Raw genomic sequence first — 144,179 nt, forward strand, 5'->3', positions numbered from 1 at the left:
AAAGGATCTAGAGAGAGAATAAAGAGGACCGGCGTGGCACCTGGTCGCCTGAGTTTGAATCCTAGGTCCCTCGCTTACCCGCCAAGTGCCTTTTGGAAAATTATTTGCATTTCCTGGAGCCTCAGTTTCCCTACGTGGAAAGGAGCCATAATAACACCTTTCTCGTTGGGGTGTAATGAAGATGAAACAAGATAACATACAATTAACATAAAGCATCCGGGCCAGTTGGCTTCTAGAACGTAGCAGGCACTCAATAAATATTCGTTCCTTCTCTCCCTCTCGGTTGCACAGAGGGTTCATTTTCCTTATTTCTCCCTACAGGTATTTGGGATTTAAGAACAAGCCGGGAAGGGAACAGCTGTTCTGCCAATGGTAAGAGAACTGGGAGATGGGTCCTCAATGCTGTCCTGTTTTCTACTTTTTCCTCCAATGACTCAAATGCAGCCAGAAAGAACCTGCATTTCAAAATGTGCAGGAGACAAAAGGCAAATGGAATAGAATCCAAAGAGACCCTTGTGAGTTGGAGGAAAAGGTCACATCTAAGGGATGCGAGACAAGAGTCAGTGGAAGCTCCCACACCCGGTTCAGGCAACCCAAGTGTGTAGAGATAAACATCACGCCTAGATTGACACGCTTCCTGGTCCTCCATTTACATGCATACTTTGGAACATACAGAAGAAGCTTTACATTTCTATTTGCTTAATTTAAATTGAAAATTGTATTTCTGTGGGAATGCAAGCTGGTGCAGCCACTGTGGAAACCAGTGTGGAGGTTCCTCAAAAAATGAAAAATAGAACTACCCTATGACCCCGAAATTGCACTACTAGGCATTTATCCAAGGGATACAGGAGTGCTGTTTTGAAGGGACACATGCACCCCCATGTTTATAGCAGCACTATTGACAATAGCCAAAGTATGGAAAGAGCCCAAGTGTCCATCGATGGATGAATGGATAAAGATGTGGTGTGCACATATACAATGGAGCATTACTCGGCAATCAAAAAGAACGAAATCTTGCCATTTGCAACTACGTGGATGGAACTGGAGGGTATTATGCGAAGTGAAATTAGTCAGTCAGAGAAAGACAAAAATCATATGACTTCGCTCATATGAGGACTTTAGAGACAAAACAGATGAACATAAAGGAAGGGAAATTAAAATAATATAAAAACAGGGAGGGGGACCAAACATAAGAGACTCACAGATATGGAGAACAAACAGAGGGTTACTAGAGGGGGTGTGGGAGGGGGGATGGGCTAAATGGGTCAGGGGCACTAAAGAATCTCCTCCTGAAATCATTGTTGCACTCTATGCTAACTAATTTAGATGTAAATTTAAAAAAAATAAAAAAATATAACAAGTTTAAGATAAATAAATAAAACACTAAAAATAAAAATAGTGAAAATTGTATTTTTGATGTTTTACACTAATTTGTATGTATCATGAACCCTTAGCCAAGCATAACTCAATGGTGTTGGGTAACTGAGCTTGAGTTCGAATTAATAGGACAACTAACATGAAGTCAGTGCCTGAATGCCTCAAATAGATTAAATGGCCTCTTTCATTTTCCCCAAATATCTTCAGGCTATTCCAACACAACATGGTCAAGATGACTCAGAAGAAAAAGCAACAGGCCCCATCCTCATTCGTGAGTCTTATAGACTGAGGAACGCTTTCTTATAAGCATGAAGGACACTCAGAATCTAGACCTCAAATCCTGGGGGGGGGGGGGGGGGAACATTCTGAGAACAATTACAGTAATGAATAACCAAAGGTCACCACCATTATGAACCCAAGAAACAAACCGTGTAAGAAAAGACTCTTACTTCGCCAAAAATGAGGAATCTCGGTAGTTTCTTCAGGGTGATTTTGGAGACACGTGAACGCAACAGTCCAGTTTTCTCCGAGGGTGTAGAAAAGAAGGGAATTAAAGTGCCCTTTGGGGGTGAACTTCATTTACAGGATGAGGAGGAAGAAAATGTGCTAAGCCCACAGAATAAGTGCATCAGAAGGAATGGCCGTCTAGGTGGACGAGGGGTGACAATTCCAGTAGAGCCCGGACGCAGCCGCTGATGTGGGGACTCAGAGAAGTGCAGGTGGGAGAAGAACAGGTGAGGCCAGGGTGACTCAGCAGGTGGCTAAGGTGGCTCAGTATTCATCGAGCAGCCAGCTGGCGCCTAGCTCAGCTTCCTAGGTACTAAATACTAGAAATCACGCATCCTGGACGAGGGATGTCCCTCTTTGGTAAGTAGGGGGCTCCAGCGTCCTGCCAGATTCTGAGAGCCGAGGGATGAGCTAGACAAAGACCGTGTGGTCAAGCGAGCTTGTGATCCAGCTCTGTGCTGTAGGATTTCCTCACGAGCAGTCCGTCTTCCCTCCCGGGCAACCTTACGATACCAGCCCTTTTTTCCAGACCCCGAACGATGGTCCACGTGGCTGAACTTTCCAGGGCACTGATGACCCATCAGAAGGCAGTCATGAGAAGCCAGACTGCTGTGTCCTACCTCAGAGAGCCCTTTTACAGGTCAGGTAATAAATGTGGAGCCCTAAACTGTGGCACAGGAGAAAAAGTAAGTTGGTTCAAGAAGAGATTGGAGGAAATATGTTAGACAAGGCCCTGCGTGATGAGGCAATGAGAGGCTCGTGCGGTGGGTGAGATGGGGGGTGGAGGGGGAAGAGCAGCTTCCCTTGGTGTTGATTTAAAGAACCTCAGTGTCCCCTGTCTTCACACATCTCTTCATTCAGGTGTCAGGGATGGAATATAGCAGTGGATTCACCAGGGATTCCCGGTAGGCACTTACTCTCCCTGGAACAAACATGAAAGCGTGAAAGCATGGCTTCAGCCTTTATTTTGCATAACGAAGGTAGTCAAATGAAAATAAAAAGTCGCTGCTGGGTACGTGTCGGACACAGCAAAACCGTGGAGGCGTGCAAAAGAGTTTGCGAAGTAAAAACAGACCGTGAGTCTGACTGGTGAAGGGATGCTTAAGTTTCAGGAAACTAGCAGAGCGTAGCATAAAGGAAAATAAACTTTGGTATTGCAAGTCCTGGCTCAAGGCCCGGCTCTGCCGTTACTAACTACGGCATTATAGCTCTGGTTGAGGATTTCTTCATCTGGAAGTACCTCATACCTCACTTGAAGTAGCCATCTGACTTACACAGGAACAGCAGTAAGGCTTCTTCTCCGTTAGGACAATTCACGGTGAGAATGAGCCTGGACGGTTGCATGGGGTTGAGGGAGGGAGCCCAACTACCACGGCCGGAGACCCACGAGAACGCGTCTCAGCCCAGGGGCCTCCCTCACCCAGCCCTCAAATTAAGCACAGGTGTCCAAATGTGTCCGGCCATCTAGACAATCTTGGAAGGAAAGACCTGGCAGGTTGCTGTCACTGAAAGAAAGGACGCGTTATCATTGACCTTGAGGGACGAGCCTCTGACGACTTCGGACTGGACCAGAACCAGAGCCTCAGAACTCAGCTAGGGGAACTGAGGCTAGCACCTGCACATAGAGAAAGGCGGACAATCTGTTCGATGCCTGACGTGGCATGACTTCCCTCCAGTGTGGAACCATAGCCGGATCAAGGGCAGGGAGGTCTGGGAACAGAAATAAATCAAAAACCGGTGTCGGAATATTATTTGCCAAGTGATGTTAATGGATCCCTTATGCAAGGAGCGTTCTCTGGTCCAGCAGGCTTGGGAAACACTGCAAACACATTTCACAAGCGTGCATTAATCAAGGGCTGGACTTGACCCAGGACAAAACTCTTTCAGCCCTGCAGCCATACCAACAAGTCTTAGGATTTTGAATGAGCCACTCCCTCTGCCTGGAATCCTGTTCCTCCTAATCATCACGTGACCGCCACCTTCTTGTTATGAGGTTCTGAGCTCAAATGCACCTTTCCAGAGAAACTTTTCCAATCACAGGAGTTAAACCAGCCATCAGCCCTCTCTGTCATCTTTTAGTGACCAATTTTCATTTTCTGCACGTTCCGTGAGCTCCATGCAAGCATGAATTTTTCTTCCTGTTCATCACTGAATTCCAGATACATTTGTGTCTGGCACAAACTGAACACTCAGTAAGTGTTTGTAAATAAATCGTTGGAGAGGCATCTGCTGTTTCCTATGATACAGTTTGGAATATCATATCCAGCTTCAACCTTGTTTTGTATAGGTGGGAAAACATTTGCCCCAGGAGGCAAACCGGCTTGCCCAGGTGGTAGCATTCACTGTAAGCACAAGGAAAAGTCAGACAGACCGGGGTCCCAGGTGGAGGAAGAAGGAGTCAACATGTATAGAGAGGCCCCTGGGTGCTTCTCAGGATCAAAGTTTACATCATCCCTTTGTACTTAGGTGCATTTCTTCAGATGAGGAAACCATGCCGATAAAAGGCGTGATTTAAACGTGAACACAGGTCTAAGGGAAGCCACAGCCTGTGACCATTATACTGCACCACACTGCCTTCTTGGAGCGGAAGAATCTCCCATTGCCTTAATCATCAGTGGCAAGAAGTAACCAGGTGAAAGGTGAGTGCCCGCTCACAGACCCCAAAGTCCAAGGGCAGAGCATGCCTGAGAACAAGTGTGGAGTTAAAGCTTTTTAAATTCCACCCTTCAAGAACAGCGCTGGTCCCAAACCTGGAGTCAGGATTGGTCTGCAGATGGGACGTGAGTGCCTTGCACTTGCAGGGTTTCTCATGTGGGAGCAAGGAACGAGGCAAAGCATCGTAACTACCTACCCCAGAAGGTAACGTCGGAGCAAGCCAAGGAGATGAAAACCTTCTGCAGATATTCTAGCTTCCTCTTTTATTCAACTGATGCATAAAGAGGCAATTGAAGACGTATATCCTTGGGGCAGCCTGGGTGGTTCGGTCAGTTAAGCATCCGACTTCGGCTCAGGTCATGATCTCGCGGTTCGTGAGTTCTAGCCCCGCGTCAGGCTCTGCCCAGACAGCTCGGAGCCTGGAGCCTGCTTCGGATGCTGTGCCTCCCTCTCTCTCTTGCACTCCATCTCTTTCTTTCTCAATAAATAAATAAACATTTAAAAAATAAATAAATATTTTTTAAAAGACATATATCCTTCATTCAACAAATACTCAGTGAGCATTCGCACTGCGTTATACGCTGGTGGTCGTGGTGACCAGGACAGAGAGAGTCCTTGTCCTCTTTGATAAATGTTGGCTGAATGAATGCATGAATGTAGGAATTAGCGAATGCAGCTACGGAGGGGCAGGGCGTCTAGAGCTGCCGGCTACGCTTCAAGAGGTGTGCACTTAGCTTTGACAAGAACTATACGTATCATTCTAGGGGAAAAGCACCTGATTACCTCTTAGCTCACTATTTCTCACCCACGTGTCAGTTTACCTTGGGGAAACTTGGTTTTGAGTTCTCTGGAAGAAGCTATTCTATTGTGCCTCTGTTTGATGAAGCAGGTCTGATCAAGCACCAGCCACACCTGCTTCTTCTCTGTCCTGGTAAACTGACCCCGAGAGTCTCCTCTAAACAACTTTGATTTAAAAAGTCTTTTTCGGGGCGCCTGGGTGGCACAGTCAGTTAAGCGTCCGACTTCACGGATCTCGCGGTCCGTGAGTTCGAGCCCCGCGTCGGGCTCTGGGCTGATGGCTCGGAGCCTGGAGCCTGTTTCGGATTCTGTGTCTCCCTCTCTCTCTGCCCCTCCCCCGTTCATGCTCTGTCTCTCTCTCTGTCCCAAAAATAAATTTTAAAAAGTTGAAAAAAAAAATTAAAAAAAAATAAAAAGTCTTTTTCACTTTCAAGAGAAGATGTGGTACAAAATAGCCTCTCTATCCATCAGGGCTCTCCAAAGAAACAGACCCGATATAGGATACGTATATATTTAGAGAGAGAGAGAGATTTATTGTAGGAAACTGGGTCATGTGACTGTGGATGTGTCCCATCTTTAATCTATAAGGCAGGCTGGCTGTGGAAACTCAGGAAGGAGTTCTATGTTACAGTCTTGAGGCAGAATTCTTTCTCTGAAAGACTCCATTTTTGCTCTTGAAGCCTTCAACTGCTTGGATGAGGCCCGCTCCCATTATCAACGGACATCTCCTTTACTCAAAGTCAGCTCATCATAATAATCACACCTACAAAACACCTTGACAGCAATGTCTATTCCAGTTGTGTTTGACCAAATGATGGGGCACCACAGCCTAACCAAGTTGACATATAAAATTAATCATCACTGCCTCTTTTTTTATTTTATTTTTTTAATGTTTATTTTTGAGAGAGAGAGAGAGAGAGAGAGAGAGAGACAGAGCATGATCGGTGGAGGGCAGAGAGAGAGGGAGACACGGAATCCGAAGCAGGCTCCAGGCTTGAGCTGTCAGCGCAGAGCCCGATGCGGGGCTCGAACTCAGGAGCCGTGAGATCATGACCTGAGCCGAAGTCGGACGCTCAACTGACTGAGCCATCCAGCCGCCCCAATTATTACTGCCTCTTAAAGAAACCCAGGTGTTTTGTGTGACTTAACTAAAGCATGTGGCTAAGTTATTGTTTTATATTTCTCAGCAACAGTTGCAAACGAAGCCAATGATACCTCAGAAACTCAGTCAGAAAAATGAAAGTAAACCAGAAACACAGAACAAAAGTTGTGTTTTCACTGTTTAAGGGGATACTGACTGCAAGTCTGCTGATCTTTGAGAGACTGATTGTTAAAATAAAGAGCCTGCAAAATAGCCAGACTAGTCGCTGGGGTCACCACAATGGCCAGGACGCCAGCCAAGATGGTGGATCATCACAGGACGTTGGCTCCCTCCGCGAAATGAGACCCAAGGAGACTATAAAAGGATAGATAGACTTCAGGGATTACAGAGGATGAAGAGGAGAAGGAGAAGAAGGCGAGGAAGACAGAGGAGAGTGGAGGAGGAAGAAAAGGAACCAGCAGAGGAGAAGGAGTTGGAGGGAGAGGAGGAGGAGTGGGTAGGGAAGGGGAAGAGGAAGAAGATGAAGGAGGAGGAGGAGGAGGGGGAGGAAGGGGGAAGGAAGGGAAGGAGGGGGAGGGAGAAGGGGGGAGGAGGGAGAAGAGGGGAAGGAGGGAGGGGGGAGAAGGAAGAGAGGGGGAGGAGGGAGGAGGGAGAAGGGGGAAAGGAGGGAGGGGGGAGAAGGAAGAGAGGGGAGGAGGAAGAGAGGGGGAGGAGGGAGAAGGGGGAGGAGGGAGAAGGGGGAATGAGGGAGGGGGAAGAAGGAAGAGAGGGGGAGGAGGGAGGAGGGAGAAGGGGGGAAGGAGGGAGGGGGGAGAAGGAAGAGAGGGGAGGAGGAAGAGAGGGGGAGGAGGGAGAAGGGGGAGGAGGGAGAAGGGGGAATGAGGGAGGGGGAAGAAGGAAGAGAGGGGGAGGAGGGAGGGGGGAGAAGGGGGGAAGGAGGGAGGGGGGAGAAGGGGGGAAGGAGGGAGGGGGGAGAAGGAAGAGAGGGGGAGGAGGGAGAAGGGGGAGGAGGGAGAAGGGGGAGGAGGGAGAAGGGGGGAAGGAGGGAGGGGGAAGAAGGAAGAGAGGGGGAGGAGGGAGGAGGGAGAAGGGGGAGGAGGGAGAAGGGGGAGGAGGGAGAAGGGGGGAATGAGGGAGGGGGAAGAAGGAAGAGAGGGGGAGGAGGGAGGAGGGAGAAGGGGGGAAGAAGGAAGAGAGGGGGAGGAGGGAGAAGGGGGGAATGAGGGAGGGGGAAGAAGGAAGAGAGGGGGAGGAGGGAGAGAGGGGGAGGAGGGAGAGGGGGGAGGAGGGAGAGGGGGAGGAGGGAGAAGGGGGAGAGGAGGGAGAAGGGGGAGAGGAGGGAGAAGGGGGGATGCCTCCTCTAGACACAGACACATGTCCCCCAGGGTGTGACACTGCCCCTGGATGAGAAGCCTGGGACTCAGGCCCCGCCCCAGCCAGCTACCCACATAGTTGACCTGGGCTCAGGTGCACAGGAGAGAGCGCCAGGCAGGGGGCTCCCTCAAAAGGAAGCACCCAACTGGCCAACCTATGTTAGTGAAAACAAAAGTACTCGCACTGGAAAAAAAAAAAAAAACACCCAGTAATTTAAAATGAGAATTAGAGGGGCGCCTGGGTGGCACAGACAGTTAAGCTTCCACCTTGGGCTCAGGTCATGATCTCACAGTTCTTGAGTTCGAGCCCCGTGTGGGGCTCTGTGCTGACAGCTCAGAGCCCGGAGCCTGCTTTGGATTCTGTGTCTCCCTCTCTCTCTGCCCCTCCCCCACTCACGCTCTGCTCCTGTCTCGAAAATAAATAAACATTTCAAAAAATGAGAATTAGAAATACCTAAGGCGGGCAGGTGTACTGCAAAATAAGGCTAAGGATTATGTCTGGGGAGGGCACAGAGGGGCAGGAGGCCGGGGTAAGAGGGAGGGAAATGTTTTCATTTTACATGTATTTTACACACTCAGCGTGTAGGCGGAAAAGAATGTAAAAAAACGAATAAACAACTGCTTTAAAGCTAAAAGTGAACCCACATAGAACCATCAATCAGGCCCTAGAAATTGAAAACGTTAAGTTTCGAAAACCTTACTTTAGGCCAGACGAGCTTCCTTTTCCCTAGAAGGAGACGTTATCCTGATTTTTATTCTCCTTTCTTTGTTTTTAATGTCTTTGCCACTATGCATGCCTCCCTATATAATATAGTTGTTTTGACTGTTTTTGAAATTTATATAAATGGAGTTTATATTTACTCTTCTGCTCACCATTGTGAGACCCACACGTGTTTTCGCACGTAGCTATTGCCTGTTCGTTTTTATTGCTGTACAATAATACATTGCATGAATATGCCACAACTTACATACTAATTTTATGCCACTAATTACATACTAATTTTATTAGTAAAGAATAAAATAAAAATAAGCTTCTGTCTCAAAAGTTTAGAAAAATGGCAACATAATAAATCAAAGGAAAGCAGAGGAAGAAAAAAAATTAAGATAAAACAAGAAATTTATGAATTAGGAAACCAGAAAAAGAGTAGACATAATAAATACATAACTTATTGATTTTAAGAAGATTAAAAAAAATAAAAAGAGTAAAATAAATAAACCAAAAGCTAATCTAATTATTTTTAAGTTTTATTTTTTATATTTGAGAGAGACAGAGAGACAGAGAGCGAGCAGAGGAGGGGAAGAGAGAGACGGAGACAGAATCTGAAGCGGGCTCCAGCCTCTGAGCTGTCAGCACTAAGCCGGACACGGGGCTCAAACTCATAAGCAGTGAGATCATGACCTGAGCCGAAGTCAGACACCCAACCAACTGAGCCACCCAGGCACCCCCTGTAAACCGGAAGCTAATCTAATCAACAAAAGTGAGGGTGGCCAGGGGTGTTCAATACACAAAATAAGAAAGAATAAGAGGAAAATAAACACAGAAACAATAAAACAATCAGAAGAGACTACCTTGCTGAACTGAATTCAAATAAATTTGCAAACATGGCTGAAATGAGTAATCTTCTAGGAAAACATAAAATGCGTAAATTTTGTACCTGGGTGGCTCAGTCGGTTAACCATCTGATTCTTGATTTCAGGGCAGGTCATGATCTCACGGTTGTGGGATTGAACCCTGCATTGGACTCTGAGTTGGGCATGGGGCCTGCCTGGGATTCTCTCTCTCTCCCCCTCTGCCCCTCCCCCACTCGCATTTGTTTGCTCTCTCTCTCTCAAATATATATAGAGATTAAAAAATGAATTTAAAAAATGGGTAATTTTCTGGGAAAAGTATAATTTAAATACAATTTAAAATACATTTTAGGAAGCTAATAGGTATGCATAAAACAAGCAGAGAATTAAAAATGCTCCACATCACTCATCATCAGGGAAAAACAAATCAAAACCACAATGAGATACCACCTCACACCTGTCAGAATGGCTCACATTAACAACTCAGGCAACAACGGATGTTGGCGAGGATGCGGAGAAAGGATCTCTTTTGCATTGTTGGTGGGAATGCAAGCTGGGACAGCCACTCTGGAAAACAGTATGGAGGGTCCTCAAAAAACTAAAAATAGAACTACCCTACAACTCAGCAATTGCGCTACTAGGCATTTATCCAAGGGATACAGGTGTGCTGTTTCGAAGGGACACGTGCAACCCCATGTTTATAGAAGCACTATCAACAATAGGCAAAGTACGGAAAGAGCCCAAATGTCCATCGATGGATGAATGGATAAAGAAGAAGCGGTATATATATACAACGGAGTATTACTCGGCAATCAAAAAGAACGAAACCTTGCCATTTAACTACGTGGATGGAACTGGAGGGTATTATGCTAAGGAAATTAGTCAGAGAAAGACAAGTATCATATGAATTCACTCATATGAGGAATTTAAGATACTAAACAGATGAACACAAGGGAAGGGAAACAAAAATAATATAAAAACAGGGAGGGGGACAAAACAGAAGAGACTCATAAATATAGAGAACAAACAGAGGGTTACCGGAGGGGTTGTTGGAAGGGGGATGGGCTAAATGGGTAAGGGGCATTAAGGAATCTCCTCCTGAAATCATTGGTGCACTATATGCTAACTAATTTGGATGTGATTTAAAAAAAAATTAAAAACAAGCAGAGAATTGGCACGCCTTCTGTCACAAGATACGCCAGGGTCAACGATTGTAAGGGACAGAGGTTCCCACTGTAATGTGTTTCAGAGCAAAGAGAAAGAAGGAAATCTCTCATCTTCTTTTAATGACATGAACCTAAATAACATCAACAGCAAAACTTAACCTCTCTCTCTCTTATACTTTCTCCCCACCCCCCACCCCAATTCTTACACACACACACCATACACACACACCGAACTCGGTGATAACTATTGAGGGAAAATCCTAAACACAATACTGGCAAACCAAATTCCATCAGCCTGTGGAAAGAATAATACTTTATACCAAACACTCTTAATTCCAGCTACATAAGAATAGTTCAATATCATGAAATCTAGTAATTTAATTTATTAGCTCAAGAGATCACAGTAATGAAAGGTTTTAAATAGATGACATTAACAGGTTGTACCATCTCTGTAGACACCAAAAGACATTTGGTAAACTCAATAACCATTCTTTTTTTTTTTTTTTAAGTTTATTTGTTTTGAGAGAGAGGGAAAGAGCACACACGAACAGGGGAGGGGAAGAGAGAGAAGGAGAGAGAGAATCCCAAGCAGGCTCCACAGGATCAGCACAGAGCCCAACTCGGGCCCTGAACCCATGACCTGAGCTGAAATCAAGAGTTGGATGCTCAACTGACTGAGCCACCCAGGTGCCCAATAATCATCCTTAATTAAAAATAATAATAGTAAGGGCACCTGGGTGGCTCAGTTGTTAAGTTTCCCCTTTGGCTCAAGTCATGATCTCACAGTTGGTGGGTTCAAGCCCCACATCAGGCTCTCTGCTGTCTGCACGGAGCCTGCTATGGATCCTCTGTCTTCCTCTCTCTCTGCCCCTCCCCTGCTTGCACTCTCTATCAAAAAAAAAATATATAAACATGAAAAAAGGTAAAAAAAATAATAATAATAGTAAAATGGAAAAAGATGAATCATTCTTCAATATGATAAAAAAACAAAACCTCAGCCCCCAAACAAATATCATAAGGGAAACACTGGAGAGGGTCCTACCAAAGCCAGGGAGTGGACAAGAATGTCTCCTCTCATCTCTATTATTTAACATTGTCTCAGAGGTCCTAGCAAGTCTATTATACAAGGCATAAATTACAAGCAAAATTGGAACAAAGGAACAAATTATTATTTGCAAATAATATTATTGTAAATATAAAAACTGAAGAGAATAAATTGAAAAAGCATGTATGCAATAAGAGAAGTTGGCACAATAGTGTGTCTGTATTTATTTACAAATAAGTATCTTCCATCAGCCCAAATAAGACCACATAAAAAGATATACAAAGAGTGGGGAAAATACTAACAATAGCAACAGAAAGGGCGAAATAGTTAGGAATAAGATTACCAAAAATTGTGTATGTTTTTATAGAAAGAAAGAAGTAAAACGCAGGCGAGACACAATGACGAAGAACTGGAAAAATGGGCCATGTTCTTGGACAGAAAGATTCAACATAGTAAATATATCCCTTCTAATTAGGCTACATTATAAATTTATTGTGGTAGCAATAAATGTCAACAGGGTTTGGGGGAGGTTACAGGGACCCAGAACAGATGATTTGAAGGTTCTAAGAGAGAAATAAACAAGAATGGTTAAATGATTTTTTGAGGAAAAAGTAGCAATGAGAGGTGACCAGCTCTCCCAGATATTAAAACACTACAGAGTTACAAAAACCAGCAGGTACTAAACAGGCTGACAGGCAAATAAAAGAAATAGTGAAAAATGACTTCAACAAATAAGAACAATGACTTCAACAAATATGAACAACGACCTCAAACGGACTCAGGACAACTGCATTGCTATCTGGAAAAACATAAAATTGTCTTCATACTTCATAATATCATATATACACACACACACACACACACACACACACACACACACACACACACATATATATATATATGATATTATACCAGTTTCTATAATAGTATACCAGAAACAAACTCAAGAAACAAGAATTCTTTCCAATCCTACAATAGTGGGGGAAAGCCTTTATTGCTCGACTCAAAATGAAGAAACCATTAAAAAAAAAAAATTGAGACGTTTATTTTTGAGAGGGAGGAGGAAGGGCAGAGAGAAGGAGACACAGAATCCAAAGCAGGCTCCAGGCTCTGAGCTGTCAGCACGGAGCCCGCCAGGGGGCTCGGACCCACGAACTGTGAGATCATGACCTGAGCTGAAGCCCGACGCTCAAACGACTGAGCCACCCAGGTGCCCCTCCATAAAAATATTTTAAAAATAACTCTGCTCAGGTATAATTCACTATGAACAAAGCTGGGACAAACTGGGAAAACCATTGGCAATCCATCACAGCAAAAGACTAAACTCTCTAACGTTTATAGAACTCACAGAAATTGTTAAGGAATAGAACAACACACGAGAAACATGGATAAAGAATACCAACAGATTATGAAAAAAGAAATATAAATGGAAGAATGCATCAGCTTCTTCATGACAAGACAATACATGAAAACCATACCGAAATGCCAGCTTTTACCCCTCGGGCTGGAAAAATATAATAGGGTTATAAAGGCCATAGGGGACACTGATATTTCCATATATCACTCGTGGAAGTTCAAGTTGGTCCAGCCACTGTGGGAAGCAGTTGGGCACAATTTATCAAAAGTGCAAATGCAGAGATAGACACTTAGCACCGGGCAGACGCTGGACCTGGACTTCTGATCAAAGCCCATAGAACAAACATGGTGCTAATAACACTGAGAAAGTGGCTGTTTAGGCACCTAGGGAAAAAATGAATTTGTATCTTTATCTAACTTTTGCTGAGATAAATTTAAGGGGCTACATGAAAATCCTAAGTGGAAAGTGCTTGATCCTTAAGGAAGACTTACAAGGGAAAGGAGTAGGTATTGGGTGACATGTACCCCAACGGTGTCTTCCAGTCCTGAGATGCCATAAAAACAAAAATATTCCTAGGTCCAAGTGTTGACCTAAGAAAAATCTCTCCTGGCCTACTCACTACCCTCCAGTCACAGTTTATCTTAAGGGAGTTTGTGTTAAAAATCCCATTCCTAGTGAGAAAGAGAAAGAATATACACTGAAGAATTAAAATCGGTTATTATTAGAATGGTGAGTTTAAGAAATGTTTTTTCTTTTTTTCCATATCCTAAGATTACTTTTAGTGTGTTTCTATTAAATGTATTGCATTTTGCTTTTTAATTCAATTTCTGAATCAATATTACATTTGTGTGGTTCAAAACTATTTAACACTGACTACAATAAGGTCCCCCTCCTGCTTCCTTTATACACACACACACACACACACACACACACACACACATATGAATAAAGATGTACACACAGATAGATAGATATCTATCTTTATACACACGGAGATAGATAGATAGATAGATAGATAGATAGATAGATAGATAGATATAAAGGAGGAGAATAAAGATGCATATATGTTTCGAACAAGGAAAGCTGGTCCAGATGGTGAGAGTACCATCCAGGAAACGAGAAGGGATCTAATGTTTATTGGGCAGCTGCTGAGTTTCTGCATAGAGGTATCTGCAGATGAGCGTGTGTGCTGATTTCTCTTCCAGTCACTTCGAGGGTCAGGAATCCCTGAAAGACAGGATCCCGACTGGCTGAACCTGTTGGGAAATCAACGCAGCATGAAGCTTCATGCCCGCCTTACAGACTTACCCATGTGGATGGGCGGATGAGACGTAACCAAACTAATATATGATGAGCCACCACATCTCCAAAGATTGCCAAAGCTGGGGTCGACCCAAACTGATGCCAACCAAAAAGCCTGTGATGCTCTATGATGCTCTTGTGTCAGAGCACGAACTTCCCACGTCAGAAAACAGGAGATACTTAGACAAAAGGGGAAAATGAGGTGGCCATTGTCCACCTGCCAGGATATATAGTGAAGAACAAGCAAATCTGAAAGTCCAGAGGCTGACACAGAAGGCAAAGGAGCCAAGTATGCAGAAATTGGCAGGCAGCTCCCAACTTGGCAGGAAGGAATTGTGTGATGGATTATTCGCGTCTGGGGTGGGGTGCTGGGCGAAGGTCCATTTCCCATGCACAGTCTGTCATCCAGCCCTATGCACAATTGAGCTTACCACCCTCACAATTCAGGATCACCTACCACCGAATACCCACCAAATGAGTCAAATGGGGCCACAGAGGTCACTCCACGGGCGCTTTACCAGCAGAAGTGACATCAGACTTCTCTCTGATCAGGCACACAAGTGAAAGATAATTTTCACCCCAGAACATTCCTTCTAAGCTAAGATTTCCTTGGAATCTATGTGACTCTTTGCTTTCTCTGAAAAGCTGGTTAAGTTTTAGTCACACGTTTCCTTAAATTCTTTTGTGATGACAGTTTCCTTGAAGACACTTCCGGCTTTCTCTGTTACTGACGACACATGTCCTATTAAAAATGGAAGTCTAGTCTGCAGGCCGAGAAGAAGGTAAGGGCCAAGGTTATTCAGTAGGATAGCTGCACACCGCTACCCGCAGCATGGTCTCCAATGTGCAAGGTCACGTGAGTGTGCCCATATGCCCGAGCACACACTTGCACACCCACACAACATGCACGCACTACACACGGGCACGGAAACATGCGTACATGTGCCAAACACACTCAAACACAACCTCATAACCACCTCCTGACACAACACCACACACAGACCCCGCACCACACCTACCACTCTCTCTCACACACACACACACACACACACACACACACACACACACACACCCCACATCATACACATACGAAAGGGAAACAATGACCTTTTATGGTTTACCTGTCCTCCACTCACACATGATCATAAACACAAAACCCGGCTACAGAGTAGTTTTTCCTCAGTAAAGGAAATCCGGCAGATGTCACTTTGAAAGCCAGAGGTGAGGGGCGCCTGGGTGGCTCAGTCGGTTAAGCGTCCGACTTCGGCCCAGGGCATGATCGCACGGCTCGTGAGTTCGAGCCCCATGCCAGGCACTGTGCTGACAGCTCAGAGCCTGGATCCTGCTTCAGATTCTGTGCCTCCTTCTCTCTCTACTCCTCCCCTGCTCATGCTCTGTCTCTCCGTCTGTCTCTCTGTCTTTCAAAAATAAACACTAAGAAAAAAAGAAAGTTAAAGGTGAGATTTCTTTTTCTACATATGACCTGGTAGGAAGGAATATTTCCTCTGGCGTATAGCTATTTTGTCTCCCAAATCCACCCATCTCGGGCTATGTTAAAGGTAACTGCAGACAAAAACAGCAAACTACACAGCAGCAATAGGGACTACAGGTGAGCGGGCTGGAATGTGGTATATGTGGATTTGAACCACAGTCCTTGCCCCTTAAAGCCACGTGGCCCTGAGGGAGCAAAGTAACATTCACAAGGTTAGTTTTCTCCACTTGCAAATCGAGGATGATATTAGCAGTAACTTCCCTAACACTTGAGAGGATTAAATAGTATAACACGCTCCGCAAAGTGCTTGGCATCCTGCCTTGTGTTCAGTGGGTGCTGAATTAACGTTAGCTATTTTTATTAGTTCTCAAAAGATATCAGGAGCTTTTGGAAGCCAGATAATCCAACCCCTGACCTTCATGCAGAATCCAGCTGGAACGATTTCCGGAAGAATAAAAACCACAGTAACTTCATTAACGAAACGTAATGCAGACTTTGCCTTCATGCATTCTCCTGAAGAATGCGTGCCAAGTGTGTTCGCATTGTACACCTGGGGTCTGTGCCTTGTTCGTGATAACTGCGTTCTGGGGGGTGTACCTGGCAGAACAGTAATCAACCGGAAAAGCAGATTCATGAAAGGGGCACCGGAATGAAAGTTTCGTGCAGGATCTATGAAAACACCCAGTCAAATTTTTCAACAAGAGTCAAAGAAGACTTGGAGGCAAGAAATTCTCTCTTATATTTCTATGTATTGGGAACTATTTTCTGTACATGCCTTTCCTTTAAAATGGGGCTAAAAGAAAGCAAATCAGTTTTGGTGATTCTGCCACATTCATTGTCATCCTTCCTGTATTCAGCAAGAGAAGTGTGGCTTCTGATTCTATTCATGGGGAAGTACTGGGAAGAGAAGAATCTTGGTCTCCAACTCAGGATGGGCTATCTTGAGTAAACCTACGATGCCTTTCACTATTTCTTCCACTAACACCTGGAGTTGCCAGGATAAATTTCCTGCCTTGAAGAGCAATCACCCCTGAGAAGTCACACAAAATGAGTGAGCTACTGCCCCCATCGTGACACTCCAAGCTCATTTTTTTCACGTCCCTAAGAAGACTTGCTCCCCTGGGGCAAAGGATGCAGAGGAAGAGTAGCTAGCCTCTGGACCACGGCCTCAGCTCTACTCCAAGGACAAACATTAGCATTCCAGAAAACTTCAGATCACATGCTGCCTGCTGCGGTCTGAATGTTTGCGCACCCCCAAAATTTGTAAGTTGAAACCCTAACTCACTGCAGATGGTGGTACTAGGAGGTAGAGTCTTTGAGAGGTTCTTGGGTCATAAGCCCTCATGAATGGGATTCGTGTTCTCTCTTTTTTTCATTTTCTTCAACTACTTTATTTATTTTCTTATTTTTTATTTTTCTTATTTTTTTTATTTTTTCACATTAAAAAATTTTTAAATCCAAGTTAGTTAACATATAATATAATAATGGTTTCAGGAATAGAATTTAGTGGTTCATCACTTACATAGAACACCAGCCCTCATCCCAACAAGTGTCCTCCTTAATGCCCATCATGCATTTAGCCCATCCCCCGACCCAACTCCCCGGCCAGCAACCCTCAGCTTCTTCCCTGTATTTATGAGTCTCTTGTGGTTTGTCTCCCTCTCTGTTTCTGTCTTATTTTTGCTTCCCTTCCCCTATGTTCTTCTGTTGCCTAAATTCCATGTATGAGTGAAATCATATGCACCCTAATGTTTATAGCAGCACAATCGACAAAGCATGGAAAGAGCCCAAATGTCCATCACCTGCTGCATGGATAAAGGTGTGGTGTATATACACGATGGAGTATTACTCACCAATGAAAAAGAATGAAATCGCCATTTGTGACAATGTGGGGGGCACTAGTGTATTATGCTAAGGGAAATAAATCAGTCAAGGATTTGTGTTCTCTTAAAAGAGACGTTACAGAGACTTCTAGCCCCTTCCACCACGACCAGACACAGTGAAAAGGCACAGACTGCCAATTGGTCTCCCATCCAACCATGTTGGTGCCCTGATCTTGGCCTTGTCAGCCTCCAGAACTGTGAGAATAAGTTTCTGCTGTAAGCCACCCAGTCTGTGGGATTTAGTTACCGTAGCGTGAAGGGACCGAGATACTGCCATTCGAAGGGAGGAATTGTGGGTCCTGGTTTGGGCTCATTTATGGATTTGGTCCATTTGTTTCTTCCATTGGGGAAGAACATGAAGAGGCCATGGGGTAAATTTCAGCACTTTGCCCCCAACCTTCGGGCTAGATAGAGCACATACACACGCACACACCCCAAGATCGGCTGGAGGGGAAGGGGGCAGAGGAGCCATGGAAGCAAGAGGGTGAATCTGAACAGTCAGAAGAAGTAACCTCAAATCTCAGAGAGGAGACCTCAGATGAGAGCACAAGCAAGTGGGCTGAGGGCATTTGGAAGCAGACCTAATGTGAGAGCTGCATGACACCTTCTCCAAGTTGCCCTGGCCGAGGACATATTTAAATTCCTCAACAGAGGGCGCTCTTGGTGGGGGCGGAGAGCCCCGCTCACGTAACCAGGTCCAACTAAGTTGTTCTGGGAGCGAGGCTCACCCAACGAGACACCCACGGAGTGGGCACCTACAGGGTGATGGAAAGACCCAAACCCAAACGCTACTCACGCCTTCTCAAGGCCCTTGGCCACACAGGGAGAAGGGAAGGAGCTGTCTGCAATCCATCGTCACAATATAGCCTATGCTCTTGGGGAAACCTTTTAAAAGCATTTCACAACAAACAGCAGAAGGTCTGGAGACAGGCCAGTCTTATCTGGCATTTCTATGACTCTGACACCACTTGGTTAGGAAACCATTTTTCTTTAGCTGCTTCATAACCCATGATTCACTCTGTGGAGGGGCGACATTTTCCAGAAATTTTCGGAGTCTCATCATTATCTTATATGTAATTTTTACAAGAAAATTGTGACAAGTGAGGTTTGCATTTGGCACACATATGCAACGCCTACCAATTCCTTTCTTCTCCTGCTCATTAGAGAACCCCTGGTTCTTGAATCCCTCATGCTGTTTCTGATGGCTACATTATTCATGCGGAGAATGAGGTTCTAGTTCTGTGTACTAAATGGGGAGCAGGAGACTTTGAATCAAACAGGACCAAATGGCTCTGTTGCAAGAAGGAGAATTTAAGGGATGATCCAAAAAGAGGCAAGATATTCAGCTTCAGGATGCTGTGCTCTAAATTTTACCACCTTGGGGTACCTGGGTGGCTCAGCCGGTTGAGCGTCTGACGTCGGCTCAGGTCGCGATCTCACAGTTCATGAGTTGGAGCCCCGCGTCAGGCTCTGTGCTGACAGCTCAGAGCCTGGAGCCTGCTTCGAAATCTGTCTCTCTCTCTCTCTCTCTCTCTCTCTCTCTCTCTCTCTCTCTCTCTGCCCCTTCCCCGCTCACACTCTTTCTCTCTCAAAAATAAATAAACATTTAAAAAAATTTAAATTTTACCACCAATTTTCGCCCCATCTCCTACCCTTCCCTATTTCCTATAAACTGAAATAAAATCTGCCCTTGGACTTATTATTCATTGTCAGCAAAGTGTCCTTTATCCACATCCTTTCTTTGTGAGGATTCCATTCACCTCCATGTCCTAACTGAAACCTGGCTGTCTCCTGAGACTACTGCTTCTCCCACAGCCCTCTTAAAGTCCACCCTCCCAACCCCATAGGCTGGATCTGAAGATGGGTGACCAGATGCCTTTCTTGCCCTTTAATACAACTCGCAGCCATTCTCCCTCGCTCCCCTCAAAATCCCCTAGCTTTGAGTCCTACGTCACCAGATTACACCGTACCATCCTCTATCCTCTCTGTCTCACTCCACCTGGAGTCTTCTAAAGATCCCAGGGACACTCCTTCTCATTCCTTAAAGATTTAACTCCTGGATCACTGTCATTCTTTCCAAATCTCTACCAAAAAACTCACCTTTCCAATTCCCTGATTTCTGGATTTCATGACCTCCCGTTCTATAGTGATCTTGCCCACAACACTACCTTAGTCACTCACTTCCAGAGTAATGACCTAGATGTTGTTATTACCAATAGCTGCTTTCCCACCGGAATCTAATGTCAGCCGTTCCTTTCAAGCACCCCACCGCCTATCTTTGCACCTGACTCTCCCTAAAAGCCCACATCTATGAGTCCTTTGACGCCCACCGAGACCCATAATCCATAGGCTCTTCTCACTTTTCAGGAGCCCCACTCGGTCATGTCTTCACTCTCCTTCCCCAGGCTAAATGCCATGGTCAATTATTATAACCTTTCCCTTGCTTTCTCCTCATCTTCTTTACCTTCTACTGTTTGACATAGTTGCTTGGCAAAACCCCAAGCTTTCTTCTATCGGAATCTCCAGCTACTTTATAACTGCTCCCACGCAGCTATTTGGACTTGAGGAAAATCATGTGGATGGCCACGTTAAATTCATAGCCACTAACTCCAAACAGGAACTTAATGTTTCTCGGCAATCGCATTATTTTCCCCTAGTCTAATCACTTCTCCACTCTCTTGGATAGTTGTTTTATTCCCCCTCCTCTTCCCTCAAACTTCCAGCCTGTCTTCCCACATCTTCTCTCTCTGATAACAATCTTGACTTGTACTTCACTGAGAAAATAGAAGCAGTCATAAGGAAACCTCCACAAGCTACCACCACTGTGTCTACCTACACGTCAGCATGAATGCCCGCATGACCGCCTTCTCCCCGTTGGTGTGGAAAAGAACTTCTTGTGCTTCCAACGAAGGCCAGAACCTCCCTGAAGACTCTGGATCCCATCCCCTCTGACATCCTCAGGGATACCACTCCAGATCCTCTCTGCTTTCTTCCCTCGCTAATCCCGACAGCCATTTAATCTGCTGTCACTTCACTTAACTTGTAAAAATTCTTGACCCTACTTTCCTCATTCTCTCTTTTCTTTAAGTTCTATGAGAGATGTACCTAAACTCACTGCCCCTCATTTCTCTCTTCCTTTTTTCTGTTGGACGCACTCCCATCAGACTTCCTCTCTGACCACTCAACCAAAATGTCTCTTGCCAAGATCCCCAATCTTTGTACATTGCAAAATCTGGTGGCCAGTGCTCCCCAGTCTCCTGGCTTGAACCATCAGCTGTATTTGACGCAGTACCTCCTTCCTCTTTCTAGCTAGCATCCCTTCCCTTGGCTGTGGAGACACTATGCTTGCCTGCTCTTATTCCTCTATCGTCTCCTGTTCACTCTACCTTGTTCGTGCCTCATGCTAAATATGGGAGACATGTCTTCTCTTTTCTGTCTACACCCTTCTCTCTGTGAATATCATTGAGTTTCAAAGATTTTAGTGCTTTCTAGATGCTGATCACTTTCAAATTTTTATTTCTAGCCCACATTTCTTCCTTGAGCCCTAGATTCATGTACAGTCTGTTGAAATGGCGTCTCCATCTAGATTTCTATGGACATTTATTTAACTTTTGAAGTGTTTCATTTTAATCCCAGTATATTTAACATACAGTGTTACATTAGTTTCGGGTGTACAACATAGCGATTCAACAATTTCATACATTACTCAGTGCTCATCGAGATGAGCGTCCTCTTAATCCCCTTCACCTACTTCACCCATCCCCCCACCCACCTCCCCTCTGGTATCCATCAGCTTGTTCTCTATCGTTAAGAGTCTTTCTTGGTTTGCCTCTCTCTCTTCTTTTTCCTGTTTGCTTGTTTTGTTTCTTAAATTCCACATATGAGTGAAATCATGATATTTGTCTTTCTCTGACTTACTTTGTTTAGGGTTATACTGTCTAGATCCATTCATGTTGCGGCAAATGGCAATATTTCATTCTTTTTTATGGCTGAGTAATATTCCATTGCACGTATATACCCACATTTTCTTTATCCATTCATCTATTGAGGACAGCTGGGCTGCCTCCAAAATTTGGCTATTGTAGATAATGCTGCAGTAAACTTAAGGGTGCACGTATCTTTCCAAGTTAGTGTTTTTGTTTCCTTTGGGTAAATACCCAGTAGTGGAATTACTGCATCATATGGCAATTCTATTTTTAATTTTTTAAGGAACCTCTACACTGTTTTCTGTGGCGGCCGCACCAGTTTGCAGTCCCACCATCAGTGCACAAGGGTTCCTTTTTCCCTATATCGTCACCAATGCGTGTTGTTCTATGGACATTTTAAACTTAATACGTCCAACACTGAGTGTCTACCTCTCCCTCATCCCAAATCCTGCTGCTTCCATAAATGTACCCATCTTAATAAAATCCTGCCTCCTCCACCCTCAAAACTCCACCAGAATCCAGCGCTCTTTGCCATCTCACTGCTCCACTCTGGTCAAAGCCACCGCCTTCTCCCAACTCTCCACTCAATTTCAGATTTGCTTCTGTCACCTGTTCTCCACGTGGCAGCCAAAGCGAGCACACTGAACAGTCAGAACACAACACTCCTTTGTGCAAACCTCTCCCATGGCTTCCCGTGGAGCCCAGGGTCCTCACGATAGCCTACCAGGATCTCCATGATCTCTCTGACTCCCTCCTGTACACCCTCCTAGTCACTCACTCCACTGGAGCCTTTCTGTTCCTCACAAACTCTAGGCACGTGTCCTCCTCAAGCCATTACCCCTGGGAGTCCCTCGAACTGGGATTCCCCTCAGCTAGGTCCACGGCTCCCTCACTTCCCTCGGCTGTTACGCAAATGTCACCTTCTTAGCGAAGCCTCCCCTGGCTACTCTACATAAAATTGTGACAACTCCTGCCACCCTCCCAGCCAGCGTGTCCTCTGGTGTTTCCCGGCTTGAATCTTCCCCTCAGCACTCAGAAATCTCCAACACACCGTGCACTTTCCCTGTTCACCCTGGTTATTGTCTGTCTCCCCACTGTGATGTAAGGTCCGTGCGGGCTGGGATGTTTGCTTCCTCACAGCTCGATCCCCGTGCTTCCAACAGTCTCTGACACAAGGTAGGTGTTCATTTGGTGAATGAATTAATAAACCGATGAACATATACTCACATATTTGCTAGGTACTGAGGGCTAGAGTGGGAAGCAAAAGTCCCCTGAAACACAATCCCTGCCTTTGAGGTGTTCATGGTTCTGAAGAGGTGATAAATGCACTCTAATCACTGTGACACAAGACAACGTGACAGGTGCCATGACAGAGGGCAGAGAAGGGGAAGGGGACAGTCCAAAGCAGGTTGAGAAGGCTAAGAATATGGTGAACAGCCACTTTGTGCCAAGGAAAGCAGGCTTGGATTTGATTAATGAGGGTTGAGCTGATCTGAGATACAAGAACTCCCATGTCCACCACCACATTATTCACAATGGCCAAGGCGTGAGAACCATTCAAGTGCCCATCACTGGATGAATGGATTAAAAGTGTGGTACATGTATACAATGGAATACTATTGGGCCATGAGAAAGGAGGACGGCTTTCCATTTGCGACAACATGGATGGAGCTTGAGCACATTATGCTAAGCAAGGTAAGCCAGACAGAGAAAAACAAGTACTGTATGATGTCATTTATATGTGGACTCTAATAAGTCAAAGCTGTAAAAAAACAGAGTAAAACGGTGGTTACCAGGTGACGTTGGGAGGCAGGGGTGAGAGTGATGGTGTTTAATGGTACAAACTCACAATGAGTAATAAATAAGCCACAGAGAACTATGCACAATATAATGAGTGGAGACAATAATATTGCGCAATAATTGTGTAACGTGATAAATATCGCTGCTTTGACAATCATCTTATGCTCTATAAACATATCAAAATTACATGCTATACACCTAAAGTTATGCAATGTTACATGTTAGACTTATTCTATAAAAAAGCAAAGAAGAAAATAAATAAATAAAAATGCAGCACTGAACAACTTCAAAAGTCCAATCTTGAGGTAGCTGTGCAGTCTATACTGACACTGAATTGAGGATCTGTTAGGAACAGGACTTAAGGGTCAAAAACTTAAGCTCGGTCAAGTAAATGAAATTTTAATCCACGTGTATAACTTTTCATCCAGTGGTTCTCTAAGAGCTTTTGCGTTCCATGACTGGATGAAAATCAACTTCATTAAACTCTGTGAAAGCAAATTTAATAGGAGGATGGGAAGGAGAGACCTGCAGGGGACAGACCACAGTCCCCAAGGGGCCACTCTGTTGAGTAACCCTGAGGTGGCTGTAGAAGAAAGAGCCCCAGAGGCACCTGGGTGGCTCAGCCGGTTAAGCGTCCGACTTCAGCTCAGGTCATGATCTCATGGCTCGTGAGCTCGAGCCCCACATCGGGCTCTATGCTGACAGCTCAGAGCCTGGAGATTCGGATTCTGTGTCTCCCCTCTCTCTGCCCCTCCCCCGCTTGCCCTCTGTCTCTCTCCCTCTCAAAAGTAAATAAACATTAAAAAACTTTTAGAAGAAAGAGCCCTAGTGTTAAGAAGCAAGCGATCATCAATACCTGATATTTATCGACAGTGGGTGGAGTGGAGAGGCTAACACTGCCCAAGATTATCAGGGTGACCTTATGGAAGAGGTCGAATATTTGACAGGCTTATAGGAATGGAAAAGTCCTGCAGAAAATGGTAAAATTGGGAAAAGGAAGTGGTAATTTGCCAAAACCGAAGAAGTAGCCACGGCAGAGGCATGGAAGTGAAGTATGGAGGTCAGCCTCACAGGTCAAGGTCACGTTGCCCCAGGCCATGGGATCATGCACCATTGCCACGGTTCAGCTCCATGCACGAGTATGGCCTCACCAGACATAAAAATATTGCAATACAATCGGTCCCCATTATTCACAGATTCTGTATTTGCAAATTTGCCTCCTTGCCAAAATTTACTTTTAACCCCAAAATCAACTCTCCTGGCCTTTTAAGAGTTATTTGTGGGCACGTGCAGAGCAGAAAAAATTTTTCAGTCAACTGACACTCACGTCCCCGGCTGAGGTTGACCAAGGTGACGTGTGGCCTTCCTGTCTCGGCGCGCACGCTGCACACAAGTGTCCCTTTCGAGGTCTATGCAGTGCTACACTGTTTCCATTTTTGTGGTTTTTGTGGGTGGTTTCAGCCAGCCATAGGGCTCGAGTGCTGGCGATCCTGAGCTCAGAAAGGCTGTGATGTGCCTCATGGAGCAAGCAAGCTTCGTTCAGGGCTGAGCTACCGTGCAGCTGGCCACGAGCGGTGTGAATGAATCAATAACGCATATTAAATAAGGTATCTTTGAGCAGGAACACGTATAAACCAAGGTTATCTACGGATCGGCTGACAAAAATGTTTTGACCAGAGGCTCCTGGGACCTAACTTTGTATTTCCCCGAGGAGCCATGGTTCAGTATCGGCTAATTCAGAGTTCACGGCAACCTTACGGCCCACGACTGCCCCAAATAAGGACAATCAACAGTGTTCCCATGTCCTCTAGTAAACAGCTAGTAGCCCTGCAGGCTGAGTGTCCTCCAGAACCTTGGCTGCTCTGTTCTCCCCTCACTCATCCTTCTAGACTTATCTTCTAGACTTATTTATTAGCTCAGAGGCAGGCAGGAGCCTCCAGAGCACAGAAGTCTACCAAAATGACTGGTTGGTGTCTGGGCTTCCCTCCAGGAAATAAAATAAGTCCTCCCTTAACCACAACTCACCCGACAAACTTCGATGCGATCAAAATTGTGAGCAGTCTCCTTTAAAAAAAAAAAAAGGCAGGGGTGGGGGGGAGGGAGGGAGAGAGAAACAGAGACAGAGACAACTCACAACAAAAATTAAGATTTTATTAAAGTAACTAATATCCTGACATCTGTGAATTCTCAGCCAATGTCCTAGGTCATCTAGGATCCTAACAAACAAGACTGAGTTTCAGAATTATGTCTCTTGTGATTTGTTCAAAATGCTAAGTCCCTCCTGGGGTTCCAGGTTAAAAACGACAGAGAGAGAGAGAGAGAGAAGGTAAAGTGGTAAAAAGTGAAGAAAAAATCTGATTGTTGAGCTGAAACTCCAGGATTTGCCGTGTTAGGATTGTTTTAGTGATTAGATACCATTGAGAGCTTTAGGGTTTGGTAGCAATGGAAAAACGAAGAAGTGTCCTGATTTTATTAATGAGTTTAGTCCTAAGATCCCAGTCTCAAAACACCTGGGTACAAATCCTGGCTTTGCATGTACTTACCACGAGCGACCTTGGATAAGTCACCGCACCTTGATAAGGCTGCTTCTACGTTGGTTAAATGTGAATAATGCAAGTTCCACTCTCAAAGGTAATTAAAACAGACAATGCACGCAAAGTTTAGAGCCCAGAACCCTGCACAGGAAAAGGTCTCCAAAATTGTTAAGAAGTATCATTATATTGTTTTTGAGTAACATTTACATTTCTCTTAACCTGGAAATAATATATGCTTATGTTTTGAAAAATTGGAAGTAAAAGAGTATTTTGGAACTCCCTCCTGACTCTTCTGGGTCTCCAGCTGGCCCACTTGTCATAGTCACATGAGGCAATTCCTTAAAATAAATCTCTCTCTCTCTCTCTCTTTCTCTCTCTGTATATATATGAAGGGCGCCGGGGGTGGCTCAGTTGGTTGAGCATCCATCCGACTCTTGATTTTGGCTCAGGTCATAATCCCAGAGTCATAGGATCAAGCCTGTTTGGCTCCAGGCTCAGCCTGGATTCTCTTTCTCCCGATAGATGATAGATAGATGATAGACATCCCTCTGCCCCTCTCCCCGACTCGCTCGCTCTCTCTCTCTCTCTCTCTCTCTCTCAAATTAAAAAAAAAATTTTTTTGTAAAGCATAGGAATAAAAAGCAATTGTAATCTTATCCTCCAGATTTCCTCTTTAAAAACTTAGGTGTATATTTTTTTGACTTGACATACTACAAACGACATTTTTTTAAAGTATCTACAAATGTCACAGACGCTTGTATATAATTTTAGTGGTAAACACATGTGTGGTGATTCTTTGGTGAGGAAAATAATTGGTTTCCCAGTGATGTCCTAGTGTAACGATTTTAAGTGTTGTTTTACCCATAGGGCATTTAAGAATCGGAAGGCAGGTATCCGTCAAGGCCAAATTTCATACAAATGCCAACACTTGTCTAGAAGGAACTTCCAGCCCTGTGACTCTTGCCGCCATTTTTCAGCCTCCACGGAGCCCTCAGTTGATACTCTCCTTGCTTGATTCTAGTTTAGCACATCAGCCAGCTGCAGGATAGCAGGCCAGCCGGCAATCTAGAGGGCAAGAGGTACTCGATGCTTGTCAGAACGCAGCGCGTGTGTTTTCTGCCCGGGGTACGGCCACAAACTGCCTCAACCTACGTGCCAAGGAGAGAAAATGCTTCCAGACCCTTCCCTTTACAGTAGATCTTCTGTCACGGATGAAGTTATTCACAGCAGTAATCTGAGCAGAGCTCAGGCTTCTGGGGAGGGGAATAGTGGTTTCCCCCTTGGACTAATGTGGCTCTATCTCTATCTAGATATAGACGCTGGCATCCACGTTTCTGGGCTAGAGCTTTTCTGCATAATAGACTAGCACTGATCTGACTCTTGATACATTTTCCCCCTCGTTCCCATACAGTGTTCTTGCTCTCCAGAGTCCCACCGGAGAAAATGATCTGACTGGGAAAGAAGCCAGCTACTTTACATTTCCCATCAGTCGTGATCACAATTTATAACTCTGTTGTATTTCTCATGGTGAAACAAAATATGTCGGAGCTGGAAGGAAATAAGAGATTGTGGTTCTTCAATGAAAAATGTCAGAACACACACCAGAGACCAAAGAGGGAGGGAGGTTGTACAAGGCTGTATTTGATGGGGTAAGGGTCATGGGGTGAATAAAACTCAACATTTTTTTTTAAACTTCTACTCTAGAGGCCTTCATCACCCAGCTTTATTCTATTCCCCGCTTGCAGAAGATTATTTCTAAGAACCCTGTTCAAAGAAGATTTCAACCATGAAATTTAGTGATTCTCAAAGGAAGAAAGCAGGGAGGCATCAAAGATAGAATTTGAGATTTTTAGTGTTAGTTAAAAGGGAGATAAATGTTCCCAAAAGATGAAAAACAGTGTTTCAGTGAAAGAACTCTAAGTGTCAGGGCACCTGGTGGCCAGTCAGTTAAGCGTCCAACTTCGGCTCAGGTCACGATCTCACGGTTTGTGAGTTCAAGAGCCCCTCGTCAGGCTCTGTGCTGTCAGCTCAGATTCTGGAGCCTGCTTCGGATTCTGTGTCTCCCTCGCTCTCTGCCCCTCCCCCACTCACTCTCTGACTCTTTCAAAATACATAGATAAATTTTCTAAAAACTCCTTTTAAAAAAAGACTGGTTGTTCAGTATCTTGTGGAAACAAGAGATACCACAAGTGATCCATTTTGACGAGACATGGTGTGACTGATTCACACCTCCCATAAAGATGCCACCATTGCTCAGAACATTCTGGAGGTGGTGGGGGGAGGGGAATTCCCTTTCTAACCTGCCTTCAGAGACTTTTGCCTGCTACGTATTATTGCAACCATCCTCTAAGGTACTAAAAAGAATTTTTGACATTGGGACCAATGTCATTTAAGATGATGTTTCTTTGTTTCGAAAATTAGCTAATATTCTAGAGTTCACTCATATGTGGAATTTAAGAAACAAAATTAAAAAAAAAAAAAGGAAGAAGGAAACAAACCAAGAAACAGACTCTTAACTATAGAGAACAAACTGATGGTTACCAGAGGGGAGGGGGTTGGGGGGATGGGTAAAACAGGTGACGGGGATTGCATACACATATCATCATGAGCACTGAGAAATGTATAGAATGTTGGATCACTCTATTGTACACCTGAAACTAATATAACGCAGCATATTAGCTACACTGGAATTAAAATAAAAGAAAATGACCTGATATTCAAAGAATCAAATCTGCTATACCTGCCTCTCAAGGTTTCTTTGTGGACTAATCGATTAGAAGAGCCCTTTGTAAATGCTTATTATACAAATCTCAGTTTTCATGACCATCTAAAGGTCATGCCTATATAGTCATAATATTTAGCTAGTAGGAAAATATCATAATCACAAAGGAATTTGCTTTTTCCATTCCGTCCCGCTGGTAGATTTCAACGGACTGCTAATAAAATGGCTTTCTTTGAAAGAGTGTGGTTACAGAGATTTGCACTGCAGCCTCTGTCACTGTCTCTTTTGAACACATTCCAACTACTACTTTTGGGGCTACCCAGGGTCAATCAAAATGTGTCAAGAAAGCAAATCCAGGCGACGGTCGCAATTGGGGTCAACTTCCCAAGGCCTCTGCCCAGCAAGCCCCACAGCAGGGCATGAGCCGGAAGCCTGAAGGCTGGATCCCATTCTGAGATCCTCTGGAGGAACAGGGGTGCTTTGGGGTCTGCCTTCAAAGTTGGTGCAAAGATTCTTGGTTTGCCCAGAATTCACAGAATCTAGAAGTATAGTGGTCACCCTCAAGAACACACGGTTACCGCTGATCTCCTGTACCTTTCGCCCATGGCAATCAGGCTTTGTTAATTTATGGCCTGTGAATCATTTGAACAAGGACTCCCAGTTCCTACCTTAGACCAGCTGAACCAGAACCTTCAGGGTACAACCCAAAATGTATGCTGTTTACCACTTCCTGGAGTGATTTTTAATGCACTCTACAATTTGAAAACTGGAGTTTTACAGGTTCTTACAGCCAACCTCAAGGGTATATATGAACGAAACCTGACAATATATCAAGGTAGAGCTTCATTAACTGGAAAATTCAGTAATGTTAACCTATTTCATTCCTCATATGGATCAAATTCACAGGGAAATGACCTCATTTTCTCCAGGTAGGCAATTATGAGGACATCAAGTCACATAAGGCCCACTAGTCATTCTCCTTAATATACTTACTTGCCTGTGGTCCCCTGGTTTTAAGTATTTTTGTCCCTCAGATGCAGGTTTTAAAAATACAGGCATTTATTTAACAAATTGCTGAATTAGTTAGCACCTGCCAAGAACCAGGTCTTATGCTCGTCACCAACTACACAGAAATAAATAAGTTCGAACCCTTCCCATCAAGAGTTCACACTCCAATCCTCTCTTCCTCTGACAATTGTTAAAGAATAAACACCTCATTCTCCAGAACGAAATTCTAGAAATTCCCTAGTCCACTGGGTTTTCACTGTGTCCCTTCCAGCTCTTCAAGTGCCTCAAGTGTTCCCCAGAGGATGTATGGGTGACAAATCAAGGCTCTGTGTCGGCACCTCCTAGTCAACCAACAACAGCTCCAGCTGTCCTATTTATTTTTTTACACCATGTCTGCAGGAAATTTCAATTAAGACAAGAAAGAAAGGCTGTAAAACATCGCCCTAGAACAGATATATTTTCAAGTATTTTTCTCCAACAAAGAGTTTCCAATGTTATCTCCCACTGTCCCCTTCATGTCTTGTGATGTTTCTGGTTAACCCGAGGGAGGGAACACATCAAATTGGCACCTACATGTTGTAAACTCTTTTCCCACTAGCTAAGATTTTATTAAAGGCGTGTATCCTCAAGGGAGCTGGAGGCAGCTAGAAACACTGATTTTCAGTGGAACTACTGCATTTGTATTTCACTTGGAAGAAGTTTTGGGAACCATGTCAAGCCATATGAGGAACTTGGAAACCTCAAACCTTAACTCTACATTTCCTGAATTCTCTCTTTTATCCCAACCTGCCCTCGTCAGATCTATGCTCAACTACTCCTTGAGCTATGGGTCAACACCAGCCTCCCCTGAATTAAAAGACATATCATTTTCCTGGACAGAAGGGAAACAAAATCAAAAATGAACTATTGGGACCTCACCAAGATAAAAACTTCTGCACAGCAAAGGAAACAATCAACAAAACTAAAAGGCAACCGACAGAATGGGAGAAGATATTTGCAAATGACATATCGGATAAAGGGCTAGTATCCAAAATCTATAAAGAACTTATCGAACTCAACATTCAAAAAACAAATAATCCAGTAAAGAAATGGGCAAAAGGCATGAACAGAAATTTTTCTAAAGATTGAGGAGGGCACCTTTTGGGATGAGCACTGGGTGTTGTATGGAAACCAATTTGACAGTAAATTTCATATATTAAAAAATAAAAAAATAAAAAAATAAATTAAAAAAAAAAAAAAAAAAGAAATTTTTCTAAAGAAGACATCCAGATGGCTAACAGACACATGAAAAGATGCTCAACACCGCTCATCACCAGGGAAATACAAATCAAAACCACAATGAGATACCACCTCACACCGGTCAGAACGGCTGAAATTAACAACTCAGGAAACAACAGATGTTGGCAAGGATGTGGAGAAAGGGGAATCCTTTTGCACTGCTGGGGCAGCAAACTCTGGAAACCAGTAGGGAGGTTCCTCAAAATATTAAAACTAGAGCTACCCTATTTGCTAATAGGTTTTTAGCCAAAGGATAAATTGCACTAATAGGTATTTATCCAAAGGATACAACAATACAGATTCAAATGGGCACATGCACCCCCAATGCAGCACTATCAACAATAACCGAACCATGGAAAGAGCCCAAATGTCCATTGATTGACCACACACACACACACACACAATGGAATGGTACTTGGCGATCAAAAAGAACAAAATCTTGCCTTTTGCAACAATATGGATGGAACTAGAATGTATTATGCTAAGCAAAATAAGTCAGAGAGAGACAAATATCATATGATTTCACCCACATGTGGAATTTAAGAAACACAACAGATGAAGGGGGGGGGGGAGGGAAGAAAAACATAAGATAAAAACAGAGAGGGAGGCATACAATAAGAGACTCTTAAATACAGTGAAGAAACTGAGGGTTGCTGGAGGGGTGTTGGGTGGGGGATGGGCTAAGTGGGGCATGGGCATGAAGGAGGGCACTTGTTGGGAGGAGCACTGGGTGTCATACGTAAGTGATGAATCACTGGGTTCGACTCCTGAAACCATTATTACACTATATGTTAACTAACTTGAGTTTAAGTAAAAATTTTTAAAAACAACATACCTATTTTCGAAAATAATATTTGCTTTTCACATCAAGAGCCTACCCTTAAGTTTGTTCAGCTGCTCACAAGAACTCAGATGTCGAAAGAGAACAAGAAGGGTCCCTTTGTCATCAGTTAACAATGTGCGTCAATGCATATGGTTCTCTCAACATACACATCTGGATACAAAGGACTGGTGCCCCCCTCCGGAGACCACATTTTAAGACAGAATTACGAGAGGGGACCACTCGGCGGGGGGTAAGCACAGGTTTCCGAAAGGATAAAGTTATTGCCAAGTCTCTGAGAATGAACAGAGCAGCACAATCTGGCTGAGTGACAATCGACAGGCTGGGCTGGTTTTGCTCTACCTCCCTGTGGGTCACAGGAGCCACGAACTCACATCAGGTTACAAACACCTGCCTGGTCTTGGGGTAGTTCTTGTTAAAGCAGTTCTTCAGAGACGACAGCTGGAGTTGTGCCCCTTAGTGTTGATGTTGACTCATGTAGATGAGATAGGGAATCACAGCAAGGGCTGGTTCTGGATGAGGTAGCTTATAAAGACATGGGTTTATCCTTCTGGGATACGCACTGGACCTAGCTTAACATCACTGTAATCATTTGGGGAGGTTTTGAATGTTCTGCACATTGTCGTGGTGAATCTTTTCACTTAGGAATGGAAACAAAGCAAAGGATTGGGGCGCCTGGGTGGCTCAGTTGGTTGAGCTTCCGACTTCGGCTCAGTCATGATCTCGAGGTTCATGAGTTCAAGCTTCTGAGTCGGGCTCTGTGCTGACAGCTCAGAGCCTGGAGCCTGCTTCAGATTCTCTGCTTCAGATTCAGTGTCTCCCTCTCTCTCTGCCCCTCCCCCACTTGTGCTCATGAACTCTCTCTCTCTCTCAAAATTTTTTTTAAAATTAAAAAAAGAAAAGAAACAAAGGATTTAAATCTCCACGACTTCCAAATAGATGCAGTGATTGCCATGGGAATCCTGGGAAGGAAAGCTGAAGCATGGTCCAAATTCTTATTTGCTTTGTGAATTTGGACATCATGCTGGACATCTCTAGCCCCATATTCCAGATTTCTCTTTTGCAAGACATAGAATTATCTATCCGTCCAACTTCACAAGGTCATAAAACAGATCGAAGCTCTTGACCGTGAAAGCGTTCCATAAAACCCTATATACCTGTAAGGGAAGTGGAGTAATCTTTTTGTAACGATTACTGAGGTAATTAAATAAAATCGTGAAATATTCCCAGCCCAGACCACAGGCCTTGCTCAGATCCGCTGAAAATTAGTGTTTCTACTACCTCCTCTGCAGGCAAATGGCATTATCAAAGCTTGGTTGCCAGAGCATCTAGGAAGTTGGGTTAGAGAAAAAGGAAACACACCCAAATGAAAGCTATTCATGTCTTCTAACTTACCCCTAAATTCACATTTCCTCTCAAGTATGAATAAAGGCACTTCTCACAGCCAAAGGCTTAGCAGCACTAAGCCACATTTTCTAGAATGAGACATGAGGGAGTTTATTCCACAGAAGTCTGCCTCTAAGACTTTTAGTGGTTTGAGTAAAACAAGTGCCTGAAGGAATCTTCCCAGATGATCTCAAAGAAAAGAGGGTCACTTTTGCCCATGTTCTGGCATCATACGCCAAATCCAGGGAGGCAATTCTTTCCCAGCAACTTTTTGGATGGTGGCAGGCATGTAGGCACAGGTGGAAGGTATGTACCCAAAGAATACTACGAACGCAGGCGTGTCCATCACGATCACCTTGAGAAAGTCACACCACATGGTAAGATGTAGTGTGGTCAGGCCCCTTCAGGTCATTTACTCCGAATTTAAAAAGCATAGAAAGTTCCCTCCAAGAACAATTGCAAGGAGCACGGGGTTGAAGATGGTGCGGCAAAGTCTTCTCTGCTCTCTGAACAAGACCCATTAACTGCTCCAGACCTTCCTCATGCGTGTCTGCGACTATGCACTGCACACCTCCAGGGGGCGCCGTTTGAGAGATACCTCTGAAAATGACACTCCCTGGAGTTGTTCGATGTGCAACCTGCATGGCTGGGCACGGCATGCCCAGGAGAGCCTCTCCATCATGCAGGGATGGAGTAGAGGGGAAGTGTGTAGAAGAAAGAGACTTGGCTCAAAATTGACTTTGTATCCTGGTTTCCATATACACTTTGGGCATGCTTATGGGCAAGTCATGTAACCTCTCAGAGTCTCAATCTCCCCCTCTGTAAAAAGGTGGCAATGAAAAAGATCCTACAAGGTTGATGGGTTAAATGAGGGCCATGTGAGAACTTGTAGATAAGAGTGCCTGATCCACGGAAGGACCTAGAAATGACAATTACCACTATTGACTCCCACTGCCAAGCAGACACTGAAGGAAGCAGTTTTCTTTTATTTATAGAGATAATTAGAATAATACCTCATACTGAAGTAGTATTTTACATATTACTGTCAAATAATCCAGTAAAGAAATGGGCAAAAGACACGAACAGACACTTTTCCAAAGCAGACATCCAGATGGCTAACAGACACATGAAAAGATGCTCAACACCACTGATCGTCAGGGAAATGCAAATCAAAACCGCAATGAGATACCACCTCACACCTGTCAGAATGGCTAAAAATAGCAACTCAGGAAACAACAGATGTTGGCAAAAATGAGGAGAAAGGGGAACCCTTTTGCAGTGTTGGTGGGAATGCAAACTGGTGCAGCCACTCTGGAAAACAGTATGGAGGTTCCTCAAAAAATTAAAAATAGAACTACCCTACAACCCAGCAATTGCACTACTAGGTATTTATCCAAAGGATACAAGAGTGCTGATTCCAAGGGGCACATGCACCCCAAAGTTTATAGCGGCATTATCAACAATAGCCAAATTATAGAAAGAGCCCAAATGTCCATCGACTGACAAATGGATAAAGAAGATGTGATTACCTATTTAACCCACCTCCCCTGCCACCCCTCCACTGGTACCCATCAATTTGTCCTCTATAGTTAAGGATCTGGATATCTCTCACTTTGTTTTCCATTGTGGAGACCTTACATTTGGTTTTTTTGTTTTGTTTTGTTTTGTTTTTTATGTTAGATGATGTTGTCTTAGAGAGTTCTATTTTCACCTATTAAGTTATTTGTCAAATAAATGGATTCAGAGAAATGAAGATACATTTCCAAACCACTTTGATGGCCTAATATGAACTCATTAGCCTATTGCAAATTTTCATAGATTAATTTTTAATTTAATATGGTTACTTTTAAATTGCTTTTAAAATAATTCACAAAAGTAAATCTATTTTGTTTTAACCAGATCAATAATTTGGCTTTAATAACATGTATTAAATAAGTTAATGTAATGTTTTTAAGGTAAATACAAGTACTTGGGACAACTAGGAAAATAGTTAATGCTACCTTCGCTGCATAACTTTGGCTCTTTCATCTCCCTTAAATTTTAAGGAAGTTTTAATTTGTTGTTACAGTAAAAATATATACTCCATTCCATTTCCTCATCAAAAAGCATGGCCTTTTATTTTCTGTACTGTAGTATTCAAGTTTGCATCAGTATTTGTCTCCTTTCCCACTGATTGTTTTTACACCAGTGAAGTGTGACGGTTAAATATTTTAATGAGAAATAAAAGGCATTAAATATTAAAAAAAAAACAGAAGATGTGATACGCGCGTGCACACACACACACACACACACACACACACAATGGATTATTACTCAGCAATCAAAAAGAATGAAATATTGTCATTTGCAACAATGTGGATGGAAGTAAAGTATATTATGCTAAGCGAAATAAGTCAGAGAAAGACAAATATCCTGTGATTTAATTCATATGTGGAATTTAAGAAATACAACAGGTGAACTTAAGGGAAGGGAAGAAAAAAAAAAGATAAAAACAGAAAGAGAGGCACACAATAAGAGACTAAATACAGAGAACAAACTGAAGGTTGCTAGAAGGGTGTTGGGTGGGAAGAATGGGCATTAAGAAAGGCACTTGTTGGTATGAGCACTGGGTGTTCTATGTAAGTGTGGAATCATTGAATTCTACTCCGGAAGCAATTACTACACTATATGTTAACCAACTTAGATTTAAATAAAATTTAAAAAAAAATTTAAAGGAATAGAAAAAAAAAAGAAAAACAACAAAATACTCAAAAAAATATAAAAGGAGATAATAAAGAATGCTAACAATGATAAATAATATACTTAGAACCAATAATGAATTAGAACTCAAATATTTAAAAAGTAGCCTTTTTTGTTAGGCACTATTAGTAGACCCATTTTATAGATGATTTAAGTCACTTTCCCAATGAAACAAAGTCAGGAAGTGAAAAGCCAAAACTCAAATCCCTGCTTTTGATTAAAAGGTCGACGCCCTACCTCTGAGTGATTCCTCAAGAAACAAACAGGCTTAGGGGAAGCACTTGAAGGAAGGTGAACTGGCAAAGTACGGTTAGCCGCTGAGCTGCTTTGGCAGAGGGTTTTATGAACTCACTAACATCTATTTAAGATGCTTCCTTTTCTTCTCATCAGCCACCTTGGGATTGCTTTTGTGCAACCCAGGGGCAAGAAGAGAGAGACCAGTTGTCAGGCCACACACATCACTGGAAGGGAAAAACAGAAATGTGGAATTTAAAAATTGGCTCCAACCTTAAGTACTTCTATTTTGCCGGGAAGTGTGTGTTGTCTTTGCATCTGATAATAGGCGTGTGTGATGTGCCAAAATTGGAACCCGTTCAACCACAACAAAAGGCCGAATTTTCAAGGGACCTTCCAATTCCTTCCCCTGGCCTTGCCCAAAGCTGGACTCCCTCCTCCACACTTAAATTAACACACCAGTGGAAACTGAGGACTTTGGCCTCCAAGTGCTTGGGCTTTTTTTCTCCTGCTGGCTACAACTTTGGGTGGGTTTCCTCATCACTTTGTGCATGAGCTTTCTTTGTCTCTCTAAAACTGAGATCGCGGCTCAGTGGGTGCTCAGTAAATTAGGAGTGCATAACAATCCTAGACGTTTCTATGCCTCATGTAACAGAGTTCAAGATACACAAGGCAAAAACTGGTAGAGCTAAAAGAAGAAACAGATGTACCTGCAATTATAAAGTAGAGACCTCAAAACCAATTTTTAATGATTAATAGAGCAAGTAGAAGGAAAATAAAGATATAGGGGTCTTGGATAGCACTTTAATCAACTTGCTGTCATTGATCATTACAGACACTCCACCCAATAAAATACATATACACTGAATGTTGGCGCCGCCCCCCCCCAAACACAGCCCCCAATTTTTATGTTGAAGTCCTAACCCCCAAAGTGTTGGTCTTTGGAGGTAGGACCTTTGCAAGTTAATTGGGCTTAAATGAGGTCATGAGGGTGGGCTCCCGTGATGAGATTAATGTCCCTAAGAGGAAGAGAGACCAGAGCTTCTTCTCTCTCTACCATGTGAAGACATAAGAAGAAGGTGGCCATCTGCAAGCCAGAAAGGGGGCCCTCATCAGGAGCTGAATCCACCAGGCCCTTGATCTTGGACTGCTTGGCCTCCAGAAACAAATGTCTGTCACTGAAGCCACAAAGTCTATGGTATTTTGTTAGAGTAGCCCAAGCTGCCTAATATGAGCACACACGAAACATTTGCCAAGATGGACCCCATCCTGGGCGAGAGAGGAATTCAAAACGTACAAAGTGGATGTCATCGATGAAAATGTATCCATCCATCCGTAAGGCATGGGAAAAACCATCAGAAACTATTTTTTTGAAACTTTGGGAACTAACCAAAAGTTTGCAAGAAGCAGAAAAATGCTTAACCAAGAAAAAAAATGACTGAATCTTGATAAGAACAGAGAGTTTATATCATTTTAACTTACTTTAGTCTCAACTCCTCCTCCGGAGCTCAGCAGTGGCCTTGAAGAAACAGCCCACGTTCCCAGTACAGATCAAGGTCCAAGGCAGAAGAAGAATGGACTTGACTCACAGAGAACCACGGTTGTTTGTTTTGACCAGTCTTGTGTATCCCTTGAAGATAGGCCCCAAATACTTGCGTTTATCAAGTCAAATTTGGAGCTCCCCCAGTGCTGAGCCAACTTCCCAGTGGGTGGAATTTGTCCATAACATTTACAGGGAAACGTATCAGTCACAGCCGCTCAGGACAATGGCCGGCAGTTCAACAGGTGATCAACTAAGCAAAAGCTTGGTAGGAAAAGAAAGATGCTTTGGGGAATCAAGACTCTGAAAAGTTCCAAAATATTCCTGGGACTCTAAAGGTCATACATCAGCCCACGCCTTGCGTATGCTCAAGAATGACTTGAAAAGGCCCTACGCGTTCACCTCTGACCGACCTTCAGGCTGTGGGCAGGCAGGAAATAAAGGTGAAGACAGAGCTGTAAACTGCCAGGCTGAAAGTTGGAAGCGTTCCAAACACACATAGAGAGTCCACTTGGCAATGACTGGGGTCATTGTCATTTTTTCGGTTCCAGGCATGCAGGCTCTGGAAAAGTCACTTACCACCCAAACTCAACAAGCACAATCGGCAGGAACAATGAAACCTGCGGAGAGCAAAAGCATCGTTTATAGAGTTGCCACGGCATAATATGTGAAATGTCTGCTTTTCACAAAAACTACAAGCCATGAAAGAAACAGTCAAGTATGGCTTGTTCACAGGAGGGAAAAGCAACTAAGAGACACTGTCCCAAAGGAAGCACACGTTGTGGACTTAGTGGACAAAGACTTTAAAAAAACCATTTTTTTAATGTTTATTTATTTTTGCAAGGCAGAGCATAAGCAGGAAAGGGGTAGAGAAAGAGGGAGACACAGGATCCGAAGCAGGCTCCAGGCTCCGAGCCGTCAGCACAGAGCTCGATGCGGGCCTCGAACCCACGAACTGTGGAATCATAACCCAAGCTGAAATTGGACGCTCAACCAACTGAGCCACTCAGGCTCCCAGTAGACAAAGACTTTAAATCAACTGTCTCAAATATGCTCTGAAAGCTAAAAACAAACAAACAAAAACAAAACAAAACAAAAAAAATAAAAAACATAGACCAAGAATCAAAGGAAATCATGAGAACACTATCATTATATTTCTAAGAGAAAGAAATTGTAAACAGAACCAGATAGAAATTCTGGCTTTAAAGAGCACAAATACTAAACTACTAAAATAAAAAAATTCACTAGAGCAGCTGAAACTTGAAGAGGAAAAAGAAAGACAATCTACAAAATGGAAGAAAATATTTATATATCACATATCTGATAAGGGTCTAGTATGCAGAATATATGAAGAACTCTTACAACTCAATAACAAAAGACCAAAAATAATATTTTTAAAGGAGCAAATGACTTTAGTAGGTATTTCTTCAAGGAAGGTATACAAATAACCAGTAAGCACAAGAGCAAATGCTTGACATCATCAGTCGTTAAGGAAACACAAATCAAACCACAGTGAAAGACCACCTTACACCCATGAGAATGTCTATAATTTTTTTAATGAGGGGCGCCTGGGTCACTCAGTCAGTTAAGCGTCTGACTCTTGATTTCGGCTCAGGTCCTGATCTTACAGTTCACGAGATCAAGCCCTGCATCAGGCTCTGTGCTGACAGCATGAAGGCTGCTTGGGATTCTCTCTCTCTCTCTCTCTCTATCTCTCTGTCTCTCTCTCTCTCTCTGTCTCTCTCTCTCTCTGCCTCTCCCTCGCTCGTGCACTCTCTCTCTCAAAAATAAATAAACGTTTAAAAAATGAAAACAACACATATTGGGAGGATGTGAAGAAATTGGACACTCATGCATCATCTCTCGTGGGAATGAGAAATGATGCATTTATTTTGAAAACAGTGTAATGGTTTCTCAATAGTGTTAAACATAGTTACCATATGACCCAGCAATTCCACTCCTGGTTATACCCAAGAGCAATGAAAATATATGTCCCCACAAAAAAAAATTAATGAATGTTCAGGGCAGCACTGTTCCCAATAGCAGCCAAATGGTGGAAACAGCCCAAATGCCCATCAACTGATGAATGGATAGATAAAATGTAGTATATTCATACAATGAAATATTATTTGACAATAAAAAGGAAGAGGTACCGTTGTAGCATGCTACAACATGAATGAACCTTGAACACATTATTTTACTTGAAAGAAGCCAGACTAAAAAGGCCACACATTATGTGATTCCATCCATACAGCCTCTGGCCATCGCTTGGGATGTACCAATTTGCGTCCATTGGTGACAACCACCCACGACTCCTAGACCGGTTTGCACCAAAGGGATTTCCTCCTTCCACCTAAAGGCAGAAGAACATCAAAGAACCCTTGTGTTTTAACCAAGGTGCTCTTGGTTAAAGAGCCAGAATGGCATCTAAACATCCAAGCAGAGAAATCTGATGGAAAGTCACAGAATACAAAGGCAGTAACTACGGCAGACTTAATACCCGGAACCCAGCCTGTAGATCCCTCAGGAACGAGAGCATCTGCCTTCTCCCTTTACTCTCCTTGTTTTCACTCTCTTTCCAGGGATGTGTGGCTCATCCCTCCTCCCTGAAAATCTGCCCATCCTTCCTTTGATCTGCAGATGAGTTTCTGTTGTATCTACGTTCACATGGCACAAGATGGTGGCCTCCACATGGTCGTGTCCACTCCCTTGTTTACATAACCTGAATTCCTGGGAGATGGGCTATTTATTCCTCTGTGGAACAGATTTCCAACCCAGGTCCACAAAGCTGTGGCCACAACAGTGGGATCGTATAGCACAACGTGGCTGCAGGAGCCTACCCTGTCTGTGTGTATGTGGGGGTGGGGAGGAGGTCCTCAGAGAAAGGGGTCTGGATTTTGTAGGCTAGGGCTAGATATTGTTGGTTTGTGATGAGTGCGTGGATGAATGCACTCAACACTGGGCTTGGAAATGACATTCTGAGAAGCTTAGGTTGTGTTCTCTAGTCACCTATCCCTCAGGGTGAGGGGAGGGCTCCCCAGATCTTAAGCAAAGGAGTGATGTCTAGCCCTAGACCTTAGTGGGTCTAATTCATTAGACCCACTTTGAAATGGGTCTTTTTCCTTCTGATAGGTCAGGAGTACAGATGGTCAAAGGATAGATCTTAGACTCTGTGTGTATGTGTGTGTGTTTACGATGTTATCATGGAGACCCCCGACATATTTTTTTCATGGCAAATTGGCTTCAAAGCTAAAATTCATAAATGATTAACCATCATTGTCATCATCCTCATCATTATTCAGTATAGTTGATCTACAATCAACTAAACATGTTTAAATCACACAGTTTGATAAATTTTGACATATGAAAACTACAATCAAGATAGAACTACAGTCAAGACAGTGAACGTGTCCATACCTTCTGTCACAGTGGACTCATGACTCACTTGCGTTTCCTGGAGCTTTATGTCAGCAGAATCATTTAGTGGACACACTAGTTCACATAAATCGAACCATAGCGCACACACTTTTTTTGTCTGGCTTCCCTTACTTATCATAATTCTTTTCAGACCCTTCCTTGTTGTTGCATGTACGAAGCATTCCCTTCCCCGTCAACTGCTGAGTTGATTGTATTCTGTTATATGGATGCTCTCTTAATCACTCTGTAAACAGAGATTTTCCGACTTCATGGGAATACAATAAAAGTTTCCATCAATTACCCACAACAGTGTGTGGCAGGATCAATCTTAACCAAGTGTGGAATAAGCACTTCACTCAAGTTGCTAAAAATCAGCAGAGCTGTTAAGGTTGTGTTTACGCAAATGATTAACAAAGAATATGGATTGCAACAATTTCAAGGCAGTCTTATAACCACATTTCTGGGAGTGCTCAGTTGGCTGAGCGTCTGACTCTTGAGTTTTGGCTCAGGTCATGACCCCACGGTCATGGGCTCAAGCCCAGCGTTGGGCTCCATGCTGAGCATAGAGCCTGCTTAAGACTCTCTCTCTCCCTCTGCCCCTCCTCCCTCCTCCCTCTCTCTCTCTCTCTCTCTCTCTCTCTCTCTCTCTCTCTCTCTATATATATATATATATATATATATATATATATATATATAATATAAATATAATAAAACTTAGGGGCCCCTGGGTGGCTCAGTTGGTTAAGCCTCTGACTTCGGTTCAGGTCATGATCTCTCAGTTCGTGAGTTCGAGCCCCACATCAGGCTCTGTGCCCACAGCTCAGAGCCTAGATCCTGCTTCAGATTCCGTGTCTCCCTCTGTGCTCAGAGCCTGGAGCCTGCTTCTGATTCTGTCTGTCTGTCTGTCTCTTTCTCTCTTGCTCTCTCTCTGTTTCAAAAATAATAAACATGAAAAAAATTAAAATTAAATTAAAAACATTTTAAATGACCATGTTTCTGCAGTCTGCAATGGCTCTGAGGCCCCAGGGGGTGGAAGGGAATCAGCAGGGAGGCAAGGGGAGCCCGGATCCTCAGTTCTAGCCCAGCCGTGTGACCCAGGAAAAATCACTTCCCATCTCTGAGCCTCAGTTTTCTTATTCCTAAAATAGGGAAACTGAATAGTGGTGTCTCAGCCTTAGCATTCGGAGAACCTAGCTCGACAGTGTCAGCTCGACAGCCGTCTTCCCCCGGCTCTTGGGTCTCGGGCAGATCAAACCCACGGCCACGATGAGCCACTCTTGTCCATTTAACTGGAACTCAAAGAGCCGAGGAGGGGGTGGCTTTTCTCCACTTAGTGTCCGACCCGCCCCAAGTTTCTTCTTTCAATAGCCCCGCACTGCCTCATGCTACTTATGTGGCTGGGGGTCGTCCTGGGCACGGAAAGCAGGCAGGGCCCTCTCCTGGAGCATCTGAGAGCAACACCACTTCTGGCGGCACCTGCGTTCAGCTCCTTCTGCAAACTCCGCTTCTGATCTCCTCTCTCTCCCTCTCTCTCTCTCTCTCTCTCTCTCTCTCTCTCCCTCTCTCTCTGGTGTCTCCAGAGCTCCCTCCCCTCCTGTGCTCTCCTGACACTTAGCAGACAGGCAGGGACCAGGGCGCGCGGAGGAGACAATTCAAGGAAGGGACGCTGGCACGGGCCCTGGAGGCAGGACTGTTGGGGGCATCTGTGAGGCAGTATCACCATGGCGGAGAGGAGGGGGACAGGAGCCTTAGCGCCTCAGTGCCTTCCTAACACACCCACGACCCCGTGTCACACTCACACAGCACTCACTCCTACCTCAGCATCGTACCCCGGGCTACCTCCCCAGTCGGAAGCCACCTCCTTCCCGTCCACCCCGACCTCCACCCATTTCACAGAGAGGGAAACTGATGTCCACGGGGACTCGAGTGATCTCCCCCAGATGGGAAAGGGGTCTGGGCATGAGAGAGAGGGGACAGGGAGACTCCCAGCCGCAGGGAGCAGGAGAAGCTCGCTCTTCCTGTGACCTGCCCTTTCTGCCGCACCCCAGGCACGGCTTCCACGGACGGCGGGGAAGGCAGACAAGTTCAGTTTCTCTTCTTGTTGTAAGTCGTGATCAAACAGTACAGAAAAAGGAAATAAGCAAAAGATATTTAGAGGGAGGAAATGCCCTTGGGCTTTTATCTAAAAATTTTCGTTCACATCAACTTGCTTTTTTTTTTTTTTCTTTTTTTAACTTTTGATGCATTTAATGCAATCCTAGCTGCAAAGGAGAGGGAGAGGACAGAAACGCTGAATGACTGGCTTTTTGGTCTGGTACCCAAAAAAGGGCTGACGCTGGTTGTATCTGCAGCGGGAATCAGTTCATCCAATGGGGGCGGAAGGTACTCTTTACTTCACGCTGTTCCCTAGCGGTCCAAATTTTTCCATGAGCCTGTGTTGCTGTTATGACGAAAGAGAGACCCGTTTCTTCCTCTCCACCTTATCCCCACTTGTTCGGGAGCAAGCGGGTTCTATCTTGCCTGCAGTCCTAAGGCTTTTGTAACTTGTCACAGGAGAGCGACCACTACTCACAGAGCATTTGCTGAATGGGAAGCAGAGTGCTGAATTCTCTAAACATCTTCCTTACTGCTCCCCATAATTCTTTTTTTAATTAATTTATTTATTTTGAGAGAGACAGTGCGTGTGGGAAGGGCACCGAGAGAGGGAGGGAGAGAGAGAATCCCAAGCAGGCTCCACACCACCAGCACGGAGCCCAACGGGGGACTCGAACTCACGAACTGTGGGATCAGGACCTGAGCCAAAACCAAGAGTCGGACGCTTCACCGGCCGTGCCCCCCAGGTGCCCCTGCTCACCATAATTCTAAAGGCAGGTACTACCACCCTCTTCTTACGGGCGAGGAAACTGAGTCTTCGATGGAGGAACTTGTTGAAGCTCACAGAGTTCACCCTAAGCCAGAGAGCCAGGATTGGAACCCAGCGGCCCCCTAGGTGGAACCCCCACACCCTTCTCTGCCACCAGTTACCTTCTTCCGCCAGGTCTGATCACATCACTCCTTTGCTTAAGATCTGGGGAGCCCTCCCCTCACCCTGAGGGACAGGTGACTGGAGAACACAACCTAAGCTTCTCAGAATGTCATTTCCAAGCCCAGTGTTGAGTGCATTCATCCACGCACTCATCACAAACCAACAAATAACAGCAAGCCCTAACACGGGCTTTGAAGCAATTTGACACACGTCTCCCCAAACCCCTGCGCACAGGCAGGGGAGCTAACAGGTCCTCCAGCCTGTCAAGGGGCAGGACATTCCTTCCTCGTTCTCACGGTGCTCTGTGCCTCCCCTCCTCGTTTCAAACACGCCAAGTTTCTCCACTCCTCTCTGCTCTGCACGGCTGTCGCTTCTGACAGGTATGCCCTTAGCCCTGCCTAGCAAACGCCTACAAATCCTTCGTGGTTTCTGTTGCTCCAATGAGCCCCCCTTCCCTTGGGTTCTCTTGACGCCCCGATCCATTTTCCCACCATTGGGGCACGGACTGCATCACACTGGATGCATTTCCTGGCCCGATTGTCTCTCTCAGCAGACTGTGACCTGCTGTAGGACAGAGATTATGAGTCGTGAGCATGACCTTAGTGAGGAAGCTGGCCTGGACTAGTGAGGGATGGAATGGAGGAAGGAAGACAGGGCTAACGGCAAAGCTGTGTCTACTGCTTCTAGGATTCATGCAACACCGAACCGGTACATATCAAGGAGGAGAATAGTACTAGGGGCGAAAATAAATGGTAAGCAAGACAGAAATGGGAACATGTGTAGTGTGTGTGTGTGTGTGTGTTTGTGTGTGTGGAGGGAGAGAGAGAGGAGGGAGTACATACCTCTACTGTGTGTGTGTGTATAATGTGCATATGTAATGCATATATGTCCGTGCATACATGTATATGAGTCTGTGTGTGTATGTGTATATTCATACGGGGTGTGTTGTATGTGTGCAAATGCATGCCTGTGGACATATAATAGTGGGCGGACCTACGGTCTGTGTATGGCCATACACATAGTGTGTATATGCACATGCAGTTATTAGATGTTGTGTGTGTGTTTCAGAATGCAATGAGAGCAGAGATTTGGAGAGTGCGGTAGAAGCTGGCACGAAGGACATTCGTCGCAGGCAGAACAGATACTTTCCAACAAGAAGAGCATCACCTGGGGGCTTGCCTCCCAGCTGAGAAAAGTGTGGGCCCCCTGAAGGAAGCTAGAGAATTAGGAAGGAAAGCAGTTTGGAGAAACCTTACTAAAATCATTCTAAGAAGAGGCGGGTTAGCAAAAACAAATACCCTTTGAAAAGACAAAAAATGCTGGAAAGATGAAAACCCAAGAGGAAGAAGTCACTAGATTTGATCATTGGGAAGGGAGCAGGGAGCCGGGTGTGGACGCTTCTGGAAGAGGTGGGGGCTGCATGACTCAGAGGTAAGGAAGGAGAACCAGACAAACACAGACTTCTGTCTCTTTCCAAGTCTTTTAGCCTTGAAAGGAGGACAAGAGAATCAGCTTCCAGGGAAAGGCGGGATCAAAACCTGGGCTTGCTTGATTTGGTCCCCCGTGCGGTGGGAGAGCTCAGGTGTGTGGACGGGAGATCCCTGTCCCCGCGCGGCCGTCTCAGTGCTCACATCGTGAAGCGTCCCCGGCAGCAAACCAACGGTCCGTGACCTCCAGCCCTCCTACCCCTGCACACGCAGGGATAACCCAGAAGCCCCGTGAGGCAGGCTCTGTGATGATCCACATTTCACGGATGAGGAAGCCAAGGCAAAGACAGGTCAAGTGATCTGTCCACCATCACTCAGCTAGTGAGTCCCGGAGTCAAGCCTCCCCTCAGGGTAGTCTTGCTGCCCTGTGTGTGCTCTTGATGATACATGGTGGTGGTGGGGGGGGGGTGGGTACAGAAAACAGAGCCCTTGACTCGGGTCTGGTTTAGGCTGGCCTCGCCCACTCTCCCTGGCTTTGAATCCAGGGATGTCCAAGCAAAGCAGGGGGCCAGGCGGGGGAATTTTGCTCGAGAGGCGGTGGCCGAGGAGGAATAGCAGAGAGAGACCCTCTGGTGGTGTTGCAGGGTTTCTGTCTCCCCGGGAGCCGTGGAGAGCACCACAGGCATCAGAAGAGCAGAGTTCAACAGGCTCTAGCTCCTCGTGCTTTATAATCGGGCGTACGTCGCTTCCCCTGTGGGGAACCAGTTCTCCATGGAGGTACCAGTTCTCCATCCCCGATACGGGGTGGGAGTAATCATGATAATCACAGCAACCGTCCTATCTCCCTCGGAGTGTAAGGAACCAGTGGGGAGATGCTCGAAAAGGCCATGCAGATGTGAAAGACTTCACTAGGATTATTATCATTAGGCTCTCAAACTATCTGAAAACCTGCTCATCCTCTCCGTTCCCCTGCTTCACCTTCCAATGCATTAAAACATCAGTTTAGGGAAAGTGTTTCTAAACCCAAATAACTTCTGTGGGTACAAGTTTCCCCAAGATGCAACATTCCCTTATACAGTGAGGCGACACGAGACGTTTAAAAAATCCTCTGAGTGAGCTGTGATACACTGTCCTGATCTAAGATGCGCAGGCAGTTCGGGGGCGACCCCACTTTCATATATCAATATAATCTTTGAGACCCGGCATGGACCTTCTGCTGCGGACAGAGGAGGAGGTAGCTTTGGTGAAGAAACCAAAAGAGCGCACGTATTGGGAGTGGGGTGGAAATCAGCAGAACATCCGGGCGTTTTGATTACATCTTGCCAAAGATTGGGAGAGCCTGAACCTACTTCTCAGGAGGTCTCATCCGGCAGGCAGGCTACGGATACCGGGTCTTGAGAAGAACGTTTCACTTTTAAAGGAGACAGCTTGGCTCATACATAATGAGCCTAGAACTACATACAAAGTTGCCACTCTTTAGACCTTTCTGTCTAAATTGCCTTGGTGTTTTATTTTACCCTACTTAACTCTGTTCCAAAGATAACATGAAACCAATTCGGGTGCGTGATGGGTAACAGGTGTGTGGCCAGTAACAGGGACATTTACTGTCACTGTGATCTCACGGTAATCTGTGAGAACATCTGGAACACCATCTCCCTTTACAGTTGAGGAACCAGGGACCTGGGGCCAAATTTCCCTTTTTCTCTCTTTGAGAAAGGGATATGCAATCTGCATGCAGGTCTTTACTTAAGGAAAGGGAGTATGCAAAAATCCCCAATTTCAGACGCTATGTGTGTGATGGCCATTTACACCAGATGGCTTCCTGAAGAGGAGGGCTTCTCAGAATCTCTTTCTGTATCTTTGCACCCTTCTAATGCACACACCTCACTCACTAGTTTTGCAAAGCAAGGCACACCCGCCCAGCACCACTCTCCTCCAAATAATCAAATGGTCGAACAGTGTTAATCTCTCTAAAACTTTAGAAGGTAATTCTTTGATTTGCTTCTTATGTGGAAATCAGCTGAAAAACTGAAAAGCATCCAGAACAATAGTGCCCCCCCCACGCTGTGAAGTTACTAGAGCAAAACAGACTGACCCCTTCTCCCCACTGTCTCTCCTACAATCCCCCCAAAATACCCTCCACCAGATTCCTCTCGTTCTATAGCTGATGCAGACTCTGAAGGACACCTCCTGCCCCAGCCCCCTCTTCCAATTTTAGTATTTATCAGTCAAAATGCCAGAAAAAACAGCATCCAGTACTTGTTTGATTTAGGTGGTTTTTTTTTTTCACTTTTAAAGCACAAATAACATTTCATTCAATATAAATATACAGTTATATAAAAAAATTGGGGAAAGTACAATAACTGTGATCACTGCCCAGCAGGAGTATGTTTCACTGTTCACATTTTCCATAAAAATATGTTCTTTTAGCCTATTTCTGTGACACTTTGAAAAATAAGAAAGTCCTTGTCCTACAAACAAACGTTTTAGAGATGATTTAAATACACCAGTGACAGACATATATCATATATACATATCCAGGAATCAACGGTACTTTAGTGAGCTAGAATTAGACTCCGAGTACAATCCTCAACACGCAAAAACGATATAAATTACTTGGTCAGGCTGTGAAAATACGTCAGATTTTACCCACAAATCTCCATCAGGTAATAAATTACTTACAAAAACAGAACAACACGAAGGCTCGGGTGTGTCTGTCCTGATTCGAGGGCGAAGCGCCCAGCAGTCCCGGGTGCGAGGGGCACCCACCCCGCCGCGCCCGCCGGGGGGCGCGCGCCTCACTTGGCGTGCGGGGACCGGAAGGTCCCCAGCAGCTTGTCCCAGTGCGTGAAGTAGGGGGCGAAGTTGCAGTTGAACTGCGAGTGGTGCAGGTCGTGGTGCTCCACGCCGCCGTAGCAGCCGAAGGGCACGAGTCTGTGCGTGGACCAGGGGAAGTCGTAGCCCGAGTGGTCCTCCACCGACAGCCAGATGTTGAGCACGTGGAAAACCAGCACGGTGAGCGGGTGGCACTCGAGCAGCGTGACGTTCAGCAGGTGGAAGAAGCCCAGGGAAAACAGCTCCCAGACGCTCATGTACTGCGTGGCCAGCGCGAACGACGCCGCGTTCTGGTGGTGCACCTTGTGGAACGTGCGGTACAGCCAGGGCACCCGGTGGTGCAGCACGTGCCACGCGAAGAACTCGGCGTCGAAGAGCAGCAGGCAGCAGCCGACGTGGCGCGCCAGCTGCAGCAGCTCGGGGGCTTCGGGGGGCACGGGGGCCGGGCCGCGGGCCCAGTCCAGCAGCGTCACGGGGAACACGAACACGGCGTGCTGGTAGAGGGTCTGCGCCAGGCAGGGCAGCAGCTGCCGCGCCGACGGCGCGAAGTCCGGGTGGATCTTGTAGCGCCGCAGCGCGGGCACCCAGGGGCACAGCGCGTCCAGCAGCACGAAGGGCAGGCAGCAGCCCAGGTAGGTGCAGATGGAGAAGACGGCCGGGAAGAAGGGCGACTGCAGGAGCGCCTCCCGGGCCCGCAGGCCGTCCCAGAGCGGCTGCAGGAACAGCGGGCCGGGGCTACACAGGATGCGGAGCTCGTCGGACGCGTTGCGGCCGCTCATGGCGAGGCCGTGCCCGGCAGCTGCGACGGCTCGCGCCGCCCGCCGCCTTTTCTCGGCGGCCGCGGCCCCGCCCCCGGTGACGTCAGCCGCCCTCGCGCCCGCCCTCGCGCCCGCTCTCCCCGCCGCGCCGGGCCCTCCGCAGAAAGAGCTGCGCCGAGCCGCGCTTTAGCGGCCCGGACGCGCGTCTCCCGCCGCTCGGCCCCCTTACGTGCGCCGTGCGCAGTGCTCCCGAATAACTTTTCGCATGCGTGCACGTTTATGTTCCGATTTTTTTTTTTTCAACTGACCAACAATTTACACAGCGTACCACTTAATTCCTGCGTGTCGTCGTGACCCCCGGACGAGATAAGGACTATTTCCGTCACCACGATAAAGAGCGCCTTTGCAATCAGTGCAGAATTATCTGCATTTTTTAAATGCATACATAGAATTGCGTCTGCGTGCTTTCATCAAGAGGCGAAGTATCATTGTATCTTTAAAAAGAAAAAAAAAACGTTTTAAAGCGACGTAGCTTCTGTAGGTCGGGTCCTTTCCGTCTGCACGCCTCCCGTCGGTCTAACGCGCCGCGAAGCAGCAGAGTAACCTGTCGCTGGGAACCGCGGAGTCCCCGGGCGCGCGCAGCGGCCACCAGCGCAAGAAGTCAGGGCGCCCTGCGGGCGGGACCAGAACCTCCCCGGTCCCAGAGTCTCCGAGAGAGGGGCTCTCCCCCACGCTGGCCGCAAGCTCCCGACCCCACTGCGCGCGGACTCCCGGCGGCGGATAGTTTCTCCGCGGCGCGCGCGGGGCTCAGACCCGCGACCCGGACGGGGAGGCGCGGCGACAGCGCAGGGGACGCGGCTGTTAGATTTCCGTTTTTAAAAAGAGGGATGGTGGGGGGTTGGGGTGTTAACCTCCAGGGCGTGCCCAGATCTGGCTAAAAAGCCGCTAGGTGTCGCCGCGGGATGGAGGTGGGAAAGCAGCGAACCACCCGCGTTGCTGACTCTTGCGCGCACCTGACTCCGCGGGAGGCTGTGGGGGCAGCGGATGAGGCCGCACCTGCCCTGTCCTCTCGGCGGTCTCCGCGCCTCCAACCCGCCGCTCGACCTCAACCCGCGCTCCGCGGACCGGCCCGGGCGCCCAGAGGCCGGCCCCACCCCCGCGGCTGTCGGCGGGCCACCGGGTGGGCAGGCCGGGGACGGAGCGGGAGGGGGTCGGCACCCGGAGAGCTCTGGGGCCACCCCGGGACCTGCGTAGGAGACGCCTTGCCCGGGGTGGCCGGCGCGCGACACAAGAGACCCCTAGAGGACAGAAGTTCGGGACCAACACTTTGAAGGCGGGACCACTCCTAACTAATGCTAGCTTTGCCTCTTCTAGGGTCCATGAGGTTGGGATCGGCTCTTCCCTCCCCAAGTTTTACATTTTTTTTCTTTTTCTTTTTTTCTTTCTTTCTTTCTCTTTCTTTCCTTTCTTTCCTTTCCTTTCTTTCTTTCCTTTCCTTTCTTTCCTTTCCTTTCTTTCCTTTCCTTTCTTTCTTTCTTTCCTTTCCTTTCTTTCTTTCTTTCCTTTCCTTCTTTCTTTCCTTTCCTTTCTTTTCTTTCTCTTTCTCTTTCTCTTTCTCTCTCTTTCTTTCTCTCTTTCTCTTTCTCTCTCTCTTCCTTCCTTCCTTTCTTTCTTTCTTCCTTTCTTTCTCTCTTTCATTTACTTACTTGGAGAGAAAGAAAAAATCCCAAACAGTGTGAATCCACGGGAAAACAGGAAAAATCCACACCACCAGTGTAGAGCCCCATGCGGGACTCAAACTCACAAAGTGGGAGATCCTGACTGTAGCAGAATCAAGAGTCAGACACTTAACCCACTGAGCCACCCCAGAGCCCCCAAAGCTTTGCATTTTCTTTTTCTTTTTTCCAGTATATGAAATTTATTGTCAAATTGGTTTCCATACAACACCCAGTGCTCATCCCAAAAGGTGCCCTCCTCAATGCCCATCACCCACCCTCCCCATCAACCCTGTTTGTTCTCAGTTTTTAACAGTCTCTTATGCTTTGGCTCTCTTCCACTCTAACCTCTTTTTTTTTTTTCCTTCCCCTCCCCCATGGGTTTCTGTCAAGTTTCTCAGGATCCACATAAGAGTGAAACCATATGGTATCTGTCTTTCTTGTATGGCTTATTTCACTTAGCATCACACTCTCCAGTTCCATCCACGTTGCTACAAAAGGCCATATTTCATTCTTTCCCATTGCCACGTAGTACTCCATTGTGTATATAACCACAATTTCTTTATCCATTCATCAGTTGATGGACATTTAGGCTCGTTCCATAATTTGGCTATTGTTGAGAGGGCTGCTATCAACATTAAAGCTTTGCATTTTCTAATCCACACCCTCCACCCATCCCTATCCACCCCACTCCCCACCCCCACCCCGCCAAAGGAAAATAATAGTAGCCATCTCATGAGGTTATTTGAAGCATTAAAATGGGAAAACAACCATAATATAATGTCTGCCAGACATTAGCTAAGTGTTTCACTTGAAGTGACTTCATCCAGTCCTTAGAAGGGCTGGGCTCCCCATGCCGCCAGGAAGAATCATGCTACAACCATCCCAGCCTTACAGAAGCAAAAGCAAGAGTGCCCGCCACACCGCGAACAAAGTAAGACACTTGATATTTTAAATTTGTACGCCACACTTCACCTGAAGAGAAAGTGAGGAAGTTTACAATTAAATTCACAAAAAACCACATAAAGAGAAATGAGAGACAGAAAGCCATATATTAGGAGGAATCAGCACAACAGAAACACAGATAAATATACCGACCTAGAAATACAGCAATATGTAGGATGTGTGCATACATACATATGACACAGAATAAGCCAATTCGTAATATATATGTTAATATCTAATCACGTATTGGATATTATGCACACACCCTATAATGAGCTAATTCATAATCCACAACCTCCGAAGTGGTGTATGTCCCTGCACTGTCACAGACGGAACACATATTCCCTAGACGGCCCATTCTCTGCGGCATCCAGCCATACTGCGTGCAGCTTTTATTTTTTTTAACGTTTACTTATTTTTGAGAGAGAGCGCTAGTGGGGAAGGGCCAGAAAGGAGAGAAAATGCAGCTTTTATTTTCTTTTAACGTTTACTTATTTTTGAGAGACAGCGCTAGTGGGGAAGGGCCAGAAAGAAGGAGAGAAGAGATCCGAAGCAGGCTCCACACAGTGAGCAGAGCCGGACATGGGACTCGAACTCAGGAACCATGAGATCATGACCTGAGCCGCAATCAGGAGTGTGCCACTCAACCCACTGAGCCACCCAGGGGCCCTGCAGCCTTTTTTCTTTAAAACTTCTATGTGCCACAAGAATATTATGATATTCTGCTTGTGTGTTGATGAGACAAAGGTTCAGAAACAGCTCTGAGCTTCATGATCGCCAGTGCACAACGAAAGAGGCAGATTTTCTAATTGCTTGGAGAGCTAGATGGTATCAGAGATGGGTACCTTGCAGGCCCCCGGCCCCCTGCTGGGGAGTTCCTTGCACATTAACAACCTGTGGGTTCTATCCAGGCTTCTCTTCAAACTTCCCCTCCTCCAATGCTATTTCTAATTCACCTTGAGGGCAACCCAGGGACTTCCTTCTTTCCCATTCCTGGTAGACGTGGCCTGCCCTTGAACTTTGTATGGCTCAAGCAGCACCTGGGGGGGGTGGGTTGGGGAGAGGAAGGGCTTGATCTCCTTCCCTCTTGGACCCCTCAGTGCTCCAAAGGTACCATCAGGGCTCACTCTCTCAGACTTATGAACGAATTGTGTTCAGAGGTAAAGTATCACTCAGATTTGCCTTCGAAAGAAATTAAGTCAACCTTCAAATTTCCATCCAGAACATGCTGTCCTCTGCCTGTGATTTTGGCTATCATGCTTGGATGCTTTGGGTGCTCTCGTGGATTTTTTTGAAGTGGGTGGCATTGACAGATTGGGACTTAGCTATTTTAAATTGGATTTAGCTATTAGATTGCCGTCAGGACTGCCTCCTTTGAGCCCCAAGACCAACCAGCCCATTCTTTGCCTTCTTTGGTTTTTCTGTCCTCTATTACTAAGCCTGTTAGAATAGTCTCCAAGGGCTGGTTGCGTAAAGCCCTGTGCAGCAAGACCCAGAGGCCGCGGCTTCCCCCTGCTTGGCCCAGACTCTCCCCTTCTTGCTCACAGCACTTTGAAAAATAGCCACTGTCTTGTCTGCCTTTCCGGCCCATCAGCTGCCCAGGACAGAAGTTTTTGTCCCATATACAAATGCAACCATCTCAGGAAAAGGAGTCAGTTAAAATCTCATCACTGTTCACTCAATGTCATATGGAGGGTGCTGGAAAAAAGTTAGCACATTATGGGCGACCAAAACCAGCATCACTTACTGGACCCGAATAGAATCAAACACTAATTAGTTTGGACTAAAGCAGCATCATTTCTCACACTGGCAAATGCGTGCCTTTGAACACTTCATTTGCACAAAATACACTGAACGGCTTGCTAGGTGAATAGATCTTTTTAGGGCACAGATTCTATCTTTTAGGATTTTTTCCCACAATGCCAAGCATTGTACCTTACACATAGTGTTCAAGATGTATTTGTGGATTCAGTGCTCGTTTTTAAAGCTCTAAATCAAGGCTTAAAAATAGAATTTTTTTTTTTTTTCTAGAGCGCTGGTTGGTGTGGTTTAGGGTAACCTATGTACTGAGAGAGGTTTAACTGATTTCTGGCGGTATTAGGACTTTGGCCATACTATTTCTTGCGCTTCTGCAGTTGATTTTGAGTTCCTGTATATCATTTTTATGTTGGCAACATCTTTCTGACAGCGTTAGAGGATAGGATTCCTTTCTTCTCCAGCTACCCCAGAGATCAGATCACTTTCACCAGACTGCAACAATCAAGTCTGTGCATATTTAATCACAGTCTCGAAGTTATTCAGCACCAAGAGACTTTGGATACTGCCCCCACTCTCCACAAATACAACATGTAGTTGGCAAAATTTATTACCAATGACATCATCTTTTTCTATGTGACCTTTATGATTTTTTTCTTTCCCAAATTAGGGTAAGATGTTCTTTGCTCTAGCTAACCAAACCAAATATTGCCGAATATCAGAGATAAGAACTGTGTTACAACAGCCGTAACATGTAAGACTCATAGAGAGTAGAGTAATCCCAAAGATTAAAATGTAATTTACTCGTTGTAAAAATGAAGGCTTGGGGCACCTGGGTGGCTCATTCCGTTAAGCATCTGACTTCAACTCAGGTCATGATCTCATGGTTCATGGTTCGAGCCCCCACATCGGGCTCTGTGCGGATGCCTCGGAACCTAGAGCCTGCTTTGGATTCTGTGTCTCCCTCTCTCTCTGCCCTTCCCCAATGCATGCTGTTTCTCTCTCAAAAAATGAGTAAACATTTAAAAAAATTCTTAAATGAAGGCTTCTTCTCAGAAAAGTCAGGACTAGTTAGAGTTGAATAGAAAGTCACAGCCAGGGGCACCTGGGTGGCTCAGTTGGTTAAGCGTCCGATTTCATTTTATGTCATGATCTCACGGTTTGTGGGTTCGAGCCCCGTGTCGGGCTCTGTGATGACAGCTCAGAGCCTGGAGCCTGCTTCGAATTCTGTGTCTCCCTCTCTCTCTGCCCCTCCCCGACTCATGCTGTCTCTGTCTTTCAAAAATGAATGAACATTAGAAAAAAAATTTTTAATAAAAAAATTTAAAAAAAGAAAGTCCTAGTCAAAGTGAGAGCAGAACCGTGAGTCAGTTTCAAGGTCGTCCTACAGAAGGACTTTGGTGTTGGGGCTGCATTTATAGCGAAGTTTACAAAAACTGCAGAGAACATTACTTACCCACCCCAAAACAGTAGACGATGCTGCTGAAGAATATGGGAGATGTTAGATCCCCCAAGAGACTCCCTGACACCCTATTTCACACCGAGGCTGCTGCATATTTAGTTTTAAACACTTTATGTTTTGTTTTTATCCATCCACATAAGTGTGTGCTTCTACTGAGATTTTCAGAATGCTCATCAACCCCTTTAAATACATAAAGCATAGGGGTGCCTGGGTGGCTCAGTCAGTTAAGCGTCCGACTTCAGTTCAGGTCATGATCTCACAGCTCATGAGTTCGAGCCCCACGTCAGGCTCTATGCTGACAACTCAGAGTGTGGAGCCTGTTTCAAATTCTATTTCTCCCTCTGCCTGCCCCTCCTCTGCTCACGCTCTCTCATAAATGAATAAATATTAAAAAATAAAATATGTTAAGCATATAAAATCATCTCCATGAAAAGTTGTTAAGAATTAAGCCCTGTGAGGGGCGCCTGGGTGACTCAGTCGGTTAAGCGGCCGACTTCGGCTCAGGTCATGATCTCGCGGTCCGTGAGTTCGAGCCCCACGTCGGGCTCTGTGCTGACAGCTCAGAGCCTGGAGCCTGTTTCACATTCTGTGTTTCCCTCTCTCTGACCCTCCCCCGTTCATGCTCTGTCTCTCTCTGTCTCAAAAATAAATAAATGTTTAAAAAATTTTTTTAAATAAATAAATAAGTAAACATTAAAAAAAAGAATTAAGCCCTGTGAGAAGGTTTTAAAAATTGGAAGGCATGATGTCAAATGCAAAGTATTTTTCAGTGCTACTAAAACAAATTGGCAGAAAGAGTGTTAGTTGCTTAGTTTGGAGTTGAACTCGAAATCTGTACCTAGCACGATATGATACTCAATAAATATCCTTGAATGAATTAGTGACATGCTTTTTCAAAATCAGAATAATTATTGGGGCCCCTGGGTGGCTCAATCGGTTAAGCGTCCGACTCTTGGTTTCAGTTCAGGTCATGATCTCGTGGTTTCATGAGTCGAAGCCCCACATCGGGCTCTGCGCTGACAGTGTGGGGCCTGCTTGGGATTCTTTCTCCCTCTCTCTCTGCCCCTGCCCCATTCATGCTGTCTTTGTCACTCTCAAAATCATAAATCAATAAATCAGAATAATTATAATAATTATTGTCACCTAATGTTGCCTTTCAGGGAGGTCACAGTTTGAAAATATCTCCCTCTCTTTTTTTTTTTTTTTTTTTTTTTAAATTTTTTTTTTTTCAACGTTTATTTTATTTTTGGGACAGAGAGAGACAGAGCATGAACGGGGGAGGGACAGAGAGAGAGGGAGACACAGAATCGGAAACAGGCTCCAGGCTCCGAGCCGTCAGCCCAGAGCCCGACGCGGGGCTCGAACTCACGGACCGTGAGATCGTGACCTGGCTGAAGTCGGAAGCTTAACCGACTGCGCCACCCAGGCGCCCCTCCCTCTCTTAAAAACAAAATGAAAAAGGTTACAAATACAGTATATTTTAAATGTTCACATTTAACACATGAACATCTGTAATACAAACACAAAATAACCGTCATTATTTGGAGATAATGTCAATAGTCTAAATTGTGGTCCTTCATAAACGTGAGGTCTAGGTTAAAGCCTTCCCCACCTCCTCTTCCACATCTGAAGTCTGACCACTCTTTTACCCATTGGGCAAAATTTTATCTTCAGGTCGCATTGGGGCACAGCTATTCTTTGACAACATTTTTCAGTTATTATGAATTAGGCAAGAATTGATCATAATCCTGGATGGAAATGACCCGAGATATGGTTGATCTCACCAGTCCTCAAATTACCAACTGGCCCATGAATCAAAATTCTCTGCCTTTCCCAGGGGAAGAGACAGGAGAGAACGCCTGCTTATGGAACGAAAAGGTTTGGAAGCAAAGCCAAGAGTGCCCTCTTGTGGCGAATGAAAAAAATGACTTTGTTCTCCATTGTAGCTTCATTTGGTGGTGGCTTTCCCCGGGGTGACCACAGCATCGTCGAGTTCCAAGCTGGCAGAATATTAACTAGTCTTCTTGTCCTAGAGATCTGTGGACATCCTTGTGTCCTTCTCAAAAGAATATATTTGTCAAACCGACTTGAAAAGGAGAGTCAGAACTCCTACCAACTTGTTACAGGACGTCTTGAGACACAAGCTCGTACCTTGCACTGCACTCAGCCAAAGATAAAGCAAGACTGTTTCGTGCAACAGTAGAATAAAACAATGATGAAACATTAATCCAGCCAGGGCTATAAGGACACAAAGGGCCTAGGCACCAGTGTCAGGAACAAGAGGCCAGTAACAAAGGCAAATGTGCAAGGTGACAGGACTGTGTCAGGAACAGCTAGGCAACATCTCCACCTCTGGACTGTCCCACACACCCAAGAAAAGTCCCACAGAGAAAAGTCTGGAAAGAGGGGAAGAGAAACACATGCCAGTAAGAGGTGGACTCTGTGGAATGCACCAACCCCCCTTTCCCCACCTCGTCCCCCTAACCCCCCCCCACCCCCCCACCCCCGCTCATCTGTATCACCTGGTGTGTGAAAGCCTTGCTCATCTCAAGGGACTCTACTGGAACCCCCAGGGCAGAGCCAGGTCACCTATGGCACTGAAGCCATTCCTGCTCCAGTAAGCTCTCTCCCACTGGAAAACAACAAACAAAACACTTATTCACTGTCCCTTTCTTTCCAGCCCTACCCAAGAATCTTGGTTGGCCACACCAGTTTGCCTTGGTCAAAGGACAGAGAAGGGGTTTAGTGGGGGGGGGGGGGGAGGGGGGGGACATAAAGCCAGCCAGCCAGCAGAGTGGTATCCTCCTGTGCATGTATAGCCTTTGCACCCAGTACAATCTCTTTTCTTTTCTGTTTTAAAGTGCACTTATTTTGAGAGAGAGAGAGAGAGAGAGCGCGCGCGTGAGCTAGCATGGGGGAGGGGCAGAAAGAGAGAATCCCAAGCAGGCACGGGGCTTGAACGCACGAACCATGAGATCACAGCCTGAGCCGAAGTTGGACGTCTGGTGCCCCAAATCTGACTCTTTTCTGTGGGTGCCATGGGAAAACACAGATTCCACTCCAGTCCTTTGACCCTCTCAGACGTTACTTGTGCATCTAAATTCATTTGACTGACTGGCAAAGTATCGTTTTTCACACAATAAATCCACGTGGATTTATTGACTCACCATATTCCAGGGTTTGTGTTCGATTCTGGATACTTAGAAACAAGTAAGACAGATCTGCCCTCAAGCTCACAGAGTAGTGGGAGAACTCGCCTTAGGACCCCCCCACCCCCGACAAATCTATGTTTTAGGGACCCTATAGCATGACTCGTCTCTGCCGGCTTCAGCTGCTTCATTTGCTCGAGGAGGGTGCTGGATGGACAGTCCTTGAACCCCTCGAACCCCTGGTCCCACTGCAGCCGGCGCCCAGGTCTCTCCTTAGTTTCCACTCAGTTTCACTCAGTGAACCCTGTGAGATCAGGTTGACAGCCAGCGTTTCCAAACTATGCCCCACCCTCCCTTAGGTTTGAGACCGCTCCCTCCTCACCACGGTGAGGGATCAAAGGTTGAAGGGCAGGGTCAGTGAAGCTTACTCAGAGTAAGGAGGAGGGGAGAAGATGAGGAAGAAAAGCGTCAGTCCCTCCAGAAGAGAAAGGGAAGTACAGGATGGCCATTAAGTAAAGGAGAAGACACACATATACACACACAATCCCTCAGGCCTACGAGGCTACTCAGTTTTATTGAAAAGTTCAAGGCTTTTTAAGTGTTACAAAGTAGTAGGATGCTGTCTGCATCTATCAGTGAACACCAAATATCCTTTATTACTGCAGCTGAAGAAGCTGTGTCAGAAGAACACGTCAACTGTCATTCCATCCATCTGTCAGTATTGCAAGGGAACGGCGCAATGCGGAAAGCGGGTGAATACGGGTGTCCTGAACCAGGCACGCAAATTAGAATTAAAACTATGGACGCACAGAAAACTAGAAAACAGAGACTCCCTGAGCTCTGATCTCAAAACATTCACACTCCTGTTTCTCTTGTGGGAAAATGAGTTAGGATGCTCTCCCCCCCCCCCCCCCCCCCCGGGCAGCCTCTGGGCTCCTGTGTCTGGTCATCGGCGCTGATGCGACAGCTGGCCAAGAGAATACAGTAATTTCACGGAAGAGAGCGGTATTGCCTCTACACAGCACTCTTGTTCTTAAACGAGTGGAGGGATCGCCTGCCACACAATTACGAACTCGGGAAGACATTTGGTTACAGGTATGAGTCTTCAAGCTATTTAAAATACAGGAGTCAGTCTTTTTTTAATGAGTGCCATCTATTGTCTGTAGACTCCGGCAAACAATGCTGCTTGGTCTGAGCAATTTAAACATTTTCAGATTCGATAACATTCACCATAGAATCTTCACACCTGGCACCACAGGGTCATCGCGGGATTTGACTTTGCACCTGCTGCATGAGGACATAAGAATATGGCATTCGGCTCCCTAATGACCACAAAGCCACCGGACTGAAGAGCCCTTTAAGGCAAAGAGACGAGAACCAGATACTTCACACACTGAGCTTTTTCAAATCAGCGTCAGGTTATCTGCCAACAAACCACCCGGCTTCAAAACTCCGACACACCCACGGTGTGTCCTGTGTGAAGGCAAAAAAAGCAGTATTTGTATGTTTCAAATTGTAAGGCTCTACACAACGGTTAGGATCTTTCATGAATCAGTGGGATTTTGAAAAAAACTTAAGAAGGCTAAGGTAGGTTAGAGGCACTAGCCTCAAATACACCATGACTGAACAAAAAAACCAAAAAAAACCAAAAAAAAAAAAAAAAAAAAGGGAAAATAAGACACGATTGGACCCGAACACCTTCAATGGCATAATCTGATTGCACACAAAAATATAAAAATCCTGGGAAAGACAGACAACTATTTTAGAGAAATTAAGCAAACGCGTTTTAACCTGTCCGATCCCCGGCGTGATGGTGAACTTGGCCGGCGCGGCTCACAGGTGTTTCAACATCAGCTTCACCAAGTCGTCATACAGCTGCCAGGGGGCGTCCAAGCCCCAGATGAAGTCCAGATGCTCCCAATCGGGGATGAGCTTGTTGTACACCAAGTTGGTGATCTGGGACAACAATATGCTGACGTCGTTGACGTCCGCCAGCGAGTCGTGACCCCCGCTCCAGACGGCGGTGGGCACAAGCATGTCTCTCACGTTGTAAAGGGGAGGGTAAGTCTAGGATAAAAGCAACCGGAGGCGTCGTTTCAATTCACAAAACACACACAGTCGACGTGATCCTCCTTAAATCCTGGTGAGATTTACCAGCGAGGATCACGTGGTGAAAAGCGGTCTCCGTTTGCTCAAGTTACCGTGACCACAATGAGAAGAAACCTGAGCCGCAGTGACAGAATCCTAACTATGGTACCTGCCGGCGGTCGGGCTGTTACCGCGCGCCGGGTACCCTAACAAGTGTTAAGTTCCCTCGCGAAGGCGCTGAGCTCCCGGGGAGTGGACGTGAAAAGCGCGGGAGCCAGGTGGTGGGGCACTGGCTTTGGGGTCGTACCCCCACGCATGTAACACGTGCCACGGGGCCTCCGTAGGCCCGTTTCCTCGCCTTCCATAATAACAACCAGCACACCCGTCACACGGATGTCGTAGGAAACAACGAAACAAGACAAGCATGGGCAAAGTGCCTCAGGCTGCAGAGCATGTAGCACTCAAACCACAGTCCGTTTCTTTGTGTATCTTGGCCATGTAATGTGGCTGAGGCCCGCCAGCGACCAGGTGACAGGCCGAGGCTAGTCTGACTCTGAAGTCTGTGTTCCTGGCCACTGTGACTGATGTGTGACGGTGATGGGGACAGCGCCAGGGAGCACCGAGCCCACCAGAGCCCTGTGACTCAGGTGGCTTCCCCGGTGAGCTTTCAGAGCCCAGTTCATTAATTCTAAAGACTTTTGAAGCCTTTACCTGATTGTAATGGAAATAATTCTTGGCGTGGCTTCCCCAGTCAAAGGCTTGAAACTTATGGTATTTAACAACCTAAAAAAGAAGATAAAAGGGGGAAAAAAGTTGAGTGACACAGAAGTTCAAGAAAGGCTCCCAGGCTGCAGGAGTTAACTACATCCTCGGAAGTCCATTTTACATCGTCTGCAGTTTTATTCTTGATTTCCAAACTGTGATTTCAAACAAAATGGCATCAGGGGCGCCTGGGTGGCTTCAGTCAGTTGAGCATCCAACTTCAACTCAGGTCACGATCTCGCAGTTCATAAGTTCGAGCCCCACGTCGGGCTCTGGGCTGACAGCTCGGAGCCTGGAGCCCGCTTCGGATTCTGTGTCTCCCTCTCTCTCTCTGCCCCTCCCCCATTTGCACTCTGTCTCTCTCTCAAAAATAAACACACAAAAAAATTTGAAAAAACAAAATGGCATTCGCAGTGTAACGGAGTTGTGTGGTGACTGATGGAGGCCACGTGGGCAGAAAGCACAGCACAACGTGACTTGTCAAATCACTGTGTCGTGCACCTGAAACCAGTGCAACACTGTGTGTCATCTGTACTCTGATAATCTAAGTGACAAAGTTACGTTATTCTGATCGGAATAGAGCTACCGTCCGACCCAAAAAAGCAGCTTCGCACACATGCCGCGAAGGACACTGAGCTGACAACTGTACTTGTTAGATAAGCTTCGTGATGGCTTTTTACTGAGATTTGAAGCCTAAACTTTTTCAAAGAGTTAACACTCTTATTTGGGAAAGAAATACGTATTGCATACAATATATGGATTAATGCTAATAGGTGGATTCATATGGATGTGGAATAATATATTCAGATTAGTATGTAAAAATATTGATTATGTATGAACATACCTCTGTGGGATAATATAAACGCTATATTATACTTATATTTTAAAAAAATTTAATGTTTATTTTAGAGAGAGACAGAGAGACAGAGCATGAGCAGAGGAGGGGCAGGGAGAGAGGGAGACACAGAATCTGAAGCAGGCTCCAGGCTCTGAGCTATGAGAATAGAGCCCCACACGGGGCTCAAACTCAAGAGCCGTGAGATCGTGACCAGAGCTGAAGTCAGTTGCCCAATCAACTGAGCCACCCAGGTGCCCCTGTATTATCCTTATATTAATCTATGAGTTAATATATTTATTTATAATCCCCATGTTTTCTAGCTATCCACTCCACTCAACTATTCAATATTTTATTTTATTTTTTATTTTAGAGAGAGAGAGCACGTGAGCAGGGGGGAAGGACAGGGGGAGGGAGACAGAATCCAAGGCAGGGTCCATGCTCAGTGCGGAGCCTGACGCGGGGCTCAATCTCACGACCCTGAGATCATGACCTGAGCTGAAATCAAGAATAGGATGCTTAACCGACTGAGCCACCCGGGCGCCCCTTGTTTTTATTGTTTTCTCAATACTTTAATGATTTTATTTTACACTTACTCTTGAGTATAGCCAGTATAATCACCAAATCGTACCACACGCCAGCACAATTCTACCTACAGCCATGGAATAATACCGTATGTGAAACTGTAATGGATGCATATTTAGAATAGTGACATTAAAACATTTAAAAAGTCACTTTTTCAAAAATTTTGAAATGACACCAATCCGTACCTCCTCTATATCCCCCAGATTAAACACTGCCAAGAATCAAATCCAAAATTGACCAGCTGAATGAATCGGAAACTGTTCAGCTCGGGCCAGTCGGTGGTGCCCAGTAAAGAGCAAAAACCTAGACTTGCTTCATCTCGACTGCTTTCAATTTGTGCGAAGCTTCAGTTCTTAGCAATGCCATAAAATGCTGCTTCTACAGGAGAAATGTTCAGCGTCTGCCTTTGCCCTTGCAAAGGACAGACACCGGTACCTGAAGCAAATTTAACAAGGGGAATAAAATTTGGACTCACCGCACCCATCAGGGCACCTGTTCTCAGCTCAAATTATCAGTGAAAATCCACCACTGTAGACAGACATCAGTTTCTCACTCTCTCACATGTGTCTTTTAACATTTGTATAAAGCAACAGGAGACGGTATGGGGTACAAAGGAAAAATCTGCCTGGAACTCAGACTGAACTCCAAAGTTGACTTTTGTGCTCAAGAGGCATAGGACTTCACGCCACGCACTGGAAAGGGCATTTCAGCAGGAGGACGACGTGAAGGACACCGCACTAACAACCCGGAAATCAGCTGAAGCCCAGTGATAGGGATCTGGTTAAATACATTATGCTCATCCATATGTACAACAGCGTGGCCCCGTCACAAATAAACATAATACAACAGAAAGAGAAAACTGTTCATAACTACTATTAAGTGGGAAGCAGGCAGAAAATGAAATGGAACATGCACTGTGGTTACACTCCTGTGATAATGGTATATGGATAATGAGGCAGAGGAGAAGGTTAAAGTATTAGGATGGATGGTTTTTTAAGTGACAGAAGGTTATTCTTAGGTCTTGAATGGTAATGAAAACGTACAGTTTCAATCTCGCTAAAGTACAATATGTATTGCAAGTCTTCAAGTTATGCCAATCTCTCTGACCATGAAGTCTACTCCCACGACTGTATCCTAAGAAAGTAATGTGCCTCGGGTATAAGGATACACTTCTAATTCAAGAACATCTGTCCCAGGATGTTTTACTATGGAAAAGAAAAGGCAAAAAATAGTAATTTAAAATTTTAGGTAATGGAGGAGTGCCTGGGTGGCTCAGTCGGTTAAGCGTCCGACTTCAGCTCAGGTCATGATCTCGTAGTTTGTGAGTTTGAGCCCCGTGTCAGGCTCTGTGCGGACAGCTTGGAGCCTGGAGCCTGCTTCAGGTTCTGTGTCTCCCTCTCTCTCTGTCCCTCCCCCGCTTGTGCTCTGCCTCTGCCTGCCTCTCTCTCTCTCTCTCAAAAATAAATACATAAAACATTTTAAAAAAAATATTTTAGAAGCCAGATTATAGCCAATCCAACAGCTCTACTATGAATCCAACTCCCCTCATTTTTTAAAACAATATTTTATTAAAAGGTGGAATGTTAAAGGCAGCTCATGTGATTCTGCTGCAGGCAGTGACTGCCCAGTGCCTGGCAACTGCTATCCAAGACCACAGCATCTTGGTTTGGAGCTTAAATGGTGAGTTATTTCATGTTCAAAAAGAAATTAGGAAGGAAATTTCTACAGAAATATGTCCTGAGGTAGATATAAGCCCCTGATATATTGTTAGGCAGGGGGGGGGGGGGGGGGCGGGGGGGGGAACAAGTTATTAAAAGAGTAAGTAGACGAAAATAAAGTCACCTGATTAATTTAATTAATCTATTTTTGCAACTATATTTCTATCTGCATCCTTAACCACTTCCTTCTGGAATGATCTGCAGTAAGAGGTATACAGTAGGCTGCAAAGACATTTCCTATCTCCTGGTACACATCTTCTATCTCTGCGGACAATTGCAGAGTTTTGTTTTTTATCCCTAAGACAATTTTTATTATCCTTTTCCTATAGTACATAATCTCTAAATTTTCTAGAATGGGCATGCATTACTTTTGTGGTATGTGCTAAAACAATGAAAGCTGCATTTTAAAAGTGAGTGGCTCCCATTTACTCCCCTGACTGGTTTGCTCTGGTTTATGCACTGGTATCTTCAGTCCTACTGTGCTCACGGGTTAATGCTGACATTAGCTTCCATCTCAAAGCTGCTCAAAAATCTGGCTTGATGAAGCATCACAGAAATAAAATAAATCTAGGACTTGGTGAGAAACTGATGGGGTGGGGCAGGAGGGGAGAGAAAAAAGTCAAGCCCAATAGCCTGTTTGGTGAACGCACACAGGGTACAATGACACAATGACAGGAACCCAGGACTCAGGGGAAGGAAACCAGCTCTGATTTGTAAGCGACCGGCCTGGTCTGCGACAAGAAGGGAAGGGCTCGCAGACAAGTCCTTCATGGAAGGCACAGGTCCCTCTGACGTTGATTTTATACAAACCCCAGCAGCCCCTCCAGAATGCCTACCTGCCTCCAGTGTAATATGTTTTGCACAGAAGTTCCAGCAGGAGAGTGTGTTATATACACCGACACTCTAGACTGCAAAAGAGATAAATTGACATAAATGATGGGTACAGCGTTAAGGAAGCATTGATAATAAATCAATTCTGCACTTCAAAGCCATAATCTCATATATAGGAGATTAAGAACAAGAAAAAAAATTCTCTAACTACAGATATGTTCTAGAAAAACTGCACAGCCACACACACACAGAATACATATGGAGGAAACAGAGCAACATGGCAGTCGTAGGGCTGCATGGGTTGAGGTTACTAGGCATTTTTATTTTCTGCTACAAGCTTTTCTGAATTTCCAAAATTTCATATAATAATCAGACCTTGTTTCTATATCAGAAACGAGAAAGTAGAGCCTTCATTCGAGAATCTCAAAATCCGTTTTCACATGATGCAACATTACAAACTATACATAGAAACACCAGCATTTTACCGGCCAAGGGTTTACATTTTACGAAATAAAAATAAGTAAATAAATGTGTACGTACACACAAACACACACACACGGAAATTGCTGTTCCAAATTTAAATATACACGCAGTAGTTTTTTAAAAGAAATAGATGACTAGAATAAATATAAATATTGGGACATAAATTATGACAGATGTCCTCACTCAGTAGTTCCTCACGGGCACCCTGTGGGAAGCTGCTAGCCTGAGGAAAGCAGCAGAGAACATTCCAGGCACTTGCCCACATTGAACCTCTTCAGTGTCAGACCCGTTAGCACTCGGATGAGGTCATTCCTGCTTTTCTCACATCCTTCAGCACAAATAAGCATATTCACAGATAAAATAAACTAGCTAAAAGTTAAAGCAAGTTTTATTATGAACATACATACCATATTTAAGTTTCTCTCATTAAATCCACATAGAACAAAAAGGGCATTTCCACAGAGTTCCTTCAGAATGACACGACTGCAAACATCTGTGCTCAGCCACTTCAAAACCTCATTTTGGGGAAGAAATTGTCTGACTCCAAATAAGTGCTATAAAAAAAAAAAGAAGAAAACCAAGAATATCTCAGCATTTATTCTGGAATATGAGATTCCATGACCCGCGTCAGAAGAAGAGACACATGCCCAGTGTCTCCACATACGACTCAAAAGAAATGGGAACCAGTGGACGTTCATGCGAGGATATTTATACGATGTGTTTACTAAGGCAAAAGCGGATGTTACAGATGTGTACTTAGTCTCCAGGGAAGGGCAATTGAGGCAATAAGAGAAGATATTTGCAAAAGACATATTGGATAAAGGGTTACTATCCAAAATCTATAAAGAACTTATCAAACTCAACACCCAAAAAAACAAAAAATCCAGTAAAGAAATGGGCAAAAGGCATAAATAGACACTTCTCCAAAGAAGACATCCAGATGGCCAACCGACACATGAAAAATGCTCAACATCACTCATCATCAGGGAAATGCAAATCAAAACCATAATGAGAAACCACCGGACACCTGTCAGAATGTCAAACATTAACAACTGAGGCAACAACAGATGTCGGCGAGGATGTGGAGAGAGAGGATCTCTTTTGCATTGTTGGTGGGAATGCAAGCTGGTGCAGCCACTCTGGCAAACAGTATGGAGGGTCCTCAAAAAATTAAAAATAGAACTACTCTATGACCCAGCAATAGCACTACTAGGAATTTATCCAAAGGATACAAGAGTGCTGATTCGAAGGGACACATGCACCCCCATGTTTATAGCAGCACTATCAACAATAGCCAAAGTATGGAAAGAGCCCAGATGTCCACCAACTGATGAATGGATAAAGATGTGGAATATATGTGCAATGGAATACGACTCAGCAATCAAAAAGAATGAAATCTTGCCATTTGCAACAACACTGATGGAACTAAAATGTATTATGCTAAGCAAAACTGTCAGGCAGAGAAAGATATCATGTGACTTCACTCATATGTGGAATTTAAGAAACACAACAGATGAACATAGGGGAAGGGAAGGAAGAATAAGATAAAAACAGAGAGGGAGGCAAACCATAAGAGACTCTTAAACACAGAACAAACTGAGAGCTGCTGGAGGGGTGTTGGCTGGGGGATGGGCTAAATGGCTGATGGTCATTGAGGATGGCACTTGTTGGGATGAGCATTGGGCGTCCTGTGTAAGAGATGAATCACTGGGTTCTACTCCCGAAACCAATACTACACTGTACATTAACTAAACTGAATTTAAATTAAAAAAAATTTGTTAAGTCTCCAGTGAAGAAAAGGGCAGAAAACCAAGTAAGTTCACAGCAGACTTTTCACAGCAAGAAGGGGCAATTAATGATCACTCGCCCCAGGACCATCCCCAAAGAGTTTACTGGCTGGAAGATTGGTAGTGACTTCCAAAAAAGAGTCTAAACCAAGACTGGTCAACAATGCGTCTATGTAGGGCACATACATCCAATCCAACTCTACTGTCAGTGAGCCGGTTCCAGCCCGTTGTCTTTTTCTTCTAATACTTTTTTACTGTGATAGATCACACATAACACAAAACTTACCATTTTAACCATTTTTAAGTATTCAGCTCAGTGGCATTAGTACACTCACATTATTGTGCAACCAGCACCATTATCCATCTGCAGAGCTGTTACAACATCTCAAGCTGAAACTCTCCCCCTTAAATGGTAACTCCTCATTCCTTCCACCAGCACTACCTATGCTTATAAATAAAGTTTTATTGGAACACGGGCATGCTCATTTTTCTATGCTGTCTCTCTGGCTGTTTTCACACTACAACGGCAGGGTTCAGCAGTTGCAACAGAGACCATATGATCCGCAAAGACAATGAGATTTACCATACGGACCTTTGGAGAAAACTTGCCGACTCCTGATCTACACAAGCCCTGACCAATGGCCACCAAAGCCGTGCGCACGTGTTTCCGGGGCTGTCACTACACCCTCAAGGATATTCACACACCTGTGCAATGGGAAACAGAAAAACAACCTTCCTTATATTGAACCCAAATTTGTCCGCCGATAATTTACGCTTTTGCTGATGCCTACCCTCTGGAGGGACAAGCAGGAGTGAAAAAATTCAAATGCCTACCAAGACCTCGGGGGTGGGTCTTAATTCCCAGTTATCTCAGCAGGTGACCTCATTTGGGGACAGGGTCTTCTCAGAGGCAATCAAGTGAGGATGTGGTGGGCAGGGTGGGCACTCTGCAGGACCGGGGTCCTTCTAGAAATAGGGAAACGTGAGCAGAGACAGACACACAGGGAGAACGCACACGTGTGGAGGTGAAGGCCGGAGGTGAAGGGATGCTCCTCTCAACCCAGGAATGGCAGGCAAGCCCCCAGAAGCCAGGGCGAGGCAGGGGGCAGCCTCCTCCTCACGGGAGGAGCAAACTAATATAGGAGCAAACTAACATAGGCAGCACGAAAATGCAAATGTGTACAAGTGGCAAACGCTTTCGGGGTTTTTTAAAGGGAGGGAGGGAAATAAAATAAAATTAAATAAATTTTTAAAAAATTAAAAAATAAAGTAAAATAAAATAAAGTAAAATAAAATAAAAAAATAAAATAAAATAAAATAAATTTAAAAAAATAAAATAAAAATAAAAATAAAATAAAATAAAGTAAAATTAATAAAATAAAATAAAATAAAATAAAATAAAATAAAATAAAATAAAAGGGAGGGAGGGGCAGAGAAAGGGGGTGGGGAGAGAGGATCCCAGGCAGGCTCCACACTGTCAGCGCAGAGCCCGACTCGGGGCTCGAACTCACCAACCGTGAGATCATGACCTGAGCCGAAACCAAGAGTCGAACCGACTGAGCCGCCCAGGCACGCCCTAAAGTGGCAAGTGTTAAATGCCACCCTGCCCACAGGGATGTTTAGGGAGCGTTAAGAACCATGATGAACTGGAAAGCTTACGCTCAGCCTACGAGTGTGACTGCTTTGTGGTGCACGGCGCCCTTCTCACTCCCTTCCCACCCCCCCTTCCCGCCCCCTCCCCACACCCTCCAAACAACCAGTGATCAAGATTCCAACATTACATATGCTGCTTAAAGGCTGCAACTAATTTGAAGTCATAAAACTGTATGGGCCATACTCGGCACTTCTTCAGGCAAATGCTGTCCACATACACACAGCCTGTGACCTCTATCAAATCTGCCTACCACAAGATGGCCAACCAATATCTACGGACAGATACCGGGTCTCCTCAAATGCTCCTCTTCTGCAGACGAAGCCCATTAAGATTAGCTGGGGAGAATCAAGAAGTATCACGTGCAGACAAGGTCGCAGGGAAGGAAAAGGCTCCTGGCTTTGAGTCTACATAATGGTCACATGTGATAGATAGATAAATGCATATACTTCTGAGGTTCTCTACTAAAAACAAGAGGACAATGTATCACCGACTCGTAGCATGAGAAGCCAAGCTTTCCTTTTGGCCGACAAAGAATGTGAAGTTGACCTTGTCCTTCAGAGCTGAGTGCTCACCGAGAGCATGTAAAAGCAGGAGGGCGCGTAGGGAGAAAGAAAACTTCACCTTACACATTTACAGGCCTGCCCAGATCAATCTTGATGACTTTAGAATTTATATTTTTGCAGGCTGAGAGGGTACTAAACTTTCATGGCAGCGGCACTGATTTCCCAGGGCAGCTAATCCAAAGGCTTTATGGACATTTATTTTTTCACTTTGTCATTCTCCCAGGATATTAGGAAACACCGCTGTCTGGGACAGTGGTTCTCAACTACCAGTCTGTTTAGTTACTTTAGAATCCCACAGGGTGCTCCTGGCCCCACCCCAGATTTAAAGGACACCATCTCCAAGGTGGGGAGTGGGAGTTGGTATCCTTACAAAGCTACCAGATCACAATCTCCAAGGGTTAAATTAAATCCAAAACATCCCTATGATGGCCATTTCAGTTCTTTATGAAAAAGGACACAAGGAGGGGTGCCTGGGTGACTCGGTCAGTTAAGCATCCGACTTTGGCTCAGGTCCAAACAGACTCGCGGTTTGTGGGTTCGAGCCCTTCATCGGCCTCTGTGCTCGCAGCTTGGAGCCGGGAGCCCGGAGCCTGCTTCGGATTCTGGGTCTCCCTCTCTCTCTGCCCCTCCCCTGCTCATGCTCTGTCTCTGTCTCAAAAATAAATAAACATAAAAAAATTTTTTTTTTAAGGACACAGGGAGGCAGCAATGGCAAATCAGCAACAACCTTAAACGTCTACCAGACAGTAGCTCCTGATAACAGAATACTTACTACACAGCAGTTTAGAACAAGAGGGAGTTGTATGTATTAACGGGGCAGCTCACCAAGAGTGAAACGTGTCATCTGAAGAACGAGACACATAGCGGGCCACCATCTACGTTAACACAAAACACTAAATTTCTCTCAGGACGTTTGTACGTATTTAAATTCACACACAAGGTGTATAGGAAAACCTCACACTGAGCACTGTTTTAATTCTGAGCAAGGAGTAAGAGAGGCCTTGGTAACTGAGGGATACTTTATTTGGAATCTCTGAACTGTCTATAGTGAGAATGGAGGCTTCTATGACCCAAGGCATTAGAGCTAAAATTGCTTAGAGGGGGCCACGTCTTGTCTGCATGTCTGGTCACTGGTTCCGAGAATCCATCTGAGGTGTGGGTCGGGATTCTGAGGTATACAGTCTGTACCTCCTGTGAACGTCTCTGAGATGGCTGATATGTTACACCTCATTTTAAGTATACGTCCTGTGTGGAACTGCGTGTGTGCGTATACACGTATCACACATGGAACGCATACAGAGCGCACATAATGGGCCATCCGGCCTCAGCTGGCTCTCAACTCCTCCTCATGAAAACTGCTTCCTCTGTGAACAGAGCCAGGGCCGCGGGGGTCACACAGTTCTAGGGTTGAGCCTCAGGGAGGTCACTGGCTTGTAACCATATTACTGGCCACATTATGAAATGTCACAGGAACGGTGTCTTTCGGTGGCCCTCGGTGTGGCCACGGTCAGGCGTGTGGGAGCGACGCGCTTCCCGCGTCCCGTCTCCTGCCTACGCCCAAGCACAGGCTACCGCGTGGGGTACAGGGCAACTCTGGACCGCCTGTGCTCCCTCTGTGTGGTGTGGGGACAGCTGCACTGACATGCCGAACATGAGAAGTTGGTGTTCTCGGGTAGAATTAGTGATTCACCTTCCCTGACTCCCCAGGATCTGGAAGGAGGGGTGAAGGGGGAAGGAAACACTGCGGGGAGAGGAGCCACTGTTCCACTGACAGTGAAACACAGAGGAGGAAGGCACGGATGCTCCTCTAAAGGCCAGTTCTTCAGGTCTGAAATGTTGTTGGTGGGGCTCCAGGGGGGTTGGGGAGAGTTCAAGTACCTTGAAGAGAAAATCTGGAAAGCTTCCTAATTTATTTAGAGGGCTAGTAGAGAACTTGATTGAAGTCACAGGAGCCAGGGCAAGAAACATTTTAATCTTTCTGGCCAGCTCGGGAATCCGTGAAAATGCTATAAAACCTGGAGAAATACAAAGAAGTTTAACAGGAGTTTCCATCTTCTAGGACTTTCTCTGAAAAACCAAAGGCGGTCGCACATCGCACCCTCTAGTGGCGATCTGAGAGCCATGCAGGCAACGCCACCACCAGGAGGCAACCACATGGGGGGGCCTCTGAGCTTCTCCAAGCTTCTCGGCGCAAACGGAGTCTGATTAAACTAGTCAGTCAAGTACTTGTTAAGTGCTTGATTCAGTTTTTAACCTACAGAAATCAGAAGATGCCCCTGTTCCTCTCATCCTGGAAGCCGAGCAAAGGAAGGACTCTCCCTAACAGCCCCACATCAGCACCCAGCCCCAGCACCCAGCCCCAGCGCCCGTCCACCGGCCCCTGGGAGCAGTTTACAGGGGCATTGAGATCAGTCGCCAAGGGCTCCAGAGGAACCTGCACATGCAGAATGTTCTAGCTTTAAAATACCTTTTAGCTTTCTCTCAGGTCACTTCTTGCTTTGAACTTGGCCCCCCAAGTGTCACATTAGAAGGCACTGGGGCAAAGGACACAAGCAGGCAAGTCATGGGAGAAGGACCAAAAATGAGCGAAAACACTTCTCTTGACGCGTGAGAATGGCACACGCATCTGTGTTACATGCTACTTTCTGTGTGTCGTCTCTCAAACTGGTTAAGAGTGTTTGGCAGTAAGCAGAGCGCAGACATTTAACTATAGTACATCCAGACACTTAAGAATCGCTCAGGAGTGATTCTCCTCCTTAGGAATGTATTCTAAGGAGACCGTGTGACTTAAACACAGCTACTGATGAGAGCACACACAAAAAGGAGGAACTGCATAAATTATGGGACAGGTCCCTAGTTCCTCATCAGAGGAACTGTTGTTCGCTACAATTACAGGCAATTTTTATTTTCCTTCAACTCTGCCAAATTTTCTACTTTTGTATACAGTGAACACCCGTTCTTTTTATAATCGGCATAAATAAAAAATGCATAGAGCTTTTAGAAACTATTCAGAAATGAAGCATAACATGCCATCTTTGTAGTTAGTTTTATTCCACTTAACTTTTAAGACTCACTGTATTTTTGGGGTTCCTGGATGGCTCAGTCGATTGAGCATCTGACTCTTGATTTCAGCTCAGGTCATGATCTCACAGTCATGAGTTTGAGCCCTGCATCGAGCGTCCCTGCTTGGGATTTTCTCTCTCTCTCTCTCTCTCTCTCTCTCTCTCTCTCTCCCTCTCCCTCTCCCTCTCCCTCTCCCTCTCCCTCTCCCTCTCCCTCTCCCTCTCTCCCTCCCTCCCTCCCTCAAAAATAAATAAATTTTTTTAAAAAAGAAAAAAAACTTTTAAAAAAAGTGTATTTTCTTGTTTTCTGTTTAAAAGCCTCTGCCCTTATAATACCTCTTGTTTTCTACCTTCTCACATCCCCATACTGCTGTAACCAGGAAAATATGCACCAGGCTGAGGCTTACTTCTGGGTCAAGGGAACCATACACCATGTGTATCCATTTACATGAAAGTCTGAATTTTCAGAGAATGTGAAATATTACCCCGAATTTCCTGCCCTTCCCCTATTCATCACTTCTGCTTGGCAATAAAGCAAAAAACAAACACCTCTGTTTGCACTAACATGATTTGTTACTATTTCCCTTTCAAGAACGGGCAAAAAACTCTGTAAGAAGACACTGTATCCACCACCAGGCTTTATGACATACGTACCTATTGTGGTGCCTTGAGAATGACCCACGTAATACACTTGTTCTTGGCCAGTTTTATTCAGAATGAAGTTAATGGAAGCTGATAGGTCATAATTTGCCATCTCATCGTAACTGTAATCCAGAAAAGGAACCCTTTCATTAAGACGCTGCACACAAACATAACCGCACGCTAACAAGAAGGGTGCGGGGGGATGAATAACCATAAGCTGAGCGCAGCTGTGTAGAGCAGCACAGAACTGAGCGCAGAAAACATCAACAGGATTGCGCGGGCCCCTTTCTAATTCTGCCTCCCTCCCAAAGGTCCTGTCCTCATTTTTTATGCCATAAGTTATGTTATACCCATTTTTGAACCTTTCTATAAATGAGATCAAATAGTAATGCTGTCACAGAGCCGTGGGATGTTCACTGTATAGATACACGGCACTTCATCTGTCCATTCGCGGCTGATGGGCATTTGGTAGTTTCTGGCTTTTCACTATTACCAGTGGCGGCCCAACAAGTATATTCCTTTGGTAAAATTTGTCATTCTTGCATTTCACGCGTGTAGGTAAGCTGTGGTTTCACAAACGGGACACAAGCCTGAAGGAGTCCAGAGCTCTGACCTTCCCTCATGCCAGGTAGCAGGACACAGCCTGGGACACGTTACACGTGTGTGTGCCATTCGTCATCAGGAAATGGGTAAGCGGACTGTCACCACTGCCTGCAGCGTGCCAGGCTCTCTCCTCGTATCCTCTCCTTTGATCCCCCAATGGCCTCGGGAGATTGGCGGTTATTACCCCATTTTACAACAAGGAAACTGAGACACAGAAGGCTTATGCAGCATGCCCAGTGTCACGCGGGGATTAATAGGTACAGCCAGGATTGATAGAAAAAGGACAATTTCTGGAAATGGAAAAGCAGACATTCGGTGTGCATGTTTATGGGGGGAAAGAAGAAGTTTCCAGGACGCAATTTGCCCACCAACTCCCACAGGACCCGGAATGCCAAAGTAACTAAAAGTCCATAGTTGAATCTAATTCTTAAATGTAATCATTACTTATAATGTACTTCACTGTGATTTACGCAATTCCTCATAAGGTTTAAAACCTTTCCCCAGGCATCCGTCTCCCCTCTCTGATAACCTTGAGCTACCCATCCACCTGCCTCCCCGTGTGTCTGTGGTAAGGGTACTAAGGAAGTAGGCCCCCGTCACCATCAATTCCAATCTACCTGAAAGCCCAGAATTCGTCCTGAGAAGGGGATAAAGTCTTGTGTCTCCGAGACCAGGTGTTTCCCCTGCTGTTCCCCATCCACACATCAAAGCCCGTGTCCGCCAGGAAGAAGCCCAGGCTGTTGTTGGGAAGGTTTGTGACCCAGTTACTGGAATCGGCCAGCAGGCCATGCTGCAGGAACACAACTGGCTTAGGACCTGAAAAACATCCATGTTTAGGACTCAGCAGCACCCAGCCATAAAGCAGATGCAAGAACAGCGAGGCAGCAATGCACTCCAACAGAACATCAGTGAAAAGTATCTTTTTAAACAGTGCTGGCAAAGTAGCAGCAAAAACAGGCTATCTCGTGTATCTAATAACAAGACGTGTAGATGTGACCATAAAAAACTTTTTACCGTATTCTTAAGACTGTATGAAATGTTTCTATACTGTATTTGCTCCCATAATCGAATTTCTTACAATGTATCCTAACAAAATAAACCAAAAGACAGGAAAAGATTACATGTACGCAAATTTATAAATATATATACACATATTCCTTTATTTACATATATATTTCTACTTTTATGTATACACATGCAAATAAATTTTCTACTCACCTATACCTGGGACAGTGATGCTGTGGAAAAACAAAGACTCGGGAGACAAAGAAACATAACCTCTGGCTGCTTGCATCATGTTAAGACCATTTAGTCATTCATTAAACAAGCATTTATTGAACACCGACTGTGTGCTGGCATTCTCGGCACTGGTGACACAGCAGAGAACAGAACCAGGAGGAAGACGGTTCACCCTCACGGAGCTGATGTCAGACTGACCACGAGTGTCAGAGACAGACGCACTTGGGCTCGAGTCTGTCCTCTCCAACCTCGAATGTGCCACTGGGTGCAAAAATATTTCAACATCCCTCCAACATCCCTTCAACCTGAATCATCACCTGCAGCAGGGAAATGCAACAGGCACTTTATAAAGAGCAACGACTGGGAGACACTGCGTGAAAAGTTCTTCGCAAAGTGCTTCCCAGCACAGCGAGAGTTCAATAAACATTAACCCAGTCTGGGCCTCTGCTCCATCAGTAACTGTTAATAGAAATAAATGAGGCAATTAAGTGTCTGGCATAATGACAGACACATAGATCACAACAAACAAGTAAGAGCTCCTTTGGCCTTCTGCTTGTTCGTTATGAGAGTGAAACATGGGGGTCCCTGGGTGGCTCAGTGGGTTAAGCATCTGACGTTGGCTCAGGTTATGATCTCACAGTACGTGAGTTCAAGCCCTGCTTCAGGCTCCACACTCTCTCTCCCTCTCTCTCTGCCCTTCACTCACTCGCACTCTCGCTCAAAAAAGAAATTTTTTTAATTGAGTAAAAAAAAAAGAAAGAAAGTGAAGTGCTAAGGGAAAGAGCTAACTGTTGAGACGTCAAATAATTGATTGCAATAATTAAATCATCACCAATGACAAGGACTGTGGCATCCCAGAAAAATTTATAACCCAGCCTTGAAGGGTGGAAAGAAAGCAAAGTACAAGACAATAACCTACACTAGACCCATAGCTAGGCAGCAATGATGCAGGCAAATGAGGAGTGTAAAACATCAAGGAAAAATGGGAAGTAAGATTCGTCCAAACAGATGGGAAGTGAACTGACAAATTTTTCTTCTGTTTATGTCCTAATGCGGATTTGGTAACTAATTGCTTTTTAGATGGCTGTCCCAGAGCTCCTGGGTGGCTCAGACAGTAAAGCATCCCACTTCAGCACAGGTCATGATCTCACAACTCGTGGGTTGGAGCCCCGCGTCAGGCTCTGCGATGACAGCTCGGAGCCTGCTGCGGATTCTGTGTCTCCCTCTCCCTCTGCCCCCTCCCCCACTCACGCTCAGTCTCTGTCTCTCTCTGTCTCAAAGATAAACATTAAAAATTTTTTTTAACTGAAGTGGCTGTCCGTCTGATGATGCAAGGTGGGCTGTATAGACAACCCCAGGAGGCACCGTCCAAATTCTCTACAGCATGAACAGTACCCCTGGAGCCATGCCAGGTGGGTGCTGCTCCCCTTATTTGTAAAGACAGTGGGACAGCCATCAAGTGAAGGTCCGAAATGACTCCTGTGACTTTCTAATCACACACAGTAGCCCTCTGAACTGCCAGGGCCACATCGGTGACCTTCTACCAGCGGGGAGACAAAAGAGCAAAACAGATCAGGATTGGGGCAGCCTTATGAGTACTTCCTTGCCTGCGAATGTTCATTTTAGTGCTACGTGACCAACGCTGACTGACTGTGAAAGTGCTTCGGACAAGGCAGTGTGGTACGTACAGAATCTGCGGAACTGGCTCCCCGCCTTTGGTGAAGAAGATCAGAATCCAATTGCGGAAATAAGAGTCGTCGTAAAAATAAAAAGTTCACATAAACCTCAGGGATGTGATAAGGATTACTGAGATCAACTCATCATTAAGTTGTAGCTGATGAAATGTGTTTTAAATGACACCCGCTCCTAAGCAGGCTGCCTTGCGGAGACGGTGACAAGAGGCGTCATCGCTCCGCGGTGACTGTGAGTCTCTGTGTGAGGGACCCCCAGGAGCCACACCAGGGTGCTGACGAGTCCCTTCCGCACGTTAGGTCACTTCTCTCCCATCGAAGGTGCTTTGGGGCTGGGCTGTGAGGAGTAAGACTTTTTGGCCTTAAGCGAAGTCAGCAAGTCAGGCTGACGGAGGCAAGAGTCTGACAGCACACGGGCATGAGCCGGGCAGGACCACTGTGCTCCGAGAGGCAATTACACATAACCATGGTCTGCCACTGGAGCGGTCTCCCCTGGGGACAGAGGGTCTGGTGGGGCCAGAAGCATGGCAGGTGGCCAAACTCCTGCTGTTTCCCCCAACCTGTGCTTCTTCAGACACCTGGTGGAAAACCTGTGTCTGCTTAGCTGACTCCTCAGGGCCCAGCACTGAGAAAGGCAGGAATGATCTAGATGGGAAGGCAGAGCTGGGGGGCGGGGGGGGGGGGGGGAGCAGGGCAGCCAGGACTGAGGCTGGAAGGGGTGGCAGGGGTCAGCCTGTGGGGACCAGGCAGGTTTTCTACACTGGGGAACATTTTTTTAATATTTTTATTTATTTTTGAGAGAGACATAGCTAACGGGAGGGGCAGAGAGAGGGGGAGAGAGAATCCCATGCAGGCTCTGAGCTGTCAGCCCAGAGCCGGATGCAGGGCTCAGACCCACAAACCGTGAGCTTATATGACCTGAGCTTATATCAAGAGCCGTACGTTTAACTGACTGAGCCAGCCAGGCACCCCTGGGGAACGTTTAAGTGGGGAGCGTTTAAAATCCCCCTGAAGTCTCTGTGCATTGTATTTCCCTCCCTAACCTATAGGAGCTTTGGAGGAGAAATGTGGGAATGGCAGACTGAAGGCATACCAGAAAACTCTTTAAACACTACCGGTAAATAACTCCTGGATTCCCAGAGGCATCGAGAAGCCGCTAGCACTCTCTCAGGAGGTGAGCTCGAAGCCAGAAAGGCCGACGGCCCGCTGAAGCGTGTGCTCAGGCTCCACATCTTGTATAAACCCTTCCCGGCACCTATGATATTTCAGCCACTGCGCCAGCTGTGGGGGACACAAAGGAGGGTAAGCCCCGCTCCCTGCCCCCAAGAGGCTCCAGTCCAGCCCAGGAGACAGTCCCACAGTTACCTTCTAGGCCAGTGTGAAAAAGCCCGATCAGCACCCAGGGAACCCCACAGGAAAGAGAGTGACGTGGCCAGGGGCAGGAACGTGTTTGCCAGCTCCTGAGTGAGACACAGACCACCCCACAGAGGGTTCTGGAGAAGAAAAGGGACCCTGGATTTGTAGAAGTGACACTGTCCCAGGCCGCAGCCAGACAGGACCACGGGGCACACACAGGTGGCTCCCTCAGGAGGCAGACACAAAGCAGGTGAAGGTCAATGCCCTGTCTGACCCAGACGTGAAGGGCTTTACAGGGGGCACATCCCTCCAGGTTGGGTGGCCTTCCTGGTCTCATTCCAAAGCCCCTGCTTTTAACCACTACTCCAAAAAAATCCTTCATTAATAACTAAAGAGGTAGGGGAGAAGAGATGTGCTTGAAAGTATTCCCTTTCAGGGCGCCTGGGTGACCCAGTCAGTTAAGCATCCGACTTCGGCTCAGGTCCTGATCTCCCAGTTCGTGAGTTCAAGCCCCACATCAGGCTCTGTGCTGACAACTCAGAGCCTGGAACCGCTTCAGATTCTGTGTCTCCCTGTCTCTCTGCCCCTGCCCTGCTCACATTCTGTGTCTGTCTGTCAAAAATAAATAAATTTTTTTTAAATTTTTTTCCAGTATTCCCTTTATACCCAGCCCCTTCCAAGCAAGCCACGCACTATTTCCCCAAACTGAATGCATGCACATCAAAACTACCTGGAACATTTAAAAAACACACATATTTGTGGCCCAACTTCTGAGGTAGGGGATCCAGAACTCCAGGGGCACAGCCTGGAAGTACTTATTTTCCACAAGCTCCCTCAGCTCTTCTTGGTCAGTCTGACATCAGCTCTTCTCAGGAGCCCAACCACAGCTGGGTTCAAGGAGGAGTCATCCGAAGGGGAACGTGCCGCCCATCGCTCTACCAGGCCGGCCCAGCCTGGAGACAGGCCAGGTGTGCAGAGCCCTGCTTGACATCTGACAGGCTCCTGGAGGGAGTTCTAGGGCCTCCTTCCCAAGAATCATTAAGAGCAGACCTCCACTGATCCAAAGCAAGGGCTCCTGAGTGAATTTCTGTAGTCTAATTCTGGTTGGAAGAGTTGGCCTCAAAACACAGCCCAAAGCAAGATGAGCAAATAACATCCGTGGGAAGCCGGAGTCACGACACTTATGGCCCCTGGAGAGAATAAGAAGGAGGCACCTATCTCCAGGCATTTATTGCACAGCTTACCTAAACAGAGCACTCTCCCCACTGTGGCTTTATCGGGGACATCACCGCAGTGGGTAGAAACTCGGCCCTAAGCCCCGTCAATCCTGTCTTTGCCACAGGCAAATTCATCGAACCCTATAACTCCTGGTTTCCTCATGTGTAACAGAGGTACGCACTGCAGGAGATCTCTTTGCTTGAGAACCCACAGGAGAACCTAGCCCGTCCCCAAGACACACTTGGAAGGGTGCACACCCCTTGCCACGGTCCAGGTCGCCGTGCTCACATTTCAGCCTCCCTGCTGAAGAGGAGTGGCCTCTGCAGGAGGGAATACAACAGCCCTCAGATCACAGACAGGAAAGAGAACCAAACCCCCCCCCACACACACACACACACCGGCCACAGCCACTCTGGTCCCCGAGCAACATGAAGCCAGAGACCTGGTGGTCCTGCCCACCACCCCGTCCCCAGCACCCAATGTGGAGTCTGGCTTGTGGTCCTCACTCGTGACAAATCTGATGAATAAATGCAATAACGAAGGAATAAACGAGGCAAAGAAAGAAAACCTACTACGTGCCCGCACGCCATGTGCACCTCCCAGGCACCACCTTGATTAGTTTTCTACGTGCCCAGGGTGGCACTGGGCCATACACGTCACTCTTCTCACCTTACGGATGGGGGCTCTGGGGCCTAGAGAGAAGGAATGAGTGCCCCAGGACAGGACACACGATTAGTACGCGGTGGAACCAGGAACCAACCTCAGGTCATGTGAGGGCAAAGTGTGCCTCACCTCCACACAAACTGCCTTCTGCCCTCCCTGCCTCTGCTACCCTGGCTGCCCTTCGAAAGGCTTCGCACGGTGGTATCTCCACGCTCCAGTTCATGGAGCCTTACAGTTGGCCCGACCCTGGGCAAGTACATAGCTGTAGTCCAAAATTCTCAACTAACAGAAGGAACAGAGGGGCCCAGAGAGACAAGTGCACAACAGAGGGCAACTGGCCAGAGACGCTGACTCTGACCCCCAGATACGCTTCTCTCTATCATGCTCTCCTTTAAGGACCTCCTGCACGCAGCAAACACATCCTGAAATACACATCCTTCTCCTGTCCTTGTTCTCCGGAATGCATTGTGCGTGCGTCCATTCAGGCTGCTGTATCAATACCACAGACTGGATGGCTTTGTGAACACAGGAAACTCTAGCTCACGCTTCTGCAGGCTGCGAGGTCCAAGATCAAGGTGTTGGCAGACCTGGTGCCTTGTGAGGCACCTCCTGGTTCACAGACGGCTGTCTGTTCACTGTGTCCTGGCAGAAGGCAGACAAGCGAGCTCTGGGGTCTCCTTCTGATAAGGGCACTAATTCCATTCTGGAAGGCTCTGCCCTCAGGCCCGAGTCACCTCCCGAAGGCCCCACCTGCAGACGCCACTACACGGGGGTTAGGACTCAACACCTGCATTCCGGGGGGATATAAACATTCGGCCTACAGCACCTTCCCCATCAGGGAGGACTGGGTACGGAGGAAGCAGACATCAGAGACTACCATCGAATCCAGAAGGATTTTTTTTTTTCATTGAAAACAGAAGCCACAGCTCCACTGGTTCTGCCCAAGATGCCCCTAATTCTACCCACCACCGGAAGGCCTACACTCGTGCCTGCGGCTGTCTGAGCTCAGGAGTACGGAATCCCTCACCAGTGTGGCCCCGACTGTCGATGCTCTGCTCAACCCCATCCCAGGAGGGCCCAGGCCCAGAGGAGCTCCTGGAGAGACTTGGCTGGAGTGATGATCGAATAACCAAGAGGAGCTTCAGCCTTAGCGTCCTAAGTGCTAGGAAGGAAACACCCAGAGAGCAAAGAGAACATGCAGCAGGAGCTGGCCCAGGGTGAGCGGCCGGGGATGCTCCCTGAAGAACTGACACTGAGGATGACAACGGACAGCGGGTAAGATGGGCTAGCCGGGAGGACAACGGGGAGCACCGCAGGAGACAGAGGTTCTGGCAGCACACCCTAGTCCTTTCCACCCTGACTCTCGGCTCCAGCCCCACCCTGCACACAGGAGTCAGCGTGCAGCTGACACTGGCTTGTGCTTCTCCATTAGGTCAAGGGTCCGAACACAGTCCTGCACCTGATGCACCATCAGAGCCAAATGAACCTGGCCATGAGTTCAGCCAGCCGGTGCCGTCAAGTCCGGCACCCAGGAATGACCCTGCACCTGCTCCATGCCACCAGGAGGCAAGGAGCTGCATCTCAGCCCGACGGGACCTCTGGGGACATGTCAAAGCACAGCATTTATTCAAAAAGACAGCTCCTCTAGGAACTGCAGAGAAGGAAAGAATGGAAAATCCAGAAATGATCAGAATCCTAAAATAAGCAAAGGAAAACACAGGCCAGCGGCCTTTCTGTCCGAAGACCTACTTCCCAAGCCAGGTTGTGAATTTTCAATTATGACTTAAAAAGCTTAAGGGGCAAGCCCTGGAGTCTTTGCCAAGGTGAAGTTCAAAATGCCTGAAGACCATTACTCAGATCACACAGAACACCACTGCCCTCATTAGGTCAACAGATACCTATATATCATATACATGTATGTGTATGTGTATATTTACGGATATACATGCATGTATATCGGAAACAACCCACTATTGTTGCTTTATTTGACAACTGATTTACTGAACAATTTATTTCCCAATTTGGCAAGAAGTCTGCCTTGTAGCCGTTGCTGTTTGATGTATTTTAGGCAAGACAATATGTATTTCCTTGTTTTAGTCAAATAAAATCAACATCATGGGAACAACTTGGTCAATGCTTATTACATAAGACTGCATCTTCTAGTTCAAATCGCACAGACTCTGGAGTCAGACTGGCTAGGCCACTAGTTTTTGCCTTAAAGCCAACCTCTTTCCCTTTCTCTCTCAAGCTGGCTGTCTCACCCAGTAAAATGAGGGTGCTCATCTAGACACAGGTTCCAGAACTCAAGGACTTTACTTTGGAATCCACCAGGGAGTATGTTACACATGCAAACTCTCCAAATCTCCGGCTCAGAAAGGACTCTGAGATCCTTCTAGTGCTAACATCCCATGACTGTCGGAGATACGGCTGAGCACACGAAACCAGAATCACTTCCCTATTCAGGATGACTTTCAATTCCTTTTTGGAGTTAGCGCAAAGCAGGGGAAGTACAACACTTGATGGAGAAGTTTGCTTAACACTGGGAAGCATCACACACATGCTCACCAGGCCACTAAGAGCTTTCTTTCTTTTTTGTTTTTGTTTTGGATTGTATGAGAGTTTTATTTTTTTATATACATAATTTATTATCAACTTAGCTCACATACAGTGTGTATAGTGTGCTCTTGGCTTTGGGAGTAGATTCCTGTGATTCCTCACCAGCTAGAACACCCAGTGTTCACCCCAACAGGCGCCCTCCTCAGTGCCCATCACCCATTTTCCCCACCCTGCCCCCCGACCTCCCACACCCATCAACCCTCAGTTTGTTCAAAACCCTCAGTCTGTTTCTAAATGTGTGTTCCAAGCTGACTAGTTAGTACGAGTTTGACGACACAGGTAAATGTGTAAACAGGGTCATCTTAGTGGGTCCCTCAACTCTCTACAAATGTATGTAGTATCTGTGTGTACACAGGGCTCTATTTTATGTCACTACACAGAAGGTGCATTGTCTTAGTCCAGTTAAGAACCCCAATCCTGAAGACTGCCCTCATATAACCCTCACTCAGGCTGACCATGCAGGGAACACAGTGCCACCCACCGTGCTGAGAGATACAAAGAAGACAGAGACACAGCCCCTGCCTTCAAGGAGCGGCTGCAGGGAGCAAAGGGGCATGGGGCGGGGGGGGGGGGGGGGGGGGGGGGGCAGGAAGAAGTACACAAATAAGTCAGTGCAGAGCCTGCTTGGGATTCTCTCCTTCCCTCTCTCTCTCTGCCCCTCCTCCGCACATGTGCATACACTCTCTCTCTCTCTCTTAAAATAAATAAATCAACTTAAAAAAAATGATGGATGTTTTTCTTAGATGACGAATAAACCCGGATGGTGCTTAAGCACTCCTCATAAACGTCATGAAAGAGGTATGCCACCCCATTCTAAGTAGACACTGACACCACAGACACCACAGTTCAGAACTGTAATCACTGATGTGCCAAATCACGAAGGTCTCTGCACATACCCGTGGGAAGCTTCCAATTTCCTCTGCTGTATGAGTGGTACAGACAACAGAGAGAAAGAATATCAAGGAAAGGTACATAGCTTCATTTATTAGGTCCCTGAAGATTGCTGAATGGCCGGTACCATACAACAACCCCTGGGTTCTTACCCTGCAAAACTACACAAGATGGACAAGCACAGCTAGCAGGAAGAGGAGAGGTGTGGCCAGGCCACGTGATCACACAGCACCCCCCCCCCCCCACAAATCTGCAAGTGGGCCACTCCAACAGGACCCGAACACGCTGCCCATACAGCTCTCACTCAACTTGTGCAGCACCTCCGGACAGCACAAGAATGGAGAAAAACCACACTGAAAAGGGCAAGAGGGACGGTCTCACTTCATCCCCAATAAATGAAGAGATGTTGTTTTAATGCATCTTGCAACGCCCTGTAATTGGTACAGATGCCAGGTGTTATTTTTGTACGTATTAAAAGTATTACTTTCTTAAAAGATCAGCAGTTTCCATAGACCGGTTTTGAAATTCTTCCTTCCTCTAATACACGGGAAGCCTCAAAAATGAAAGCAAAGCCTCCCTCGGGTTCTGAGCTTCTCTCAGGCACCCAGCTGAATGGTCACAAGAGCACACGGAGGGTGGTGGCCTGGCCAAGAGAAGACAGGGATGGACTGAAGCCAGGTAACGTGGGGTCGGCCACCGGAGCACCGGACTCGAGAAGGATTCTGCGTTTCCAGGGCAGGAGGACGATGATCTTATGAATAGGGGAGGAGGTCAGGAGGGGGGTGGCCTGAATAAGAGGATAAGTTCCACGCTGGGTGGGAAGGGCTCTTAGGAATTCTTTTTTTGTCTATTTGGCTTAAATGAGCCGAAGTAACACCACTGACAAGACTGCTCCTGAGGATGCTGAGGGGACAATGAGGAGTCCCTGCTCTGGACCACGGGTGTGCACACCGTCAGAGAAGGGTCTACGCAGCGCTCACTGACGCCTACAGAGGAAGAGGGTGTGGACCTAGCGGTGTGGCCACACTGAGAATGCTTTCCCTCTGTGTTCCCCATTCCAAAGTCCACGAGTACCCACCCCCTGCTGCACACCATGCACCCCTGCCAAAAAAAAAAAAAGATTGTGGACTATAACCCACGGAACCAGAGTGACAAAGAGGAACACTGGGACCATCACAGTCAATCAACTGTTCCTGCGGACGGAGATTCCAAGGCGCACGGAGGCGGACGCCCACACGGACCTCGCCGCTGACAGAGATCTCACACTCAGCTGCCCTGACTCCTTCCTGCCACCGGGGAGCACATCTAGGCTCCTGTTCGCTTCCTCACCTGTCAGGGCACAGCCCCGCACCATAGTGCTGGTGCTCGCACACGTGGGTGGGGGCACCATCTGTTCTAACTGTGGCGTGAATTCCAGGGGTGGGCGATGGAGAAAAGAGGAGAAGCATTCCCCAAGCATGTTTTCACTGAGGTTCCCTGCATCTTTTAACGATGATTAACATTTTTTTTTAATGCTTATTTATTTTTGAGAGACAGACAGAGTGAGAGTTGGGGAGGGGCAGAGAAAAAGGGAGACACAGTATCCGAAACAGGATCCAGTCTCTGAGCTGTCAGCACAGAGCCCCATGTAGGGCTCGAACCCGTGAACCACAAGATCATGGCCTGAGCTGAAGTCAAGACACTCAACCAACTGAGCCACCCAGGTGCTCTAACAATGATTCGCATTATTAATTATACTAGTTACCCAATCACTTTTAAGAGAGTAATGATCAGTACATATTCTTCTTTATATGGGATCTGAAATCAAAGGGTTTACCAAAAAAGAAAAAAAAAAAAAAACAAGGAAACTAAGATCATATGTTTGTTCTGGAATAAAATATACATTTTGCGTGTTTTGAGCAGAAAAAGAAATGTAAGCCCTCACTTCAGCTCACTACACATTTTTGTAACGTACTTATAAAAAGGAAGCTTAATAGTATGAACATGAATCTATAAATCATAAAAACCTCAAGAATGAGAAAGGAGGGGCACCTAGGTGGCTCAGGTAGTTAAGCATCTTGACGTCATCTTGATTTCTTGACTCTTGATTTCGGCTCAGGTCATGATCTCACAGTTCATGGAACTGAGCCCCATGTCAGGATCTGCCCTGGCAACACAGAGTCTGCTTGAGATTCTCCCTCTTTCTCTCTCTCTCTCTCTGCCCCTCCCCGACTCTGTCTCAAAATAAATAAACATTTAAAAAAAAATGAGAAATGAAATTTCAAAAACAGCACTGGCTGTCCCAGCCACTTAAGTGTTATAAAATCCCTTATTATAGTTACAATCTGGGGGGCAGGGGAAAATAGACCAGATTATATTAAGGAAAAAAACAAACAATGATACAAAGGTCATGTAACACAGGTTTTTAAGTTTGCTTTGAATAATTTGGGAAGGAATTGAGGCAAAAAGGCCCTTCTGCTCATATAAAATTGTAACTGAAGAACACTGAGTCATCAAATTACCTTAATCTCAACCTTAGTTGTCCAAGGAAAATCTTTTTTTTTTTTTAGCGTTTATTTATTTTTGAGACAGAGAGAGACAGAGCATGAACAGGGGAGAAGCAGAGAGAGAGGGAGACACAGAATCTGAAACAGGCTTCAGGCTCTGAGCTGTCAGCACAGAGCCCGACGTGGGGCTCGAACTCACGGACCGTGAGATCATGACCTGAGCCAAAGTCGGACGCTTAACCGACCAAGCCACCCAGGCGCCCCCAAGGAAAATCTTTAGAAACAAAATGTTAAAGAATAAGGTACATCGGGAGGGATGATTGCATTGGGATCAATCTTCATTCTGACATATGTTTCACAATTTCAAATAGCCTGCCTAGAAAGAAATTCATTCATCTCATGGAAACGGCACTTTCGCTATGGGAAGATATAGACATACGTATCTCCAAAACTATAAGAACTTTCATATCTTGCTAGTGAGAATAATTACCGGAACAAGATTGCCTGAAAAGAGATTTAACGGTATCTATCAAAATCATAAATGTACATATCCTCTGACTCAAAAATTCTATCTCTGGAAATGTATCTTACAAACAAACTTGCACACGTACAAGGTTGTGTTAAGCAGCAGTATCTTCCTTCTACCAAAAGGACTAGAAATACCCCAAATGCCCATTACTAGGACACCTGTAAAATAAATCATGGAAAAACTATGCGGAATACCAAGTGTCTGTGAAGTATTCTCTTTTTTTAAGTTTATTTATTTATTTGGGGGGGGGGGGGAGGGAGGGAGGGAGAGCATGAGCAAGGGAGGGCAGAGAGAGAGGCAAAGACAGAATCCCAAGCAGACTCCACACTGTCAGTGCAGAGCCAGACGCAGGGCTCAAGCTCACGAACCATGGGAGCATGACCTGAGCCGAGACGAAGAGTTGGACATTTAACCGACTGAGCCCCCCAGGTGCCCTGAGTGGTGAAGTATTCTATGAATTATATGGAACTATCTGCATAATATTAAGTAAAAAATTCAAGTAACAGAAGAATTGACACTATATACCACCTTTTGTATTAAATCGGAAGCAGGGAAAAATAATCACCTATGTCTGTATCCATTTCTAAAGAAATTTTGTTTTAGAGCTAAAGAAATTAAAGAGATTTTGGAAGAATACACACAAAACTAGGGAGGTGAAGGGTGAGGAGGGAGGGAGGTATTTCACTATATGTCTTTTTACTCTAAGTTTTGAACTATGTGAATATATTGCCCATTCAAAAAAATCAATATTCAAACAGCAAAAGCGATTTACTTAATGCTCAAGACATTTCACTAATAAGATGCTTCCTTAAAACAAGGAAAGCAAAGATTTCACATATCATCAAACAAAACTGACCTTCAAATCGTTAAGCAAAATGTGAAATTACATAACCTGTCTTTACTTCTTCAAAGACAGTATTTTCATATGCCTTGCATAAATGTAACATGTTCAGTACTTTAGCCTAAAAATAACCCCATTTCAATGTTTTCAGGTTAAATCTCAACTTGATTACTGACACAAAAACCAGCCAAATTCCAGCAGTGTAGGTACTTTCCAGAGCTTTCCTGCCTCACCACAGGAGACACCCATACCTTTGTCAGCACGATTCTTCCTCCCATGAGGGATTCGGTGAAGGCAGAGAATATAGCCGTCTTTTGTCTCAACGTAGTGTTCCTCACTAGGGAATCCCCAGTAAGAGATCATTTCAGTCTACAGAGAAAAAGAATAATGGAATTTCTGTGCACAGAATCTGACAAGATCTCCCACATTAACAGGCAAAGAAGACAAAATGTCAGCAGGCATTCTCCAGGCTTTAAGAAATCAGGTAGTTATTAGTGACATTTTAGTGTGCTCAACCTAGTAGCACCCCCCACGCAAGAGTAAATCCTCCACTGGTTTTATGCATACCTTCTACTCACAGGTGTTTGATTAACCTTGGTTTCAACATTCTAACATGTTCTACACCACACATGTCTAATTTCACCACCACGTTGGGCCTCTTTGTTTCCATCCTGGCTCCCAGGTACAAGTAAACATTCTTCATTTGTTTTCTAAATATGCCAGCTAATATTGTGATCTGCACGCATAAAATATCCTTATTTTCAGAGGTCCCTTCCTGGGAAACAAAGCGTAGCATTAATCTGTTTTTATCAATGAACTAATGAAATTACACTAGTAAAATACAGAATGGCAAGGTGGAGTTGGAGGTCAAGAAAAGATGAAAAGCAGGAGATTGTGATCAAATTCACTTCTCCATAAGGAACAGTCCATGGAGAAACTCTTAACCAGGAGCTCAGTAGAATATGGATAATTCAATTATCTAGATTTAACGTAAGTAAATGCTCACTATCCTTTCCTCTGCAAGTATCTGAAAGAATTTAATTCTTTCATTTTTACAGAAAAAAAAAATTAAAGGAGGGGAGGAATAAGAAAAAATTGGGGACAAGAACTAAAACTTGACCCTAAGACCCTGATCAAGTTACATTCTCTTGACTCACTTTGGATTTATTAGCTTCTAACCGTGGTGTCTTGATTCTTCAGCTGGGTCTCTGCTTCATCTATTTTAAAGTAGCCACTGTCTCTAGTCATTTGTATTTTCCCAATGTTTTAGGCCTAAATGAGATAGTTCCAGGTTTTATTGTTTCCTTAAGATTAATAACCTTGAAACGTTAATTTCAAATTTGAAGTATTAATTACTCCACAAATTGTTTTTGCTTATTTGTTTAACAAAACTTTTTTTTCAGACATTTTGATTTTTATATTGAACTGTGCTCCCTGGACACTGCTAATCACACTTCTTGTTCACTGTGTTGTAACAGCAGCACTCGGGAGTAGCATTCTTGCAAAGTTTTAATACGTTTTCATCCTTCAAAGAGGTGAGTTGGTGGCTTCATGTGGCCCACTTAACCGAATCTCAGAAAATAACTGACCTTTGTCACATGCATTTTATTTTTTTTTAATTTTTTTTTAACGTTTTATTTTTATTTTTGAGACAGAGAGAGACAGAGCATGAACGGGGGAGGGGCAGAGAGAGAGGGGGACACAGAATCGGAAGCAGGCTCCAGGCTCCGAGCCATCAGCCCAGAGCCCGACGCGGGTCTCTAACTCACGGACCGCGAGATCGTGACCTGAGCTGAAGTCGGACGCTTAACCGACTGAGCCACCCAGGCGCCCCCCGTCACATGCATTTTAAAAGCATCTTTCAGGGGCGCCTGGGTGGCTCAGTCAGTTAAGTGTCGGACTCTTGGTTTTGGCACAGGTCACGATCTCAGTTTCGTGAGTTTGAGCCCTGCGTCGGGCTCTGCGCTGACAGTGTGGAGCCTGCTCGTGATTCTCTCTCTCCGTCTCTCTCTGCCCCTCTCCTACTCATGCTGTCTCTGTCTCTCTCAAAATAAATAAAACTTTTTAAAAAATGTTGAAGCATATTTGAGATTTTGAGAAACTTACCACATTCATATTTGTTTCGGGATCCACAGCTGCCAGCTTCCCTTTGAACGCCTCGCACTGCCAGGTCCCAAGGACCAAATAGAACACCAACCCCAGGAGCTGCATTTTCATTCTGTATAAAGTAGTCTATTGTTATTTGTCTGAATTTCACTGCACAAATTATGCTGGTAGATTAATGCTCCCATAAAAAGTTCTGAACCAGGCTTAGGGGCAAGTCAAAGTCAGGTTCAGGGGCAAACACGAGACAAAGGACTCCGGCCCTATCTGGAAACAGAAAAAAGTGAGGAATTATTATTTTTTTTACTAAGAAACCTCTCTACCTGCCATCCTCCACAAGGTTACCATGTGACCTTTGGAGCCCAGCACACCCACTCACCCTCTCACCACAAGGTTCAACAAATTGTTCCAGAGAAATAACAGAGAAGAGGACTTAGAGGATAATAGGCTGAAAAAAAAGGGAAGATCCACAAAATTTCAGAACCGGTTAACCTCCCACCTTTTCCCTTCTAATAATGATTTAACATTTTTAAGTTCTCATTTTTAAGTGCAGTATTAGTGCATGCCTCCCACTGTCTACTTATTTCCGTTCTTGCCCAAAATTACACATCGGGATTCGAATTTGTCACCCAAATGTTCTGCTAAGTGAAATAAGCCAGATTGAGAAAGACAAAAACCACATGATTCCACGTATAAGTGCAATCTAAAAAACAAATGAATAAACAAACAAAAAGCAGAAACAAACCCATAAATACAGAGAACTAGTGGCTGTCAGGTGGGAGGTCAGGCAAAATGGGTGAAGCGGAGAGGGAGATACCGGCTTCCAGTTATGGAATGAATACATTACAGGGATGAAACGTACAGGGTAGGGAATGTCCTCAAGGGTACTGGAATAGAGTTACATGGTGACAGATGGTAGCTACATTTATGGTGAGCATAGCATAACACACAAAGATGTTGAAACACTATGTTGTACACCTGAAATGAATGGCCCATTGTGTCAACCATACTTCAGTTAAAAAATAATAATAAATTTTTAAAAAATAAATAAAACAAATAGGTCATCCAAGGAAAAAGCTGAAATGAAAAGGAAGCCTGCAAGAGAAACAGGATAGAAGAACATCCCTTTCTCCTTCTGAGACCCTCCAGAACACCAACAAAGATGATCTAGCTTCTGCCAGCACAGCAAAGACCTCAGGGATGGATGTTAAAGGCAAAGTAAAGTGAGTCTCCCCAAGGAACCTGGATGATTAGAAGCAAAGCAGGAACTACAGCCTAGGCATCCTACATTTTTAAAAATATAATCACTTAAAAAAAAAAAAAAGATGCATGCATGTATACCTATTCAAAGACTTGTATAAAAATGTTTAAAACAGCTTTGTGTGTAATAAACAAAAACTCGAAAAGCGCAAATGTCCAAAATGGGTGAATGGTTATGGATAGGACACGAACATGATATATACATACTACTCAGCAATAAAAAGGAATGAACACACAGTAACACGGATGAATCTCAAACTAATTATGGTGAATGAAAGCAAGACCAAAACACAAGAAGAATAAATACATCTGAGTCTATTTATAGAAAACTCTACAAGCAGATCTAGGGCTGGCTGCCTGAGAAGAAAAGGGAAAGGAGGAAAAGACTGCAAAGGGGTATGCACGAGAAGGGTGATGGACAGGTTCACTATACTGAATTTACCGATGGTTTTGCAGGTGTATGCATATGTCAAAATTTCTAAATTGTTCACTTAAAAAAGTCTTGTTATTGTATGTCAATAATACGGCTGTTTTTGAGACTTGTGCTTAACTGAGTAATCCACAAATCTTAGGGCATTGGTTCTCAGGAGATTACAAATAGTGAATTCTGCCAAAGCAAGCACTGCACTTAGTATCCAACCAGCAGTGACCCCTGAACATCTACAAAAAAAGTCATGTTACCTTGAATCTGCACCGCCAAAGCAAACTCACTGGCCTTTACTCACAAGTGTAGACTTCTTTGTGGTGGTTGGGAAGGGCTGCCTCGTCCCGAGCCATAAATTCAACCTCCCCAAAATCCATTTTTACTAGGGAATGGGGTGTAGATTGAAAAGGAAACGGAAAAGTTGTGCCCACAATTTAAAACAAAGAATCATCTGGCAGCAGACTGTTTGCACTCAGTCCTGCCCTACAGAACCTGGGCCAGCTGTCCACGGAGAGGCTCCAGGAGGGCGACAGGATCTATCACCCAGGTAATTTTTCCTTCCGACACAACATTAAGCAAGCTTCTCAACCTAGGAGTCAAGGGATTCCCGGAAGGCTGATGATTGAGAAGCTTAAATGGAGAAAAAGCCCCCATCCAGGCTGGATTCTGTGTGCTTTCCTGGGTTTTCTTAGCAACTTTTATCTCGGGTCTTTCTACATTGTAACAATCCAAGTATGTGCTCGACTGGCCCTCATTTCACCCCAGCCCATGTGCAAAGCTGGCGTCTGACTCAACTTTGAACCCCTAGGGCCTGAAGAGATGCCAAGCAAATATTGGATGCACAGTTCAGATTGGAATACGGGATAGGGAGTGGTCCAAAAGTTCAGTGGCTGGAGAAAAGAAAAACCGCAAAGCGGCCTTCCATTTTGCTTTCTAATAATGACACCACCACCACCAATAATTTCGGTTCCCATTTAAACTTGCGCTACGCGCCAGACAACCGCCGGCAGCGCTGCTGACCTGTGTGAACTACTCTGCGCAAATCTGGGGGGTACCGTTAAATCTTCTTTCGAGAGAGGCTGGGATTGCACCTAGGTTACGTACCGGAGGCAAAGTGGCAACGGGTTTAGAGGGAAGCTTGACCAGGGGAAAGGGGGTAGCTGGGAATCAGGAGTCCCGATTGTCACCGCAGTCCGCGGGTTCCGGACGGCTTTGCTGATCGGCGGCCGCTCGCGTCCAGGAAATCGAAGGGCTCCCGGAGAAGGGCGGGCAACTTCAGGGGGACCCCCCACCCCGAAACCTGGACCGCGCTGCCCGTAGAAGGGGCACCCGCAGATGCTCCAGACAAGGTGCTCCAGGTGGGATGCTCCAGGCGCCAAGCGCAGGGGGTCCCGCCAGCCTGCAGAGGCTCACGGCGAGAAGGGGGGGGGGGGGAGTGCGGCGGCGCACATGGAGGCAGGGGCTGCCGCACCTCACCTGGCGGCGCAGCCAGAGCCCCACTCACCTGCACTGATCCTCCCCTGCAGCTGTCCAGAGCCGCAGTGCCCGCACGTGGAGCCGGGCACCTGGAGGGCCAGACGCGAGGGCAGGCGCTCCCCCCCTCCCCAGCTTAAGCTTTGTGCACAGCCAATCGGAGCCGCGGGCCTTCGGGAAGTGCGGCAGAGACCCCGCCCTGCCCTGTGCTTCCGAGCGTCCGGACCCGCAGAGCATGCGCTGTGGGCGGGCCCCAGCGGGGCGGAGGCTCCGCCTCCCAGACCCAGCAGTAGCCCAGGGACATCATCAGACAGCGGAGGCTGCCTGCGCCCTGCCAAAGGAGCTCCTGCAGGGTTGGCACCCTCTGCACCTGCCATAAGGCTATGGGCTCTCTAAGTGAAAAGAAATGATATGTTCAGTATAAAGCGCTAAGCAATGTGTCTGATGCAAAGCAATCTTGCTGTACATTTTATTTTTATTTCTAAACTGCCAACCATTAAGACACTGCAGTGTAGCCGCCAACCAAATAAGGTCCCTGTTCTCCTGCTTACATTCCAACGGAAAGAGACACACCATAAATAAATATATAATATAAAGTACTAGAAAGTTCTACAAAGAACAATAAAACAGTAAAGAGACAATAAAGGAAGATGCTATGTTATATGTAAGGTAATCAGAAAAGGACTCTGATGAAGTGACCACTGAACACAAACAGGAAGGTGACTAAGAACCATGTGGATATTGGAGAAAGACCATTCTGGGGTGAGAGAACAGCACGTGCAAAGGCCATGAGGCAGAATATCCTGACGGGTTCTAAGAAGAACAAATGTGGTAGTAGAGAGTGGTAGAACACAAAGTCTTAGAAGTAGCTGGGTGCCCTGCAGGACAATTTTAGAGAAGAAGCCAGTGGAAGGTTTTCCAAAGAAAGGCAACATACTCTGGTTTATAGTTTAGAAAGACCACTCTGTCGGCTAGGGTCAACTATGGAAACAGGGAGACAAATGGGAAGGCTACTGCAATAGTCCAAGCGAGAGTTAATCATGGCTTGGACTGGGGCAGTGGGAGCAGTGGAGGTGGAGAAAAATACTCAGATTCAAATGGAGAAAGTGCCATGAATTCAAATGGAGGAAGCACCGAGAAGAGCAGCTTGGGAGGAAAATCAAGTGTTTGTTCTAGATGTGTTGATTTTGAGACACTCGTTAGAGAATTCTCTCCGCCAAGGCTCTGCCGGCAACCGGAACTCACTCTAGGGATCCCAAACAGAAGAAATGGTTACACAGGTGGCGGAATTTCCAGGAAGCCAAACAGGGTTTGCACAAGCCCCGCAGAGACCAGCGACAGCAGGCAAGGCTGAGGCATTATCGGGGGGGGGGGGGGGGGGGGGGGGGAAGACAGTGTCACCAGAGACCGGAGGTTCCTGCGTCGAGCAGTAGTCTCTGCCAGAGACACTTCCAAGGCCGAGAGAGGAGAACCACACATCCTGTGGCTTTCCCTGGCTCCCGCCCTCCGGTCTCCCACTAGTCCCTCCTTAGGGTCAAATGCAACCTGACGCTGGCTGACCGAGGACCCTAAGAAATGCAGGCTGCAGGGATCAGACCCCTCACCCTCCAAGACACAGAGCAGAGGACAGACAGAGAATGGATCCAGAGACAAACTGGCAAAGATCAGCACTGGCATGTACACATCCAGTGTTCAAAGTCAAGTTCCAGGCTGGAGATTTAACGTCGGAATAATTTGCTTATAATGGTGTTTAAAGCCCTGAGGCTGTATGAGGTCTCCCAGAGAGGAAGCATAAATAACAAAAAATAACATAGAGACTCAGAAGATACGAAAGCTGAGAAGAGGGCACCTGGGTGGCTCAGTCGGGTAAGTGTCTCATTTCACCTCAGGTCATGGTCTCACGGTTCACGAGTTCAAGACCCGTATCGTGCTCTATGCTGTCAACATAGAGCCTGCTCCAGATCCTCTCTCCCTCCTCTGCTCCCCCTCCTCCGCTTGCACTCTGTCTCTCTCAAAATAAATAAATAAACTTTTTTAGAAAAAACTGAGACGACAGTCAGGTTGGAGAATCGTGTTGGATGTGAGACCGAGTCGAGAGAGAGATGACTGGCCCACACTTGAGCACTGAAGAATGAGCATCACATTTAGCAATATTTCTGTGTCAGACGTTGTGCTAAGCCCTTTACACAGAGTATCTCCTTCAGCTGTCAAAACTACCTCCAAAACTCCATTTTGCAAGTGGGTAAATGGAGGGTCAGAAAGGTTCAATATATTGCCTCAAGTCACAAAGTAGAGGGTAAAGCGGTCCGAGACGCAGCCCAGGCAAATTAAGTCCAGGCTTTTCATCCATAAACAAACAAACAAACAAACAAACATCCAACCACGAAGCCCCTTCATCCAAGTAAGGGAGGATTTTCCCCACTTTCTGCTTTGGGCCATTGTAAGCCACAGTGACTGGCAGATGACCCATACATTTAGTATAAAGAGAAAGCTTTACAGAAGACAGCAGGTGCAAGGTGGTGTGTGTGTGTGTGTGTGTGTGTGTGTGTGTGTGAGAGAGAGAGAGAGAGAGAGAGAGAGAGAGAGAGAGAGAGCGCGCGTGAGAGCGCACGAGCACTCCAGTAATCTACCAAGGGTTCCTCTCAAGTCCTGGGCTGAGTATTACCCAGAGTCTGTATGTGAAGAAACTACACTAGACCAGGGAAAAAGACACCTGAGAGGAACAAATGGGAAAATCCCCCAAGTTTACAAAGGATTGAGACTAGTTCAGGCGATACCAGACCAGAAGGGAAAAACCTTATAATATAAAAGACACTTAGTAGTAGACTCAGAAGGATATTATTGCCTCAGCATGGGGCAAAATTATCCCTAAGTAAGCCTGCTTAAAAGTAAGAGTCCTGAAAGAGACCCTCGGTTGATTTTCACAAGACAGTACGGTGGGGAAGGAATCATCTTTTTGACAAATGGTGTGGGAACAACTGGATGGCTCCACGCACAGCAGTTAACTTCCACCCTTACCTCACAGCGTATACAAAAATTAACTTGGGGCACCTGGGTGGCTCAGTTGGTTAAACGTCTGACTTTTGGTTTTGGCTCAGGTCACGATATGACAGTTCGTGAGTTTGAGCCCCACTTGGGCTATGCTGGCAGTGCAGAGCCTGCTTGGGATTCTCTCTCTCTCCCTCTCTCTGCCCCTCCTGCTCATGCTCTCTCTCTCTCTCAACATAAATAAACTTTTAAAAAATTAACTCAAAATGAACCATCACCATAAATTTGAAATTTATGGGGAGATCAGAGAAAATATTGGGTTTGCCAAAAGGATTTCTTAAACAGAACATAAAAAGCACAACCCATGAAGGAAAAAAAAATTAACAAACTGGACTTCTTCAAGATAAAAAACTTTTTCTATTTCAAAAAATACTTCATAACCGCAGTGAGATTCTGCTTCATATCCACTAGGATGACTATAATAAAAAAGACAGAGGGGTACCTGGGTGGCTCAGTTGGTTAAGTGACCAACTCTGGATTTCAACTCAGGTCACGATCTCGCGATTCGTGGGATCGAGCCCCACATCAGACTTCTTGCTGACAGTGCGGAGCTGCTTGGGATTCTCTCTCCCCCTCTCTCTCAGGCCCTCTCCCGCTCATGCTCTCTCTCTCTCTCAAGATAAATACAAATAACCTTAAAAGAGACTTAAAGAAAGAAAGAAAGATAATAATACATGTGGAAGAGGATGTGGAGAACACAAGGCAGGCTGGGATATAAGATGGACGGCTGCCTCAGAAAACAGCCTGTAGTTCTTCAAAAGGCTCAATAAACATACAGTTGCCATATGACCTAGCAATTCCCATCCCGTGTATACACCTGAGGGAAATGCAAACTCGTGCTCACGTAAAAAGCATCCACAAATGTTCATAGAAGTATCCCTCAGAGCAGCCAAAAGGTAGAGACAGCGCAATGCCTACCAGCCGATGAATGGGTAAATGTGATCTATCTCTACGCTGGAATAATATTGCATAATAAAAAAAATGAATGTCTAATGCATGCTATGACATGGATGAACCCTGTACACATGCTGAGGGATAAAAGCCAGTCACACGCACCAAAAAGGGAAAATAACTCCGTTTACATGAAATGTCCAGAATCGGCAAGTCTATCCCAACAGGAAGCAGATTAGTGGTTGCCTCGGGCTGGTGGGGGCAGGGATTGGGAGAATGTGGGTTGACGGCTAAAGGTCGTGGCTTTCTTTTTGCTGTGATGAAAAGGTTCTAAAATTAATTGTGGCGTTCGTTGCACAACTCTGTGGATAAACTGAAAGTCATTTAATTGTACATTGCAAAGAATGACTTGTGTGGTACATGAATTACACCTCAATACACTGTTTTTAAGACTTTATAAAAATGATAAGGTATACTTGTTACAATTTAGTAACAGGACTAAAAACCCAGTCAAAAATGGGCGAAAGGTTTGGACGTGCCACCAAAGTAGATACGTAGATGGCAAATAAACACGTGAAAATATGCTCACCATCATTAGTCATCAGGGAAATGCAAATTATAGTCATGATGAGACACCACTATTCTACCCACCAGAATGGCTAAAATTAAAAAGTGCAGACATGGATGAGAAGTAGCATCCAACTCTCGGTTTGGGCTCAGGTCATGATCTCACATATCAGGAGTTCAAGCACGAGTCAGGCTCTGTGCCAACAGCTCGGGACCTGCTTGGGATTCTCTCTCTCTCCGTCTCTCTCTGCCCCTCCCCTGCTCATTCTCTCTCTCTCCCTCCCTCCCTCTCTCTCTCTCTCTCTCAAAATAAATAAACATTAAAAAATAATGAAATATTGATACACGTAGCAACATGTATGGCTCTTAAAATAATTACGTTGAGGGAAAGAAGACAAAACCAGTACACACTGTATGATTTCCTTTGTAGAAAATTCTAGAAAATGTGAATTAATCCACAGTGACAGAAAGACTATTACTGGTTGCTTGACAGGGGAGTATCTTTTGGAGAAGAGAAGAGGTTGGATTCCAAAAGGGCACAAGCAAACTTTTAGAGGGAATGGATGTATTTATTATTTTGATTGTGGTGAGGGTTTCACAGCCATGCACATATGTCAAAACTCATCAAAATGTACACTTTAAATGTGTGCAGCCTAACCTTCATCAGTTGTACCTCAACTGGACCTGTTTAAAAAACTGAATAGCGTTGATTCACTGAGCTCTTGCTATGTGCCAGATACTAAACAGTTTACAGAAACTAACTTCTTGAATCATTAACCACTTAGCACTTAACAGTAACCCGTTCTCATTGTCTTTCTGAAGGCCAGGTGCCCTCCTGGGCGTCCAGGATTCAGAAGTAGACAACACCGGCCCCTTCCCTCAGAGTAGAGTGCAGGAGGCAAGGAGGTGGGGAACTGGAACCTCAGAGCAGGAAGGCCCAACTCTCCTAGCCCAGCTCTCCTAGCCTGTGGTCAAGAGTCTAGGTACCATATGGAGAAAGATAGGCTGAGTCTTCAGCCCCCTAGAACTCAGAATGGTGTCTCTCCCTTCATGGACAATAGGTGGCAGAAGTTCCCCCAGAAAACTGGTTCTACATTTGGGACTCACACAGGGAGGTCCTGTCCCATCTGGTGCTTAGGGCCTTAGGGTCTCACAGGCCTTTGGTCCTGTTTTCTCCACCTTTTATCCCTACACAAGTTTCAGGGCTGAAGGTTCCAGGGGACTCCACTTCTCTGTGCTCAATAAATTCTAGTGACTGTCCCACGTCCCAAAAGGAGGGCGTTTAAACATATCTTGTTTTGTTCTGTCTCTGAGAAGATGCTTATTGGTAGGCAGTGGATACTACCAAATGAAGTAGCTTTGGGGGTGAGGGGAAGGAGCTGTCACGGAGAATCGATGGAGTTTAGGAATCCGGGACACCCCAGGCTTTGACCTGAGAGGGCAGAATCGAGCTCTGCCTCTTCCTTTTCCTCTTTTGGGCTTTCCAGTTAGTTCCAGCACAAAAAGCAAATGGTGGCTGGCAGTGGCACATTCCAGCACCAGAAGAATTTCTGGAAACGATTTTACAAGGAGCCATTGATTCCCAGCACACAACTGCCTTTGATTCCAATTAGTGACATTTGTAGATACCTACTAAAGACCATCCCCAGCTGAGGGCACTAAAATGAATGAGTCCAAGCCTTCGGTGCCTCAGTAACTTGGCATGATGCCTAGTCCAGAGGTCAGATCCAAAAGCCTGCAGATATGTTTCATCTGCCAACATAGCTGGTATAGAACATAGAATGTTCTAGAAATTTTAATTAGTGGATGCCAATGAAAAATCAAAGGAGCTTGCATAAAAATCTATCACTCTGGCTTCTCTTAAAAAATGTAAAAAACCTTATATCTTCTACATCTCATCTATGATATGCCTTCGCCGGTCCCATATCCTGTACCCCCAGCCTGCCAACTTGGTGAGCATCTAGCCATCTTTGAAGATTTGGTTCAAGCAATCCCTTCTCAAGAAAATCTGTTTCTCCACTTCACATGCTCCTTATCTCACCCCAGATACACCAGTTCCAGATGAGTCTGTCAACAACAAATTGTTAAAATAAAACACTGGTCAAAATCAACATTTCGAGTAACTGATATTTTTCTCATGCTTTAGTAACTTGGTGGACACCGTGCATCTTTTAGTAATTTTTGTTCACTTTTCAGCTGTTTCTGGGGCCTTTCCTTGCCTCAATTTCTTCAGCTGTAAAATGGGGGATTATCAGAGTCCTCATCTACTAGGGCTCTTAAGAATTTTTAAAGGAGTTATACATTCCCATGTCTTATATTTTAAAATACATAGGAAGTGTTTAAACTTTGTCTGGAAAATAGTAAGTAATCATTCGTTATCAGTTGTTATTTCTTTCTATTACATAAGTACTATTCTTGTAATTCCACAAGTAACCCAAGTTAATTGAAGCAAAAAACAGAAAATGAGAATAAACAAAAATCTACAATAATCTCACTAAGAGAAAAATGTTGGTAACATTTACTATCTATCTCTCCAGATCTATTTCCTGCATACATGATTATATCTTCCCAGAATGAAATACTTTATATATAACATTTTATACCCTAACTTTTGGGGATTGTGTGTGTGTGAGTGTATGTGTGTGTGAGAGAGTGTGTGTTAGTTCTAATTTATTTTGACTTAATCAGGTCATCTGATTTTTCTGCACATATCTGTGAGATTTAAGTACGATTTATTTCTAGTGTCCTGTCTAAAAGTAAACTTAGGGAAAATACAAGTTTACGGTGTTGCCTCTGGCCAGAGTCATGCAGCCTTAGTTACGGTTAAAAAACCATGTAAAATTGCGTCAGGAAACAATATAAAGTTGCCTCCCCAAGAATCTGTGGACTGCTGTTCCGCCTGAAGTTAACACAATGTGCAGTTTGCAAGAAAAGCATAATGGCAGTTTGCAGGTTAGAAAGAGTCACAGGATGTAGCACTTCGGCCCTTGTGCCCACAGATGACATCACTGGTGCAGTCGGCCAAGAATGTTTTGCAGGTCCAGGGCCCTGAAGCAGGACGACCCCCTCACCACAATCACACCCAAAGGAACAAGATGACCAGAGAAAGAAAATACTACAGCTGACCTAACCTCTCATCAGTCAGCATGATCCGAGGCCGAGACCCTTACCCTGAACTTTCACCCTTTAAAATCACCTGTTTGTTAGCCTTCCGGGAGTTCAGAGCTTCGAGCATTAGCTCCCCGTTCTCCTCGCTGGAGCCACACCAGGAGCCTATCTTGCTTCACCACCAAAGCGCTGTGTCAGTTTTTCCATTAGCTAGCTGCTCATCAGCTGGACAGCTCTCACTTGGTTTAGTTACAAGAGTAGCCAAAAAGTAGCAATGACCTAAATGTTCTTCAGCTGACCAATGGGTAGATAAAAATGGGATGTATCCACACAATAGACAGATATCGGGTAATATATCCATCTATAGTGTGGACAAACCTTGAAAACATGCTAAGTGGAAGAAGCCGTTCACAGTTACACATATTGTCTAATTCCATTTATAGAAAGAGAAAGTAGATTCCCAGCTGGCAGGCGGAAAGGAAAGGCGGATATGGGCAGTGACGGCTCATGGGTACGGGATTTTTTTGGGGGATGATGAAACTGCTCTGGAATTCAACAAATCAGATAGTGGGACTGTTGTACACCATACCATTTAGTGACTCTATGCCAAACCACTGAACTGTGCACTTGAAAGGGCTGAATGTTATAACACGGTCTGTGAATTACATCTCAATAAAGCTGCTAAAAACCATGTGTGAGTTGAAGCAAACTGGTGTCAGAAAAATTTGAGCTGTGATACACATCAGGGTGTAGCCTGGCGGTTTATCACTTTTACGAATCTGGGGACTCTAAGTTTGTGGTTTCTATTACAACTTTCCATTCCTTCTTAGTAGTTTAGCCACCAGCAGGTCTTTTTATTTTTTAATATAACTTATTGTCGAGTTGGCTAACATACAGTGTGTATAGTGTGCTCTTGGTTTTGGGGGTAGATTCCCTTGATTCATCACTTACATACAACACCCAGTGCTCATCCCAACAAGCGCCCTCCTCAGGGCCCATCCCCCATTTCCCCCTCTCCCCCGCCCCCCATCAACCGTCAGTTTGTTCTCTGTATTTAAGAGTCTCTTATTGTTTGCCTCCCTCTGTTTGAAACTTTTTTTTTGTTTACTTCATCACAGAGAAGGGACAATAGAGCCAAGCCCTAAAGGAAATGGGTGAGCTAGCCCTGTAGACGTTGGGGTGGGGGTGGGGGTGGGGGCATTCCAGGCGGAGACCTGGCAGGTGCAGAGGCCTGACTTCCCCAAGCATGTTCCATCCAGGGGGCCAATGAGGCAGAGGAGGAAGGTAAGGACATGGGGAGGCCATCGTGCATGACCTCATAAATCCTTGTGAGAACTTAGGCTTTAACTGATTTGAAAATGTTTTCAGGGGAGGAGCCAAGATGGCGGAACAGCATGCAAGTTTTTTGTGCGTCTCGCATCCATGAAACACAGGCAGACCAACACTAACCCATCCTACACACCTAGAAAACTGATTGGAGGATTCACACAACAATCTGCACAACCTGAACCACAGAATTCAGCAGGTATGCGGAGAGGTGAATTTGGGGAGCGAGAAGGCACAGGAAGGGAGGTGCTTTCGCAAGCGGAGAGAGGACAGAGACTGGGGGCGGGGGGGAGAATACAGGAAAAGCACCCCTCCTCAAAAGCAGCTGGAGAGAAAGTGGAAAATTGGAAACAGCCACAGGGACTAAACTAAAAAGGGAAAAAGGAGAAAGGAGAGGGTTTCAATTCCATTAAGACTGTAAACAAGGGGGACGCAAAGGCTGCAACTCCGCAGCTCCCTACCTGGCGGTGCTCTGATGGGAAGGGCGAATCCCCAGGAGCAGGGTGGGGTCCGGGAGGTTCTCGGGCCACACGGGGAAAAGCGGTTCCACTGCTGGAAGGACACTTGGTGGAGACGGTTGAAGCCCCCTGGGCCCGGCAGACCCCAGAAAACGGCCACATTCGCTGGGGCGGGGACAAGGTCCTTAAGGCTGAAGCCTGGTGCCAGATGTGTGTTGTGATTTTCCATAATCCCTGAAAAGCACTTGCTACACCATCTCACGAACTTTTTCTGGGGCGGCTGGCACCCGGCCGCAGTCTCGGGCACCGGCAGCAGCAGGGTCCCGCAAGCGTTCCTGGGTGCGGCCGACACTCGGCCATTGCTCATTCGGCCATTGCTCATTCGGCCATTGCTGGGTGAGACCCTCCCGCAGAGGGCGGAAGGGGTCAAAGCCGCGGTCCTTCAGAAGTAAGGGGCCAGGGAAAACAGCCGCATCTGAGACAGAACTCCGGAGAAAGGTACTGCCTGGGGCCTGGTCACGGACAGTGAGAAAGCGGGGCATGGCCAAGAGCTGAAGACGGAGGACAGGAGACGGGTGAGCGATTGCTGACCCGGGAGAACAGACCGGGTAGGCGGCTGACGCCATTTGCACCTCTGCCGCGCATGCGCATACGCACCCAAGAGCGCCGCAACACTCCACCCCAGAAGGCGAGCAGCGCCATCTAGTGGAGGGCGGAGTGGTTACACTGAGCCCCGCCCAACTGGGCCAACCTCCCTCCTTGAACACAAGTCTCACCACCGGCTCAGTTTATGGACTATAAAGCCCTTCAGAGTCTGACTTCTAGGGGAAAACAAAATAATTTCAGTCCTACTTCAATCTCTTAGGTCCATGTATTCAATTTTCTTTCTTTTTCTTCTCTTTTACACTTCTTTTTCTTGAATATAGAAAGAGAAAATTTCATTTTTATTTTTAATTTTTATTAAAAATATTTTTCTTTAATTTTTATGACTATATTTTTTAATTTTGTGTAAATTTTTTCAAATTCTATTTTACTTCCATCATTTTATTTTAGTCTCCTTCAGTGTATTCACCTTCTCAAATTTTCAAACGATTTCCTTTTTTTCTTTTTCTTTTTTGTTTCTTTTTCTTGATTGCAGAAAGAAAAATTTCATTTTTACTTTCAACTTATATTAAAAAATATTTTTCTTTAATTTTTTTACTATACTTTTTGCTTTTATGTAAATTTTTTCAAATTCTATTTTACTTCCATCAGTTTATTTTAGTCAACTACAGTGTATTCACATTTTCATATTTTCAAATGATTTCCTTTTTTCTTTTTTCTTTTTTCTCTTTTTCATTTCTTTCTTCTTGAATATAGAAAAAAATCATTTTTATTTTTAATTTTTATTACAAATATTTTTCTTTAATTTTTTGCTACTATATTCTTTACTTTTGTGTATATTTTTTCAAATTCTATTTTACTTCCATCATCTCATTGTAGTCTACTTCAGTGTATTCATTTTTTCAAATTCTCAAACGATTTCCTCCCCCTCCCCTTTTTTTTCTCTAATCTGTCAAACCACTTTCAACACCCAGACCAAACACACCTAAGATCTAGCATCATTTATTCGATTGCTATGTGTGTTTAATTTTTTAATTTCAATATTTTTTTAATTTTAATTTTTTTATTTAAATTTTTCTGCCTCATTAATTCCTTTTCTCCCTTCAAAATGGCAAAATGAAGGAATTCACCCCAAAAGAAAAAGCATGAAGAAACGACATCCAGGGATTTAACTAACACAGATACAAGCGACATGTCTGAACCAGAATTTAGAATCACGAGAATAAGAATACTAGCTGGAGTCGAAAATAGATTAGAGTCCCTTTCCGCAGAGATAAAAGAAGTAAAAAATAACCAGAATGAAATTAAAAATGCTGTAACTGAGTTGCATTCATGGATGGATGCAGCGGCAGCAAGGATGGACGAGGCAGAACAGAGAATCAGCGATATAGAGGACAAACTTATGATTTAAGATTTAGATTTAAGAATTCTTAATTTAAGAATTAGAATTAATTTAAGAATTCATTTAGAATTAACTTAGAATTAATTTAAGAATTCATGATTTAAGAATTAGAGAAATCAGTGACTCATTAAAAGGAAACAACATCAGAATCATAGGGGTCCCAGAAGAGGAAGAGACAGAAACAGGGGTAGAAGGGCTATGTGAGCAAATCATAGCAGAAAACTTTCCTAACCTGTGGAAAGACACAGATATCAAAATCCAGGAAGCACAGAGGACCCCCATTAGATTCAACAAAAACTGACCATCAACAAGGCATATCATAGTCAAATTCACAAAATACTCAGGCAAGGAGAGAATCATGAAAGCAGCAAGGGAAAAAAAGTCCCTAACTGACAAGGGAAGACAGATCACGTCTGCAGCAGACCTATCCACAGAAACTTGGCATGCCAGAAAGGAGTGGCAGGATATATTCAGTGTGCTGAATCAGAAAAATATGCAGCCAAGAATTCTTTATCCAGCAAGGCTGTCATTCAAAATAGAAGGAGAGATAAAAAGTTTCCCAGACAAACAAAAATGAAAGGAGTTTGTGACCACTAACCCAGCCCTGCAAGAAATTTTAAGGGGGACTATCTGAGGAGAGACAAGATGGAAAAAAAAAATATATATATATATATATATGTATATATATATATATATGTGTGTGTGTGTGTGTGTGTGTGTGTGTGTAGAAATAAATAAATAAATACCAAAAGCAACAAAGATTAGAAAGGACCAGAGAACACCACCAGAAACTCCAACTCTACACGCAACATGACAATAAATTCATATCTTTCAGTGCTCACTCTAAACATCAATGGACTCAATGCTCCAATCAAAAGACATAGGGTAACAGAATGGATAAGGAAACAATATCTATCTATATGCTGTTTACAAGAGACCCACTTTAGACCTAAAGCCACCTTCAGATTGAAAGTAAGGGGATGGAGAACCATCTATCATGATAATGGTCGCCAAAGAAAGCCAGAGTAACCTTACTTATATCAGACAATCTAGACTTTAAAATAAAGACTGTATCAAGAGATGCAGAAGGGCATTATATCATAATCAAGGGGTCTATCCACCAAGAAGACCTAACAATTGTAAACATTTATGCACCAAATGTGAGAACACCCACATATATAAATCAATTAATCACAAACATAAACTCACTGATAGTAATACCATAACAGTAGGAGACTTCAACACTCCACTCACAACAATGGACAGATCATCTGATAAAAAAATCAACAAGGAAACAATGGCTTTGAATGATACACTGGACCACATGGACTTAACAGATATATTCAGAACATTTCATCCTAAAGCAGCAGAATATACATTCTTCTCCAGAGCACATGGAACGTTCTCCAGAATAGACCATATACTAGGACACAAATCATCCCTAAGTAAGTACAAAAAGATTGAGATCATACCGTGCATATTTTCAGACCACAACGCTGTGAAACTCGAAATCAACCACAAGAAAAAATTTGGAAAGGTAACAAATACTTGGAGACTGAAGAACATCCTACTAAAGAATGAATGGGCTAACCAAGCAGTTAAAGAGGAAATTAAAAAGTATATGGAAGTCAGGGTGCCTGGGTGGCTCAGTTGGTTAAGCGTCCGACTTTGGCTCAGGTCATGATCTCACGGTTTGTGAGTTCGAGCCCCACGTCAGTCTCTATGCTGACAGCTCAGAGCCTGGAGCCTGCTTCGGATTCTGTGTCTCCCTCTGTCTCTGCCCCTCCCCTGCTCACACTCTGTCTGTCTGTCTCTCTCTCACTCACTAATAAATAAACATTAAAAAAAATTTTTTTTAAAGAAAAGAAAAAGTATATGGAAGTCAATGAAAAGGATAACACCACAACCCAAAACCTCTGGGATGCAGAAAAGGCAGTCATAAGAGGAAAGTATATAGCAATCCAGGCCTTCCTAAAGAAGGAAGAAAGATCTCAGATACACAACCTAACCTTACACCTTAAGGAGCTGGAAAAATAACAGCAAATAAAACCCCAAAACAGCAGAAGACAGGAAATAATAAAGATTAGAGCAGAAATTAATGCTATTGAAACAAACAAACAAACAAAAAAAAAAAACCAGAACAGATCAATGAAACCAGAAGTTGGTTCTTTGAAAGAATTAACAAAATTGATAAACCACTAGCCAGTTTGATCAAAAAGAAAAAGGAAAGGACCCAAATAAATAAAATCAAGAATGAAAGAGGAGAGATCACAACCAACACAGCACAAATAAAAACAATAAGAGACTATTATGAGCAATTATATGCCAATAAAGTGGGCAATCTGGAAGAAATAGACAAATTCCTAGAAACATATACACTACCAAAACTGAAACAGGAAGAAATAGAAAATTTTAACAGACCCATAACCAGTAAGGAACTCGAATTAGTAATCAAAAATCTGCCAAAAAAACAAGAGTCCAGGGCCAGATGGCTTTCCAGGGGAATTCTACCAAACATTTAAGGAAGAGTTAGCACCTATTCTCTTCAAGGTGTTCCAAAAAATAGAAATGGAAGGAAAACTTCCAAATTCTTTCTATGAAGTCAGCATTACCCTGATTCCAAAACCAGACAGAGACCCCACTAAAAAGGAGAACTATAGACCAATTTCCCTGATGAACATGGATGCAAAAATCCTCAACAAGATATTAGCCAACTGGATCCAACAATACATTAAAAAAAATTATTCACCACGACCAAGTGGGATTTATACCTGGGATGCAGGGCTGGTTCAATATTCGCAAAACAATTAACGTGATTCATCACACCAATAAAAGAAAGGACAAGAACCATAGGATCCTCTCAATAGGTGCAGAGAAAGCATTTGACAAAATACAGCATCCTTTCTTGATAAAAACCCTCAAGAAAGTAGGGATAGAAGGAGCATACCTCGAGATCATAAAAGCCATATAAGGAAGACCCAACGCTAATATCATCCTCAGTGGGGAAAAACTGAGAGCTTTCCCCCTAAGGTCAGGAACAAGACAGGGGTGTCCACTCTCACCACTGTTATTCGACATAGTATTGGAAGTCTTAGCCTCTGCAATCAGACAACACGAAGAAATAAAAGGCATCCAAATCGGCCAGGAGGAGGTCAAACTTTCCCTCTTCACAGATGACATGGTACTCTATATGGAAAACCCAAAAGATTCCACCAAAAAACTGCTAGAGTTGATTCATGAATTCAGCAAAGTTTCAGGATATAAAATCAACACACGGAAATCAGTTGCATTCCTATACACCAACAATGAAGCAACAGAAAGAGAGATCAAGGAATCGATCCCATTTACAGTTGCACAAAAAACCATAAAATACCTAGGAATAAATCTAACCAAAGAGGTGAAAAATCTATACACTGAAAACTATAGAAAACTTATGAAAGAAATTGAAGACACAAAAAAATGGAAAAAGATTCCACGCTCCTGGATAGGAAGAACAAATATTGTTAAAATGTCGATACTATCCAAAGCAATCTACATATTCAATGCAATCCCTATCAAAATAACACCAGCATTCTTCACAGAGCTAGAACAAATAATCCTAAAATTTGTATGGAACCAGAAAAGACCCCAAATAGCCAAAGCGATCTTGAAAAAGAAAACCAAAGCAGGAGACATCACAATCCCAGACTTCAAGCTATACTACAAAGCTGTAACCATCAAGACAGTATGGTACTGGCACAAGAACAGACACTCAGATCAATGGGACAGAATAGAGAACCCAGAAATGGACCCACAAACGTATGGCCAACTCATCTTTGACAATGCAGGAAAGAATATCCAATGAAATAAAGACAGTCTCTTCAGCAAGTGGTGCTGGGAAAACTGAACAGCGACATGCAGAAGAATGAACCTGGGCCACTTTCTTACACCAGACACAAAAATAAACTCAAAATGGATGAAAGACCTAAATGTAAGACAAGAAGCCATCAAAATCCTCGAGGAGACAGAGGCAAAAACCTCTTTGATCTTGGCCGCAGCAACTTCTTACTCAACACATCTCTGGAGGCAAGGGAAACAAAAGCAAAAATGAACAACTGAGACCTCATCAAAATAAAAAGCTTCTGCATAGCAAAGGAAACAATCAGCAAAACTAAAAGGCAACTGACAGAATGGGAGAAGATATTTGCAAATGACATCAGATAAAGGGTTAGTTTCCAACATCTATAAAGAACTTATCAAACTCAACAGCCAAAAAACAAATAATCCAGTGAAGACATGGGCAAAAGATATGAATAGATATTTCTCCAAAGAAGACATCCAGATGGCCAACCGACACATGAAAAATGCTCAACATCACTCATCATCAGGGAAATGCAAATCAAAACCACAATGAGATACCACCTTACTCCTGTCAGAATGGCTCACATTAACAACTCAGGCAACAATGGATGTTGGTGAGGATGCAGAGAAAGAGGATCTGTTTTTCATTGTTGGTGGGAATGCAAGCTGGTGCAGCCACTGTGGAAAACAGTATGGAGGTTCCTCAAAAAACTAAAAATAGAACTACCCTACGACCCAGCAATTGCACAACTAGGCATTTCTCCATGGGATACAGGTGTGCTGTTTCGAAGGGACACATGCACCCCCATGTTTATAGCAGCACTATCAACAATAGCCAAAGTATGGAAAGAGTCCAAATATCCATCGATGGATGAATGGATAAAGAAGATGTGGTATGTATGTATGTATGTGTATGTATATATGTATATATGTATATATATGTATACATACATATATACATATATATATGTATATGTATGTATATATGTATATATGTATATATATATGTGGATACACACACACACACACACACACACACACACACACACACAATGGAGTATTACTCGGCAATCAAAAAGAATGAAATCTTGCCATTTGCAACTACGTGGATGGAACTGGAGGGTATTGTGCTAAATGAATTAGTCAGAGAAAGACAAAAATCATATGACTTCACTCATATGAGGAATTTAAGACACAAAACAGATGAACATAAGGGAAGGGAAACAAAAATAACATAAAAACAGGGAGGGGGACAACACATAAATATGGAGGACAAACTGAAGGTTACGGGAGGGGTTGTGGGAGGGGGGATGGGCTAAATGGGTAAAGGGCACTAAGGAATCTACTCCTGAAATCATTGTTGCACTATATGCTAACTAATTTGGATGTAAATTTTAAAAAATTAAAAAGAAAATTAAAAAAGAAAAAAATCTTAAAAGAAATGTTTTCATTGTCTTATTTTAATATTGGTTATTATTGAGGAGTTGGTGGTCATTCTATTATACACTCACACAGTATTTTGAAACAACAAAATTGTGCTTATGTCTTTCACCTATTTGTCTAAGGGTCTTCTATCCCGTGTCACATTATAATCCACAAATTTCTGTTGGAGCTCTATAATATATTGTAATTTAGGGGCGCCTGGATGGGTCACTTGGTTGGGTGTCTGACTTTTGATTTTGGCTCAGGTCACGATCCCAGGGTTGTGAGATCAAGCCCCACGTGGGGTTCCATGCTGAGTGTGGAGTCTGCTTGAGATTCTCTCTCTCTCTCTCTCTCTCTCTCTCTCTCTCTCACTCTCACTCTCACTGTCCTCTGCTCGCACGCTCACTTGCTCTCTCTGTCTAAAAAATATTAAAAAATAAACAAAAAATATACTATCATTTAAAAAGTGATTTGTGGTTATAAAACAAGGCAAATTAAAAAAAAAACCCTCAGGAGAGCTATTAGAGAAAGAGTAAGCATTAGGCTTTTAGTCTGTACCATTCATTTCAATACAGAGAAGGAATCTTCTAGAGAAGGCAAGGACTAGGCCAAATCCCTGGGACCTTCAGGAGAAGAGAAAGGGGCAGGCTGAGCCCCAGGAAAGTCCACAGTGGGCCCAGTGGCCAGTCGTGCCAGGTTCTCCCACAGGATCCTGGTTACATTACGAACCCTGGCAGCATGGAAGGCAGAGCCAATTCGAAATTCCAGCCAGTTCTAGGGATCCAGGGCCAAACTCACAATGATACTGCATAAGATCACGTCTTTGCAGGTGTTGCAGAATTCATGTGCACTTTTCTAGAGAGCACAGATCTACACACAGTTCAGGAAGCAACTACAGATGGAACCAGCAGACGCAACATTAGCTTTAAAAGATGTTCTGCACCTTTACATCTGCTGGCTTGCTCCTTATTTGTGTTCTAGAATCTCTCCTTACCCTCCACCCCTTCCTGAAACCCATCCCTTCCTGTGTGAGTCAGAACTTCCAGAAATTAAAGCCCTCGGGACTTTAAGGCTTCAGTGAGTGCAGGGAGAAAGCTGGCTCTCCACTGCAAAGGAATAAATCTGTTGGAGCTGCAGGAGAACCCCAGGGTTGAGTTCAAGTTCAGCCACCCTGCAGTGCGGAGAAAAGGCCTCTGCCTTCCCCACCCTTCACCTTTTCCAGTCTGTTCTTAGTTGTCCTTGTTCAAACCTATGCATTGGTACTCGTTCATGTCTGATGGGCCGAGCCTGGGAGGGGACAGGGGGGAACCACATTACTGCGCTCCAAGGGGCTGTGTTTGAAATCCACCTCCCCGTCCCTCAAAAGTCCGCTGGGCTGACCCTTGCCACGACCGACCAGTCCAATTCCAATGTCAGTCCCCCACTCCTTCATCTCAGACCTGCCTGGAGACGGAACCCAGCCTCAGGAAGGGGGCGGTGCTCTGCTCTTTCCCCTTCTCCTGCTCTTCCTATCGCTTACCCCCATCCCTGCTGTGGCCCCTCCAAGCTAGAATCAGATGAAATCACAGAAAGAGGAGCTTGGTTTTTTTTTCACACAACTGTGCCGAGGACTCGTAGGCCCTCGGTATCCTCCACGGGCAGGCAATCCGTCGTGAGCTCTCATTTAGCACACACCACTGGATGAGCTCTTCAAAACAAAAATTCACGCACACCACCATGCAGGCCACAAGGTGTGAATTAAATGGGACTGGGTCTCTGGTGGCCCTTTCCTCGGTGGCCTCGGTCTGGGTCTGCACTCTGTTCACAGCGGTTCTTTCGGTCCCTCCATTCCCCATTCAGCATCCGCTACAGGCTCTCTGTCCTGGTCCCCGTCTGCAGGAGTCTAAGGCCCCTATCTGGCACCATGATGATGGAAGCGTGGCAGCATCTCAGTTCTTTTCTTCCTGTCTGAGTCCTACCTTTTCCAAGTGCACCTTGATTTTCTCCTATCTCCATTTTGCTGGTGTCACCAGCCTGTCCCAACCTTTATGACATTGTTACGTACAAAGTGCAGTCCCAAGGGCAGAACGTTGACATCCCCTGGGAGTGTTAGAAATGCAGAATCTGAGACCCCACCCCAGACCTACTGATTCATCTGTATACCCACAAGATTCTCAGGTGACTCATACGATGAGTGTTTGAGAAGCACACTTTATAAGATTCCAATTCAGAAATTCATTTGTATATCAAAAATATTTTCTATATTGCTCTGGTAAATTTCATGAAAACAATTCCAAAGCCTTGACTCACACTTCACTACAAATTCTAGGGGGCTCTTGACCAGTGTGTCTTCTCTTCCCAATGACCATCTCTTTCGGGGGACAGTGACAAGTCCAAGAACATTTGCACTTTACAGAAGAAGGCTGACCCATCACTGTTGGCAGCTAAGGCAAGAGACTCCTATAGGTCTTTACAAATTCTTATCTCATGTCTTGCTGGAACTGTTCTTCCCAAGCGAGATCACTGTCAGGATATTGGGACCAATCTGGCTTTCACTTTCCCTTCTCCTCCACCTAATTGTCCTCCGCCACCTCTAAGACTCCCTTGCCCAAGTGTCCAGAGTGAAAAGCAAGCCTATTAGATCCAGCAGTAATCCATGGATATGTGATGGTGTAGCCTGGTCCCCAGTGCTAGATGGTACAGGCTTAGTCTCGCCACGAGGTTGGTGATCTTGTTCCAGTTTTCTGCCTTGACACAAGCCGTGAACAGCTTGAAAATCCACCATTCCAGTTCTCCCTCACACAATTGAAGGAAGGGACAAGTAATAGGCCCTATTCTGGCCCATGATGCTATTGTTTGGACAAGCCCCAAAGAAACTTTCCTGATCAGGTCACCAGAACCAATTCGTACCATAAAAGGGAGGTCCAATTCAGCTTGTTTTCTCTCAGAATCAAAGCTGGGAAAGGTCACTGATGGGTAGATGGAAGCTGATCTAAAGTTTGAAGCTCCAGGGGCTCCTGGGTGGCTCAGTCGGTTGAGCGTCCGACTTCGGATCAGGTCATGATCTCGTGGTTTGCGGATTCGAGCCCCACGTCGGCTCTGAGCTGTCAGCACAGTTGTGAGCCTGCTTTGCATTCTGTGTACTCACCTCTCTCTGCCCCTCCCCCACTCATGCTCTGTCTCGCTCTGTCTCTCAAAAATAAATAAATGTTAAAAAAAATTTTTTTAATAAATAAAAAAATAAAGTTTGAAGCTCTGAATCTAAGTCCTGTCTGCTAGCAAGAGTGAGGGTACTGAAACTGAGACCAGCTGTGGCATTTCTTTAAATTCATGGGCATGGTCACCAATGGTCACCTTCTTCCTACAAGTTTATTCAGGGGCACTGAATTAGGAGTAATTCTTCTGTCTGAGACTCCAGTTTCATAATCTGCTTTCCTCCACTTCTCCATACTTGTCCCAGGTGTGACTTTGCCTCTGAACTCTCAAACCTTGACAAAAATTTATTAAGCTTTTTACATGCAAGGATCATTGTTTTTGTTCCAACCTGACATGTGTCCAAATATTCTTCCAACTTTAGAAAGAAAGACCAGAAAAGCAATAGGAGGTTGTGATCTCGGTGTTGGACTTTACCCGTGCACTGTTCTATTTTGTGAGAGACTGTATAAGAGATCTTTGAATGGATTGCTACCAAATAACTAGAGATATCAAGTTTAATATTCTCGGATCCTTGGTTAGTTTTATGTTCAGGAAAACAACCCAATCTCTGAGATTCTTTCTGTTCACCGTGGTAGGAGTTATTTCTGTCCTTCATCCCTCCAAAGGAAATAAACAAACATGCAAAGAAAGTTATGATTCACCACAAATCACTTGATGAGCACAGATTTATTTTAATTTTTTTAAATGTTTATTTGTTTTTGAGAGAGACAGAGCACAAACGGGAGGGGGAAGAGGGAGAGGGAGAGGGAGACAGAATAGGAAGTAGGCTCTAGGCTCTGAGGTGTCAGCACAGAGCCCGACATGGGGCTCGAGCTCACGAACCACAAGATCATGACCTGAGCCAAAGTCAGACACTTAACTGACTGAGCCACCCAGGTGCCTCTGTGAAAAAGCATTTTTAATAAGGTGTAAGTAACCCTAAACTTTATAACCAAGAGCTACAGAAAGAATACTTTTGTTGTTGAGGATTTGAACTTGAATTATTTTAATTTCTCTTGCATTTTAAAAAATGTTCACTGAGTCAATTAGCACATATTGAGCATTCATTATATGCAAGGGCTAGTGTTAAACATTAGGAAAGTTTGCCAACTCAAAAGATGGTGCCTACAGGTCTAGGTAAATACAACAAGCTGTCACAACTTAAAAATGTTCACCATGGATTGGAATAATAGGTATTGTTAAAACATCTATACTACCCAAAGCAATCTATACATTTAATGCAGTCCCTATCAAAATACCAGCAGCATTTTTCACAGAGCTAGAACGAACAATCCTAAAATTTGTACGGAACCACAAAAGACCTCAAATAGCCAAAGCAATCTTCCAAAAGGAAAGCAAAACTGGTGCCTGGGTGGCTCAGTTGGTTAAGCGTCCGACTTCAGCTCAGGTCATGATCTCACGATTTGCGGGTTTGAGCCCTGCATCAGGCTCTGTGCTGACAGCTTGGAGCCTGGAGCCTGCTTTGCAATCTGTGTCCCCCCCGGCTCTGTTCCTCCCCCACTCACACTGTGTCTCTGTCTCTGTCTCTCTCTCTCTCAAAAATAAATAAATATTTAAAAAAAATTTTAAAGAAAAAGAAAACCGGAGGCATCACAATTCTGGACCTCAAGTTATATCACAAACTGTAGTAATCAAAACTGTATGGTACTGGCACAAAGATAGACACATAGACAATAGAACAGAATAGAAAACTCAGAAATGAACCCACAACTATATGGCCAATTAATGTTGGACAATGCAGGAAAGAATTTCCAATGGGAAAAAGAATGTCTCTCCAACAAATGGTGCTGGGAAAACTGGACAGCAACATGTAAAAGAAAGAAACTGAACCACTTTCTTACACCAAAAACACACAAAAATAAATTCAAAATGGATTAAAGACCTAAATGTAAGACCTGAAACAATAAAAATCCTAGAAAAGAACAGAGGCAGGAACTTCTTTGACATTGGCCATGGCAAATTTTTTCCTAGATACGTCTCCTGAGGCAAGGGAAACAAAAGCAAAAATAAACTACTGGGACTCCATCAAAATAAAAAGTTTCTGCATAGTGAAGGAAACAATGACAAAACTAAATGGAAACCTACAGAATGGGAGAAGATATTTGCAAATGATATATCCGATAAAGATTTAGTATCCAAAATATATAAAGAACTTATAAAACTCAACACCCAAAAAACAAATAATCCAATTAATAAATGGGCAGAAGACATGAACAGGCATTTCTCCAAAGAAAATATCCAGATGGCCAACAGATACATGAAAAGATGCTCAACATCACTCATCATTAGGGAAATGCAAATCAAAATCACAATGAGATATCACCTCACACCTGTCAGAACGGCTACAACAACACAAGAAACAAGAGATGCTGAAGAGGATGTGGAGAGAAAGGGAAAGGAAAGAGAAAGGGAAAGAGAAAGAGAAAAGGGAACCCTCGTGCACTGTTGGTGGGAATGCAAACTGGCGCAGCCACTGTGGAAGACAATATGGAGGGTCCTTAGAAAGTTAAAAATAGAACTACCCTATGATTCAGCAATTGCACTACTGGGCATTTACCCAAAGAATACAAGAACACCAATTCAATGGGATACAGGCACCCCTATGTTTATAGCAGCATGATTTACAATAGCCAAATTATGAAGGCAGCCTAAACGTCCATAGACTGATGAATGGCTAAAGAAGATGAGTGTGTGTGTGTGTGTGTGTGTGTGTGTGTGTGTGTGTGTGTGTGTGTTACACAATGGAATATTATTCAGCCATAAAAAGTTAGGGTCAGCGGGAGGCAAACCATAAGACACTCTTAAATACAGAAAACTGAGGGTTGATGGGGAGCAGGGGGGAGGGGAAAATGGATGATGGGCACTGAGGACGGCACTTGTTGGGAGAGCACTGGGTGATGTGTAAGCAGTGAATCATGGGACTCTACTCCCGAAGCCAAGAGCACACATTACACTCTGTATGTTAGCTAACTTGACAATAAATTATATTAAAACAAAGACAGTGATCTCTGTTTTGTTTAAGTATGCCTAGTGGGTACTCAACAAATATTTGTTGAATGAAAAAAAAAATCAGGGTTAGGATTCTTTTTTGAAAGAAATCTTGCCATTTGCCATGACCTGGATGGAGCTAGGGAGTATTATGCTAAGTGAAATAAGTCAGTCAGAGAAAGACAAATAACATCTGATTTCACTCATATGTGGAATTTAAGAAGCAAAACAAACAAGCAAAGGGGAAAAAATAAGAGAGGCAAACCAAGAAACAAACTTTTAACTATAGAGAACAAACTGATGGTTACCAGAGGGGAGGCAGCTGAGGGGATGAGTGAAACAGGTGATGAGGATTGAGGAATGCACTTGCCCTGATGAGTACTGGGTGACGTACGGAAGTGTTGAATTACTATGTTGTACACCCGAAACTAATAGAACACTGTATGTTGACTAGCTGTACCTAAAAACTTTAAAAATTAAAAGTAAACAGCAAAAAAGGTCAAAAATTAAAAATATATAAGAATAAAAATAAAAAATAAAAAGTGTTCACCAATGCAAGTTTGCCAGATGTGACTTGCCGTTCAGATAGACAACTGCTTAGTATTACTGTGGCCAAAATATAGGACTCAGCATTAAGTGGTCAAATAAACGATACCTTATTAGGCGCTCTCACTCACTACGGCATATGACTTCAGTGTCCCTCAGAACATACGATAGACAACTGATAATATTTTGCAAGATTGGCTGATTTTTCTCAAAACTGTTACACATATTCTTATTTTGACTCTTTGCTGTGTATGCAGTGCGATCAGAGAAACTGCTATTTCTCCAAATGTTATTAAGGAGAAGGCAAGAGATGGGATAAAATTAGCTGAACCTTCCAGGCAGTTTCAGGTCCTCATAGCAGAGAGCTTTATATATTTGACCCTTAGATAAAATTAGAAGCTCTTTAATGAAAGACCATTTCATGATTAGCACTGGATTGATAGCATAAAACAAACCACATTACTGCAGTGGCTTGTTCCCTCAAGATGCTCTTAATGAGCATGAAAAATGCAGGTCCAGGGAGCCTCAGTTTCTACCGTGTATAAATCTCAGGGGATTCTTATGGCTTCTCCCCTTCATGAGATGCTGCTAGAGTCATTGTGTTGGGTATACCTGCACAATCCTGTAGAAGCCAATAAGGTACTTCCTCTGCCATGTAAAGTGTTACTGGGGCACCTGGGTGGCTCAGTTGGTTAAGCCTCTGACTTCAGTTCAGGTCGTGATCTCATGGTTTGTGGGTTCAAGCCCTGCGTCCGGCTCTGTGCAGACAGCTCAGAGCCTGGAGCCTGCTTTGGATTCTGTGTCTCCCTCTCTATCCCTCCCTCTCCCACTCATGCTCTGTCTCTCCCTCTCAAGAATAAATAAACGTTAAAAAAAAAATTTTAGGGGCGCCTGGGTGGCTCAGTCAGTTAAGCGTCTGACTTCGGCCCAGGTCATGATCTTGCAGTCTGTGAGTTCGAGCCCCGCGTCGGGCTCTGTGCTGACAGCTCAGAGCCTGGAGCCTGTTTCAGATTCTGTGTCTCCCTCTCTCTCTGACCCTCCCCCGTTCATGCTCTGTCTCTCTCTGTCTCAAAAATAAATAAACGTTAAAAAAAAAAAATTTTAAGTCTTACCAATGCTTCCTTCATCTGTGAGAGTACCATTTTGTGAGTCATAATTTAAGTAAATATTAACACAATAATAGAACAGGGCAAAGAATTGTCTCTGGTCTTGCATTATGCCATGATAGTTTTTGCACACTTACTACTTTGTAACACTACTTGTAGAGAGTAGGGGAGGCATCTCTTCCTGGTCCAAATGGAAGGAAGGAAGGAAGGAAGGAAGGAAGGAAGGAAGGAAGGAAGGAAAGAAGAAAAGAAAAAGGAAAGGAAGGAAGGAAAGAAAGAAAGAAAAAGAAAAAGAAGAAAGGAAGGAAGGGAAGGAAAGAAAGAAAAGAAAGAAAGAAAAAGAAAGAAAGAAAGAAAGAAAGAAAGAAAGAAAGAAAGAAAGAAAAGAAAGGGAAGGAAAGAAAGAAAGAAAGAAAGAAAGAGAAAGAAAAGATGACTTTTGTCCATCATCACCATAAATCATGTTGGTACAAAGTAAGAAAGTAGGTGTCCCAAGGGAGTGGGCCAGTGACTGGGTCATGTACCTGGGTGCTTGACTATAGACAAACCTTTTCTGCTGGCTTCTCCTAAGTTGCCAGTTCTCAAATGTCTGTTGTGCTCAGACCTGTAAAATAGTTCAGCTGTTAATGGGGAAGGGACTGAGAAATCAGGGAAGATACTGTGTCATTATTACTGTATGTTATGTATGTCCCTCTGGGGGAAATTTAAAGTGCTGTATTGGCAAGAGCAATTCAACTCTAGCTTTTGAAAATATGGATTTCCTTTCCCAATGTTAACGTCGGGTAAATGAACTTATCTGTTACGTCAATGTACTCAACACAGGAAGAGCATAAACTCAGGTACTTCCTTCACCTTAGACGTTTCCCAGATCCCAGTGTCCTCCAGGAAAATCCAGTCACCTAGACAGACCCTTCATGCTCCAGCTTTCAGTAGAAATACCCCTTATGTCCAACCAGAAGAAAGAGAACATTCTTCCTAAGGGAAGGCAGAGAGGGAAATAAACTTTTGTAAGCATTTTCTATGAGCTTCTTCCCAGGTTCTTCACATCCAATAGCTCAATAACCTTACGAAAATATGCCTAAAATTCTCCAGACTGTTCCCTTCTTTATTGAAAAAAAAAAGCTACGTCTTCCTAATTCGTTTTACGTAACACCTGGCACAACGAAGTCTTTCACTGGAAGAAATGTAATAAAGACTATGACAAAGGTGAGAATAAGGCAAACAGCGGTCACCTGCTTTCATCTGGCTCAAAGAAAAAAAAGAAAGTGCTCTACTATAAGCGGTACTCAGAGCAACCCATGCCATGGTACCAAAGCTCAACACAGTGCAGGGGTGCCTGAGTGGCTCAGTCGGTTAAGGCCATGATGTCCCAATCGGAGGGTTGGAGCCCGTGTGGGGCTCTGTGCTGACAGCTCGGAGCCTGGAGCCTGCTTCGGATTCTGTGTCTTCCTCGCTCTCTGGCCCTCCCCCGCTCGTGCCCCCGCCCTCTCTCTAAGATAAATAAACGTTTAAAAAAATTTTAAGTTCAATACGGTATGATTAAACACAATATTCGAACATTACACTTTTCAAACACCTGAAAGTCATCTTTTGACAGATAACTGGGCATTTTTTGTAGGCTCCTCGGTGTAATTTCATGAAGTTCCTGCCCTCAACATCATCTGACACTGACCTTAACGCTGTTACAAAGCCCATAGGATGACCACAGTTCAGTAGGGAGGGAGTCAGAGGAGCCCAATTCCTGTCCTCACAGTACGTGGTAATGCTCTCCATCCCTTCTCTGTCCTGTCCCCTCTGGACTGTGTAGCTCTTCAGCGTTTGAACTCCGTCTCTGAGCTAATTCTTGTTCTGTGCGCTTGCTTTGCATCTCCTCATGACTGTTTCTGCCGGTCCTGAAGCGCCCTTTCTAGGGAAGGCTGCGTAGGCACACGGGGAATGGGTAGGGGCCTGGCTGCTGTGATGTCATCCAGGCATTTCTTACCCCTGCGCCCTCTTTCTCCTGGGGAAACGGGACCCCCTTCCCCCGAAGATGAATCATTCTGTTGGGAAGGCCAATGTCTCTGTCTTCAACTGGTACAGTGAGGGCACCGAGTCCCTAGCACTTTCATGGATGAGGCTTCTTCTGCGCGCTGACTTCCACCATGAAGCCAGTCAGGTGACAGTACTTGTATTTTCTTCCGAGTGGTGTTCACCTCGGTTGCAACCGCGTGCCCTTGTGATCCTTTCAAACGATCAGTTAGCAGGTTGTCAGAGCTGGAGTAATGTGCTGGGCTCCAAAGTGGCCGCGGAGGGAGGCGCGCACCGGCCTCGGGTGCGTGCGGAGCGCGCCCGCGCCCCCGCGCGCCGCCCTCACCCCTGGGAAGCCTCTGTTCCCTGGTGAAGGAGTGCACAGTCCTGTTTGGGCTAGGCTGTTCTAGAAGGCCTGCTGTTACCTACGAGGCATGGCACGTTACGTGTGAGTTTCAGCATTCTGGGCCTCCTCTGTGTGCACACCCCCCGCGCGGTGGCTTCTCGCCTGGGCTGTACCCCAGCACCGTGAACCCCTTCGCGTTTTCCTCCAAGCCCTTCACGGTCTGCGATGGCCGTTTGCAGGTTGGCCACGGAGCCTAAGGTCTTTTTATCCTTGGTGGGCAGCTTGAAAATGAATTTTTCGTTGCGCAGGGTCTCCGCTGGGGCTTGCGCGCATCCCGCAGCTTTGGCGAACGCTGCCGCCCAGGCCCCGGGGCTGGGCGCGAGAGGAGCGAGGCCGGTGGGGCGGCCGGTGAGTGGCGGACACCTGGCCCCGAAGGTCCCAGCATCCGCTGCTCGCGCCCAGCGCGGCCGCTGAGGATAAAGGTACCAAATGGCCATCGAGACAGCCAGTTACCATTTGGATGTCCATCAGAAACCATGCAATGTTTGCGGAAGGGTTGGGTCTTATTTGGGGTAACTACTTCGCAGTCTACTTAATATTTGTAAGAAGATGAATCTTTTTTTTTTTTTTAATTTGTTTACCAAAAAACGAGACTGTTCCTGGTCATGAATCTTCAGGTCTAGACTTGGGGGGGGGGGGGGGGGGGAGGCGTGGGGGAGGGTGGAATGTGACCAGAAAGCCTCTGAGGTCTAATGTTGGCGGGGGGGGGGGCGGCCTAAAAGTTTGGAACCAGACAGATGGATTTGAATTCTGGTCGTTTATTGTGCAATCTTTTTTTTAGGCTTATTTGTTTTTGAGAGAAAGAGAGACAGAGTGCAAGCAGGGAGGAGCAGAGAGGAGACCCAGAATCCGAAACAGGTTCCAGGCTCTGAGCTGTTGGCACAGACCCCAATGCTCAGCTTAGAATCACCAACCATGACACCATGACCTGAGCTGAAGTTATATACTTAACCAACTGAGCCACCCAGGCACCCCTATTGTGCAATCATAATGCCGATGTCTTCCTTTTGAAAGAATTGCTCAATTGTGTCTGTACAAAAGGCAGGTGAATTTTGGTGACAGTCTGTTATCAGCTGATTCAGGTGGCCACTCCAATTTAGCTGCTGTTCCAGAAGTCTTTTCGTTTTTAGAGCAAGTCAACATGCTCTCTGTCGTGTGCTATGTAGCTGGGTATCTGGTCAATGCTGCATTATCTATTTGTGTTGGTAAACACCCACAAAAACAGTTTGCTTTGAGCTGGTAGGACCAGAAATCCACCTTCCCTGCCCAAGCTCAGGGATATAGAATTCTCCAGTCCTCTGTCACTACTGCCCCTGCAGAGACCGATCATTCTTCCATTTGACAAGACATCACGCTGGCCCACTGTGTTGGCACTACTATGCTGATGTGGACGTGGAAAGCAGGAGTTGCAACCATTCTAGACTCCTGGGTAGGACACCTGTGTATCAGCAGGTGGGAAATGAGCCCCTTAAAATGTTAGAGGTCTGCCACCTTAATGACATTTCTAGGACCACGGAGAAAGAGGCACCGAGCCTAGCAGGGCTCCTTGGAGTTTGGAGACGACATGTACCTCATTCGCACCTGCTACTTTGACCCATTTTCTGAATTACCCTAAAGGCTGCCGGTTTTGAGTGGGCCCGCAAAAGAGAAGGATCTGCAACCGGTCTGAGCTGCAGGCGAGCTGCTCCGGGACTTTTGCCAGGTGACTCAGCAGATTAAATGGTGCCCGAGGTGTCTAGGGCAGGTAGGGGTGCTCTGTGGGGCCTCTGCCGGGAGAATCACAGAACACAGCTTTAGGATCTTAAAACACAGCTATACATCCCCTACAAATTACTTTCTCCTATGAGGAACCGTGTCTAGCTTTTCTGGGGCTCCAGTAGAGACTGAGTGCTTGCCCAGGGACCCCCAAGTTATATATGGCTTGCCTACTCATGATAAATTAGAAGTAGTCTGACCCAGCAGACTACCAAGTTGGGTGTGCACAAGAGCCTGGCATCATCAAGTGGAAAGACACCTATGATACTGAGCCTCTGTAGGACCCACAGGCAAAATAAGTCCCACGAGCAAGATCCCACAACCCACACTCCTAATACACCCTCTTCTTTTTCGGTCATTACTTACGTCCTCATGGGGAGTTCCGTGTGACTGGTTGACCAAGGAAGAGACTATTTGGGCCAGTCGATACGTGGTTCTGCATGATGTGCCAGTGTCCCCAAAAGTAGGCAATTGCAGAACCCCAGCCCTATTCCGGGATGGTTCTGAAGGGTTATGGGGATTCCTCCAGGTGGAAGAGCTTTCAGAGGTTGTTCTCTGGATGTTAATTTTCCCCAGAGGAAGACGTGTCCAGAGTTATAGGTCTTCATTGATTTGTGGCTCCATTAATCTGTAACCTGAAATTGGTGACCACTTTGGGCCCCTTAATCCAGGAAAGCAACAGGCACCAGAACTTAGATCAGTGACTGCCCCTGTTTTGTTTTCCTCCCTATATTCACACTCCCAACTCAGGGCCAGCGACAGAAAGCTACATTTGCTCCCCGGACAGTCACATGAGGTGTCCTGCTCTCCTTAGCCCTCCTCCAGCTTCCCAGGGCCAACAGTCTCCAACCAGCGTGGTGTGGAGTCTTGCCTTTTCCCCAGTAAGGGTTCCCAGTGCCCTGCTGCCTCGAGTCTCTGCCAGGGATGGTGGCTCACTGCCTTCAGCAAGCTCCAGCAAGTAGCTGCTGGCTGTCCTTGCCGGAATTTATTTGGTTACCTCACAGTGTCATCTCCCCTCCCCCGCAAGGCAGAAGAGAAGCCAGAGAAGGACAGGAGAGGGGCTGATGCTCCAGGGAAACACTCAGGGCCTGGCTGTTGTTTGGTCTAGGTGGGCAGAGCGTGGCCTGCAGCGGCCAGGCGACTCCCCTCGTCCCCCAGGCAGTCATGGTTCTGGAGGCAAAGCTCTGCCCCGGGGTGGGGAGGCCGTCCTGGAAGGTTCTGGGCAGCCCAGGCCTGCCGCAGCTGCTCTGGCGTTGGTCTGCGTGAATCACTAGCCTGTGTCCCACGTCAGCTCATTGGGCTCCATAGAGCCGATGATCCTTCATCCCCCACCTGAAGTGTAGTGAGTGTGGCTTGGCCACTGGAAACTCGTTTCATTTCTGCATCGCTGCCTCAGCTGCCCGCCATGTGAGAGGGAAGTGCTTTCCCTCTGTCTTTGCTTTCAGGTTCCTTGGAGTTTTGTTCTGGAAAACCTCCGACAAAGATTTCTGCCTGCAGATTTGAACTTGGACTTCCCGGAGAAGCTCCCGGCGGTCCCCTGCGAGCAGTGGACCTTGCCGTGGGGAGAGGCGAAGGTCTCACCTTAGGGCAAAGCATCTGTCTGGGCGGTGGAGGTCCCTTCGGACACCCCCGGGTCTCCACCACCCTCGCTGACATTGTGGGCAGACGAGAAGCCACCAAAACACAGCGGGGGTTTTGCTGGGGTGGAGGATCCTCCAGGTGCTCTCTGTGGGGAGCAGCCCAGAGGCCTGCTTGGGCTCCTGGAGCAGGGGTGCTGGGAGACCGTGGCAGAGGCAGAAGCTGTGGGAACCTGACACAGTTCGTCTGTCTTTGCCATTCTGGCCCGGCCAAGGCTAGCTCTCCCCAGAAGTGAGGAGTTCCTGCTCTGATCTACGCCGGTGGAGAGGTCACTGTTGGCGGTGGGGGCAGGAGGGGCGGGGGGAGGGGGAGGGGCAGGGGTCTTCTTTCCCTGCAAGCTGGGTAGGGAGCTGGCACCCTGTCCCCTGAGCCTCCTCAGGATCTGCCTGGCTCCTCTGAGCGATCTCAGAGTAATCTCAGTTAGGGTGGGAAGGGCTGGCTGCTGAAATTGTGCAGCCTGTGGCTGGCAAAGAGCCCATGCTGTACCTTGGTGGATGGTGAGGACAGCGGCTGTTGGTTAAATCGGCTGAAGGCTCAGGCTTCAGGGTGGTGGCATAGCCCTCAGGCTCAGATCTCTTATAACCCAGGAGCAGATACGTGGCCACTTCCCCATTGCATTTCTGGCCTGTCAGTGAGTCCTGGGTCTCTCCTTCCACGTGTAACCCACGAACACCCCGAATTCAGTCTGCCGAGGGCCCTGGTAGTCGGGAAAACGGCTCCATGCAGGGTGTTAGTTCCTCGTATTCATGATCCACAATAATCCACGGAGCCTTCCCAATTTGCTCCAAAGTTCCTCTCTTGCTGGGATTGAGAATGAGAAATTTCTCGAGCAGATTGTCACATTCCGTTGACTAGAACTCAATGGGATATATTCCACTCAGTACCCCTCCCGGGGCTCTTTGAGTTTCTGTCCTTCAAAAGGCAGGAATCCATTGACCAATGTATACTGGATGACTTCCAGACTCCATACATCCCACCAGGTTGTACTTTGGACCCTGGAAGAGCTCTGGAGGCAGCATGGCCGGGGGGGGGGGGGGGGGGGGGGGGGGGGGGGGGGGGGGGGGGGGGGGGGGGGGGCGGGGGGCGGGGGACGGGGAGGGGCTGCCACAGAAGGTATGCAACTTATTGTAAAAGATGTGTTTGCCACTGAAGCCAAAGTACGCAATCTTGATATTCATGCTAGCACCCAAAAGTGGGTTTTCTGCCTTTAAATCTCTATGGACAATATAATTCTGGTGACAGCTTGCACAGCAGATGCTATCTGATGGCATTGGCCTTCACCCCTTTTCCTTCCCGCCAGAAGTCGCTAGGTGCTCACACACCTCCCCTCCACTAGCACCCTTCCTAGTAAGAGTGTTTCTTCAGCCTCCACTCCTTCAAATGTGTCACTGTGTCGGATGTTCACTGTGAAAGGGCGGGCCTACGCCGGCCAACTCCATCTTGTTCTGTGTCCTTCACCTTGACCACACCTCCTCCCCTTGAGTAACGCCCCCTTCACCTGCCTAACAGGACTTGGACGCTTCCACAGCCAATCGGCTGAGGCCACAGCCATTACCTCACCAACTGCCCCTAGGCCCCAATAAAACCTTTGTCCTTTTGAAACTCACTCTCTCTCCCCGGTATCTCACCACTGCGTCGGTGCAGGTAGGGGATTGAGCTTGAGCTAGCTCGAATAAAGGCTCTTTTGCTTTTACATTGGACTCAGCTCCCTGACGGTATTTGAGGATCACGAATTCTGGGCATAACAACTGCAATTGGAATTCAGGGTGTCCTGAGGTCCCCTTACATTTGGCAAAAGCTGGTGAGGAGTTTGGTCCGAATCAGTTCAAAGTTCACCTGATGAACTTGTCTTTATGGCAGAATCAAAAACACAATGCCAGACCAAAAAAAAACAAATAAGCAAACAAATATTAACAAACTAAGAAGAAAGGAAAAAGAAAATAATGAAGGAGAATTTAGAAGTGAAAAAAATGAAAAATAGAAAAAAATGAGAAAAAGAAAAAGTAAGTAAATAACCACCAGACAAAAAAACACTGAGGAGGAAACAGCTAATTTTGGTTAAAGTCCCTCAGGTCATTGAAAAGCTGCTTCCTGATCTACAAGGGTCAAGCCCAGCCAGGAAACGGGTTTGGTCCTTGGAATTCTTAAAACAATAGCTCCGTGTGAGGTCATAGAAAGAAACAGACCTGTCAAGGCTGAGGATAATCCACAGTGATTTTCTCATTTTTTGGTCTCAAAAATCCCTCAGGCTTTTACAAATGTTAAGGACCCCAAAGAGCTTTTTGACTCTGTGGATTCTAGCAAATTACACTTACCTTATTAGATGTTAAAACATGTAGGCTCCTTCAGTGGCCTTTTCTAGTTTGAAAATTGGCCACTGTTTTTGGCTTTTGAAGAGTCATGATGTCCACACTCAAAATTTCAATTCCTTTTTAAAGTCTGAAGGATTGGTCTCAAATGATGCCACAACTTACGTAGTGTTGTGATACTGGGTGAAAATGTCCTGTTACATAACACACAATAAAGTACATTGTTAACATCTATAAAGCTGAGGGGAAGCTATAGCTGTCGTATTTTCATTTCCTATTTACGGTTTGGCCCAGTTTCTTTGGGGTGGAGCCCTGCCTCCTCACCCCTCACACCTCAGAGCTCTGCCTGTCTCCCACTTCTGCCTGGAACATTCAGAGAGTCACATGGCTCCTTCCATGCCTCATGCAACCCTTTGCTGTAACACCTCATCTACCTGTTGGGGTCTTACAACATCTCTTACATGTCTTACCTGCCACTCCTATCCAAAACTTTATATTATGGGAGTTTTCGAATATCTACAAAATTAGAAGAGTGTAAAGGCCCTTCGGTAGGAATCTATCCTCCCACATCAATCATCAGCCACATTATTGCAATCTTGGTTTCTCCACAAATATTTCAGCCTGCGTCTTTCAATTAGTTACATTTTAGAAACATAGCTACCATGCGGTCCTCAGATGTAACAAATTAACAGTATCACATACCAGTTCATATTCAAATTTCCCTGTTATCTGAAAGATGTCTTGTTACAGTCAATATGATTGAATAAAAGTCCAAACGAGGTACGCACATTGCTTTAAAACTTTTCCATAGCAATGTCATCATTCAAAATACAATGCATTTTACATGATGGCTTAATGTCTGTCTCTCCCATTAGAATATCAGCCTCATGCAGAGATTTTTGTTTTTGTTTTTGGTATCTTCAACACCTAGAATGGTTCTTCACATGCAGTAGTTATTCAATATTTATGGAAGGAAGGAAGGAAGGAAGGAAGGAAGGAAGGAAGGAAGGAAGGAAGGAAGGAAAGGAGGGAGGGAGGAAGGAAGGGAGGGAGGAAGGGAGAAGGATGTGAGGACTATGCTACGTAAACCTGGCCACATTTGTGAGTTTCTAGCTCTAAAACTTTGGACAGCTTCTCAGAGTCTCACATTTCCCATCTTTAAAATGGGACTAATAACCCCTGACTTTGCACAGTGTTTGTGAGAATGAGATGAAGTATGAGTGCGGTGCCTGGGGCTACTATGTTTTATTTTTCTCCAACTTAAAGATCTTGAGATTATCTCGCGGTTAGGCTAAGCCCTAAATCCAACGACAGTGTCCTTGTGACAGAAAAGGAGAAGACGCAGGGCCACACAGGGAAGGAGACCATGGGGAAGTGGAGGCGGAGACCGGATAATGCAGCCACAGGCCCAATAACACCGGGAGCCACCAGACACTACGAGAGGCAGGGATGGATTCTCCCCAAGAGGCTTCGGAGGGAGTTTGGCACCGCAACACCCTTGATTCTGGCTTGTGGCCTCTAGAACTAAGTGAATACATGTCCGTGGCTTCAAGCGACCACGCTGGGGATGGTTTGCTATGGCAGCCAGCACAGAGCACCATGGAGCAGTTAAGAATCCTGGAGATCAGGAAATCTCACTGGGTTGACTTTAACTGTGGGGGGATGCTCTAGCTTTTCGACCAAGTACTGCCGTTCCCGAGCTATCACGTGCAGGGCGCCGTGCCAGGCAGACCCGGGAAATCACAGGGCTCCGGCACACTGCCTCTGCCCACAGGAGACCTGGGGAGAGAGAGCACACGTTGAAATTGTAGAGGAAGAGAAGGACAGTGTCGTGGGTGAGCGAAGAGCTTGCATTCTGGCGTCAAAGATAATATGCAAGTTTCAGCTCTCCTGGGAGATTTTGGGGAGGATTTCTCAGCTTCCCTAAGCCTCAATCTTCTCATCTATAAAAGGGCAATCATAACCAGGCTGGCCTTAGAGGCAGGGTCATCCGTAGGCTTTGTAGGCCGGGAGCAAACATTTGTGCGGGTGCCCCGTGTAGATAAACAACATGGGTCTTCCCAAGTGAGCCGGCACCACTCTGGCAGCCCAATCCCACACTGTCCCTCCAAAGAAATGCTGCTCTGGGCAGCAGAAAGGGTTTGCTCTCCCCCTTCTGGGACCCTGGGGCGACCCCACGGATGCAAGTTTCAGATCTCTTTGGCTGGTTGACCTACCCTTGTGTAAATGGAACTGCCACACTGCTGGTGAGGGACCTAGAAAAGTGTGAGGTCTGGGCCCTTCATCTGCCTATATATCTGTTCCTGAGCATCATGAAAATGGAAAGGCATCATTTTATTTTTAGTTTCTCTAAATGTTTATTTATTTTTGAGAGAGAGACAGAGACAGAGCATGAGTAGGGGAGGGGCAGAGAGAGAGGGAGACACAGAATCCGAAGCAGGCTCCAGGCATTGAGCTGTCAGCACAGAGCCCGAGGCGGGGCTGGAACTCATGAACCACAAGATCATGACCTGAGCTGAAGTCGGACGCTCAACCGACTGAGCCACCCAGGCGCCCCAGAAAGGCATCAGTTTCGCAAATAATAATCTCTCCGAAAGAGTAGCTGTTATTATCACCAAGAGCAATAAGGCAGTAATTCCTGTACAGATTTATCAGAGCAGTTTCAGGGAGCAGCAGCCCACTGGCTGGGGGGTGGAGGGCTGAGACAAGGTGCCATCAGACAGAGGAGCTGTGACATGGCCTTGAAAGGCCAGCCCCAGAACAACAGGAAGCAGTTGTTATTAAAGAGGTGTGGCCCGAGTGCCATAGACCAGGAAGAACAGGAGGCTTTTCAGTGGCCGGCTACCAGGGGAGGGGGCAGAGGCTGGCAGGAGCCAAAGCCCAGAGGCCAGAAAGTTCAGGGGGGTGTTCAGGGAGCGGCTGGGAAACTGGCCCCCTGTCCAGTTGGAGCACATGTTTGGTGCAGACAGTGAAACTGCAGAGAGCAGTCTTAGGAGAGGGCGTGTGGTTCTCTCCGCCCCCCCTGGAGTGTGCACCGCTCTCCCCAACTAAGGGGAGCCTCCAGGGGCTGCTGAGCCAGCGGTGGGGAGTCTGTGCGAACAGGCAGTGCGGTGCATCTGTTCTAGTGATGAGGGAGCAGAAGGCAGGCTGAGGGCAGATCACAGGCTAACATCCCATAACCCCCACCACCACCCCAGGTGGATCTACGTGTGACACTCCTCAGGCAATCCCGGCTGGGCTGCTGCCCGAGAACAAAGGAAAGGGAAAAACAAACGGTTAGCTGATAGAGATCACAGCCATGAGGGATTCATCTCCATCAGCTTACAACTGTCTTAATGATTTAGAAGGAAAAAAGCAATCTTATCAGTAGCCAGACCTCCAGAGACCTAAAGACTCAATTTCCTGGAGCCCTAACATTACCCTCCCCTCCATAGGATAGAAAACCTTCCATAATCACTCACCCCTCACACATATAATGTAGCTCTTTCTGTCCCTGGGTCCTGTTCCCATGCTATAATTAAAACTATCTTTTTGCACCAAAAACATCTCAAGAATTCTTTGTTGGCCGTTGGCTTCAGAACCCCACTCCCAACCACATGAGTTTGGCACCCAGTTGTGGGAGGGGCCTGAGTTTTATCATCTGGACTCTGAGCTTCGGTGTAAACTTGGTGAGTAATTCCTCTTCTCTTCCTTTACTTTGACTTCAGGGGCTTTTTAACGAGTATGTTCTTATTGGAACACTTTGACTCAGGCTGCAATCCTCTAGCCCATGGCTACTCTACGGGGAGGAGAAAGCCCACCTTTTGGTTGGAAATTAGTACCCTGGCCAGAATGGTAATAAGACCCCAAAACTTGATGCCCTCTCTTTACTCCTGCCTTTATATAAAGTTGTCTGTCTTGGGCAAGGGACAGCCACCTAAGTCACCAGGTCAGCTGCTTATCTTAAGACTCCCACGTGAGGTTTCCTCCTCGTTGGTCTAATGTGATCCCCTCCACATCCCTGGTCTAGCCACCTCTGCCCCCAGACCGCCACTCAGAGCTGGCCGAAACCCATACCTGACTGAATTAAAACCCACCCGGGGACCGTTTCCTAGGGAAGCTGGCGGTAAACACTACATGTGTTGGAATGTCGCTTAGATCATGATGGATTTCTGCCCTTACTGTTTTCCATCAGTGTGCCCTACTGACTACTTAGATTATAAAATGGGGTAATTTCCCTTTGTAAAACTTTTCTAGTGTTTCTCATGGGTTAAAAATGGCAAGTCTTCAAGGCAAGGCAAATGATAGTATTTTGGTCCATTCACTGGCACCCATTTGTAGCCCAGGATACGGTGGGGAAGCATAGGGGTTCTAGCTAGCCTCCCTCCTACAGGCCCTTTACAGCAGGATGATGGTCAATAGTAATTTCATTCAAGGGACACCTTGGGTCTCTTTGACACCAGGAACCTCTGACATATCCTGCATGAGATACCACCCAGTAGTTGGGGGGGGGGGGGCGGATTTTTGGTAATGGACTTTCCCTACTTTTCTAGGAGCATGGGATCTTTTCCTTCAGTCCCCCAGGACTCTCCCTTGTAATGCCTTTTAACCCACTTGAATCAATTCAGATTGCAAGATCTAAGAACAAAAAAAACTGATCTGCTCTGTAACATTGCATGGCCTCAGTACTCCTAGGAGTTGAGGGAAAATGGCCCATTAGTGGGACATTAAGCTTCAGTACGATCTATCACTTAGATCTCTTCTGCAAGACGCAGGGAAAATGGACTGAGGTGCCCTATGACCAGACCTTCATGGCCCTAAATCAGGATCCCAATCTAAAGGCCTTTGCAGAACGTGTCTAACCACCAACCAGGTTGATAAGCCCCCTCTGGACAAACTGGATGATGACTGTCGAAATAGGTCCCTTCCTCCTACTGGAGGAATCACTGGCCAGTCCAGACAAAGAGGACACTGGCTCTGTTGCTGTCCCTCCTCCTTATAAACCCCAAGATCCCTCTGCTCCCAGCCCAGATGGGACACATCAGGAGCAGGACGCCGTATCTTCCAGGAATCCCACCTAAGTTTGGAATGCAACCTCTTAGGGAGGTTGCTAATGGAGAAACACATGGCACAATCAGAGTTCTCATCCTGTTCTCCATGGCAGAACCAGCTCAGATAAAACAACAATTAGGATGATATTCTGAAAACCCTTCTCAATTTATTGAGGGCTTTCAACAATTATCTATTATGTTTGATTTGATCTGGCAATATATATAACATAATAACTCATTGTTGCACCCCTGAGGAGAAGAACCCTATCTGTGCAGGGGCTCAAGAGTTCACGGATAATCTGTCAACAAGAGATAGGAAAGGTTATCCTGTAGGGGGCGCTGCTGTCCCAAATACTGAACCACACTGGAATTACCAAGAGGCTAGACAGGGAAGGGAGAGATGAGGTCATAGGATCACTTGTTTAATAGAAGGGATGGAAAAAAAATTCTCTAAACCTGTAAACTTTGGTAAAATTCAGGAAGTTAGTCAAGTAACTGATGACAATCCAGCTCTATTTCAGGGTCTGGACCCAACCTCACCTGAAGGGAAACTATACTAAGCATGCATTTTATAAGTAACAGGTGAATTTTATAAGCACCTGACATCCGCCAAAAACTGACTAAAATGGCTGTAGGCCCTCAACCCCCAACGCAGCGCCTAGTAGAAGTAGTGACCGGAGTCTTTCATGATAGAGATGTGGTCTTAAAACAAGAAAAGGACTGCAGAGCTAAATTTCAGGGTAAAATATGGGCTCAAGTATTGGCTGCCACTATTATGGATTCCCCACAACACCAGACTAACCAGGGGCTGAAGAAAAAGCCAGGATCACACCAAGGATCAGGTAAGGCCCCATGCTATGGGTGTGGCCAAATTGGACATCAAAGAAAAGAATGTCCGAAAAAATGCTTTCCCCCAGGACCGTGTCCTGTCTGTGAGAAAAAAGGACTTTGGAAGAGAGACTGTCCTCATCTCCAGAGAGAGGGGAGGACAGGAACTCACTTCCCTGCTGGAGAGCGGGAGCCTGGGGTCCGGCATGACGTGGTGGCCCTGAGGCTGGTCCCACTCCCTTTGACATCAGAGCCCCGGGTTACCCTGGATGTGGAAGGTGAGTTTGCCAACTTTCTTATCGATACAGGAGCCACTCACTCTGTTCTTACTCAGGACTCTGGCCCTACTTGTCTTTCTAACCATGAAATTGTTGGCATAGAAGCGGAAACTAAATCGTGCTGTCAGACAATGCCTTTGACCTGTAAATATCAAAGTCAATCAGTTACTCATGTTTTTCTAATCCTTCCATCTTGTCCCATGCCATTACTTGGATGAGACTTAACGTATAACCTGGGAAGCAGGTTCTTACAAAAGAAGGGGACGGCTTGTACTCTTTAACACCCGGAGAGCTAAAACCTTACCCTGACATCCCTTCTAATATCTGGAAGGAAGTAAATCCACAGGTCTGGGGTTGTGATGTCCCAGAATGGGCTCTTAAAGCCCAATAAGTAAGGGGTGCCTGGGTGGCTCAGTCAGTTAAGCTCAGGTCATGATGTTGCCGTGCTGACAGCTCAGAGCCTGGAGCCTGCTTCAGATTCTGTGTCTCCCTCTCTCTCTGCCCCTCCCCTGCTCGTGTTCTGTCTCTCAAAGATGAATAGATGTTAAAAAAAATTTTTTTTAATGTCTTGGTGATATCTCCCTACCTCAAGGGACTATAGTTCAATATGTGGATGATATTTTAATCTGTAGTCCCACAAAAGAAATGTCTGATAACAATTCTATAACTTTACTTAATTTCTTGGCAGACAGAGGGTATCACGTCTCCCCTAAAAAGGTGCAAATATATAAACAGAAAGTACAATATTTGGGAAATGCGCTAACACCAGGTCACCGTACCCCATCTAATGACAGGAAAAAGGCTATATTAGATCTTGTACCCCAACCTAAAGAAAAACAACCCCGTACTTTCCTAGGTATGGCAGATTTTTTTCTGCCCTCAGATTCCCGGATTTGGGCTCTTAGCCAAACCATTGTATGAATTAAAGGCCTTGATGAGGAAGCTTTACTTGGGACTTAAAGCCCAGCGGACGGCCTTTCAAATGTTAAAAGCTGAACTTGGCTTTACCAAACTTAGAAAAACCTTCCACCTCACAAGTAGCAGAAACACAGGGACAAGCTTTGGGGGTTCTTACCCAGAAGTGAGGAAAGGAAACAAGACCCGTGCGCTAGTTTTCAAAGTCACTTGACAATGTAGCTCAAGGGTGGCCGGCCTGTCTTCCAGCAGTGACTGCAATAGCTCTCCTGGGAGAAGAAGCTTCAGAACTTACCACGGGACAAGCCCCTGACAGTATGACTTCACATCAGGTCCAGGGTGTCCTAGAGACCAAGGGCCACCAATGGATGGTGGGACGCCCACTTCCTAAATACCAGGCTGTGCTTTTAGATACTCCGGAAATAATACTTACAACCTGTCCAACTTTGAACCCAGATACCCTGATGCCCGGGCCTGACCACCATACTCCTGGGTGAGACCGTGACCACTCACAGATTTTTTATCTTGTTTAGTCCACCCGATCAGACTTCAAAGATTCCCCTACTGAAAATGTAGATGACAGTGGGATTACTGATGGCAGTGAAAGGGCGGGCCTACGCCAGCCGACTCCATCTTGTTCTGTGTCCTTCACCTTGACCACACCTCCTCCCCTTGAGTAACCCACCCCCCCCCCACTCACCTGCCTAACAGGACTCGGACCCTTCCCCAGCCAATCGGCTAAGGCCACAGCCATTACCTCACCAACTGCCCCTAGGCCCCAACAAAACCTTTGTCTTTTTGAAACTTGCTCTCTCTCCCCAGTATCTCACCGCTGCGTCGGTGCAGGTAGGGGATTGAGCTTGAGCTAGCTCAAATAAAGGCTCTTTTGCTTTTGCATCGGACTCGGCTCCTTAGTGGTCTTTGGGGATCACGAATACTGGGCATAACAGCAGTAGCCTCATCGATAAGGGAGAGAGAAAAGCTGGACAGACTACAGTTTAATTAAGGCCATTGACGCAAAAACCCTTCCAGTAAAAACTTCTGCTCAAAAGGCTGAATTAATAGCACTTAACTCGTGCTCTTGAACTGGCAAAAGGCCTGAAAATTAATATTTATACTGACTCCAAATATGCTTTTCTGGTGCCACCTTCCCGGTGGAGCAACCTGGAAAGAAAGGGGACTGTTATCAAGCCATAACTCCCCAATCAAATATGGGCCTGAAATCATACTCTTCTTGAGGTGGTCCACCTGCCAAAGGAGGTAGTTGTAATTCACCTTGAAGGACATCCAAAGGACATGACCTTAGAATTTAAGGAAGCAATCTGGCAGACTGTGCGGCCAAACAGGCAGCACAAAATAAACAAATGTTAACTTTGATACCAGCCTCAATGCCAAAAAAGTCCATAGACTCCAGTCTTTTCAGACCAGGAAATTCGCATAGCCCTGGAATGAGGATATTGCAAAAATGCACGGGACCGGCTTGTTACTAATGAAGGGAAAGTCTTTATACTCAAAAATAACCAATGGAAGGTAATACGGGGTTTACACCAGGCTACTCATTTGGGCAAAAATGCTTGAAAGCTTCTAATTAAAAATATATTTGATGGAGTAAACTTAACGACTACAAGAAACAGGTCTGCTGATCCTGTATTGTTTGTGTCCTAGTAAAAATCCGGGAGGCACATTCTGCCCTCCCCCACGTCTGAAACCAATCCAAAGGCGTGGATCATATTCAGGAGAGGGCTGGCAGCTTGGTTTCACACAAATGCCTCCTTGCAAAGGCTGGAAGTTCCTACTCATGTTTGTGGATACTTTCGCTGGATGGATTGAGGCCTTTCCACAGAAAAAACTGAAAGAGCCATGAAAGTAACCAAAGTTTTGTTGTGAGAAATTATTCCTAGATTTGGCCTTCCACAATCCTTCCAAAGTGACAATGGTCCTTCTTCTACTGCGCAAAAACTCAACAATAGCACAAGCTTTAAAAATTAAATATTTTCAGGGGCGCCTGAGTGGCTCAGCCGATTAAGTGTCCGACTTTGGCTCAGGTCACGATCTTGTGGTTCGTGAGTTTGAGCCCCACATCGGGCTCTGTGCTGCCAGCTCAGAGTCTGGAGCCTGCTTTGGATTCTGTGTCTCCCTCTCTCTCTGTCTCTTCTCCGCTCACGCTCTGTCTCTCTCTCTCGAAATAAATAAACATAAAAATTGTTTTTAAAAATTAAACATTTTCGATGTTCAGCCTGGCATCCACAGTCCTCTGGGAAGGTAGGAAAAACTAACCATACTTTAAATGTTTTTTTAATGTTTATTTATTTTTCAGAGAGAAAGAGAAACAGAGGGTGAGCACTCAGGAAACCAATGAGCAAACCAAAGTGTCTTCTTACTCCTGTGCACCTGTAGAAGATCTTAAATTCCTCTCCAGATGATGATGAAGATTGCATATTTTCACTTTGTTTTCACCTATCTTTGCTGACAACTCCTTTCTACAAGGGGCTGAACTACAAAATCAAACAGTTTGTTGGGTATGTGAAGTTTTGCCCACTTCAAGTACATCCGGGCCTCCCTGGTGGGTTTCCCCTTTACAAGGCACTGATTGACACTCTCTCTATACTTACATTTCAGAAATAATACATAATGATACTACGTTTCATGATAAATCTATCACTAATCAGAATGTTTCTTCCTGACCCATGATCAATAGGACATGGAACTTACCAGGACATAACCAGACTTTTTCATACCCTCAAACTATTAAAATATTGGCTAACCTTACAAACCCACAAATTGATTCCTGCCAACAAGTGCCTAAGTTCCAAAATGCTACTTATCGCTATACTGCAGATGGCACATATCAAATTTGGGATGCATATTTATGGCTCATACCCACCATTGGATAGCTCAGTCAAAAGTCAATTTTATGCTGGGAGCAAAGAAATCATACATATGATACCTGGGCAAATAGCATGTGACATTTAGGATGGCTGTCATTAGAAAGTTGTTCTCACACCATTTTGCTTCAGGCTGCTGACTGGTTTGCTACTGGTTGGATAAGGCGACCTGGAATCAGATGGCCAGCTTGAAACGAAAGCCGCTGGTTATGTGGGATAACCTGTGACTCTGGCTTCCTCCAAGGTGGACAGGTCGTCCTACCTCAGGTTTTGCCTGGACCCATGGGTGTGTTATGAAAACCGTCCCTACCCCAGCTAATCTTCCCAATTGAAAACAAAGATGGACATAGTCTGTTTTCCAATGGCATGATCATTTGGTGTCCATTGTTGCTCCATTTGTAATTTGAAAGTGTAATTTGGCTTATGGAAGCCCTTACTAAATACACCCTAAAGGCACTCGCTGATTCACAGAACAGCTTCTCCTTATGTAATACTGAAGTCGCACAGATACACAAAGTGGTTCTACAAAACAGAATGGCTTTCGATGTCCTAACAGCAACACAAGATGGTGCATATGCCATTATTAAAACAGAGTGCTGTGTATACATCCCAGATTATAAAAAATGTCACAGGGCTATTAAAAGATATGAAGGATCAAACTGAGGTTCCACAAGATCTCCCTCTCTCTCTCTCTCTCTCAATGATTGGTTATATTCCTGGTTTGGAGAGAGTTATGGTCAACTACTAAGGGTCTCTTTGTTGGACTTCTCATCTTTATAGTCACATTAATCCTGATATGTTGGCTTCCAGTGCTACGACTCCTGCCATCATCCCAGAAATCAAAAATGCACTTTTCTTCTTCAACATTTTCTAAGATGAGAAGGCATTCAGTTTTAGGAGGCACTGCATACAGGCTCACATAGTAGCGACTGAGTTAGGCAAAAAGGAGGGATAGTTGTGAACTGTGAGGGCTTTGTCATGTGTCAACTTGACTAGACTGAACCGTTTCCCATAATTTCCTTCTCTGCATGTTCCCAGGCAGGGTGTCTCAGGGCACATCTTTGTATGCGACTGGGGGGGTAGAAAAGAAGTCATTTTGCTTGTGATGCTTGGAAGGGCAGGGCAGGTGTTTTTGTAGCTCATGGCACACTGTTGCTAATCTTCTGGCTCAAACCCTTGGTGTGCCAGACCCACAACTCTTCCACCTTGCCCTGGATCCTCCTTCAGCTTCTCCGGGTCTTGGGCCAGTGTGCTCTTAGCTCCTTGCTAAGGACACCAGCTTCTCCTCCAGAAGAAATTGGGAAGCAGTGACAGCTGGCTTGGAATCCAGTCCATTGCTGTGGGGATGCAGAGTGCATGGCCCCAGGCTGTCCCTTTCTCCCCGTGTCACGTCCACCTTCCTTTCTCCACTGCCCGCATGTGGACTTTATGCTCCAGCATCAGACAGGAAGACAGGAGCCCCACAGAGGCTGTTTAGCCAGATCTCACAACTGCATGAAACCAAATTCCTATAAGATATACATATATATATACCTCCCAGGGGCTCCATTTCTCTCACTGAACCCCGACCAATAATCAGACACACTTCGTGAAACCAGGGACTCAGAAATTCATGGATCTAGTTTTTATCTCTGCCAATTCCAGTCTTGACAATTATTTTACCCTTTTAGGCTTCCGTTTATTTAAAGTACGTAAGTTTTACCAAGGGATCCATTTACATCCCATCCCAACTCAGAGGCTATCAAACCGCCGAGGTATGCCAGGTGCTTCAGCAAGAACCCTCTAACTGCAGTGAACGAAGGCTTTGTTATGACTTCATTCATTTCTACGTTATCGCCAGCCCTCAACCTCCAAGTTTGTGTGACAGCACTGCCAGCTCAGGTCACAGTGTGACCTTTCTATTCCAGAGCATCGTTGTGGAGAGAAAGTTCATCTACAAAGGGCAGTGTTTGAAAATGGAGGTGCTGGGCCGGGCTCAGAAAAGATAGGGTGAGAGGAGTGTGGATGTACTTGGGCCCATCATTTAAGGAAACACTCACACTAAAGGTCATGCGTGCAAGGGCAGTGTTTATACCACCCTGAGACCGAGCGTCTCCTTAAATTTTACACCGTAGGTCCTCACTCACCTGCCCTAGCCCCAGTTCCGGTTCCGGAGTCAGACCACAGGGACTGAATCAAAGTTCCATCGCTTGCAAATTGATCTTCTGCAGGTATTTAATCCCTTTTAGTCTGCTTCCTGATCTCTACAAAGGGGATAATCACAAGACATATTACAAAGCTGTTTCAGAGAGGAAATACAATGGTACATGCAGAACAATTAAAAGAATTCGTAGAGAGTGGTTAAGGATCAATAAATGCTAGCTATCCTTACTTTTATTTGTATTCTATTCAAATATTAGAGGTATAGAACCATGCTTCACACATGGTTGAAATTCAATAAATATTGACTGAATTAACAATGAAGAGAAATGATGGATGCAGGGTGGATGGATGGACGGATGGATGGATGGATGGATGGACAGAATATGTTTTCTGAGTTCAGTTTCCCTGAATTTCCCCTCAGCACTTGAGAAAAAAATAGACAAAACACAGGGAACCATCATTGATCCATTATTGATGATTATTTTTAAGCAGAGGAAATCACTTAGAAGGTGCTTTTCTGCCCATGACTGGGTTTGGGGCTGTGACTGGGAGCAGCGGGTGCCTCCCTTCATTCATGCATTCCTTCCAGGTAAACAAGGCAGACACTGCAGTTTGAAACCCCCCCACGCCCCAGTGTCTTTTATTCTATGGTCATTTTTACACAAATAACAGTCCCTTCCCACTCTCCCTATGGGAGCATGCCCCCACTTGTTGTTTTGGTTTTGTTTATTTTGAGAGAGCAGAGAGACAGACAGACAGACAGACAGACAGACAGACAGAATCCCAAGCAGGCTCCACACTCTCAGCACAGAGCCCAACGCAGGGCTCGATCTCATGAACCATGAGATCATGACCTGAGCCGAAATCAAGAGTCAGACGCTTAACCGACCGAGCCACCCAAGTATCCCTGGTTTGTTTTGTTTTTAAGGGATCCAGTCTCTCTTAGCTGAATTACAAAGCTAACTTGAAAACACAGAACAGTGCATAAAAGTGGAGGGCACGGTGATGTCTTGAGGACCAGTTCTACAAATCTGCCTCTTTTCTTCAGTCCCTCTCTCCTGGGTCAGAATAAATCTTTGTGTAAATCAGGCTCAGGGCCAAGAGTCTCCAAGACACCAGCAAGAGGGTGACAACAAGAGAAAGAATGATTCTTACCAAAGTAATTTCTGAGTTTCTTTCTCAGGCAGTATGTATTATCAAGGGTGGTTTAATTTTCTCAGTTCTAATGATGTCCCATCTACACAGGAAGAGAGAGAAGAGGGGACAAGGCTTGTGGTCTCCTTATATAAGACCTCTGACAAGCAAGAGAGGCCATGCTAGACTGACTCCAAAACTCAAGTCCAAAACAAGAATAGCTGGGATGTCGTCACTGTGTCCAGAAGGCCTACAAACAAGACTGAGGAGAGAACTCTCTCTCTGCTTCAGTGTGTCAGGGGCTCTGGAGGAGGCCCGCGTAATGGCCATGCAATCATAAAATGGAATTAACATTGATCAGCGGCTTACAATTTGCCAGGCACCAAGCTTTTTTTTTTTTTTTTTTTTTTTAATTTCATTTAATCCCTATACAAACAAATATGATAAGCATCAGAGGCAGAGAGAGGTTAAGTAACTTTCCCAAGGACACACAACTAGAATATTGCCCTATTTTACTTCAGGTCTAGAGGACTCAATAATTAGATTATGTTAGTTTGGAATATTAGCCAAAAAAAAAGTAGAATTATAAAGACAGGCCCCAAATAGTTCTTCATGCTTTGGAAAAGGCAAGAAATCTCACAAAATATAATTAAACTGTGAAAAATATAAAGTTTAGGTTAAAAAAAAGTACTAATAGAAGCACATAGAATATATATCATTGATACAAACATACAAATTATATGAATATAGGGCTGCCTGGGTGGCTCAGTCAGTTAACCATCTGACTCTTGATTTCAGCTCAGGTCATGATCTCATGGTTGGTGAGTTCCAGCCCCGAGTTGGGCTCTGTTGATTGTGAATCCTGCTTGGGATTCTCTGTCTCCCTCTCTCTCTGCCCGTCCCCTGCACATGCTCTCCCTTTTCTCACAATAAATAAACTTAAAAAAACACAGATTATATAGATATATAACAGAATATTATGTAATGTGTGATAGAATGTCCACTTTTACATATTATATAGAAAATATATTCTGATAATAATACAAATACTACACAATATTCTGATACATTTTTATTGTATATGCGATATTTAAATATTGCTATAACAATACTGTATTTACATATAAATATTTATACTATATAATATAAAATATGCTAATTTTAAATATTATATGTAATATCATTTAAGAGAATACACAAGCACGTTCTAAATAATAGTATATTATATCAAATATATTATAAAAGAATATACAATGGAAACAGACAGAATGGAAGAGATTTTTGTCAACTGCTTTACCACAACTCATATAAAATATGCTTAAGAACATGGCTTATGTGGGGGTGCCTGGGTGGCTCAGTCAGTTAAGCGTCAGTCTTAGCTCAGGTCACGATCTCACAGTTCGTGAGTTTGAGCCCTGCATCGGGCTCTGTGCTGACAGCTCAGAGCCTGGAGCCTGCTTCGGATTCTCTGTCTCCCTCTCTCTCTGCCCCTCCCCTGCTCTCTCTCTCTCTCTCTCTCTCTGTCTCTGTTTCTGTCTCTCTCTCAAAAATAAATAAACATTAAAAAAACAAAGAACATGGCTTTTGTGAAGGATCAGTTGTTATCTAGAAGATCATGTACCCCCAGAAAAATAGCTGCCATTTTTAGCTGCATTATTAGAAATGGAGCAATTTTGAAAAGAAGAGGAGATGAGAATTGTTCAAAACTTACCAGCCATGATATTTTGTTTGGTGTGATATGTTCACTTCAAAGTCCAGCGCTTTAGGGATGAACAGAAACCTGGCTGTCCACTGCCCTCCCTGTCCTTTTCTATGATATTCACCACCTTCTTCCCTCCTGCTTAGCTCACTGAGCATTTAATCTCCAGTGAATTTAGTCGAAAGGGACTATCACTTAGAGCAGGATGGATGCAGGGTGTGAGGCGGCCCTGGGCAGCCATGAGGTCGGGGGACAGTTTTGGAGAAACATCCAGGGATTAACTTTCTCTCTGAGAGGCAGATGTGGAAAACAGGGTGAAATGAGAGTGAAGAAGGTTCCCATCTTCAGGCAGGATTCCAGACTTCCAAATGCACCGGCAAAGACCAGTGTCCTGCCATGACCCTGGGCTGGAGACCAGAGATTCTAGCCAAACGACAAAGAATGATAGGGACAACCAACAGAGAAATCCTTCCAATTCCTGAGAAGGCTCTTTGAACTGAATCTTAACAAATAATACCCTAAATTATTTTGGCCTTGAAACTTCAGAAGCAGCATGAGGAAAAAAGTAGAGAGGTCACTAATAGAGGGTTGATGCACATTCCATAGTAAGAGATGTACTTTCTAGTGCAGGCAAAGTTTAACACAGCACAGGAAATCTGGAAAAAGCCCTGAATCGCTTAAAAACGTTGATGAATTCTTACCAAAAATAGCTTACCTGGTTCTCCAGATCTGAAACTACTCTGGGGAGAAAGCCAAACAAATTCAAAATGCAAAAGCATATGGGAATGAATAAATTGAACAGACTCTAAGGTGTACCATCAATGTTCTTCAGTATGGTTCCTTTATTTTTATTTTCTTCCAATTTTATTGAGATATAATTGACAACACTATTTAAGGTGTACGGCATAATTATTTGACATTCCTACATGTTATGAAATGATTGCCACAATGTTTAGTCAACATCTATCACCTCATCCAGTTATAAATAAAATTTTTGCCTTTGTGATGAGAACTTTGGGGATCTTCTCTCAAAGTACCACACTGCATAGTGTTAACTGTAGTCATGTTGTAGATTATATCCCCAGTATTTATCTGTCTTATAGCTGGAGGCTTGTACTTATGACCACTTTCACCCAACTCTCCTGTACCCCTGCCTCCAGTAACCACAAATTTGATCTCTTATTCTATGAGTTTGGGGTTTTTTTAAGATTCCACATAGAAGTGAGATCATATGGTATTTGTCTTTCCCTGACTTAGTTTACATACTGTAATGCCCTCACGGTCCATCCATATTGCCACAAATGGGAGCATTTCCCTTTTTATGGCTGCATAATATTCCATCACACACATACCACATTTGTTTTCTGATTCATCCGGCAATGGACGCTTAGGTTGCTTCCAAGTCTTGGCTGTTGTGAATAATGCTTCAGTGAACAATGGATGTAGATATCTCTTCAACATAGTGACTTCCTTTTCTTCAGGTGCATATCCACAGGTGGAATTGTTGGATCACATGTAGTTTTATTTTTAATGTTTTAAGGAAACTCCATATTGTTTTCCATAGTGGTTTAAATTCTTTAAAGGCAGCTATGGAGTCCAGTGAGAATACCTGCTGTCTGATGACATCAGCTCATATGGACACGAAGACCGTGGAGTGTGGAAAGCGAAAGGCTACTTTCAGAAAGAACTAAGAAAGGGGTTAAGTCCTACATGGGAATAATTCCTACGTCTGCAATACAGCATCTCTCAGCCACTTGAAATCAACTCTGAAGACAACGTCATGTCTACATACCAAGAGTGGCTGCTATTGTGGGGCTCATAGATGAGGACGGAGAAGAGGGAAGAAGGCATCCCATTGAGAAAAGGGTATTCTGATGGTAACAAGTTTCCCTTAAGCAAATCTGGATATGGCAGGCAGTAAATATGAAACGCTCCCCAGATTTTTACTAATCCATGAGGTGGCCTAATTGGATAAATTATGGGGCCTTTCATGAATATAGGGACTAGAAGAAGAAGAAGAAGAAGAAGAAGAAGAAGAAGAAGAAGAAGAGGAGGAGGAGGAAGAGGAGGAGTTTTGTGGAGAAAAATAAATTCTATTTTAGACTTACTGAATTCACTTATGATAGGCATCAGCAACTTTTTTTCTGCAGAGGGCCAGATAGTAAATATTTTAGCCTTTGTGGGCTGTAGATGGTCTCTGTCACGTGTGTGTGTGTGTGTGTGTGTGTGTGTGTGTGTGTGTGTTTACAACTCTTTAAAATTGTAAAAAAAAAAAACTTTTAAGTGTTCTTAACCTGAGGGCTATACAAAAATAGACAGAGGAATGGATTGGGGCCACAAGGTATAGTTTGCTAGCTCCCAACTTATGATTACCCCAGGTGAGGATGGCCAGTAATCTACTGAAAGAATTTCTTGAGTCTGAGGTAAAGATTTTCAGGCAGATTGACAGATAGAGAGGGAGACAGATAGATAATTAGTTAGATGGATAGATGATAGATAGATAGATAGATAGATAGATAGACGATTGAGATGTAAATATGTATATAAATATCTGTGTATCCATATATTTTTACACATGCATCTTTATTTATAAAGATACATATTTATACATCTCCCTGTCTTTCTGTCTACACACATACACTCTTAGTTATCATCAATAGTTCAGTTAGAATGATAATGATAGGTAGGTAATTCCACAAAAAAAAATGCCTTCAATCTAAACACTATATTTCCAAGTTTGCTCAGCAAGCCTGGTTCTACTGGATGGGAGCTCAGAAAGAAACACAGACTGTAAGCTAACTCTCCTCGTTTGGGCAGGCTTTGTCTTTACCGCCTCTCTCTGGGAGCACCTTCTTAACCAACTCACCCCCTCAACTCTTAGCAACTTTGGAGTCTATAATACAGTGTTGTTGACTATAATCACAATGCTGGGCATTAGGTCTCCAGAATATATTTTTTGACCTGGCTGCAGGTCTGTACCCTTAAACAACACCTCCCCACTCCCTCCACCCCTCCAGCCTCTGGTAAACACCATTCCACTCTCTGCTTTTATGAGTTCAGCTTTCTTAGATTCCACATATAAATGAGTTCATACAGTATTGGTCTTCCTCTCTTTATTTCACTTAGCACAGATGCCCTGAAGGCCCACCAATGTTGTCACAAATGGTGACATTTCTTTCTGTCTTATGGCTGAAAAATATTCCACTGCGTGTGTGTGCACGCGTGCACGCACGTGTGTGCATCACGTTTTCTTTATCCATTCATTGACAATGGACACTTAGGTTGTTTCTATATCTTGCCTACTATGAATAATACTGCAATGAACATAGGTGTGCAGATATCTCTTGGAGACCCTGATTTTGATTCCTTCAGATATACATCCGGAAGTAGGATACCTGGGTCACATGGTCATTCAATTTTTAACTTTTTGAGGAAGCTTCATGCTGTTCTCCACAGTGACTGCACCAACTTACATGCGAGTAAGCGAACCATGCAGTTTAGCTCAAGAGACTCTGCTCATAAGCCTCACAATCAAACGAGTGAGGTTTAAAAGTCTGACAGACCTGGACTTGCCTCCTTGGGCCTGTTGCGTGAGCATGCCGAGTCTTTTTTCATTCATCTGGGAAATGGCCATCTCTCACATGGCGGTCAAAGGCAGTAAACTGGCGCTACAAAGCCCTGAGCAAAGCTTCTCCGTCAGTACCGGCTAGTGGTGGTGTTACTGGGGCCACAGTCCTCCTGAAGCCGCACAAGTGCAGCGGTCACTTAGATTTCTAGTTCTCTGACTGCTACACTGTGGGTCCTCCCTCCATTAAATTTTTCTCCACCTCAAACTTCCTTACACGTGCTTCCTCCAAAGTACTTCCTCCAAAGCATGCCGTCCCAGTTGAGTTCCCCCATCAGAAAGATCAAAGCTCTCCTGCTGAAGTCTCCCTTTCCCCCAGCAGGAAACCAGCAAGGCTGAAGTCAGCTGTGCTCACCAGGATACACTTCCACGCCCTATTTGTAAGTACAGACAAAGGCACTCGTCAGCAGCAGCACCCAGCGACTTGTCCTCAGCAACCTGTGGCCGACAAGTTTGGTCGCACGTTGCTCTAAAAGCCCATCCTTAAGATTCGAGTTTTG

The 144,179-nt window shown here is 45.2% G+C and overlaps 2 protein-coding genes across 6 annotated transcripts; both read right to left on the reverse strand.

The window, feature by feature from the left end:
* Nucleotides 1-47,661: 47,661 nt before the first annotated feature.
* CH25H (cholesterol 25-hydroxylase) lies at nt 47,662-49,130 on the reverse strand. The gene has a single exon (XM_042959895.1). It carries the CDS (start codon nt 49,115-49,117, stop codon nt 48,302-48,304), a length of 816 nt encoding a protein of 271 aa, XP_042815829.1. The 5' UTR covers nt 49,118-49,130; the 3' UTR covers nt 47,662-48,301.
* A 375-nt stretch (nt 49,131-49,505) lies between these two features.
* LIPA (lipase A, lysosomal acid type) lies at nt 49,506-100,304 on the reverse strand. 5 transcript variants are annotated; one of them, XM_042959894.1, is made up of 11 exons: nt 92,557-92,685; nt 89,372-89,483; nt 87,517-87,634; nt 74,353-74,551; nt 73,145-73,254; nt 71,307-71,443; nt 65,832-65,978; nt 64,947-65,018; nt 60,922-60,993; nt 59,914-60,189; nt 49,506-49,590 (listed from the first exon to the last, which is right to left on the reverse strand). In XM_042959894.1, exons 2-10 carry the CDS (start codon nt 89,480-89,482, stop codon nt 59,956-59,958), a joined length of 1,200 nt encoding a protein of 399 aa, XP_042815828.1. In that variant the 5' UTR covers nt 89,483; nt 92,557-92,685; the 3' UTR covers nt 49,506-49,590; nt 59,914-59,955. The 5 variants fall into 5 exon arrangements, with proteins under 5 accessions (XP_042815828.1, XP_042815827.1, XP_042815825.1 ...); XM_042959893.1 differs by lacking the exon at nt 49,506-49,590 and adding an exon at nt 58,671-58,889; XM_042959891.1 differs by lacking the exons at nt 49,506-49,590; nt 92,557-92,685 and adding an exon at nt 100,228-100,304 and having other exon boundaries at nt 58,671-60,189.
* Between the last annotated feature and the right edge of the window lie 43,875 nt (nt 100,305-144,179).

The sequence above is a fragment of the Panthera tigris genome, chromosome D2, assembly GCF_018350195.1.
Source record: "Panthera tigris isolate Pti1 chromosome D2, P.tigris_Pti1_mat1.1, whole genome shotgun sequence".
NCBI lineage: Eukaryota > Metazoa > Chordata > Mammalia > Carnivora > Felidae > Panthera > Panthera tigris.

Bases quoted from the DNA above. Each gene is read 5' to 3' on its own strand.
- CH25H (XM_042959895.1), bottom strand. From the start codon at position 49,117: ATGAGCGGCCGCAACGCGTCCGACGAGCTCCGCATCCTGTGTAGCCCC.
- LIPA (XM_042959894.1), bottom strand. From the start codon at position 89,482: ATGAAAATGCAGCTCCTGGGGTTGGTGTTCTATTTGGTCCTTGGGACC. The intron at 87,635-89,371 runs GTAAGTTTCTCA...TTTTCTCTGTAG, and splicing joins CCGAAACAAATATGAATGTG to ACTGAAATGATCTCTTACTG. The intron at 74,552-87,516 runs GTATGGGTGTCT...GATGTTTTTCAG, and splicing joins GAAGAATCGTGCTGACAAAG to GTCCTAAGCCAGTTGTGTTC.